This window comes from Saccopteryx bilineata, chromosome 4, assembly GCF_036850765.1.
Source record: "Saccopteryx bilineata isolate mSacBil1 chromosome 4, mSacBil1_pri_phased_curated, whole genome shotgun sequence".
NCBI lineage: Eukaryota > Metazoa > Chordata > Mammalia > Chiroptera > Emballonuridae > Saccopteryx > Saccopteryx bilineata.
Window position 1 is genome coordinate 146,087,468 of NC_089493.1, and position 144,179 is coordinate 146,231,646.

General features: G+C 38.9%; 1 protein-coding gene across 4 annotated transcripts; it reads right to left on the bottom strand.

Annotated features, from left to right (window-relative positions):
• Positions 1 to 8,658: 8,658 nt before the first annotated feature.
• Positions 8,659 to 73,430, bottom strand: STARD3NL (STARD3 N-terminal like). Of its 4 annotated transcripts, none has more exons than XM_066272151.1 (9): positions 73,292 to 73,430; positions 51,949 to 52,215; positions 37,366 to 37,443; positions 33,929 to 34,006; positions 32,094 to 32,147; positions 31,879 to 31,996; positions 29,800 to 29,895; positions 9,903 to 9,973; positions 8,659 to 9,124 (listed from the first exon to the last, which is right to left on the bottom strand). In XM_066272151.1, exons 2-9 carry the CDS (start codon positions 52,171 to 52,173, stop codon positions 9,110 to 9,112), a joined length of 735 nt encoding a protein of 244 aa, XP_066128248.1. In that variant the 5' UTR covers positions 52,174 to 52,215; positions 73,292 to 73,430; the 3' UTR covers positions 8,659 to 9,109. The 4 variants fall into 4 exon arrangements, with proteins under 4 accessions (XP_066128248.1, XP_066128249.1, XP_066128250.1 ...); XM_066272152.1 differs by lacking the exon at positions 73,292 to 73,430 and adding an exon at positions 73,125 to 73,255; XM_066272153.1 differs by lacking the exon at positions 73,292 to 73,430 and adding an exon at positions 67,016 to 67,118.
• Positions 73,431 to 144,179: the final 70,749 nt, after the last annotated feature.

The following is a 144,179-nucleotide window of genomic DNA, read 5'->3' on the forward strand; positions in this document are numbered from 1 at the left end:
AAGGAAAAATTAATATAACAAAGAGCTGGTTCTTGAAAAGATCAATAAAATAGACAAACCACTGGCTAGAATCAAAAGGAAAAAAGAAGAAGGACTTATATAAATAAAAATCTGAAATGAAAAATGAGAAATTACCACAAACATCACAGATATACAAAAAAGCATAGAAGAATATTATGAAATATTATATGCCACCAAATTCAACAACCTAGAGGAGATGGATAAATTCCTAAAACTATACAGTCTTTTGAAACTGATTCATGAAGAAGTGAAAAATCTAAATAGACCTATAAGCAAGGAGAAAATAGAAACAACTAGCAAAAACCTCGCTCAAAACAAAATCCAGGACCAGATGCCTACATTAGTGAATTCTACCAAACATACAAAGAAAATTTAGTACCTATCCTTCTCAAAGTCTTCCAAAAAAATCAAAGAAGAAGCAATACTCCCCAACACATTTTATGAGGCCAAGATGACCCTCATATCAAAACCTAGCAAGGATAACACAAAAAAAGAAAACTATGGACCAATCTCCATAATGAACATAAATGCAAAAATTCTAAACAAAATACCAGTAAATTGAATACCACAACACATTAAAAATATAGTACAACACAATCAAGTGGGATTCATTCCAGGAGCACAAGGGTGGTTCAACATATGGAAATCAATCAACATAATACACTATATTAATAAAATGAAGAATGAAAGTCATATTATCCTATCAATAGGTTCAGAAAAAACATTAGATGATACAACATCCCTTTATGTTAAAACACTCAATAAAATCAAAATAGAAGGAAAGTACCTCAACATAATAAAGGTCATATAGGACAAACCATCAGCTAATATTTATATAATAAATGGTGAAAAAATGAAACCCTTTTCTCTAAAATCAGGAACAAAATAAGGCTGCCCAGTCTATCCACACTTATTCATCATAGTTTTGAAAATTTTAGCCAGAGTGATCTGGCAAGAGAAAGAAATAAAAGGCATTCATATCAGGGAAGAAGTAAAGGTATCACTTTTTTGCAAATGACATGATCCTGTATGTAGAAAACTCCAAAGACTCCAACAAAAAGCTATTTGAAACAATAAAGTCTCAGGATACAAAGTAAATATACAAAAGTCTATTGCTCTTCTATATGCTAACAATTAAACTTCAGTAAATGAATTTAAAAAAAAACAATTCCTTTTACAATTGCAAAAAATTAAAATACCTAGGAATAAACTGAACAAAGGATGTACAAGACCCATATACTTAAAACTACAAAACATTATTGTAAGAAACTGAAAAAGAAATAATGAAATGGAAAAAGATTCCATATTTGTGGATTGGAAAAATCAACATAGTTAAAACCATCATATTACTCAAAACAATATACAAATTTAATGCCATCTTCATCAAAATTCCAATGTCATTTTTTAAAGAAATAGAACAAAAAATTACCAGGTTTGTATGGAACCATAAAAAAAAACCCCGAATAACCAAAGTTATCCTGAAAAAAAGAAAGAATTAAGTAGGAGGTATCTCACTACCCGGCCTCAAATTATACAAAGAACCACAATAATCAAAACATCATGGTATTGAGAAAAAAACAACAGACATACAGACCAATGAAATAGAATTGAGAGGCCAGAAATAAAATCGCATATATATGGACAAGTCATCTTTGACAAAGGAGCCAAAAACACACAATGAAGACAAGAAAGCTTCTTCAATAAATGGTGCTGGGGAAATTGGAAAACCACATGCAAAAGAATGAAACTTGACTACAGTTTGTCCCCCCACACAAAAATTAATTCAAAATGGATCAAAGACCCAAACATAAGACCTGAAACTGTAAATTACATGGAAGAAAACATAGGTACTAACCTCATGGCACTTGGCCATGGTGAACTGTTTATGAATTTGACTCCAAAGGCAAGGGTAGTAAAGGCAAAATAAATGAATAAAACTATATTAAACTAAAATATAGTTTTCTTCTGCAAAGCAAAAGAAACTGACAACAGGATTCCAAGATGGCGACACAGTAGGCAGATGTTTCAACTGTCACCTCTCAGGACCAAATTAAATTATAACTTAATTTAAGAACAATCATCTTCATGAACCAACTTTGGACTAAACGAAGAGGAGTCCATAACCAAGGATCACAGAAGAAGCCACACTGAGACTGGTAGAAAGGGCAGAGATGAAGAAGAGCCACCTTGCTCCCAGGAGCGAGTGGTGGTGGAAAGCCTGGTGGGATTCTTACTGTGGAGAGGGTCACTGTGAGAAGTGTGGGCCCTTAGCACCAGGCCTGGAGCCCCAGCCTAGAGTCCCAGAACCTAGAAGAGGTGCTCACACAGCATTTAGAGGTAAAAAGAACTCGGTTTCTGTCTGCGAGAAAGAGGAGGAGCTCTCAGAGACACAGGCTCTGTCTTAAAGGGCCCTCACAGACAGTCTTGTTTACAGCCACTTATCTGGGGTTCCAGTGGAAGGAGAACTGAGAGGACTAGAGTTGCATGAGGAGAGTGTAAAGTTGGAGGCCGAGGGAGAGACACTGTGGGAGAAGGCCACCGGAACCCCTGTGCTGAGTCACTCTACAATACTGCAGTTGCCATCTTTTTTATGTGGAGCAGTCCACTCTGAGTGGCATCAGCCTGAGGAAAAGCAACTGCTCCAACCTTGGGAGTCTTTCCTACTCAGTCATGGCAACTGGATTGTTCTGAGAAGCGAGGAATCAGGGGTTGAGTCAGTGACTCAGTTTTCTGATGTTGAGGCCAAACCTTTCCTCCACATGCTCCTGAGTCTAAGAGTGATAATTCTACCTCACAAGTGACTCACTAGATACTGACTAAAGTGCAGGCAGACCATGCCTCAGGGTCTCAAAGGCCACACTCACCAGACTCCTGGGGCTACATCCTACTGAGGTCTGTGAAAAAAGTCTGGACAGACTGAAACCTGGTGCCTAGGGGTGGAGGTACACTCAACACCCAGTTTGGGTAAAAGCCAGGTTAGGTGTGCAGCTTGGTATGCCCATGTGCACTTAGGCTCAACAGAGGCAGCCACAAATTCTGGATTGCTTATAGCTCCAAAAAGGTTGTTGAGGCCCAGTCATGGGCAGTGTCTCTCATTTGTCTGTACCAGGTTCCTACCAGGGAGACCCAGGACTGGAACATTCAGTGGCCAGCTGTGGAGAGCAAAGGTTCAAGACCTAACAACCCTTGCTCGAGTAGTATCATAAGAAAAGGCTCCTCATACCGGGCCGAGCTGAAGTGAGTTCTACTCTGTGATCAGCACTGGCACAGCCGCTCACATGCATTGGATAAAGTGGAGCTTCACAGTTATCTGGACTGGTGCTGGATATCCTGCCCTGTTGGGCTAGATTCCACAGGGGGAAGGAGAGAGTCTTGGAGCATGGACATTTAAAGTATGGGTCCCTGTGAGCCTATTGTTGGATCTGGTCATCTGGTCGAGGGGATTAGCCACTTTCTTGGGGGAGGAGGACATGGCCAGCCACAAGAAAACTCTATCCCAGTCTTCTTCCCTGAGATCAGGTTCTTACCAGCTGAAAGAACTTCTGCAAAGGGAACTGTTGACCCCACTTGATCTGAATCTGCTGCTCATCTTGTTGGGGAGAAAGAAAATTTGAATACCCAGTTATGGCTAAGGAATTAGGCTCTAGAATAGGGGCCACATTCCCTGTACTGAGCTACTGACTAAGAGACCCTTGAAGTAGGGGGTCCCACTAACATTGTATTCCCAACCTCAGCTGGCCTAACCCAACAAGTTTGCAATCTGTAGAGGGCTTGGTTGGGTGAGACCAGTCTGTGTCCACACTATAATCTTTCTACAGAAGATTCTGTGGGAAGACCAGGCAGCAGCAAGAAGAGGTGGAATGGCTGAAAAGTGAAAACAAATCTTACAGAATTTGGCGATTTTACCAAACTGCAATCATCCCTAAGCAGGAGGAAGCTGATCCTTACACAAGGTTGGCCCCTCCCACACTACCCAGGCACAGAAAATGCAGACACACACAGCAAAAAGAGCAGTAACTGCAGACAGGTAGACCGCAGCAGGTTACAAACAACAGCTCACACCAACCCAAGAAGATCTAGAACCAACACAGCTGGTAGTGAGTGGCAGATAATACCAACTCTAGACTCAGCTAGCTACAAAAGCAGCATGCCCAATGGAGGAGTCTAGCAGGCACCAAACAGTGTGGAGAATAAATATACCCAACAGAGCAGACTTTGCACAGTATGTAATACACATAATCAAGGTTGACCCTTAGAGTCATCAAGCCTGAAGGAATAACCATACCTGTGAAATGACCAACTGCATTCAATACTCACATACAACAAGAAGAAAAATAGTATCTTCAAGAAGCATTCCTTGCCTGACCTGTGGTGGCGCAGTGGATAAATCGTCGACCTGGAATGCTGAGGTCGCCGGTTCAAAACCCTGGGCTTGCCCAGTCAAGGCACATATGGAAGTTGATGCTTCCTGCTTCTCCCCACTTTCTCTCTCTCTCACTCTCTCTCCTCTCTAAAATGAATAAATAAATTAAAAAAAAATTAAAGAAGCATTCCTAGATCAAGAAAAACAAGTGGCGAAGGTCCGTACCACTAATCCCATCTTCCTCAGAAAGATTCACAAAACTTTCAAAGTCAGACAGCACTACTTAATACACAGACAAAATGGGAAGACAAAGAAATGTGACCCAAATAAATCAATAAGAGAAATCCCCAGAGAAAGAACCAAATGAAATGGAAATAACCAAAGTACAAGATGCAGAGTTTAAAATAATGATTTTTAGGATTTCAAAGATCTTAGAGCAACAATAGATGGACATAATAATAGGCAAAGCAGAACCCTGCTACAATTGTTTATAATACCCTCCTGTGATTCAAAATCAAAATACTAAAAATGCATTAAGAAAGTTTGCTTTAACCATTACCTCTACTTTTGTTTCTACTTGTTATTCTGCATATATGAATGCACATGTATAAAAACATGTGCACATATATCTTTGTTCTATGTCCTCCCATAGTGCACAAAAGTTGTGTACAATACAAATTCTTCTGCACACCTCTTCTTATGTCAGTATATGGAGACACTTAGCTGCCCATTTCACTGCTAAATGGACGATACTTTATAAATTCCATTCTGTGATAGACTATTGGCTTGTTTAAAATTCTGTGGTATTATAAAATCCTGTGCTGAAATAAATAATAGTGTTTTATGTCATTTTGTTCATGTGCATCGGTCATTTCTTAGTCAATGTAGGAGAATACCAAGAATGTGCTGCCCAATGTCAGGACTTGAGTGAAAAGGAGTTGCAGTGTAGCTTTAATTTGCTTGCTGCTTGGGAGATAAGCTTCTTTCATATAGTTAAAGTCTATGGCCCAGGCCTGTTGCCTCAGAGATAGAGCGTAGGACCAGCATATGGACATCCCAGGTTCGATTCCCAGCCAGGACACACAACAGAAACAACCATCTGCTTCTCTTTCTCTTCCTCTACCCCTTCGCTCCCTCTTTCCCTCCCATAGCCAGTGGCTCGATTGTTGGGTCCCATGCTGGAGTCAGTCTCAATTTCTTCCCTCCTCTCACTTAAAAAAAAATCTATGTATATCTCTTCTTCTGTGAAATATTTGTTCGTATCTTTGACCACTTTTACTCTTAATAATATTAACAAGTATGACACTCATTTGTATGTGTGTCCATGTATGTCCACAGGCATAGGCATAAAAAATGTTCGATGTGCAGTAGGTAGGCAAAAACAAATAAGTGATTGTATATCTTTCTATTTTCTCTAATGAATCTTTTAAAAGTAAAAACTTTCATATATCAGATTAAAGCAATATCTCATTTAAAATTTAGAAAAATGCCTGACCAGTGAGGGCACAATGGATAGAGCATCGACCTGGGAGGCTGAGCTCCCCAGTGTGAGTACATGCTCACTGGCTTGAGCCAGGGGTCACTGAATAAGCTGGAGCCCCCAGTCAAGGCACATATGAGAAGCATTCAATAAACAACTAAGGCACCACAACTACAAGTTGATGCTTCTCATCTCGTTTCCTTCCGCTCTCTCTCAAAATAAATAGTTAAATAAATAAATAAAATAACTAAGATTTTCTTTATTTACAATCAGCCTCAGGCTCTGGTAAACAGCTTCTTTTGGAAACCAAGTAGAGGTTCCCACTGGAAAACAAAATAAGACCACGGAGATACAAGAAAAGTTGAATTTAATTAGATTCTACTACATAATTCTCATTAATTTGGTCAAATTCCTTTAGGCCAATTAGTTGGCCCTCTACATAGAGCAGCAATTTTCAACTGGTGTGTCACAAGATTTGTTAAACATGCAATATCTGACAATTTAGTCAGGTGCACTGACCTCTTTTCCATTAGGTTGTAAAAAAAAATTGTTAACAGCCAACACAAGATTATCCATTTGGTATTGAATGCCCTGTCTTGAACCATAAATATATAGGTCATATAATCGAGTTCCATTTATTGGTCATGTAGCATAAGGTTGTGTCTGATTGATTAATTCTTGATACCAAAAACCATTATATACAAGTATAGGCACATCGTTTTTTAAAAAGTCACATTGAGCAAAAAGATAGGAAATTACTATTACTTCTTTGGTAAATCAATCAAAATTATACCTTTTTATTTTTTATTGAACTGGTAAAAATATGTCACAGAATTGTAGTAATTAGTTCATGTGTGCCATGTGATAAAAAGGGTGGCAGATCCCTGGCTTAGTTGTAACTCTGTCTGCTTTGGGAAGGTGGAAGCCAGGTGGAACCTGAACTTCACTGAACGCTTTGTGGCCATTTTCACAGCTGGGAACTACTAGGAGGCATCTCCTGTGACTTCTAATCTCTTTGTTAACTCCTTCCCCAGCTCAGCCTGGGCTGCCCTGAAGTGGGCAGCGTAGAGAGGGAGAGCAGAGGTGGTGGTGGAGGGCACAGCGGGGGTGGCAGGGTGCTGGTGTGGCTGATGGTGGTTTACTTTCTCAGGCTCTCTTGTTGACGTGTTCTGGCAAGTGTGGTTGATTTGTGGAAAACGCTGAAAACCAAAGCAGCCCTACTGGCTGGGTCTGTGCATGCAGGAGCTAGGGTGTTATTAAGACAAAATAAGAACTGTTAAGCCACAACCAGCTTTGCTCACTTTCAAAAGATGTAAAGAAAATATCCACCTAAACACACAAGCCTGAGGTTCTTATCAGACATACTCTTAGGCTCAGGCAGCAGGTTCCCCACTTTTTATACACAAAGTTTACTCCAATCAGTGGCTATGTGGTTGGAGATCTCATGCTCCAGGCTATTCAGAGGCTGCGCCTTCAGTCCATCATGACACTGTTCTGAAGGAAACAGCAGGCAGCACGAAGATAACCCCTAACATTACACCACATACCTGTACGTTTCCATGGTGTTTGATTTACTGAGGCTTGTTTCTTTGGTTTCCTTTTCCTGTGTAGACAGGGTGACACAGACCCGTGACTGTGAACCTTGTAGCATGGAGAGACCACAGATGTGGGCAATGGTGATGAGCTTTTTCCTTCACAAGAACATAGAGATAGTAAGACCCTAAGTTCAACTTTGTCACTGCATGTCATATATTGAATCTTATGTCTCTCTAAAGGGACATAAAGACTTCAGTCAATCTGAGCAAACTTAATTAATAGGACAAGATGATCAGATAAAGTATGATTTGGGTCAAGTAGAAGAAGGCTGATCTGCAATGTGAACAGAGAGTAAATGTTCCCACCACCCATCCACCCGTGGGCTCAATCTGTGCAGTCCTGGGGGACACAGAGCTCTATGGATGGATCAAGGCTTTAAGTTTTCATAGTCTGATTTCACGGCACAGTCGAATCAGATACCTCATTCTTCTTGGTCTGTTCTCTGAAAGGCAACTTCTGGGAGCCTTGGCTTCCTAAGATTGGCTGTATCCCACTGGTTCAGCACAGTGAAAGCTCTTTCCCTGGTTAAATTAATGCAATGGTATTCAGCTTAGGCATCATCTGAGGGCCTGGGGTATATGTGACTCCACTCCTGACACAGGGCATCCTCATGTGATGATACCATTGAGGTCTTAAGGTTTTATTCTCCAGGCCAGAGCCTGGAGCTTTCCCCTCCCCTTTCTCCACTGCAAGAAGCTCTTCCTGGTTAGGCTCCAGCCTTCCAGCGAGCTGCCAGTGGCATTTCCGACTTTGGCCCATTCTTAGAACAAGCACAGATGGAGTGGATTTGATCTGCACAAAGGTCCATTTCCTCCTAAATCAGCACCATTATCATTGTGCACAACTGAACTCTTCTTAACGAAACATGAAGGAAAACTTCCTGTGAAGCATTAAGGGATTATTCACATTTTAAAAAAAACCTCATAATATAATGTAATTAAATTCAAATTAGCTAAACAAAAGGGGATATAATGCAAAGATTTCATAGTGTGGGTTCAAATAAGAGTATTCAGACTACTTTAGAACTGTACTGCTAGAGAAAGATACTATTTCATGATAAAGATAATACCTAATGTCTGGTAAACTTTTATATGTACTTATAATCCCCCTGGTTTGCCTGTTGTAATTCTAACACTTTTGGTCAAATATATAATGCAAAACAAAACAAAACAAAAACTAATAATTTTGATATGATGAATTTTATTACTTTTTAAAATTGTACAAAGAGCGCATGTGCATGAGTTAAAAAACACAAGGAAAATGTAAGATGTCAAAAAATACAAAAAAAAGTGAAATGTGAAACAAAATATTTCATTCTGTGAATCCAAATAAAAAGACATTATGCTCACTAAAAGCGCTATTCTAATATATTAAGAAGTCTTTTGATTAGGAATACAGCCTAAGACCGTTTTGCAACTCCTCATGAACAGAGGAGACTCGCTCTCCCTGAACAACAGACAGGTCATTGCATCTTCTATCCAGCCACAGGTAGGTCACTAAATGTACGTGATCATGGTACAGTGTCCGTGAGGTATTACAACACATAGATTCCTTATTAGCCAATCAACCAGCCAGCAGTGGGTGTCAGCATGCCCGCTTTCCATGGGGAGACCCAGCTCCAGTCCTCTTGGCTCTTCAGGGATTTTCAATCAGGGATTTTCACACTTAGAAAAGAGAGAACGCAAAAATATTAATGTTGTGTTAAAAGGAAAAATGCTACACTTTGCCTTATGTTTTTATAGTAAAATCTCTGTACCGAGATGGACTATGTCACAGACACTTAACAGACAAAGGGTGTGGTCACACAAGAATGTATTTTAAAGTGTTTTAGTAAAGGATCAGGTCCTCCCATGCCCACACTTTCCTTGTCTCAGGCTGGGCTGTGGGAAGAAGGGACCAGAGCGTGAAGGCTGTGGGTGCAGGTGCAGCACCCCCAGTCCGGGAGTGGGCTCCTGTGAGGTCCGCCTCTGTGTGCATTTCCCAAGGAGGCCAGTCTGTCCACCACTTTCCCTTCTTTTAATTTTATCATTCTTCTATTGAAATATTATTGACATATAACATTAGTTTCAGGTCTACAGCCTGCCCTAGTTCTCTCCTGACCCACACGGGAGGGAGACAGTTCAGTAGAACGTCTCAGGACTGCTGCTGCCCCACAGCATAAGGAAGTGGGTTGTAATCAAACATATCTGCCATGCAGACATTCTGCTTAAGCAGATACACATTAATTCACCCTATACAGAAATATGGGATTCTGAGGTAGTTTTCATATTTCAAAAATGTACACCTGTTCAGAAATGTTCAGTTTTATAAAAATTAAAATGTGACTGATAAAGTCACAGAAATAGGATAAATCTGGCTACATATTCACACTCATAATCTTTGACTTTTCCTTTCAATCCACTTGAAGAAATGCTCTGCCCTTTCAGTACATCTCAGACTTACTTTAGCAGCAGCAGCTTCACAGCTCCGGAGTGGCTTTCCGCTGTCCTGCCTCTCTTCAGTGTCTTCAGACCCTACGTGGGCAGGAAGGGAACAAGACAAAGTACTGCTCTCCATCAAAGTGACAAATATTATTTTTAGGTTATAATATATATATATACACATCACATTTTAAATGAGATATCTCTTTAGTCCTCAAGAAATTTAGGTTAATAAAACTCTACATGTAAAGTTTTAATTTATTTCTTGTAGGAGGAAAACCTTTAAAAATAGGCTCTCTCACTTGCACTAACCTGTCAAAACAGATTTCACTTATGTACTAATAAAAATATTCATACAGACCAAGAATCATTATCAAGGTTCTTCCTCCTCTACCTCCTTGCTGACAAGCTTAATATTTTTTTCAAATGCAAATGATTTTCAGCTTTGGTACTAATAATTTAATCCTCATATTTAAAAAAGAAATCACTGCTGTAGGCAGAGGGCAGGGAGGGCTTCCTAATGCCCAGGGTGATGCCCGGTGGTTACTGTTGTGTGCTGTTGCCAGTGACTACTGATACACCATTCTGGGTCAATGGCTAGTGAGCTCATATTAGATGTGCATTTGACCTAATCATTCCACTCGAATTAATTCCTCAGGTTATATCTCTGAGGATATAGTATTTGTCTTCCCTTATGTAAATTTCCCCCTTTTAGTCTGAAAAGCAAGTTAAAAATTATTACATTTCCATGAAATATCTTCCATCGATTTAAAATTAAGTTTATATAGTTTATAACAACATGGAAAATGCATATGCTATAATATAAAAACAAATATATAATGAAAAAACTATATATTATGGTAAGATCATATTAGATAATAAAAAACTAAATATTTGTGTGCAAAGCAGAAAGACCAGGAAAAAACAAATGACTAACATCCATTTTGGATTTCTGAAATTTCTATAATATACCTATGGTGACATTATGGTTTTTGAAACAGGATATAAATAATATAGGCAATATGGCCACAATCACATCAATTACAAACACAAAATGAGAAGGAAACAAACTGTCAACACAGATGTTGCTGATCAGTTTGAAGAACAGATAATCATCTATTTTTGTTCTTTCCACATTTTTATGAAAAACATGCATCACTCTCATAATCAGGCACAAGGAAAAGGGAGTGGTGAGGGACAAAGTGGTAGTTAGGGACGTGACGCACACACAGAAGCAGCCTGGGTGCCCCTGTGCTGGACCCTCGGCAGATAGTGTGCTTTTTGTATGAGAATGTCTGCCTAAATTAGAGCGAAAGGTGATGTCAGAGAAATGGTGCCATGAGGGATACTCCCGATATCTCCCCTTGAAATTTCAACAAATTCAACAACTAGAGACAGAGAAAAAATCTCAGGAGCACCTGAAATATACACACACCAGATAAAAGTATGACTGGGTGAAAAAGTGGCTGAATACATAATCCACTCTGAAGGAAATAAGACGAAGAATGGGGTATTCCGCTTTCCTCACTGATCTGAGGAAGGAACACTTTCATTTGGAACCGAGCAAAGTGGAGGGTCTGAGGCAGAGAGAAGGAGCGGGGCCAGGGTGGGTGATCAAGCAGAAGAAAGAAAATGCTAGTTTGGCCTGAGATCGCAGACACTAGGCGAGCATGTGCAACAGGCTCCGACAAAGGTTACTGGTGCAGGATGTCCGTAGGAGCTGAAGCCGGCACTGGCGCCAGCAGCTTTGTGCACTCCAGGCTCCGCATCATGGGCAGTGTAAGAGTGGCTCCACCAGGCACTACTGGCGTGGGCGTGCACACATGTGGGCTGGAGGGCTTAGCCCGAGATCATCAGCAACAACATCTGCTAGGCTGTAATCAGTGTCTGTGCATTCCCAGCTCCAGGATCATCAACAATGGTCGTGAGCAAAAGCTGGGATCCCTGGGCCTAGGACTGTCTGGGCAGGGCCCTCCGTGGGCCTGCATTCCTGGCTCTGACTGAGATCACAGGCTCCACGCACCTAAGTGGGTGGATACGGGCCTGTGTGCACTGCTGAATGTGGAAGCTGGGCGTGCACGTGGCTTGCTGTGGTCTATCAAACAGTGCACAAGGGAGAAACCTGTGGAGATTAGACCTGTGGAGCACTGAGGCATACTAGACATGCCTGGGGGTCCTTAAAAACTTGATCTGCAATCAACTCCCAGCCCGTGGCATGCTAAGACGTGCTATACCTGTCCTGTCCGCGGACCCTTAGGAAGGCACTAGATCTGCAATCAGCTCACAGCCCTGCCTGCTCTTGCTGGTGACTCTGGTTGGCACAGCCTTACCCAGAACTGTGCTTTGAGCAGTTCTGGAGGAAGGACCTGGCTGTGCTTAGATCCTCTTGCTCAGCAAGCAGTGGCTAGGGCGAACCTCAAGCTAAGTCCCCAGGCTGCTAACTCAGGTGGGAGAGACGTGGGAGAGGCACCTGGAAAACTGAGACTCACACTGTCAGAGCCTCTAAGCCCTAAGAAAGCCCGCCTACCAACGAGACTGAGGCCCATCCTACATCATTGCCATAGTGACACAACAGAAAACCTCTGCCTAAGAGCCTCACAGGGGCAAAACCTGTAGTACAGCACCACCTGCCAACAAAAAGAAAGAAGCTATCTCTCAAAACCAGGAAAAAAATCACATTTTTATAACTTTTTTTCCCATTTTGATCCTTTTATCTTCTTTCCTTTTCCTTTTGAACTTCATTATCTATAGTTGTTACATTTTTTATTCTTGTTTTTTTAAAATTATTTTTATTTATTTATTCATTTTAGATAAGAGAGACAGAGAGAGATATACAGAGAGAGACAGAGAGAGAGAGAGAGATAGAAGAGGGGGAGGAGCAGGAAGCATCCACTCTCACATGTGCCCTGACTGGCCAAGCCCAGAGCTTTGAACAGACGACCTAGCATTCCAGGTTGACGCTTGATCCACTGCACCATCACAGGTCAGGCTCATTCTTGTTTTTTATGAGGATTTAATTTAAAAAACCTTTGCCTTTTTTCTTTTTCTCTCATTCAATCATCATTTATCAACAAATTATTATATTCTGGATTCATATTTTCCTTGTGTAATTTTAAGAGATTTTACTTCATTTTTTATCTCTTTTGTCATTTTTCCTCAGTTCCTGCTCCCTGTTCTATGTAGTTTTTGTTCCACTTATCATTATAGAATTTTAATTTTTTCACTGTACTTTTTCAATTTTATTTTATTTCTTTAATTATCTCTTATTAGTGTTATTAACAATACCACTCAAAAATGCCATTAAGGAGAAAGAAATCAAATATCATGGATACAAAGGACAGAGATATAGTTCAGATAGATAATAAAAAAATCTCTAGAAAAAAAATTCAATTGTTTGTAAACCTTGCAGTTAAATGACAAAGAATTAAAAACTGATGTCCTAAAAATACTCAGTGAAATACAAGAAAGCACAGAAAGGCAATTTAGAGAGCTCAAAAAACAATTTAATAAACAAAAAGAATACTTCACCAAGAAAACTGAAACTATAAAAAAAAACCAAACAGAGATGAAGAACTCAACACATGAACTGAAAAACGAGGTAACAAGCTTAGCTAATAGAACAGGCCAGATAGAGGAGAGAATTAGTAACATAGAAGACAGGCAACTAGAGATACTACAGAGAGAAGAGGAAAGAGACTCACAATTTAAAAAAATGAGAAAGCCTTACAGAAATTTTCTGACTCTATCAGAAAAAGCAACATAAGAAAAATGGGTATGTCAGAAGGAGAAAAGAAAGAAAATGGAATGGAGAACATATTCAAACAAACAATCGATGAGAACTTCCCAAACCTCTGGAAAGAACTGAAGCCTTGAATCCAAGAGGCAAACAGAACACCAAGTTACCTTAACTCAAACAGACCTACTCCAAGGCACATAGTAATGAAATTATCACAAACCAGTGACAAAGAAAAAATCCTCAAGGCAGCCAGGGAAAAGAAGAATACAACATATAAAGGAAGGCCCATTAGGCTATCATCAGATTTCTCAGCAGAAACTCTACAAGTCAGAAGAGAGTCACAGGTATAGAGAAGATGAGAAAATTTATCACCAAAAAACCCTCACTTCAGGAAATACTAAAGGGGATTATCTGACCAGATACAAAGAACAAAAACAAACAAAATTACAAGGAAAAGCTTCAACAAGATCACAATAAAAAGATTAATCTCTGACAACCAAAACAAAAAAGGGGAGAAGACAAAGATTAATAGTAACAAGGGAGGATGGTGTGCAGAGCACTCATGAAATAATGGACTACAATCAATATGATATATATCCTTTTTATTACCTAATGGTAACCACCCCTGAAAAAACCACTACAGAAACACATGGCTTAAAAAAAGAAGAAACACAGAAAGAAGTAGGAATACAACTAAACAAAAACAAATGTCAGAAAAACAAAAGAGAAGATCCAAATAAGATACAGAGCTTTTACAGTTGCAACAGCAACAAAAAATACCTAGGAATAAATATAACAAAGAATGTAAAGGACCTATATAATGAAAACTAGAAAGCATTGTTAAGGGAAATTGAAAAAGATCCAATGAAATGGAAAAATATTCCTTGTTCTTGGATAGGAAGAATAAATATAGTTAAAATGACCATATTACCCAAAGCAATATAGAAATTTAATGCAATTCCCATCAAAATTCCAATGTCAATTTTAAAGAAATAGAACAAAAAATCATCAGGTTTATATGGAACTATAAAAAACCCCAAATAGCCTAAGGAAAAAGAACAAAGCTGGGGGCATTATAATACCTGACTTCAAATTACATTATAGAGCCATGACAATCAAAACAGCATGGTATTGGCAGAAAAACAGACACACTGACCAATGGAACAGAATAGAGAGCCCAGAAATAAAACCACATATATATGGTCAAATCATCCTTGATAAAGGGGCCAAAAACACAAAATGGAGAAAAGAAAGCATCTTTAATAAATGGTGCTGGGAAAACTGGAAAACCACATGCAAAAGAATGAAACTCGACTACAGTTTGTCCTCTTGTACTAAAATTAATTCAAAATAGATCAAAGACATAAATATAAAATCTGAAACAATAAATTACATAGAAGAAAACATAGGTACTAAACTCATGCACCTTGGCTACAAAGAATATTTTATGAATTTGACCCCAAAGGCAAGGGAAGTGAAGGCAAAGGTAAATAAATGGGACCACATCAGACTAAGAAGCTTCTGCACAGTAAAAGAAACTGACAACAAAACAGACAGCCAACTAAATGGGAGATGATATTTTCAAACAACATCTCAGATAAAGGCCTAATATCCAAAATATATAAAGAACTCACAAAACTCAACAACAAACAAGCAAACAATCCAATAAAAAATGGGAAGAGGACATGAACAGACACTTCTCCCAGGAAGAAATACAAATGGCCAATAGATATATGAAAAGATGCTCATCTTCCTAGCTATTAGAGAAATGCAAATCAAAACTACAATGAGATACCACCTCACACCTGTTAGACTAGCTATTATCACCAAGACAGGTAATAACAAGTGTTGGAGGGGCTGTGGAGAAAAAGGAACCCTCATTCACTGTTGGTGGGAATGTAAAGTAGTACAACTATTCTGGAAGAAAGTACAGTGGTTCCTCAAGAAATTAAAAATAGAATAACCATATGACCCAGCAATCCCTCTACCCCCAAACACAAAAACACTGGTACGTAAAGACACATGCAGTCCCATGTTCATTGCAGCATTGTTCACAGTGGCCAAGACATGTAAACAACCAAAAAGCCCTTCAATAGAAGATTGGATAAAGAAGGTGTGGGACATACATATATACTATGGAATACTACTCAGCCATAAGAAATGATGACAAGGGATCTTTTATGACAACATGGGTGGACTTTGATAACATTATACTGAGTGAAATAAGTAAATCAGAAAAAACTAAGAACTCTATGATTCCATACAAAGGTGGGGCAGAAAATTCAGACTCGTTGATACAGATAAGAATGCAGTGGTTACCAGGGGAGGGGAAGGAGAAGAGGGAGGGGATGGCGGGAGGGGAGAGGTATAAAGAAAACCAAATAAAAGGTGACGAAGGACAATTTGACTTTGGGTGATGGCTAGATAACATAATCAAATATCAAAATGATATGGAGATGTTTTATCTGAATCTATGTACTCTAATTGATCAATGTCACTCCATTAAAATTAATTGTCTAAATAAAAAGAAAAAGGAAAAAATCATTAGAGCCCAAAATAAATCTGCCCCAGGAGAATGAGAGGTCAAGGATCTGGAATCCCATGTATTAACTTCATATGTCAAACAGTTGAGGTTAATTCTGTGATAAAATAATCAGATAAAGGCCTCCCTTTCCAGCCTATTTTACTGCTGTAATGCATATAGACCCTGGGGTGGCTGAACTGCCTTCTTCCGCTCTGAGCGGAGGTTGAGGAAGGTGGCCACACTGACTTCCTGTTCCTGGGCTCACTTTCCACCTGTCAGGCTCATGGCACTGGAGCCATGAGCTAACATCTTGGAATTATTTGGGAATCTTATAAACTTTTAATTAAAATGGTAACATATATACTTTTCATAATTTAAATGAATGCTAGAAAGGTCTTCGAATTATAGTCAAGTGAAGCAGTCAATAAATCTTGAAAATCACTATAAAAGTGGCCTAGAAGAATAAGACTATTTCAGCACTCAGAAAATGATCAAAGGCAGACAAGAATCAGAGAAATGCTGATGCTTGAAAAACTGCAGAATTCTGGAAACAACAGTAGTATTCTGCCTGGATCTGCTCTAGTTCCTCTACCTCCTGACATCTAGCTTGTAAGCATGCAGGGTTTTCCAGGGGAAGGCAGACCTGAGGACTGGCAGCTGAAGGGAGTTCACTCACTGTGGGGAGGGGGAGTGATGCAGCAGTGACCTGACAAAACCAGTGGGGTGCAAGCAGGAAGGGCCAGGGCTCCGCTGGGGTGAGGCTGTGGTCACAGCTGCAGTAAGCACATGCTTGGCTGAAGTGGTGTGCATGCTTAGTGAAGACCCGAAAGAGCCCAAGCTAGCCACACACTACAGGTCGACCCTGAGCCAGATCATATGCAGAAGAGACAGGAAAACACTCACAAGAAAGTAAAAGCTGGGGAAGACTTGAACTAGCCTGATGTTTGAATGTGCTACCCAGTGCATACACATGTCCATTTGACAGAAGATGGGAAGCCTATGGTGGTTGTGTGCAACCTATCACTAAGCTATGTAGACAGAGGGCTGAAACCAGGAAACTACACTGAAAAACGATAGCGTTACAGCATTAAAAAGAAAGTAAGAACCTAAGAAGACAAACACCACAGGGAACATAATTTCACAGACAAATTCCTAAGCGCAGACATTAATAACAGTAAACTTAGAGGAAAAATCAGATCTAGAGTTGACACAATATATATCTTTTTAATCTTTTACTTTTAACTGATTTTAGAGAGAAGGAAGGAGGGTAGAAAGAGAAAGAAAGAGAGAAAGAGGAACATCAATCTGCTCCTGTATGTGCCTTGACAGGGGATTGAACTGGCAACCTCTATACTTCCGAATGATGCTCTAACCATCCAAGCTATCAGGCCAGGGCAACACAATATATTTTCATTATATTGTAAAATATATTATTTTTCAATAAAAAAAAATACAAAACAGTGCCTTGGCCAGTTTTCTCAGTGGATAGAGCATTGGCCTGGCACATGGATGTCCTGGGTTTGATTCCCATTCTGGGCATGCAGGAGAAGTGATCATCTGTTTCTCTCCCCTTTCCTGTCTCCTTTCTCTTTCTCTTTCTCCTCCAGAGGCCAGTGGCTTGTTTGGTTTGAGCAATGGCCCAAGGCATTGGTCCAAGCATCAGCCTCAGGTGTTAAAAATAGCTCAGTTGATTCAAACATTGGTCCCAGATAGAGTTGCTGGATGGATCTAGTTGGGGTGCATGTGGGAGTCTGTCTATCTCTTCTCCTCTCACTTTATAAAAAAAATACAAAACAGGCAAATAATTATAAAAGTGTGACTATTATCAGGAAAACACAACAAAAAAAACCCCATAACTCAATACAAACTGTTTCTAAGTGTGTCCAGATATTTTATATAGCAGACCATGATTTCATAGAAGCTATTGTAAATGTAACATTTATATTTAAAAATGTGAATTTATAGATATACATATTCAAAGAACTAGAGAACACCATGCTTAACAATTAAAGGAACATACAAATAAACACAAGTATAAATCAACAGAGAGTATTAAGGAAACAAATTACAAAATGATCATATTTAAAAAAATTAAATCTTGAGTAGAAAAGTATAACTTAAGTGAAATATCCACAGGAAGGGACTGAAAGAAATTAGAGTTGGCAAAAAGCAGAATCTGTAAATTTGATGATAGAGCAATAGAAGTTATCCAATCTAAATAACAAAGGGAAAAAAGTGAAGAAAAATTAAACAGAGCACAGAGACCTATGAGATAACATCAAGTGTTCCAACCTACACACAACAGGACTCCCTGATGGAGAGGAGAAAAAGAATCAGGAAAAACGTTAGAAGAAATTATGCCCCAAACTCCTCAAATTTGTTGAGAAATGTCTATCTACACATTTAATAAGCTAAACAAAAACTCTTGGGAAGATATACACAGAGTTCCACATATAGTTACTACGATATAATTCATAGGCAGCCAATTTTTGGAAACCATGGAAGGCATAAAACACATGTCACAATTCTGAAGATGTTGTTAAAGCAATACCTTGGGGAAAATTTTGGCTTTAAATACCTATATGATGAAAGAAGAAATTTAAAATCAATCATGAAAAAGAAAAGCAAGCTAAACTCAACCCAAACAGAACAAGTGAAATAATAAAAATTGGAATGAAAATAATTAAAATAAAATAAAATAAGAAACAAGAGAAAGATCCAGGAAAACAAGTCAGTTCTTTGAAAATATCAACAAATTTGAGAAAACTCAAACTTGAATTACTAAGAAATGAGAGAAAACACAAACTACTTAAATAAAAAAAAATTACTACTAATCCTATAGAACTTAAAACTTTTAAGGGGAATGTTATAAATAATTTATATCAACTAGATTATACAGATGAAATGGATGAATTCTTAGAAAGATAAAAATTACCAGAATAGACTCAAGAATAAATAATCTGAATAGACCTATATGTAGCAAGAAATTTAATTACTAATTAAAAATCACTCCACAAAAAAAATTCCTGACCTAGATGGTGTCCTTGGAGAACCTATCAAACATTTAAGGGAGTAATACTGATTCTTCCCAAGAAGGATTCATTCAGAAAACAGAAGGATTCATTCATTCATTGTTAAGAACACATCCCAATGTGTTCTATGAAGCCAGCTTTACTCTGCTATCAAAGCTAAAGATATAATAAGAAAACTACAGACCAGTAGGAACAAAAGTGATGAGTACAGGGACAAAAGTATTGGCAAATCAAATCCACAAACATACATAATGAATTTTACATGACCAAGTGGGATTTATCCTAGATATAAACAGTGAATTTAACATGCAAATGTCAATCAATATAATAAACCATATTAATTGAATACAGAACAGAAACCACATGATCATCTCAACAGATGCATAAAAAGCATTTGAAAAACCCAATGTTCATTCTTTATAAAATTTTCAACACACTAGGGATAAAATGGAACTTCCTCATCCTAATAAAGGGCATCTGTGAAAACCCACAGCTATCATGTACTTAATGTTAAAAGGCTGAATGCTTTCCCCCAATGATCAAGAACAAGACAAGGATGTCTGCTCTTGCCACTTCTGTTCAACATTGTACGGGAGGTTCTAGACAGTGCAACAAGACAACAAAAATGAAAAGATATCCAGCATACTGAAAAAAAAAAAAAAAGATAAAGCAGTCTTTATCCATGGAAGACATGATCTTGTATTTTGAAAATTCCATGGGATCCATATACACACAAAACCGGAACGAGAACTAATCAATGGGTTTTAGGAAGGGCACAAGACACAAGTTCAATATACACAACACCAATTGTCCAATTGTATTTTTATATGCTTGCACGGAACAATTTGAAAATGAAAGTAAGAAAATATTTACATTCAAAATAAGACCAAAAAGAAAAAGATACTTAGGAATTAATTTAAGAAAAAAATAAAACTTGTATACGATAAACTACAAAACAATGCAAAACAAATGAAGACTATCTAAATGTGGGAGTCCATGTTCATGGATTAGAAGATTCAGTATTTTTTACTGGCAAACCGAATACAACAACATATTAAAAAAATAATACATCATGATCAAGTGGGATTCATCCCAGAATCTCAAGGATGGTTCAACATACGCAAAACGGTTAACGTAATACACCATATCAACAAAACAAAGAACAAAAACCACATGATCTTATCAATAGATGCAGAAAAGGCTTTTGATAAAATACAACACAATTTTATGTTTAAGACTCTCAACAAAATGGGTATAGAAGGAAAATATCTCAACATGATAAAGGCCATATATGATAAACCATCAGCCAACATCATATTAAACGGCATAAAACTGAGGACTTTTTACCTTAAATCAGGAACAAAACAGGGTTGTCCACTCTCTCCACTCTTATTTAACGTGGTGCTAGAAGTTCTGGCCAGAGCAATCAGACAAGACAAAGAAATAAAAGGCATTCATATTGGAAAAGAAGAAGTAAAGGTATCACTTTTTGCTGATGATATGATCCTATACATCGAAAACCCGAAGGACTCCACAAAAAGATTATTAGAAACAATAAACCAATACAGTAAGGTCGCAGGATACAAAATTAACATACAAAAGTCCATAGCCTTTCTATATGCCAACAATGAAATATTAGAAAACGAACTCAAAAAAATAATCCCCTTCACGATTGCAACAAAAAAAATAAAATACCTAGGAATAAACATAACAAAGAATGTAAAGGACCTTTATAATGAAAATTACAAAGCATTGTTAAGGGAAATTGAAAAAGATACAATGAGATGGAAAAATATTCCTTGTTCTTGGATAGGAAGAATAAATATAATTAAAATGGCCATATTACCCAAAGCAATATACAAATTTAATGCAATTCCCATCAAAATCTCTATGAGATTTTTTAAAGAAATGGAACAAAAAATCATCAGATTTATATGGAACTATAAAAAACCCCGAATAGCCAAAACAATCCTAAGGAAAAAGAATGAAGCTGGGGGCATTACAATACCTGACTTTAAACTATATTATAGGGCCACGATAATCAAAACAGCATGGTATTGGCAGAAAAATAGACACTCAGACCAATGGAACAGAATAGAAAGCCCAGAAATAAAACCACATATATATGGTCAAATAATCTTTGATAAAGGGGCCAACAACACACAATGGAGAAAAGAAAGCCTCTTCAACAAATGGTGTTGGGAAAACTGGAAAGCCACATGCAAAAGAATGAAACTTGACTACAGCCTGTCCCCGTGTACTAAAATTAATTCAAAATGGATCAAAGACATAAATATAAGACCTGAAACAATAAAGTACATAGAAGAAGACATAGGTACTAAAATCATGGACCTGGGTTTTAAAGAACATTTTATGAACTTGACTCCAATGGCAAGAGAAGTGAAGGCAAAGATAAATGAATGGGACTACATCAGAATAAAAAGTTTTTGCTCAGCAAGAGAAACTGATATCAAAATAAACAGACAGCCAACTAAATGGGAAATGATATTTTCAAACAACAGCTCAGATAAAGGCCTAATATCCAAAATTTACAAAGAACTCATAAAACTCAACAACAAACAAACAATCCAATAAAAAAATGGGAAGAGGACATGAACAGACACTTCTCCCAGGAAGAGATACAAATGGCCAACAGATATATGAAAAGATGCTCAGCTTCATTAGTTATTAGAGAAATGCAAATCAAAACTACAATGAGATACCACCTCACCCCTGTTAGATCAACAAGACGGGTAATAGCAAATGTTGGAGAGGCTGTGGAGAAAAAGGAACCCTCATTCACTGTTGGTGGGACTGTAAAGTAGTACAACCATTATGGAGGAAAGTATGGTGGTTCCTCAAAAAACTGCAAACAGAACTACCTTATGACCCAGCAATCCCTCTACTGGGTATATACCCCAAAAACTCAGAAACATTGATACGTAAAGACACATGTAGCCCCATGTTCATTGCAGCACTGTTCACAGTGGCCAAGACATGGAAACAACCAAAAAACCCTTCAATAGAAGACTGGATAAAGAAGATGTGGCACATATACACTATGGAATACTACTCAGCCATAAGAAATGATGACATCAGATCATTTACAGCAAAATGGTGGGATCTTGATAACATTATAAGGAGTGAAATAAGTAAATCAGAAAAAAACAAGAACTACATGATTCCATACATTGGTGGAACATAAAAACGAGACTAAGAGACATGGACAAGAGTGTGGTGGTTACCAGGGGTGGGGGGAGGGAGGACATGGGAGGGAGGGAGGGAGAGAATTAGGGGGAGGGGGAGGGGCACAGAGAACTAGATAGAGGGTGGCGGAGGACAATCTGACTTTGGGCGAGGGGTATGCAACATAATTTAATGACAAAATAATCTAGATATGTTTTCTTTGAATATATGTACCCTGATTTATTAATGTCATCCCATTACCATTAATAAAAATTTATTAAAAAAAAAAGAAAGTAAAAAATTAAAAAAAAAAAAAAAAAAAAAAGAAGATTCAGTATTTTTATAATGGCAATTCTTCCCAAATTGACCTATAGATTCAATACATCAGGATTCTGGGGCAAAAATTAACAAACACCCTAACATTTACATGAAAATACAAAAGAACTGGAATAGCTTAAGTAATTTTGAAAACGAATAAATTTGGAGGATTGTCAGTGGTCACTCTATATAAGCAGTATGTGTGTGGGAGTCACCCAAAATTTGACTTGGATGTTCAAGCTGATGATGCCACATGCACAAAAGAATTTATTACAAAATTGAAGTTTCTGGGGACAGTAAGGCCTTATAGTATCTGATTTCAAAGTTTACATAAAAATGAATTACTGCAATGAAGCCATTGTGGTACTAGTGCAGTGGTCGGCAAACTCATCAGTCAACAGAGCCAAATATCAACAGTACAATGATTAAAATTTCTTTTGAGAGCCAAATTTTTTCATCTTAAACTATATAGGTAGGTACATTCCTTATCGAGGTAGAGCCCGCACGTGGTATTTTGTGGAAGATCCACACTCAAGGGGCCAAAGAGCTGCATGTGGCTCGCTAGTGCGGTTTGCCTACCACTGTAGTAGTGCAAAGAGAACATACATGTCAGTGGAAGAAAACTGAAACCAGAAATAAACCCTTACATTAGTGGTCAACAGGTTTTTCACAAACATGATGAGTCAGTTCAATAGGGGAAAAGGTAGGTAGTCTTTTCAACAACTGGATAGCCAAAGGGCAAGAAAATGAGCCTGACCTGTGGTGGTGCAGTGGGATAAAGTGTCGACCTGGAACACTGAGGTTGCCGGTTCGAAACCTTGGGCTTGCCTGGTAAAGGCACATATGGGAGTTGATGCTTCCTCCCCTTTCTCTCTCTCTCTCTCTCTCTCTCTCTCTCTCTCTCTGTCTCTCTCTCTCCCCCTTCTCTAAAAATCAATAAATAAAAATAAGTAAATAAAAAATAGAAAAATACCCCCCCCCAAAAAAAAGAAAATGAAATCTGTTCCTTACCTCCACACACAAAAATTAGTTTAAAAGGGCCCATAGGCCCTGACCAGTTTTGGCTCAGTGGTAGAACACTGGCCTGGTGTGTGGAAGTCCCGGGTTCAGTTCCCGGCCAGGGCACACAGGAGAAGCGCCCATCTGCTTCTCCATCCTTACCCCTTTCTTTCCTCTCTATATCTCTCTTCCCCTCCTGCAGCCAATTGGAGCAGAGTTGGCCCAGGCATTGAGGATGGCTCCATGGCCTCCACCTCAAGCACTAGAATGGCTCCAGTTGCAAAGGAGCAACGCCCCAGATGGCCAGAGCATCATCCCTTAGTGGGCATGCCTGGTGGATCCTGGTCGGGCACGTGTAGAAGTCTGTCTGTCTGCTGCCCCCCACTTCTCACTTTGGAAAAATACAAAAATAAAGAAATAAATAAATGGCCCATAAACTTACACTGAATATAAAATATCCCATAAGAAAACATCAAAAAAAAAATTTCATGATGTAGAGGTAAGGCTACATTCTTAGATATGACCAGAAACACAATATCCATAAAAGAATAAATTTTTAATAAACTGACCATTATCAAAATTAAAAAGTTTTCTTCAAAAGACTCCATGAAGAAAATCAAGACTATAGACAGAAGAAAATATTTGCAAGTCATGTATCTGATTAAGGATCTTTACCTAGAATGTACAAAGACTCTTTCAACCCAGTAAGAAGACAACCAACATAACTAAAGAATAAAAATGGTAAAAGGTTTAAATTGACATTTCTCCCAAAAAGATAAGTGAGTAACCAATAAGCACACAAAAGCTCCTCAACATCATTAGTCATTATGAGCATATAGAATAAAACCACAAGGAGATTCCACCTGACCCCCGCTGGAAAGGCTCTAATCAAAGACAGCCAATACAAGTGTAGGTGAGTATATAGAAAACAGTTTTACACACTCCTCAGGGAATGTAAATAGTACTGCAATTTTGGAGAACAGTTTGCAACTACTATGTAAAAAGTTAAACAGAAACTTGCCACATAACTCAGCACATCCTTTCCTAGGAATCTAAGGAAAAAAAACATATGTCCTCACAAAGAACGTACATGAGTGTTCACAGCAGGATTACTCATAAAAGACAAAACTTGGAAACAATCCAAATGTCCATCAACTTACAAAAACAAAATGCTGTATATCCACATGATGGACTAGCATTCAGCCATATAAGAACAATCATATAAGTCAATGTGCTACAGCATGATGACTCTCAACAACATTATCCTGAGCGAAACAAGCCAAGTGCAGAACATTACATGTTGTATGATGGCATTGAGATAAGTTATTTAAAAAGGGTCAATTTTCAAGGTGACTAGTGGTTTACCAATGACTGGATGTGAGTGAGGATTAACTACACTCAAAGAAACTTTTTTGGATAAAAAAGTTGCTCTAAAATCAAATTGTAATGATGGTTGAAAAAATACAATTTGCTAAAAATCATGCAACTGCATATTTACAATAGATGAATTCTATATTATGTAAATTATACCTCATTTAAGGTGGTTTTTTAAAAATTAATATTACCTAGCATCTTCAATTATAATTTTCCAATGCTTTTCAAAATACTAATGAAAAAGTGAAAAACTGTTCTGAATTTATCAATATACATAGGATGACTATATAACTGATCATCTAAACATGAACAGTCTAAGTCTAAGACATGAAAGCAGTTCTAATGACTACATGGGGCCACAGGAGTAAGTCAAGACTGTTGCTGGCAAACCAAAACATTTGGACACTTTTAGTAGGTTTCAAATTCAAATTTTAATGCCTTCATCTAGATTTGTTCAGCACAGAATAAAATTATGCAATTGACCTAGTCTTCATTATAAGCCAGTCTTGCAATGATTCAGAGGTGATGAAGCACGGTTTCTCCAGCATCACAACTGCTTCATTTAAGCTGTGTGTGTGACCACATAGAACACCAGCCCCATCACTGAGAGGACTGTGCTTCCTCATTCTTTCCATTTAATACACAGGTAAGCAGGAAATGGCTAGACCAAACAGACCACTTTTATATTCTTAAATTATGCTAATTTATCCAAATCTCTACAATATTAAAATTCAAGTCTTACCTTTACAAGTAAAAATGCTAACATTTCAGTTTCTGGCACCTCTAATTTCTTTCTCACTTATTTTCATTTGTTCCTTGGACAGTTATGAGGTTACTATGTGCCAGGCACTGTACTAGGTGCAGAAGAAGAAAGACATGAGAAGGTGAGACAGGCCCTGATGCCCTCCTTCTTCTCCAGGGGCCGATGAGAGCTGTGTTAGGACCAGAGAGGCTTACAACCTGTGCCTCTGTAACCTGTTTAATATTTATCACTGGCCTAATGAGAAAACATAAGAGTAGAGTCTTCTTTTCAAGGCATATAATTCAAATAAGAGTTTTAATAATTTTAATGAAAGTTTTCATTCTTTCTTAAACTGAACATTCAATGAAAATAATATGATATAATATACAATATAATACAATAAAGTCAGCCATTCTGAGCATTCCTTCTCCAGCCACTACTAATCTGCATTTTGCCTTAGAGCAGCTCCTCAGCTGAACACGTGAAGTATTTGTTGTGGAAGTATTTGCTCCTTTAGCATCAAAAGTCAAAGAAATGGTAATATTTCCTACTACCACTAGGTGGTAGTAGAAGTCACAGGCAGGAAGCCCATGGACTGACTGTTGAAGAAGGCCTGAGAAGTATTCCTCACGTGATTATCCCACTGCTCTGAAAAATTTCTTAAGTCTTTTATTTATTCATTTTTAGAACGAGAGGTAGGAGAGAGAGAAGGTTGAGGAGCAGGAAGCATCAACTCCCATATGTGCCTTGACCAGGCAAGCTCATGGTTTCAAATGGGCGACTTCAGCATTCCAGGTCGACGCTTTATCCACTGCGTCACCACATGCCAGGCCAGTTTCTAACCAAGAAAACACATTAGTGCTGAGAAATTTTATTATCTTAGAAAAATAAAATTTATAAAAAGCTTTAACTACAGTGCAAAATTCCTGTTTTTTAAAGGAACGAGTCCTACGACATACAAAAATCTCAATAAAATAGTCCTTATAATGAGGTAATAGTTTCTACAGGCTGAGAAATAGCTTTCCTGATAATTCATATATTTATGTTATCTGACTATATATTTCATTCTGCTTTTAGATCCAACACCAACAGTCCAGAATACCAAGTTCCTCCTAGTTCCCCTAATACCTTACATCTCATTGCTATTCCTTTGGTCTTTGGCAGGCCCTTTCTGCCTGCAGCCTGTTTGCTAGAGAGAGAGAGAGAGAGAGAGAGTGTGTGTGTGTGTGTGTGTGTGTGTATGCGCACACGCACATGTGTGTGTATAAAATATTTACTAATCATCATGCCAGGAATAAAATAATGCAGTCTCTAACTCTACTTTACATCGCAGTGATAGAAACAGGCCCAGTCACTGCTGCTGACAGTGCAGGCGATGCCAGTGATAGAGTTGTGGGACAGATCCCACACACAGGCACAAGACAAGGATATGCTGCCCACGACTGCCAGGAGCCAGGGGTGGCTGAGAGTGGGTAGAAGCCTTCTGAGCGTGTGAGTGGAGACTAGGAAGGCAGAGATGCAGTGTTAAGGAGAGAGAAAAGCAAGAAGCCAGTGGCTTGAGAGGGCTTGCACTCAGCATTTCCAAGAAAGCAGAGAACCGAATACATATAAAGTACCAAGTGGAGGGGCGGGGCAATGCATAAGGGTGATCACAGAGTGCGTTCTGCCAGTGTAGATTCAGGACTTTCTTTTTTTTTTTTAATAATTTTATTTTTTTAAAGGGGTGGCATCAATAAATCAGGATACATATATTCAAAGATAACATGTCCAGGTTATCTTGTCGTTCAATTATGTTGCATACCCATCACCCAAAGTCAGATTGTCCTCTGTCACCTTCTATCTAGTTTTCTTTGTGCCCCTCCCCCTCCCCCTTTCCCTCTCCCTGTTCCCCCTCCCCCCGTAACCACCACACTCTTATCAATGTCTCTTAGTCTCACTTTTATGTCCCACCTACGTATGGAATAATGCAGTTCCTGGTTTTTTTCTGATTTACTTATTTCACTTCGTATCATGTTATCAAGATCCCACCATTTTGCTGTAAAGGACTTTCTTAATTCTTGTTGCCACTGAAGGCTTTTGGGCAGGGCAATAATGTGGTCAATTTTTAATTTTTTTTTTTTATAAATAAATTTTTATTTTAATGGGGTGACATCAATAAATCAGGGTACATACATTCAAAGAAAACATTTCCAGGTTATCTTGTCATTTAGTTCTGTTGCATACCCATCACCCGAAGAGAGATCGTCCTCCGCCACCCTCCATCCAGTTCTCTCTGTACCCCTCCCCCTCTCCCTCTCCCTCCTCCCCTCCCCCCCACCCCCCATAGCCACCACACTCCTGTTCATGCCTCTTAGTCTCGCTTTTATGTCCCACCAATGTATGGAATCCTGCAGTTCCTGTTTTTTTCTGATTCGCTTATTTCACCCCGCACAATGCTACCAAGACTCCACCATTCCGCTATAAGTGATCCGATGTCACCCTTTCTCCTAGCTGAATAATATACCATGGTGTATATGTGCCCCATCTTCTTCATCCAGTCCTCTATTTTTTTTTACAGTGATTAACAGCCTTTAAGCAAACTCTTGGCCAATACAGCAAGAATCCATGAATGAGTAGTGTCCTTAACATGTTCCCCAAGTCCAAGTTGGCCCCATCACCATGCCAAATCCCTGAAAAATGCGACCCAACCACAGTTCAGTCTGTTAGGAGCTGTCACAGGGAGCAGGAGTCCAGGAAAGTTCCCCACAGGAAAAGTCCGCATGGCACTGGAATTGTTGTCACCATTCTATACTTTGCAGCTCATGTCCAAGTCCCAATGACCGCTGCTTCTAGCTGGTAATGATTAATACTAAAAGGCTGTGCATTTATTAGCTATGAGCATGGACTCCAGCACTAGAGCCAGGGTTCAAATTCTAGCTCCCCCTCTTACTCTTTTCATGATGTGGGACAAATCACTTTACCACATGGTGCCTCCCTTCCTCATCTCTAAAATAGGAATAATGAATGAGACATTTACATCAGAGTGGGTGTGAGATTGTTATATTTGACACTGCTCTCTGGTGGCAGATTGTGAGAAGGCAACTACGGGGGGGAGACAGGCTATTGCAGAAACAGAAGAAATGCTGAATTCAAGTTCAAGATCAAATTAAGTGGTACTTATAATTTCACTTGCATGTGGAATCTGATGAATAAAGTGAACTGTAATGAGAAAAACAGCAAGACTCATAGAGAGCAGGATGAAACCTGTATGGGGGTGCTGGGGGCTGGAGTAAGAAAAGGGGAACAAAGAGAATCACTCATGGACGCGGACAACAGTGTGGTGGTGATTGCCAGGTGGGGACGAAGGGCAGAGTGGGAGGAAGTGGAGGAGGATATGGGGGTTAAATGGTGATGGAAGGAAGCTTGACCTGTGTTGGTGAAAACAAAATACTGTGTACAGATGATGTGTTGAGGGTTGTACACCTGACACCTGAATAATTTTGTCAACCAGTGCCACCTCAATAGATTCAATGAAAGTAAAAACAGAAATTAAGTGTAGAATGTGAAGGTTATAAAGGAAGCAGAAAAAGGAGGATCAAACGGCTCAGTTAATGATTGTATGTGAGCCAAGAAAGGGGTGGATCCCAGTAAGGCTCTGGTTTCTGACTTGGGAAATTGGGTAGACAGTGCTTCCATTCTTAGACATAGGAGATCTGGGGAGCATCAGTTTAGGGGTGACAGGTCATAAAGAGAGCACCGAGACCCCTGTGCTTCCCGGCCTGACTTCTAAGATGCAGGTCACAAGCCGCAGTGTCTCTGGCCCTGTTGCATTTATTGTTCTATCTCTGAGTCTCACCACTGCTCACATATCAAGACCACAACTTAGCTATTTTCATATCCGAAATGCCAGATATGTTAAATGTTTGCTAAGTGTTTTGAGAAGTAGAGGGATGGAAGGAGGAGAAAGACAGGGAAAATCAAGCTTTTGAATAATAGACAAAAATACAAATGATAGTGAACTTATTTTACCTGCTTCAGATTCAGGAGGAGAATAAAACTGACCATCAGAAAGACCCCCAGGTATCAGTGCTGCCCTCTCCGAAGCATCCTGAACTATCCGGAGTCCTGGAAGAGAAAAAATTCAGGTGCTGGAAATAATGTCTCTGCTCTGGTAGCTTCTTGGCAACATTAACCACAATAAAATGATTTTAATGTTACATTTTTAGAAAAAATCTTAGCAAGAAGAGATACTTTGAAAATATTTAAACTAAAAAAATCATATTAATAAACTATGAACCTGTATTTAAGAAGAGATTCCAATTAGTTTAAAAAGCTACCTCCTGTCACTCACATAATTCTCTGACTCAGTATTGACAGCATCTTCCCTTGAGAGTAACTTCCTCCCTATGAAAACCAACATCAAAACCAAAAGAGAAGACAAAACAAAAACCTGGTCGGTTCATACAAATGGTTGTGGTCTGCAGTCTGTATTTGGTTGGAGAAATGCCAATGTAAAGCATAATAAATGGTTAGGCTTTGAAAAATATATAAAGAATAATTAGATGGTGAGGAAGTCTTTATCCAGTAAAAAGAATCTCTGAAATGAAGGGTATTAAAAACACAGACACGAGATGAAAAGGAAGCATGATGTAGACACCTGAGGAGAGAGGTCACCAGAAATGAGTGTTCTCCTGAGTAAACCTGAGCTAATGAGAAAAGGTCGAGCCACAACCGGCCAAACAGCAGGTACCAGGTATGTGTATGAAACAAGCTGCAGACAGTGAAAAGAAATGCCGCTGTCAAATTTCCCATTCACTGTGTGTTCTGCTTTATTAATTACTTTGAATTTGGTTTAATCACATTAATAGTTCTTTCAATAAAATTCCATTTGATCTTTATATTTTAAAAAACGACTTCCATGAACCTTCTTTGTCCCTTCTCCACAATATGTTTTCATTTAGGGAAAAGGAGGCACAGGATAGGTACAGTTTGGTCTGATTAATGTGTTTTAAAATCTACTCTTGAATAATTCTTTCCTTATAGATTTCTTCCCTGTAAATGAGACTTTCCAAAAGAAAACCATTTGCACAGTTATTTTCTTCTGCTGTTCCCTGAGGTTATAATCATGTTTAGCATTGCATAAGACATGAGACTGTTTTTCCTCTTAGGCAGGGCAAACAGTTAGATGACTGACAGAACATAAACACAGCATGTCTGAAATCTGTCTCAGTCTCTGAGTTGAGCTTTGAAAAGATCACCTCCGAGAGGGAGAGTGGAGTGTGTGCACTTCGTCTAAAGCCATCATTTAGAAAAGAATTCCAACCCAGTAATTAATCATAGTCCTCAATGAATCTCTTGGCCTTCCTAGTCAACATCCAATGATGCTCAAAGCCACACAGGGAGATAACAACAGCTCTGGTAGAACTCATGATTTCACAATGCCAGCTATCACTCAGCTACTCAGAGGAGACTGGGGCAGCCTGATGGCTGAGCATTTCCCTGGCTTGCCGTCTTCCTCCTCCGGAACTCCATCTTCATCACTGACCTACCAGCAGTTACACTCTGGGCGCTGCTCTAATTATGGCCCATTCAAAGCCACTAGCTCTATCAGGAGCCATGTGAAACTGTGAAGAAGCACTGAATTTTAGAGTTGCTCACTCAGTTAACCTAAAATTGTTCTATGTTTCTCTGTCCCGAAACAACAGTTCTGTTTAGATGCACAAATGTCTAGTGTCCTAAGAGCCTTACTGATAGGAAGGAAAGGTTAACCTGTCTGGGGAGAAAGAGGCATTGGCTATTTTTGTTGTTGGATGTCTTTTTCACCAGTGTTCACACAGCTGGAGGAGCCACATCTGTCACTATGCTTTCATCCATTCCTCTTGCATTTTTCAAAAACTGAACTTTATTGGGTTGATAGCAGTTAATAAAATTTTATCACCCAACCCTGCTTGTGATTTCTGCTATACCCACTAAAGAAAGGCAACACCATGACCTGCCTGATTCCACTTCACCCCTCAGCTCCACTCAAACGTTTCAGAGCTCCACAGCTCCACACCAAGCCCCACTCCACACCAAGCCAGCCCAGGAGGCCAGCTGAGAGAAACGTACTGTTTTCTTCTTCTGCCTCTTGAGGTAACACTTTGAAATCCAAGAACCATGTCTCGATCCAGGCGAGGATAAATGAAATGATGGGCAGCACATATCCGAAAGCCCCTTGAGAGAAAAGCTGTAAGAACAGATGCTATCAGCTGAGGGAATCTCTCAATGGAGAACGAGGCTCTGTCATTAGAGATGGCATTATTAGAAAAAGTGGTAGGCAGTACCTTTGAGAGGATCACTTTTGCTAGTAAAAAGGCACTGGTCACTGCTGTCGTCAACTGAAAGACAAATAATTTGGTGCCATTCAAATTAGACATTGTACACTGTAGAGGCACTTCCTCATACCAGAGGCCCACATGAGCCAGAAGCACACAATGCCTGAAAACGCTGTGCTCGGCTGGCCTGGCTCCTTCCTACATCATTCTATCTCTACCCTACTTCCACACTGGGGCAGTGGGCATCTATGTGGCACCCAAGCCCTGACTGCCTCATGTGGCATTTTTTCTCCCACATTTTTGCAGGCTGGTGTGTGGGGGAAACTAAGTTTTATCCAAAGACACTATCACCACAGAAGAAGAGACCGTGAAATACAGAGGCAGGGCTCCCCCTTAGGGGTTGGGATTACCCCCAAGGACTGGCCCTCATCACTCCATCCTCCAACTAAGATTTGTAGCGATATGAAACCACAGAATGGAGGTGGGACATCAGGTGTCATGTTCAGTAAGTATTAACAAAGTAGCAGAGTCAGTATTTGTTAGGAGACAGACACACACCTACCCAGAATAAACCACTGGCAGAGGAAGCAGTATGCACTCTGACACTCATTAACTTTATAGGCTGAAATAAATGCTCTTTAGGTGCCAGCTGGCTTCTCCCAGCTGCCTTGACCCTCTCTGCAAATGTTTTTAAAAATAAAAATCAGAAACAATAAAATGAATGTGCTAAATCTGACCTGCCCTTTTGATAATTTACAATCAGATATTGAAGATACTTTCTTAAAACTCCCATTGAATGTCAACCACTTTTCTGAAAGAAACATTGAGACAGATGGATTGACAAAATTGATGCATATTATACAGACTCAAATTAGGGACTATTGTAGAAAATTTGGGACAATCATGACAGCTCTGTGATACTGGCAAAAGCAGATTCAAGGCCAGAAATCAAGTCTGGCTAAAACTGTTAGCCCATATCCATGAAACGTAGGCTTGTGGCTCAACTGATGGGCTGTTGATTCTGTGGATGCTCAGAGGAGATGCCTAGGCAGAGATGGCCCCTGGGAGGCTCTATCCTCCGTCTACTGCTGGATAAGCCCTTGCCAACCACACACAGACCAAGCTCTCACACTCAGAGGTAGGACCATGGGTTATTCCTAAGCAGTATTCCCCTCATGCACCTGCCAGAGTGGAACTCTCAAAAAGGTGCATGTTCAGAAGTCTCTGGAAATGGCAAAAACAATTCAGGGAGAAGTGCTTATAATTCTTCTCCCAATCAATAATTTTTTAGTGAGGGTGAATAGCATGTGCCAAATGTCTATGCCAGATGCAAGGGAACTGAAATGAGTGAAAAGGCCACTGTCTTTAAGAAGCCTAAAGGCAAATATAAAATGGGACAGAAGAGTTTTTTCCTTTAAGATTGGAGGAAGGGGAATAAAACAGGGAGGAAGACAATAATCAAAATAAGCAGGGAACAAGTCATGAAAAGTCACCAAGCAGTTTCGACCAACAGGAAATTGTCTAGCTCTCTTTGTGACAGAGGTACTGATCTTCTCTGACTGTAAAAGAAGGTGAGGGTGGGCTGATGCTTGGCCAATAATACTGCTGGGCCTCTAGACTTCTCACTTGGCTCAATATCCAGACAGGAAAAGCGAGTTAGTCACAACCACCGAAAAGCAACCCTGTAGTGTTAAACCTGTTGAAGTGTGGAAGAAAGGGGATTCAGAACAGCTAGCAGGATTCCAGCCAGATGAGCAGCACCTCTTCTCCCAGCGCAGGCCCACAGTGCACAGCCCACAGCTGCCGGCACTGGAGGAGACAACCCCTCCGCCAGGTGTACTCACCGCGATTGCCCACCAATGGCGCAGTCTGCAGACGGCATAGGCGAGTATTAACACTTTGAATCGGAAAACTGCCAAAAGCTGTATTAAAATAAACAAGTTTTTAAAATATATATACAAAAAGAAGTAGTACAGTTTTATGAAGAGTTCATTCACCAAAGTGCCTTCATTACTCAGCTTTAGCTAAAGACAGGCACAAACCGGTATGGGTCTATAGACCAGCATTTGAGATTTCTGCTGTAAAATTTACGTAATATCACCCAAATTAGGATTCAAATCAACTTCTCATCCTCACCAAAAGAACATACAATTAAATATTTGTTTTCCCTTTCTATTTGAGTCCACATATACGTCTGATAAACTTTTAAGATTGGAAAAAGTTTTATGAAAACTTCAGGCACAAATGCTCACTTTTGGAAGATACTAAGCAGGTTTTCAGTAAAGTCCACTATGAAGCTCTGGGTTACTGGCAGAGTCTGGCCTAACTCAGTAAATACTATCTGATTATTCTGGGTGGTCTGGGACTTTGTGAAACCCTTCAAGTGTATTGTTATCTCATGTAATCCCCACCAGAACAACCACATGAGTCACTACTATCATTAATCCTATTCAGATAAAATGGATAGAAAAATTGTCCAAAACCACACAACTCCTTAGTGCGGAGCTAGGTTTGAATCCAGGCAGCCTGACTGCAGAGACCAGGTACTTAACCACTACACTACAGCTGTCTTAGTAACTCTCATCTACTAAGAAATAAACATAAAATAAAATTTTACCAATTCTGTTTGGAAAGTATGCCTATTCTGAGTTGGGAGAAGTCAGGCTGACTCTTAAACTCAGGGTGTAGTCTGCCAGAAATTCCTCACTAATCAGAATTGTGCTAAAGGCATAACTTTTTTGCTGCCACTGGCCAGACAACCTCACTTAAGATCATCCTTTTACACAAATGAAGTTCACAGGTAATATTTGTTTTTAATTTGCTGCTTTCATTGAAAATGTGTTTTCCAACAATCTTCTGAACATTTATTTGCTCAATTCATTCCAACCTCTATCTCTGCATTCTGGACTTGGCAAAAGTGCCAGGCTTTACCCTTCTGTCTTTTTTTTTTTTTTTTTTTTCATTTTTCTGAAGCTGGAAACAGGGAGAGACTGTCAGACAGACTCCCGCATGCGCCCGACCGGGATCCACCCAGCACGCCCACCAGGGGCGACACTCTGCCCACCAGGGGGCGATGCTCTGCCCCTCCACGGGGTCGCTCTGCCGCGACCAGAGCCACTCTAGCACCTGGGGCAGAGGCCACAGAGCCATCCCCAGCGCCCGGGCCATCTTTGCTCCAATGGCACCTTGGCTGCGGGAGGGGAAGAGAGAGACAGAGAGGGAAAGCGCGGCGGAGGGGTGGAGAAGCAAATGGGCGCTTCTCCTGTGTGCCCTGGCCGGGAATCGAACCCGGGTCCTCCGCACACTAGGCCAACGCTCTACCGCTGAGCCAACCGGCCAGGGCTACCCTTCTGTCTTGAAGCTTTCCTGACACCAAGATTTCCTGGAGGCTGTGCCCATTTCCTAGCTCATGCATGACAGTCTCTCCAATCTGCAAATGGGCCCTCCCTGTTAGTCCAGCAACTTCCTAAGCATGGAGTACAGACAATCAAAGGAGATCTCACCAGTGGACTAATCTGGCTTCCTGACAATTTCTTATTCAGGCAATTTAAGGATAAATGCAGTAAAGAAAATAAGAGAGAAAAAGAAGAGAAAAAAATCAATTTTGTTGCTTCTATGCCAATGTTTCAAAAGTATCAAGAAATTTGAGATAAAATATGTTCTGCCACCAACTTCAATGATGTAGGGTAGGTCACGGCATGGAACCATGACATTCAATTTCTTCATTTGGAAAAATAAGGGGAATAAACTACATTAGTGGTTTTCCAAATATTTTCAACATACTATACAGAACCCTAACACACTACGTAGGTAAGAATGAACCCTAACATACCATACAGAAAAAAATAAACCCTAATCTGTACAGATAACAGGGGAATTAATCAGGCTGTAAGGAGGTGATGACTTCTGATGTCTACCTACGGGGCAATCCGCTTCCTTCCACATATACACTTCTAAAGGCCCTTCAAAGTCAAGACTTTTTAGAGTAGTTTGAAACCCATTAAAAAATCATTAAAATTCTCAACCCAAAATAGTGATGATGACAGTGATTTCAGGTGGTTCTTGAAGCTTCTAAGGTGTACCCATCACTGGGCCAAGAGTTCCATGTTTTATTTCATCACTTTTCAGAATGATGATCTCATTTTAAATACTGAGGAAGCTGAAACTTAGATTTAATCTCTTCGAAGATATACAACTAGTAATAGTGTTGTAAATCAAACCCAGATTTTCTGAGGTCAACTTGTCCTACTTGTAACTATTGTATATACCAGGGGTCAGGAACCTATGGCTCACGAGCCAGATGTGGCTCTTTTGATGGCTACATCTGGCTCACAGACAAATCTTTAATAAAAAAAAAATGTTAAAAATATAAAACATTCTCATGTATTACAATCCATTCATTTCCTACCGCTCATGTTCATGGTTGCGGTGGCTGGAGCCAATCACAGCTGTCCTCCGGGACAACACCAAATTTTTATTGGATAATACGTAACATACACGGGTCGTTGTATGGCTCTCACAGAATTACATTTTAAAATATGTGGCGTTCATGGCTCTCTCAGCCAAAAAGTTTCCCGACCCCTGGTGTATACAGTTTAAAAGACAGTGAATAAAGGAGTAAAAATGGATTTTGGGGAATGTTTTGTGAACTTTAATTGCCTATGCTGTGTCTAATACAATGTTAATATCTGATTTACTTATACTATAGAGATACCATGGAGATGTGTATGAACCCTAATCAAAGTCACAGAGTGTCAAGCATTGATGTAAATAAAATGGATGCCTCATTTATAGATAATTCCATCTATGTAATTCTACAACTGACTTGATGTTGCCCTAGATTACCAATATATAACTAACCTCAAATTCTATTAGAGTAAAATAAAACACACTTATTAAAAATACAAAGAAATCTATGTCAAGGCAGAAAAACTACATTTTCACGTGTTGTTATACAAACAGGTAAACTTTTCTTTCAGTGATTAGTGTCAACATTTCTATATCAGCCATTTGAAAAAATAAAGGTTTTTCTCCAAGAAAATCAGAATGGCTTCTTTGGCTGCCTTCCTTATCTCTCGTTAATCTTTTATTTCTTTGAGATGACCAGACAGTGCCCTGGAAAGGGGAACGAGAACACAGAGCCGGCAGTGACTAAGGGGAAGGAAAAGACACTATTCAAGTGAGGAAAACACTGCACAGAACATAAAGTCTACTGAGAGGAAATCTGACTGTGGTCAGTTATGTCATATCTGAAATACATTGTATAATAGAAAATACTTACAAATATGTCAAAATAAGAAGAGTAGAAGTCATACCACACCACCTCCTTCTCTAATGTGTTCTTAATGCCTCCATTCACCTAGGTAGGAGAGAGAGAAGTGAAAATGAAGAGAGATTTACATGTGAAAGGAATACAAAAGAGCATACAAGTAAGGTTACAATACATTTTTCTGCCTGTCTTCTCAGAATCCAGAAATGCTAAAATATAGAAGGACCCTCATACTTCTAATAGAAAAATGCTAAATAACATTTAGCACTTAATTTTGAATTCACTCAAAAAATATAAATGTATAATAAAAAACAATGACATTTTTGCAGTTCATAGTTTGGCAAACTAAAATTTTAAATGAATAAAAAGTCTTCAAACTTTATGTGAAAAGAGAAAACAAATCTTTAGCCCAAACTTAAAAGCTTATGAACAGAGAGAGACAAGATGGCGCTGGAGTAGGCGGACATACCAACATCTACGTCCCAGAACCAAAGTGGATTACAAACTAATTTTAAGAACTATCATCTGGAAAAACCAACATTGGACTAAACTAAGAGAACTCTTCAACCAAGGAACACCGAAGAAGCCACACCGAGACTGGTAGGAAAAATGGAAACGTGGAGAGGGCTGCCCAGCTCCCCGAAGCGAACGGCAGCAGGGAGAGACTCGCGTGGCAGGAAGTGAGTTTTGCAGAGAGGGGAAAGGGTCCTGAGCCCCAGGAACAAAGCCCCAGCCTGCAGCCCCAGAGCCCAGAAGAGGTGTAAGGACAGTATTTAGCTGGAAACAAGTCAGGATACTGTTTATGAGAAAGAGTCTGATTTCTCAGACCCAGGATCCTTCTTAAAGAAACCGTGCAGAACATCTCTCTCACAACCACTCACCTGGGGCTCCTGGGGACGGGGGGAGAGAGGAGAGGACCAGAGTAACAGGAAGAGAGTGTAATCTAGGAGGCACAGGGAGAAATATTTTGGGAGATAGCCACCCTAACCCCTGGGACAAGTCAGTCACTCCCCAAAGCTGAAGTGAATATTTCCCCCGGAAACAGCAATACCAGCAAAGGGAAGCAGGAGAGCAGCCAAACAAGCTCCCCCGCGGCACTCAGAGCAGAGTCGCATAGAAGGAGGGAGCTTTTGGCTCTACAGTAGTAAGTCTTAGGGTCCGAGCTGCAACGCCCCCACCCCGCGGCTGAGGGCGCGCCGGAGGGCAGGCGGCAGCAGGAGACAAAAGCACGGTTCTGCTGGCAGGGGTGGAAGCCAGCTGGCCACCACTGGGCTCAGGTGTGAGCTCAATCTTGGCCGGCTGGGGAGAAGGGGGCATGCAAAAGTGGTCAAGCTCAGTTGCTGGCAGCCTGTAATCCAGCCTGTGGGAGAAGGGCGGGAACCCCAAAAAGGGTGGAGACCAGCCCCTGAGCAAGGGCACAGGAGCACAGCCTTACCCCGCCCATGCAACCCAGGCTTGGTCTGACTTGGTAGCTGGCTCCTCCCGTAGGGGTGGAGCCAAAAGCCCAGAAGAGGCGGAGTTCCGCTACTGAGCTGAGCTTGGGCACGCAGTCCTGCCCCGCGGTAGAGCCAAGGCTAGCAGCCGTTCCTCGAGTGGGCTCCTCCTACAAGGGCAGGGTGAAAGCCCGGAAACAGGCAGAGACCCGCAGCTGAGCAAAGGTGCTCACCAGTGCCCTCAGGACTGAGCATAACGTCACACACAAGGGCAAGGCAAAGGCCAAGGCCACCAATGCTTGTGCACCCGAGTGCGTGATCACATCCACTCCCGTGAAGAGAAAATGTGGAGACAGAGAAATACAACACAAATAAACCAAGAGAAATCCCCAGAAAAGGACCTAAGTGAATCAGATATAACCAAATTACCAGATGCAGAGTTTAAAATGACGATTGTTAGGATGCTCAAGATATTAGAACAACCATAGATGGCCATTATGAAAACCTAAATAAAGAGATAAATATAAAAAAGGACATTGAAATAATAAAAAAGAATCAGTCAGAAATGACAAATATAATATCTGAAATAAAGAATACAATGGAAGGAATTAAAAGCAGGATGGATGAAGAAGAGAATCGAATCAGCGAGTTAGAGGACACAATAAAGGCAAGGAAGCAGAGCAGAATAAAGAAAAGAGACTCAAAAAGTCTGAGAAAACTCTAAGAGAGCTCTGTGACAACATGAAGAGAAATAACATCCGCATCATAGGGGTTCCTGAAGAAGAAGAGAAAGAACAAGGGATAGAGACTTTGTTCAAACATATCATAGCGGAAAACTTCCCCCAATTAAGGCAGGAAAATATTTCACATGTTCAGGAAGCACAGAGAACTCCATTAAGGAGAAACCCAAAGAAACCAACACCAAGACACATCATAATTAAAATACCAAAGCCAAATGATAAAGAGAAAATATTAAAAGCTGCTAGAGAAAAAAAGACTACCACCTACAAAGGAGCCCCCATAAGGATGATTTCTGACTTCTCAACAGAAACACTTGAGGCCAGAAGGGAATGGCAAGAAATATTCAAAGTAATGCAGAACAAGAACCTACAAACAAGACTACTTTATCCAGCAAGACTATCATTTAAAATTGAAGGAGAAATAAAAAGCTTTACAGACAAAAAAAAACTCAAGGAATTCACTGCAACCAAACCAAGGCTGCAAGAAATGCTAAGGGACCTGTTGTAAACAGATCAAAGGAAAAAAAGAATATAGCAAAAGAGGAATACAGTTTTAAAGAAAAAAAAATGGCAATAAACAATTACATATCAGTAATAACCTTAAATGTTAATGGATTAAATGATCCAATCAAGAGACATAGGGTAGCTGCGTGGATAAGAAAACAGGACCCATACATATGCTGTCTACAAGAGACACACCTTAAATCAAAAGATGCACACAGACTGAAGATAAAAGGATGGAAAAAAATATTTCACGCAAATGGAAATGAAAAAAAAGCTGGGGTAGCAATACTTATATCAGACAAAATGGACTTTAAAACAAAGACCATAGTTAGAGATAAAGAAGGTCACTACATAATGATAAAGGGAGAAATCCAAAAGGAAGATATATGCAGCCCCATGTTTATTGCAGCATTGTTCACAGTGGCCAGGACATGGAAACAACCAAAAAGCCCATCAATAGATGACTGGATAAAGAAGATGTGGCACATATACACTATGGAATACTACTCAGCCATAAGAAATGATGACATCGGAACATTTACAGCAAAATGGTGGGATCTTGATAACATGATACGAAGCGAAATAAGTAAATCAGAAAAAAACAGGAACTGTATTATTCCATACGTAGGTGGGACATAATACTGAAACTAAGAGACATTGACAAGAGTGTGGTGGTTACGGGGGGGGAGGGGGAATGGGAGAGGGATAGGGGGTGGGGAGGGGCACAAAGAAAACAAGATAGAAGGTGACAGAGGACAATCTGACTTTGGGTGGTGGGTATGCAACATAATTGAACGACAAGATAACCTAGACTTGTTATCTTTGAATATATGTATCCTGATTTATTGATGTCACCCCATTAAAAAAATAAAATTATAAAAAAAAAAAAAAAAAAAAAAAAAGAAATATCTACGCACCTAATATAGGAGCACCTAAATATATAAAGCAGACTTTGATGGACTTAAAGGGCGAGATCAACAGCAATACTATAATAGTGGGGGATTTCAATACCCCATTAACATCATTAGATAGATCCTCAAGAAAGAAAATTAACAAAGAAACAGCAGACTTAAAGGACATATTAGATCAACTCGATTTAATAGATATCTTCAGAACCTTTCACCCTAAAACAGCAGAATATACATTCTTTTCAAGCGCCCATGGTACATTCTCTAGAATAGACCACATGTTAGGGCACAAAAGCGGACTCAACAAATATAAGAAGATTGAAATCATATCGAGCACTTTCTCTGATCACAATGGCATTAAACTAGAAATCAACCACAATAGAAAAATTGAAAAACATTCAAACACTTGGAAACTAAATAGCATGTTATTAAATAATGAGTGGGTTAACATTGAGATCCAAGAAGAAATTAAAAAATTCCTAGAAACAAACGATAATGAGCATACATCAACTCAAAATTTATGGGACACAGCAAAAACAGTCCTGAGAGGGAAGTTTATAGCATTACAGGCATATCTCAAGAAGCTAAAAAAAGCTCAAATAAACAATTTAACTCTGCATCTAAAAGAACTAGAAAAAGAACAGCAAGTAAAGCCCAGAGCTAGTAGAAGGAAGGAAATAATAAAGATCAGAGCAGAAATAAATGACATAGAGGCTAAAGAAACAATACAGAGGATCAATGAAACCAGGAGCTGGTTCTTTGAAAAGGTAAACAAGATCGATGAACCTTTAACGAGACTCACCAAGAAAAAAAGAGAGAGGGCTCAAATAAATAAAATTAGAAACGAGAGTGGAGAAATAACAACTAACACAACAGAAATACAAAATATTGTAAGAAAATACTATGAAGAACTGTACGCCAAAAAACTAGACAACCTAGATGAAATGGACAAATTCCTTGAATCATATAATCTTCCAAAAATCCATCTGGAAGAATCAGAAAACCTAAACAGACCAATTACAACAAATGAGATTGAAACAGCTATCAAAAAACTCCCAAAAAAGAAAAGTCCTGGGCCTGATGGCTTCACAAGTGAATTCTACCAAATATTCAAAGAAGAACTAACTCCTATCCTTCTCAAGCTATTTCAAAAAATTCAAGAGGAAGGAAGACTTCCAAACTCCTTTTATGAGGCGAGCATAATTCTGATTCCAAAACCAGGCAAAGACAACACAAAAAAAGAAAATTATACACCAATATCCCTGATGAACTTAGATGCAAAAATCCTCAACAAAATACTAGCAAAAAGATGCAGCAATATATGAAAAAAATCATACACCATGATCATGTGGGATTTATTCTTGGTAGGCAAGGCTGGTACAATATTCGCAAATCAATCAATGTGATTCATCACATAAACAAATGGAAGGAGAAAAACCACATGATAATTTCAATAGATGCAGAAAAAGCATTTGATAAAATCCAGCACCCATTCATGATCAAAACTCTCAGCAAAGTGGGAATATAGGGAACATACCTCAACATGATAAAGGCCATCTATGACAAACCTACAGCCAACATCATACTGAATGGGCAAAAATTAAAAACAATCCCCTTAAGATCAGGAACCAGGCAGGGGTACCCCCTTTCACCACTCTTATTCAACATAGTTCTGGAAGTCCTAGCCACAGCAATCAGACAAGAAAAAGAAATAAAAGGCATCCAAATTGGAAAAGAAGAAGTAAAAGTATCATTATTTGCAGATGATATGATATTGTATATAGAAAACCCTAAAGTCTCAGTAAAAAAACTACTAGACCTGATAAATGAATTCGGCAAGGTGGCAGGATATAAAATCAATACTCAGAAATCAGACGCATTTTTATACACTAATAATGAACTGTCAGAAAAAGGAATCAATCCCCTTTGCCATTGCAACCAAAAAACTAAAGTACCTAGGAATAAATCTAACCAAGGAGATTAAAGACTTGTACTCGGAAAATTATAAAACATTGATAAAAGAAATCAGGGAAGATATGAATAAGTGGAGGCATATACCGTGCTCATGATTAGGAAGAATAAACATCATTAAAATGTCTATATTACCCAAAGCAATTTATAAATTCAATGCAATACCAATTAAAATACCGATGACTTACTTCAAAGATATAGAACACATGTTCCAAAAATTTATATGGAACCAAAAGAGAATACAAATAGCCTCAGCAATCTTGAAAAGGAAGAATAAAGCGGGAGGTATCACACTTCCGGAAATCAAGTTATATTATAAGGCCATTGTACTCAAAACAGCATGGTACTGGCATAAGAACAGGCACATAGATCAATGGAACAGAACAGAGAACCCAGAAATAAACCCACAGCTCTATGGACAACTGATATTTGACAAGGGAGGTAAGGGAATACAATGGAGCAAAGACAGCCTCTTCAACAAATGGTGTTGGGAAAATTGGACAACTACCTGCAAAAAAATGAAACTAGACCACCAACTTACACCACTCACAAAAATAAACTCAAAATGGATAAAAGACTTAAATGTAAGCCATGAAACCATAAGCATCTTAGAAGAAAACATAGGCAGTAAGCTCTCTGACATCTCTCACAGCAATATATTTGCTGATTTGTCTCCGCAGGCAAGTGAAGTAAAAGACAGGATAAACAAATGGGACTTTATCAAACTAAAAACCTTCTGCACAGCTAAAGACAATAAGAAAAGAATAAAAAGACAAACTACACAATGGGAGAATATATTTGACATAGCGTCTGATAAGGGGTTAATAACCAAAATTTATAAAGAATTTGTAAAACTTAATACCAGGAAGACAATCCAATACAAAAATGGGAAAAAGAAATGAATAGACACTTCTCCAAAGAGGATACACAGATGGCCAATAGGCATAGGAAAAAATGTTCAACATCACTAATGATTAGAGAAATGCAAATTAAAACCACAATGAGATATCACCTCACACCAGTCAGAATGGCACTCATCAATAAAACAACACAGAATAAGTGCTAGCGAGGATGTGAAGAAAAGGGAACCCTCCTGCACTACTGGTGGGAATGCAGACTTGTGCAGTCACTGTGGAAAACAGTATGGAGATTCCTCAAGAAATTAAAAATCGAACTGCCTTTTGACCCAGCTATACCACTGATAGGAATATTCCCCAAGAACACCATAGCACTGTTTGAAAAGAAGAAATGCACCCCCATGATTATGGCAGCATTGTTCACAATAGCAAAGATCTGGAAACAGCCCAAGTGTCCATCAGAGGACGAGTGGATTAAAAAGCTTTGGTATATATACTATGGAATACTACTCAGCCATAAGAAATGATGACATAGGATCTTTTACAACAACATGGATGGGCCTTGATAACATTATACTGAGCGAAAGAAGTAAATCAGAAAAAACTAAGAACTATATGATTCCATACATAGGTGGGACATAAAGATGAAACTCAGAGACATGGACAACAGTGTTGGGGTTACAGGGTGGGGGAGGAGAGGGAGGGTGTTGAGGGAGGGGAGGGGCACAAAGATCATGGCTTTTCAGCATTTGCCATATTCCCCCTTTAATCTATAGACAGACAGCAAATATTTACTTATGCTGTTTCCACTATAAAGACTGCTGTCTTAGGGACAAATGCTGATGAACTATTTCAGCAGTTCCTCCTTCTTCAAAGACTTATATGTCAACATAGAGCTCCATGTTTCATAGGACATACTCAAGCTCACTCCATGCTCCCTGGAGCTTTAGCACAAGGGAATGCCCTTTTTCTTTCTCTCTCTCTTTTTGTTGTTGTTGTATTTTTTCTTTTATTTATTTATTTATTTTTTGTATTTTTCTGAAGATGGAAATGGGGAGGCAATCAGACAGAATCCCACATGCGCCTGACCGGGATGCGCCTGGCATGTCTACGGGGGGGGGTGGGGGGTGGGGGGGGATGCTCTGCCCATCTAGGGTGTTGCTCTGTTGCAACCAGAGTCATTCTAGCGCCTGAGGCAGAGGCCATGAGGCCATCCTTAGTGCCCGGGGTGACTTTGCTCTGGTGGAGCCTTGGCTGCGGGAGGGGAAGAGAGAGACAGAGAGGAAGGAGGGGTGGGGGTGGGGGTGGAGAAGTAGATGGGCGCTTCTTCTGTGTGCTCGGACTGGGAATCGAACCCGGGAATCCTGCACACCAGGCCAATGCTCTACCACTGAGCCAACTGGCCATGGCCTAGGAATGCCCTTGTTGATCAAGCTACCCAAAAGAAAATTATATGGAGCAACCATGACAGACCGAGCAAGTCAGTCTCATACTATTCATCACCAGAACGCTGCAGCCCTGTGTAAACAGTTTCAACTTTCCCAGGAAGCAGCACGGCAGATTCAGAAATCCTGTCCAAGGGGTCCTATACTGCCCCTTCATTTGGAGTTAACCCTCAAGGACCCTTACCAGGGCAACTTTGGCAGATGAATGTTACTCATATACCTTCATTTGGCAAACAGTCGTATGTCCACATTACAGTAGATACATATTCTGGATCTATAGTAACCTCTGTCAGAACAGGAGAGGCTGCTAAGCATGTTATAGCTCATGGTCTGTATGCATTGTTCTATTATTGGATTTCCTAAACCGGCTAAACTGAAAATGCTCCTGCATATGGAGCAAAAGCATTTACTGTATTTTGCCATGCTTACAATCTTTAAAGTTAAGGTATTATTAAAGTATACTCAGCAAACATTGTAAGGTCAATTTAAAAAAAAATTTTAAAGGGGGTAGTCATATCCTGGAACTCCTATAGGTCTACCATATCATGCTTTTTACTTAAAAAAAAAACACATTACATTTCTTTTGAATGCTGATGAACAGGAGACACCAAATCTTTTTTGCCTGCAAACTACTACCTTCTTTATTAGATCCAGCTAATAACATTGTTTTGTCTTTTTCCAAATAGCTCCAGATATATGGAAAAGATTTATATAGGCAGATGGGGAATCTCAAACCCCTCAGCGAGTTCTTCTGAGCATGGCTTTTAAGATACCTAGAGGCAGAAAAAGCCCAATAGAGATCAGGGGAACTACCAGCTTTTAGGATATACCCTTAAAGGCTCCAACGCCCCAAAGGGGTCTCATAGGATGCCATCTGGGTCCTGCTTCAATAGTGGAAAGGAAGGTCATTGAGCTAAAGCCTGCCAGGCTTACATGCCTCTGCTGTGAGGAAACAGGGACACTGGAAGGTAGGCTTCCCCCTCGCTCCTCTAAGGGAGGGTTCAGTCTCTTCCAGCCCTGCTCCAGCCACCTATGACCTAACCTTGCCCAGAATGCTGGGGTTTGCCACTGAAGGCTGAAGGTGCCCAGGGCCGTCGGCCCCATCTACGACACTGTGGACGAGCCTAGGGTATTTCTTCCAAGAAGCAGGTAAACTGATCTCATTTGCACAAGGGCCACTTAACTATGTTTTGCCTGAATAGTCAGGTTTTTTATTATTCCCTCAAAGATCTCTGTTGTGGGTGTTGATAGTCCTATTTTCTGCTGCTTTGCTTAATATATAGTGTTTCCTGTATCCCTCCTACCTCAGTGCCGCACTCATGTTTCAGGCTGGGACCTACTCCTAATTTAGAGTTCTCTTTCCCCCTTTTGCCAACTTCTATTATGAATCTACCTTTGCCACCCAGCTTAGTATATCCCAAGGTTCTCTTTACCATGCCAGTCGCAGAGCTCCAGGGATGAGCAACCTGGTCTCATTTCTCTAGGCAGAGGAGAACAGAAGCTCCATATCCACGCATGCTGCAAATGGCTTTTCCAGTCTACCTGAATCATTACCAGCTAGAAGCAGCGGTCACTGGGACTTGGACATGAGCTGCAAAGTATAGAATGGTGACAACAATTCCAGTGCCATGCGGACTTTTCCTGGATGTGGACTTTTCTGGACTCCTGCTCCCTGTGACAGCTCCTAACAGACTGAACTGTGGTTGGGTTGCTATTTCAGGGATTTGGCATGGTGATGGGGCGAACTTGGACTTGGTGAACATGTTAAGGACACTACTCTTTTATGGATTCTTGCTGTATTGGCCAAAAGTTTGCCTAAAGGCTTTTAATCACTGTAAAAAAAAAAAATAGAAGACTGGATAAAGAAGACGGGGCACATATACACAATGGTATATTATTCAGCTAGAAGAAATGATGACATCGGATCACTTACAGCAGAATGGTGGAATCTTGATAATAGTATGCGGAGTGAAATAAGTGAATCAGAAAAAAACAAGAACTGCAGGATTCCATGCATTGGTGGGACATAAAAACAAGACTAAGTGACATGGACAGGAGTGGGGTGGTTACGGGAGGTGGGGGGAGGGAAGGAGAGAGAGGGGGAGGGGGAAGGGGAGGGGGACAAAGAAAACTGGATAGAGGGTGATGGAGGACACTCTCTCTTTGGGTGATGGGTATGCAACAGAACTAAATGACAAGATAACCTGGAAATGTTTTCTTTGAATATATGTACCCTGATTTATTGATGTTACCCCATTATAATAAAAATTTATTTATTTAAAAAAAACCCAAAAAACTTATGAACATACTTTTAAAGAAGACAACTGATGTTTACCTAGGACTTCCCTTACTTTCTAATCACTCTCTAGTTTTAGATCTTGGAAGTAGATTTGACAGAACTTACTTCTAGACTGAGTATGGGGTGTAAGAATTACAAAACAAGCAAATCAATCAAGGACGAGCCTACACTTTTGGCCTGAGCATCGGGTACTGTCTACTAATGGAGGAGAAAGGGGAGAGCAGGGGTGTGTGTGTGCTGGGGAGACCATGTTAATTTAGACATCCAACTGGATATGGCAGGTAGGTCATGATATAGTGAGTAACTAACTTCTGGAAGAACTCAAAACCATGTCTTCTTAGTCTGCTCCAGAACCTGTAAGGGCAAACTATTACAGTCAGTCCAACACTTCTACAGAGCTAAGAACTGTAATAGTCTATGCTGTAATAGCAGCTTCCCTGTGCTGCCCAAGCTCCTGTCCCCTCCAAAACAGACAGACACACATAAGCACACAATCCTGCCTCAGTGATTTTGCTCGCCTTGAGCTACAAACCCTCTCCCTGTTGTTCCCACAATCTAATGTCAGTTCATCTCTCTATGCCAAATTCTACCCATCTTCCCATACCCAGGGCACAGTCCGTCTTCTCCACCTACTCCTCAGATTATTCCAACCCAATGACCTCCCCCTAATCTGGATTTCTGTTGCCGTGGGACATCATAGTTTAACTACAGAACCTAATGACAGTGGGTAATAAGATCAGAATCAGAAACAGAGGGGTAATAAATACCCAAAACACAAATATAAAAATAGTGAGAGAATAACAATCAAAACTTTCCCTCTTTCAAGTAAAACTGACTTCTATTAATAAAAAATGGCATAACCTGTCTGTAGCTGTGTTGAGTTTTGTAACTGCAAGGGGCTGCTGTATCTATCTTTCATTTGATCTTCACAGGAATTCACAAGGAAGGCAAGAATTAACTCAGCTAACTGACTGAAGAGCAAGGCCAGAGAGCTTAATGGTTTGCCTTCTAAGGCCACAAAACTGGTCATGATAGTGCTAGGTCAAACTGGAAGCATTCAGACACTTTCTAGCACATTAGTTAGAAAATAATAAAACAGGCAGTAAGCATTAATAAAGGTCTCTTTTTGAACCATACTCTCAATGGAAGCGTCCCAAGCTAAGAAGGAAAACAGCTTCCCTTCCACTGCTTTTTGGATCCCTGTCCATATCAGTCCAAGGAGCCTGGGGGAGTAGAATTTGGAGAGAAAACAAAGTCCTCAGGAGACTCAAGTCACAGTGAATTCCAGGTCCAATTCGGACAGTCAGTTTACTTAGGGGCATACTAGGAGGCCCTAGGCAGAATCAGAACCACCCCTTCAGCTGGCCCCAAGTAGCAGCTGTCCTAACTAAGGTCTCCCGAGGAAAATAAACCATGGCGGTATAAGGCTTCTCCAGGCTCGCCAGCCCCTGCACTCCCAGCTGGGTTGGTGCCAGTCAACTCCCTGGAGCAAGGAGGAGAAGTGGCCAACGTGGTTGGCATATATGAAAGCCAAGTATTTTGTGTTGCTATGATTGCATACAACAGCTGGGTCACCATATGCTTCTGAAAGCCTAAGCACCTTTATGCTCTTTCTTTCCTCTTTCAAAGACCAACACTACTGGCAATGTATGTCTGTCTCCTCAGCTAAACTTTACAACTCGTGTAGTTTCCTGTGGCTCTTGCACCATCTGAATCAGAAGCTGGTACCCTGGTACTCCGTAAATGTATAGACATTAAAAAAACAATGAGTTTGAGTGAGGAGAGATTTACAGAGAGAGACAACTAAAGAAAATGAATGGTTCAGCATGTAGTGGAAAACCCAGGTCAGGACTGACAATTCAAAAAAAATACAACTAGAAACTGAATGCTTAAAAAAAGCTTGCTAAAGGTCATATGCTCTTGTGTGATCTTTTAATTTTATAACTGGGGAACTGGGAATCAGTGGAAAAGTGAACATGAAAACACACTTTTTAATTGCTGGGACTGGTGATTTCTTCCTTTGTTAACACACTGCCTAGATATAAACAAATCGCTTCTGCTGAACAAGAACTGTGGGCAATTTCACTTCAAAGGAATAAAAAAAGCAGAGAAGAGAGAAGTGTAAAGCTGTAAAGCCCACTACAACTCTGTCCGGGGCTTCCCTCACCTAAAAGCACGCAGTGACATTAGCGGTAAGGCAATGAGTTCCTTGACTCTGTGCTCCCTTCAAACTACTGCTGTGCTTTCCTGTTAAAAAATGCATTTCTTTTCCACCTCTCATTACAAAGCTGCTAGTTTTGAAAATATATCACTCCTTAAGGATATTAATTTAAATGTTTTCTTTAATGTATATACATATAGAACACATTTGTAAAAAGAGAATAGTAAAGTACTGTCATATCACAGGCCTGTTTGGTTTTAAGTAAAAATAATTATATCTACAGTGCTAGATTAACAGAAAAAAATGTATAAACAGAAACTAAATAGTAGGTTCATGTTGCATTTTACTATGATTCTGAAACAAATGTTATTTTCTAATATAAGTATATGCTTTCATTAAGAGTTTTCTTCCTCTATTAGGATCAAATAAAAATAAATCCAATGACCCTAATTTCTAAGAGTCTAGAGTCTAAAACTAAAATTGCTGTTATGAATCAGAATATTAAAGTTTAGATTAAGATGTTGATTCTTTCTTATTATAAAAAGGCAAAATCAAAAATCATTTTCAAATAAGGATCTCAGCATCCTTTCAATTTTTTTCTATTTTAATAAATTTCTTATAAAGCATCTAGCATTATGTCTAATAAATAATGACCTCTTAATAATAAACAATAGCTAATAACTATTACTAACCAGGATTTTGCAACTATTCATTGAAAGTAAATGAACTATTGAAAATGAAGAGGCCCTGGCCATGGCCAGTTGACTCAGTGGACAGAGAGCATAGCCCAGCTGGGTTCAGTCCCTAGTCAGGATACACAAGAGAAGTGACCATTTGCTTCTCTTCCTCTCCCTCTCCTCTCTCTCTTCCCCTCTTGTAGGCAGTGGGCTTAACTGGTTCGAGTGTCGGCCCCAGGTGCTGACTATAGCTCAGTTGATTCGAGCATCAGCCCCAGGTAAGGGTTTCTGGGTGGACTCCAGTAGGGCACATGCAGGAGTCAATATCCCCTCTTCTCACTTAAAATAAAAAATGAAGGGAACAGACAAGTTTCGCTGGGAGGAAAGCATTTTTGAAGAGTTTACCTATTACTGTTTGTAAAAAACAATGTAAACAGAACCAAGGCTTTGGGAGAAAACAGATATGTTGGGTTAAATAAAATATATTAAAAATAAATTTCACCTGTTTCCTTTTACTATTATTAAATAAACGTAGCAACTAGAGAACTTAAAAGTATATGAGGTCTGCGTTATAATTCTACTGAACAGACCTAAACGATTATCTGGTAATATAACTGCAGGAGTCCCAGGTTCGATTCCCAGCCAGGGCACACAGAAGAAGCGCCCATCTGCTTCTCCATCCCTCCCCCTCTCCTTCCTCTCTGTCTCTCTCTTCCCCTCCCGCAGCCAAAGCTCCATTAGAGCAAAGTTGGCCCAGGCACTGAGGATGGCTCCATGGCCTCTGCCTCAGGTGCTAGAATGGCTCTGGTCACAACAAAGCGATGCCCCAGATAGGCAGAGCATCGCCCCCTGGTAGGCGTGCCGGGTGGATCCCGGTCAGGCGCATGCGGGAGTCTGACTGACTGCCTCCCCGTTTCCAACTTCAGAAAAATACAAAAATAAATAAATAAATAAATAACTGCATAAACCAGAAAAACACAGACAACCTCCTAATGCTCCTAGAGTATTTTTGATAAAATATGAATTAATCATCTCTTTGTAAAAAGATAAGACTAAATACACAAAAAATCTGAAATATGGGAATTAGAATGGTAGATGCAACATCTAACATATTTCAGAAGCATGCTACATTTTTTTGGAGCAAGGATCAGCATCTTTTTCTGAAAAGGGCAAGGGAATAAACGTTTCTGCCTTTGTGGGCCGGAGTGACTGTCAAAACTACTCAGCTCAGCCACTAAGCATAAACGCTAGCCATAGGCAATATGTAAACAGATGCGCAGGGCTGTGTTCCAACAAAACTTTATTATAAAATCAATCCAGCTGAATTTGACCCCAGGCTGTAGTGTGCCAACTCTTGTTATAGAGCCAAACATCATGAATTCAAATTTCAAAATTCCAGACAAAATGAATTTTAAGTTAACTAGGTGTGGTTTAAAGAGTAACAGTAAAAAAAGGCTAATTCAGCTGGAGAAGATTACTGTTGCCTCACTAGAAAAAGGAAATGAAATTCACCAACTGAGATAGAAATGATGAAAAAAGAAGAAAACTGTTTTGTTTCTGGAAACATTTCTTATACAGTCATGAAAAAAAATCCACTTACATTTAACTCTATTATCCACAGTAATGTTACAAATAAGAGGTCAAAGGTGACAAACAAACAGAAAGTCCTCCTGACATCAGATATGCCTTTCTTTTCCCTTCCTTCATAGGATTCAATCCTGGCCATGAGCTGTGTAGGGTTGATGGAATGGATGTCATGCAAGGAAGCATGGGAGCTCTGGCTCCCTGTGAGCGCATTCTCCATGTCTCCTGGCAGGGAGTTCATCCTGGAGGGGCTTACAGGAGCCTTTTTCCAATGTCAGCATTCCTAGAGAGAAGAGATCTTTAGTGAATAAAAAAGAGACACCATATTAATCTAGAGCTCACCTAACACCACAGCATTATCCCCACCACCATGCAACTATTTCTCTAACTGAACATTAGAATGCCTTAACTAAAGACTTTAATGTCTTGATGAAGACACTAAGAGAAAGTGAGATGAGAAGCAATTCTTAACATTAACAAAACTACAAAATAACTGTATAGAAAAGAATGCAAACTTACCGTGGTAAAGGATAAAGACAGCCTGTTAACCATAACAAACCGATGTGCCTGATGGCCTAGAGAAGGCCTCTGGTGAAGAAGCCATGCCAGCTCTCTTGCGATGCCAACAGAAAACCTCTGCATTCTGTGTCATTACCCGTGAACTAGGAAAACATGAACTGAATAGCTTCTCAGAAAGCACGAAACCAGAATGTGTGAACTAGCTATAAAAACTGGTATCCTAAAGAGGAACTGCTTTCCACCAAAAGTATCTAATACACCAAATTTAGCATTTCCCCATCATCTCTTACTGACTAGGCATGTTTCTGGGTCTCTTCTTAGGAAAGTATGCACACTGCAGAAGGTTAGGCAACATGCAAATGTCCCACTGATAGAGCAGTTACACTCCCGTCTGAAGATGCAGAACCTCCTTGGCCAATGTAATGTGGGCAGAAGCCTGCATGTCACGGAACCAGACCTTAACAAGTGCACTCCATCATGCTCTCCTCCTTTCTGCCACAGTGCTAGCAATGCTCAGGTAAAGAAGAACATTTCCAAGATGGGTAAAATAACATTTGAAAACAGTGCTGGAATTTCTCTCAAGTAATAGGATCCTATTTGGTACTATTCACAGTCCAGAACTCTGTCTCTTTACACTTAACCTTCATTTCTCTCACTTCCCACACTCAGAAACAAAAGGCCTTTCTCATTTTAATACAATGTGGTGATAAAATGACAGGACATTTTAAAAGCAATTTAATTATATGAACTAAGATACTTCAAAAGTCATACTTCTTCATCTAGTAACCCTACTTCTGGAAATCTAAAGGATATTAAATGTAGCCCTCCAAGGCAAAATTTGATCTATGGGTCATTAGAAGTGGGCTTAGTGACCACCTTTGAGAAATAGGGCAGGAAAAGTGACTACAGGCACAAGCTCAGTCAAGTTCTATTTCCTGGCCTGAATAGTAGAGAAGTGGCTCCGCTCGCTTAGTAAAAACCGACTGACACAGTAGTTTTGGCGGTGTGTTCATTTACGGAAAATTCAGATGCTCTGCGCTTTGTACAATACATATACACATACATGAATTGTGTATGGGCCATCTTTCAATAAACTATCAAAAAAGACTATCATACATATCTATAATCAACCCCATTAAAAAACAACTAAACATCTAACAATACGGGAAGAATCAGGTAAGTCATGGTATAGTTACAGTACACTCATTAAAATATATACTTACAAAGCATTTATAATAACTTGGAAAATGCTTGTGTTATAATAATAACTAGATTAAAATCTGGATACTAAAGGGAATACACACATACACATACTATGGTCACAATTCTAAAATATAGAAACCGTATTTTTAAAAGAATGTACTTACTCAATATATTAGATGTCAATACTGATTATCTAACATATTTTCCTCCCTTTACTTTCTCTATATTATTTCTAATTTCTTATTTTGCACATGTTATCTTCACAAGAGGAACTAATGTTCAAATGTAATTTTGTTAGCATCCTAGCCAGATGTCCCAGGACTTTATGAGGCCCTTCCTTCCCTTTTCAACCCATTTGGGCAACAGTAGATACCGCATCTCAGTCATTCAATTTGCCTCCTCAGAGTAGCGAATCAGCAAAGTATTTTGAAAAGCTCAACAGAAGTCCATTTCAGTGCTTTGTAAAAGAAAATATAAAGTTCCAAAAATTGAAATTATTTCTACACAATTTCTGCTCAATGAGATCAACACCATCCCAGTAGAAGGCATATCAATGGTATGTTTATTTCCCAGAACAGCTTCTCTTTTTTTAAATTTTATTTATTTATTTATTCATTTTAGAGAGGAGAGGGAGGGAGAGACAGAGAGAGAGAGAGAAGTGGGGGAGGAGCTGGAAGCATCAACTCCCATATGTGCCTTGACCAGGCAAGCCCAGGGTTTCGAACCGGTAACCTCAGCATTTCCAGGTTGACGCTTTATCCACTGCGCCACCACAGGTCAGGCACAGCTGCTCTTAAAGCTTGCAAGATACTAAGTTTATCTGTTAGACTTTTAAGTTAATTCTGAAACAATAAGTAAAAATAAATGTAAACAATATGTTTTCTGTGATAACATACACATTTCAGAATGGAAAAAGGAGAGATGAGCTATGAGCTAGTCTCTAAACTGAACTTGGATGAACACAGGTGTATTTCTGCAATAACACAGGCTACATTAAGAAACTGCAATACAGACCATTTTTAAGGCAGTCTAATGATCTATTAATAACTGTATTTAAAATCAATTTAGGCCCTGGCCGGTTGGCTCAGTGGTAGAGCATCAGCCTGGCATGTGGAAGTCCCAGGTTTGATTCCCAGCCAGAGCACACAGGAGAGGCGCTCATCTGCTTCTCCACCCCTCCCCCTCTCCTTCCTCTCTGTCTCTCTCTTCCCCTTCCACAGCCAGGGCTCCATTGGAGCAAAGTTGGCCCAGGCACTGAGGAGGGCTCCATGGCCTCCGCCACAGGCGCTAGAATGGCTCTGGATGCAATGGAGCAATGCCCCAGATGGGCAGAGCATTGCCCCCTACTGTGCATGCCGGGTGGATCCTGGTTGGGCGTATGAGGGAGTCTGTCTGACTCCCAGCTTCTCACTTCAGAAAAAAAAAATCTATTTAAATTCTTAAAGTCATTAAATTGTACATAAAATTCAATGAAGTCACAATTTAAGCCCAGGGTTGTTTTAGGAAGAAACAGTAATTAGATCCTAAGGCAATCACACCATTTTCTCAGTCTCACTCATTTCTCCTTCCCTGAGCACAGGTCTCATGAATAAAAAAGAACAAAGTTACTAACCCTAGGAATCTGAGGCCATTTCAAACTAAAAACTGATATCATACAGTGGTATACACCTACCATGGGAAAGAAGAATCCTTACATAATTTTTCACGTTTGCATATAACTGCTAATTAGCTGGAACTTACAGTATTTGTACAACTTCAATAACAAAGTTACCCAAAACACAGACTGCTCGGAGCAGCTTGACTCTAATCAGAGTGAACTCTCTCTGGGACAAAGAGAAATCTTAAAAATGAGAGAAAGTTTCCTTTTAATGTATAAAGAGACAGATACTTCCAAAAGCCCCATTTACTCTACAACTAGAGGACTTAATCCTAATCATGTCCTTCAGATTCAGGTCAAGTGTCAATTCCTTCAGGAAGATTTCCCTGAAATGCTCCCCACAGCCAACCCCGCAGGCAGGCTCACATGTATCTCCTCCAAGCTCCCCTAGGGCTGTGGGAATGCCACTAATAGTACTGTTTTCCACACTGTGCCTTAATTACCCATTTACTCCCCTGTCTCTCCTGCTAAGCTGCTGTGCTCCTTGAAGGCCCTGAAGTTTGAATTACATATCCCTGTGCCCCCAGGAACTTCCAGAGTAAATAGCAGGCACAAAACAAACACTGACTGAATTCTGTCCACCATCTGTAACACAGAGACTGCCACAGAGTCACGATCTCAAAATTTTCTGCTGAACTGACTACAACTGTTTGTTTCTGAGGAAGAGCCTGGATATTTTCCAGATATAATTTTGGAAGTATTAAGTATTCAGTTCTTGGTTCTGAGATCCTCTGTGGGGTTGGCGTAAGAAAAGCTATGCATCTAAGTACTGAACAGCTTAAAATTAGGAACTGTATACAGAACCAACAATGTACAAAATAGAAATTTATGATATAACAGTATTTTTAAAATAACCAATAAATACATTAAAAATTAAGTAACCTGTTGAGAAAACAATGACAGTAAAAATAGTGGAAAGCTGTCAAATTTAAGCTTATTTTCAAATTCACTTCCTTAAAGTGCTTTAATTAGTTACTCTTTGAAATTATATTTTAAATAAAGAATAAAATTAAAGAATAGGGCATTTAAATAATAAAGTTACAAAAACAATAACTATCCCATGGAGGGAAATATTAAAAAGAAAAAATATGATTATACTTAATAAATAAATCTAAGAGGAGAATAATTTTTCCAAGCTGGGGTAAGTAAAATGTGATTCATTATGCAAAACTCTATACTTTTGTAGATGGACGAACATTTCCACAAACAAAAATTTTTTTTTTGTATTTTTCTGAAGTGAGAAGCAGGGAGGCAGAGAGACAGACTCCTGCATGCGACTGACCAGGATTCACCCGGCATGCACACTAGGGGCGATATTCTGCCCGCCTGGGGCATTGCTCCATTGCAACCGGAGCCATTCTATCACCTGAGGCAGAAGCCATGGAGCCATCTTCAGTGCCCGGGCCAACTTTGTGCCAATGGAGCCTTGGCTATGGGAGGGGAAGAGAGAGAGAGAGGAGAGGAGGAAGGGTGGAGAAGAGAAGCAGATAGGCACTTCTCCTATGTGCCCTGGCTGGGAATTGAACCCAGGACTTCCACATGCTGGACTGATGCTCTACCACTGAGCCAACTGACCAGGGACCAAACAATTTAAAATACATAAATAGACCCAAGAATCAGTCCTTTACGCATTTATTTACTTAATTAAATATTTTTGCGTGCATGCGCAAGAGAGAGAGGAAGACAGGGACAGAGATAGACAAGAAGAGAGAAAGATGAGAAACATCAACTTGTAGTTGTGGCACTTAGGTATTTATTGATTACTTCTCATATACGCCTTTACTGGGGGAATCCAGACAAGCAAGTGACCCTTTGTTCAAGCCACCAACCAACCATGGGGTCATGTCTATGTTCACACACTCAAGCCTCAAGCTGACAAGCTCATGCTCAAGCAGGCAACCTCAGGGTTTCAAACCCAGGTACCAGGTAGACAATTCTATCTACTGTGCCACCACCTGGTCAGGCAAGAATCGATCTTTTAAAACAGTAAATAGGCAAATCTAGATTCGGGAGAGAGAGATTAAAAAAGGAATAGAAGTATCATTCAAGGAGAGATTATGTTTCAAAGTGAAAGTGCTACTTTACATTAATTAATTACATTTGAAATCATGAAGTCAATACTTTGGCAGATAGAGATGGCCTAAATAGAATGAACCAAAGAAAAAGGGAAAAACTGACAATGAATTTTATAGCAAAGAAACTGGAGTCAAAGAATTTGAAAGGTATTTCAAAACCTGAAATACTATATAAATAAAATCCTATAAGCTGTTCCAGAACATTAAAAAGAGCTATCTTATCATTAAAGGTAACATAATACTGACATTAACTGACACACTACACAAGAACACAAGTATAAACTAATCTGACCTATTAACATATTACTATGTAATATATAAAACTGTATATCATATATTAACAGAATAAAAAATCAAGTTTCTTTATATGAAGACTCAGGCACAGTGCTGAATACTGAACATACTTTAATTACATATTTAAGCCTCACAACAGCTCCCATGAGTAGGAAGCCTGTACTAGAATGTATTCCAAAGTCAAACTCATAAATAAAAACTAAACCTAATAAAAGGCAGATATTTCTGTTTACCCATTAAAACATTTCATTGCATTTCAAAAGTATGCATGAACACAACTTACAATTTGTTTATGGTAAAAAGCTTTGAAATTATTAGATTTTAACTAATATTTAATTTGGGAGGACTGGCATAATTTCAAACTCTGTGGGACTTCATTTCCACACAGATATCTACAATCTCCCACTTTATAAAAAATGTGTCTTTCTTAAGTTTCTTATTCTCCAGGCTTTGAAAGAGATGTAGGGAAATATGTTAGTGATAAAAGAAAAACAACAGGGTAAGCTGAAGAGAAACGAGCAACTGATAGTCCTTGGGAGACAAGGAACTAGAGAGTCAAACAGGAGAGGATTGTGCCGGTCATACACATCAACCCAGAGACTACATTGTTACTTCTCAGTATAAGTCAGAAACCTGAACTGGAATAAGAAATTTACCAAATATCAAGCATTAATTCAATTTAAAAAAACAAAAGCACTGAAGATCAAGGAAACCTTGTTTCTTATAAATCACCTTCTGGCCTATACTTTCCTAAGCTTTTCTGCAAAGAAAAACTTGTATAAACTAAAAAATATCTACAGATCATAAATACAAATTCAATCGCAAAAGAATATAATTATCAAATAGTCATACTAGAACATGGAGAAAGAAATCGACAAATCAAAATACACTCAAGTTTTTCTTTAAAATTTAATAAAACAACTATTTACATGGGTTATACAGTAGAAGATACTGTAGATAAAAGAACAGATGATTTTAGAAATGAGGGAGTTCTAAGAAAATCTACAGAAGGAAACATCTCATACATAAAAATTAAAAAACTTCTTTATATCAAAAATACTTAAAAGTAAAACTTAGGCCCTGGCCAGTTAGCTCAGTCAGACAATTATCCCCAAAACAATAAGGTTGCAGGTTTGATCCCCGGTCAGGGCACATACTAAGGAAAGCAACAAATGAATGAACAATTAAGTTGAACAACAAATGAATGCTCTCTTTCTCTCTCTAAAAGTAATCAATAAAAATAAGAAAAACAAACATAAAATGATAAAAGACATAATGAAATCCTTAACATTCAGTTAGAAAATTGAGCAAAAACAAACAAACAAATAATAACCATATGGCACACGAGAAAAATAAATGTACTGATAAACTAAACAAAAAAATTTTTTTCACCCAATATCGGAATGTTTTTTAGAGAAGCAAATTACATTTATGAGATCATTTATTAAATAGTTTTCTGAACTCAAACCCCTTGATCTTACCTAATCTAGCACAGGGCCAGCTTCTGTCTAGTTTTCTAGTACACTTCACCATACTAAACATCACAAGCAGTTTCCTAAGGAAAAAAAAATTCACATTCTCTGGAACCTGTTTGTATTTTGCTCTCTCCATGGAGTGCTACTCTCCTTATCTCTATGGCTCTTTCTGTAAGGCTTAATCCAAGGTCACTTTCTTAGCAAAGCTCTTCCTTTCTCCTACTCTCTCTTCCACCACACTGATCAGAGAGCAGTGTACACAGAGCTCTGTAAGGACTTCTATTATACTGCACCAGGATTATTTCTGCTCTATGTTTTTTCTAAAAAAAGCAACAAAGTCACTCAGGATGCTGTAATTCACCTATTACCAGTCCCTTCATTCCGAGCTTCACTCTGGGAGTGGGACGAAGCTACAGACAAAAAAGGGTGTGGCACTTAAATTAGCATTAAAAATAGAACATGCTAAGAAATAAATATAACAAAAATACACAAGGTCCTAACACTGAAAACTACAAAACACTGCTTAGAGAAATTAAAGAATGTGAAAATAAATGGAAATATATATTGTTTCTGAATATGAAGAATTCATATTATTAATATTTAAAGTCTCCCCAAATTGACCTACAGATCCAACTCGGTCCTACTCATAATCACATCAGATCTTTTGTAGAATTGACAAGGCAATTCTGAAACATACAGAAATATGCCCCACCAAGTGGTGGTGTAGTGGATAGAGCGTCATACTAAGACACGGAAGACCCAGGTTTGAAACCCTGAGGACGCCGGCTTGAGCACGGGGTTGCTGACTTGAGTCTGGGATCATAGACATGACATCATGGTCACTGGCTTGAAGCCCAAAGCTGCTACTGGCTTAAGCAAGGGGTCCCTCACTCAGTTGCAGCCACCCCCCCCCCCCCCTTCAAGGCACATATGAGAAAGCAATCAATGAATAACTAAGGAGACTAAGGAGCTGCAACAAAGAATCGATGCTTCTCATCTCTCTCCCTTCCTGTCTGTCCCTCTCTCTGTCACAAAAATAAATAAATAAAATAAAACGTATAGAAATGCAAATAAATGAGAAGACCCAAAGCAATCTTGAAAAACAACACAATGAGAGCTCACAGTCCCTAACTTAAAGACTCTGTAAAGCTTCAGTAAAGAAAAGTGTGACCCTGGCCGGTTGGCTCAGTGGTAGAGCGTCGGCCTGGTGTGCAGGAGTCCTGGGTTTGATTCCTGGCCAGGGCACACAGGAGAAGCGCCCATCTGCTTCTCCACCCCTCCCCCTCTCCTTCCTCTCTCTCTCTTCCCCTCCCGCAGCCAAGGCTCCATTGGAGCAAAGTTGGCCTGGGCACTGAGGATGGCTCCATGGCCTCTGCCTCAGGTGCTAGAATGGCTCTAACTGCAACAGAGCAACGTCCCAGATGGGCAGAGCATCGCTCCCTGGTGGGCATGCCGGGTGGATCTGGGTTGGGTGCATGCAGGAGTCTGTCTGACTGCCTCCCCATTTCCAACTTCAGAAAAATACAAAAAAAAGAAAAAAGAGAAAAGTGTGAAACTAACATAAGAATCAATAATTAGATCAATGGAACATAACAGAGAACCTAGAATTAGACCAGCACTAATGTGATCACTGGATTTTTAACAAAGATGTTGAAGCAATCCAATGATTAAAAAAAGGGTTTGTTTTCAATAAATGATGTTGGGTCAACCAGATATCAAAATTAAAAAAGAAAAGACCTCAGACACTAATTCACACAATGCAAAAAATAAGACTAAAAGACTGTAAGAGGATATTTTTAAAACCTTTTGTAAAGCAAAGATTTCTTAAAGAAGACACAAAGAGCCATAGTCATCTGAAAAAAATTGTATAAGATGTCTTTAGGAGTTCTTGTATGCCAATATGAGACAACTTGAACATGAAAATGAGTAATGGCAGAAATGTTTGGAATTTATGTTTGGAAAAAATTTAAAAGGTCCACAAGTCCACAGTAGTATTATAAAAAAGAGAGATGGAGTAGAAGTTCTCTTTACAGGGGCAAAATAAAAAGTCCAATAAAAAAGGTAGAAGAAATAAAATGAGAAAAATCTACTCTTTGTAACCCTCAGTTGAAGTAACTGATTTAAGCAACAATTTTTAAAAGATGCTAAAAATTATTAAAAGGTTTTTAGGGAATAGAATCTTTATAGTCTCTAAGTATTATCGCTCAGATTACTTACTTTCATTAAGAGATAATATACTTTTACAATGGAGGGATCTGGAGGTCACCACCTATACCTCATAATTAAATATTATCACCAATATTGAAAAACGCTGACATTATGTTCCTTCTGATGTAATGCAGTAAGAAATACATTAATCTGAATTTTGTCATAAATAAACAATCAGACAAATACACACGTGGAACATTCCTCAAGACGGCTATCATGCACGCTTCAGAGAAGTCAACATGGTAAAAAGCAAAACAAAAACAAAGAGAAGAAAAAGTGGTATGGCTGCTTTCAATCTTAGAAAAGCATAAAGAGATGCAGTCATCAACTGCAATTACAAGCCAAAACTGAATCTTGAATTTAAAAAAAAGGAAAAAGCTACATAGGACATTTGGGAAGTGGATTATGGTTTAGAATCCTGGTTAAGTAAAAGAATACCTTTACTTTTAGGAGATGAATGCTAGAGTGCTGAGTGGTGTAAGGTGGGTGGATAATGGGGGATGGTCACGTGGGGAACCCAGAGTCGCAAACTTTGGCTAGGACTGCCCACAACCAAGCACGCCAAAAGAGGCTTCACAGGAACCATTTGGAAAAAAGCAACCGTCTGCCAGCCAGTGAGATTTCACGTCATATTAGCTTGACTTCCCTAGAGGGACCCTTTAAATATCTCCCACGCGGTTTAATCTTTGCGACTTCCCTGGTCTCCATCTCCTCCATCTTTCTTTCTTCGGGGCCAGGGAACCTCGCTGGGTGGGATGAGCGCTCAGTACTCAATAAAGCCTTTTGTTATTCCACACTTCGTGGCTCTGGCCCCTTCCTTCCTTCCTTCTCGGCGGGGAAAAATACCTTACAAGTGGTAAGTGCCATGATGTACAGAACTTAACTTACAAATAGTTATGTTTTCCATAAGGACATAAGGAAGTTTTTGGAATGGACTTGCTTGCTCAGTCCATCCATCCATCCATCCATCCAGTATAGATAAACATACATACAAAATAAATATATTTAAACATAATGTGTGTATAATATTGATAATGAAAATGAATGGAATGAAAATTGCTAAAAGAGTAACTTAAAATAGAACCAGGAGGTTATTAAGGAAGTTGGGCCTCTGCATATCTTGTACCTGAGTTCTCAGAGCTGCTATTAAGTTGCTAAACCAGTAGCTACACTCGGCTCAAGGCTGAGCCATGAACACCCTGGAACAACAACAGCTACATAGACATATATAAAATTCACTTCCTTTCTTGTAGTTTTCACCTTCCTTGTTTGCATATTGGAATTAACCAAACAATCCCTCATTTTCACTGCAAAAAAAAAAATTATTAACTTTGTTATGAGTATGAACTCATAAGAGCACAGAGTAAGGAACCAGAGTTACCCTAGAAAACCTCTTAAATAATTTCACAAAAGAGAATGGACATGGATTTTGTACACATCTTTGTATAATAATTCCTCTGTGCACAGCTGTTTGAGATGCTGTGACAAATTAAAAGGAAAACCTATATAAGATTTCTGGGTATTCACATCATTCTGCCTTTTATAGCACTATTAAACCACCTAAACACAAAGAGAAATTTGAATGTAGAAGTTAGACTTCTATAAGTACTTGTGACTGCAAACAGGAGTCTTTCTATCTGAATCTTGAGCCAATGTCAAGCACCTAAGAAGGTCTTTCTGTGTTGTAAGGCTTAAATGAAACAGTGGAATATACCTTGTACAATGGTCTGGGGTCTAGTTTGCTCACTTCTTCAGGGAACATGTATACAAGTATCACTTTAAGTGTTTAAAAGCGAAATTTGTCCTGCACTTGTTCCATACATAAGTACTCAAACACTTCCCAGACACTTATTAGGGAAACAGATTTCTTCACAGAGCATCGTCCATCAAGGCTCGGGCACACCGTGTGTTGTCTTCAGCAGCTGACTTACTACGCTGGTACCTACATTTCAACAGTATTTCCTTCTGTTCTTTCTCTTACTTTTATTTAGGAATTTGGAAGTTTAATACATAGTAATATCTCTATATATTATTTTGATTTTCCCCAAAATATCCATTTTCTAGATATCATATTTTCTAGCATTGTTTACATTTGTAACAAGTTTTTATTGTATCCTGATAAATGTGCTCACTCTTCACTGCTATACATCCTGCCTGCCCTCTTCCTCCACATTATTAAAGGCTCTCTATTAAAGTTACAAGTCACTAGTCTTGTCTCATCCTCTAATTTCTGTAAATATTGGCAATTCAAGTAATTGCATACCCATATACAGAATTTAACCTTTTGCCAATCTACTTCAACATTTAGATTTCCTAGAAATTATCATCAATGATTTGGAAAAAATTAAAGCAGAAAACAAATATATTATGGTGTTTTTAAGCCACTCCTCTAACAGACACTAATTTATCTTCCAAGCCCAAACCTCTTCCTTTAGCAACTCAATTTCTAAGTGATCTATTTCTATAGCAATATTAAAAATGTTAGTGAACTCTTATTTGACATATAACATAGACATATTAAGATTTAAAGATGGTTAAATAAAGGCACACAAATGTTTTCATAGTTTATGAGGCAAACTAAAACATATATTGAGAAACTGAATCTGGACATGTACTATAAGAGCTAAGAATTGCACACTGATATCTATTTTATTTACTCCACAAATATGTGGAACGGCAGAGAGTTCATGAAAAAATTACTAATCTCTACTATGAATGAGGTTTTTAGCTCCACAGCTTTGTGCATGTGACAGGTAAGGAAATCTCAAACTCTTGATGCCTAAAGCTAACAAACATCAGTACCCTATCTTCTCATAGACTTCCTGGGTGGTCACACAAGAAACCAGGCCCTCAAGAGATCAGCACTGGATGACTTTATCAACCTAGCTCGTGCTTCAGAAAACAGAATCACATAAACAGAAGGCTCAATACAACTACAGACTAATTAATATATCCAGAAAACAAATTATGAATGATAATACATAATAATGCAAAAGTGCTTGGAGCACATGCTACCGAGGCAGAGGATATCACAAAAGTAGTAGAATCTCTTTAAAATCATAAGGTTCTCGCCTGACTAGGCGGTGGAGCAGTGGATAGAGCATCAGACTGGGATGTGGAGGACCCAGGTTCGAGACCCCGAGGTCGCCAACTTGAGCGCGGGCTCATCTGGTTTGAGCAAAAGCTCACCAGCTTGGACCCAAGGTCGCTGGCTCGAGCAACGGGTTACTCGGTCTGCTGAAGGCTCGTGGTCAAACTGAAGGCCCGCGGTCAAGGCACATATGAGAAAGCAATCAATGAACAACTAAGGTGTTGCAATGTGCAATGAAAAACTAATGATTGATGCTTCTCATCTCTCCGTTCCTGTCTGTCTGTCCCTGTCTATCCCTCTCTCTGACTCTCTCTGTCTCTGTTAAAAAAAACAACAAAAATCATAAGGTTCTGAATGAAGGATTAAAACTAGCTCCACTCTCAAAAAATCTGCTCAATTTTTTTAACAAGAGATAAGCAATTACAAAATCAAAAAGGAAATAATAAATAACTCAAAAATACAGTGATTGGTGTACAATATATAACTACCTATAAACACTTTGAAATCTTTAAGGTACGAAAAATTAACCAATGATAATTGTCAAGATCATATTTACAGCTTTTATCATTACGACGTTTGATACTGCTGCTCACTTCATCTTCCAAACATGCAAAATTGGTGACCATGTCATTTACCCTAAAATCTCTCACTGGTCTCTTCCACGGTTGGTTTTCCCAATCATCATTCATTCACATTACTCCAATTATTCAGTCTAATTCTTTTCCAAAACATTCTCCATAGTGGTATTATGCTAGTTTTTCTAAAATGAAAACTTGAAATGAATCGTTTCCTCTCTCTACTCAAAACTCCATTTCCTGCATACCTGGTCCTCTAGCTATTTTTCTAGTTCCCTTGTACAGGTTTCACCATCCATACCTTTACCCTAATACTTTCTCTGCCTCGCTTGGAGTGCCTTTTCCTCCAACCACCAAACAACTATTGGCAATTATAAGCCTGTCCATTCATTGGTCAAGGAAGCTTAAGTATCACTTCTTCAATGAAACTTTTCCTGAACCCACTGGTATAATACAGCAATTTTCAATAGGTGTGTTCCAAGAAATTTTAAAATATGGAATACATGACTATTCAGTCAGAGACACTGACTTATTTCCCTTAGACTGTCAAATAAAAAATTACAACAGCCAACACAACACCTGTCTAGTGTAAACATATCAAAATTATACCTATTTTTTGTCAGATCAGCAAAAAATGAATTTTTTGGTGTGCCACAGAACTTTAGTGATCAGTTTATGTGTGCCATGAAATAAAAGAAGTTGAAAATCACTAGTATAATATATAGTCCATATATTTTTCTTTAACAGCACCTGTAATTCTTTTACATGTATTTCATGTATGTTCACATGTCCTTTTCTCAGTAGTATAATAAATGTTCCCAGAAGATACTTCTGTATTCCTGGCACCTAGGGAAATGCGTGGCCATGTGTGTTAAACATTTATTTTGTTTGTAAAATTCATCAATTACAAATACCACTATATAAACCTACAGTCTGGGTATTTGCTAACTGAAGTTAGGCAAGCTTACACATGTCTGGAGTTTTCTCATATTAAATAAATATTATATAAACCAAGAATATTTAATCTCTGATTACTATAAATGAGAATAGAATAAAAATAGCCCAACGACCTTCCCAAATCAATTAATTTGGTCATCCTTTTTGCAAACATATTGGGAATGCTATTTAGTGAATTCACTCCCCATCACACTATATAAACTGATACAAATATATAGAAAAAGAGAAAGAAACTTTTCTCTAAATGAGTAAGAACCTAGCCAATCGAATGGACTAATAGATAGTATATTAACTATCTATCACAGTAGAACACTATACTAGCAGCTGTAGGAAAAATAGAGAAAAGATTCTGTCCCTATACTCAAGTAGAACCCAGTTTTAAAGGAGGTAAAATGATTATACAAATAATTAGAAATCAAAGCCCAAGATCATTATAATACACAGAAGATGGAACTTGAGGTTCTTGTGACCAGAAAAGGCTAGTCTAAGAGGAAAGCATGACTTTGGAAGACATGAAAGGATGAGGCAGGCCAGAGGAACTGGAGACAGCAGGAGCAGAAGCATGTCCTGGAGCAGTGAGCCACCCAGGATCTGGCAGAGGCTGCCCGGTGGGAGCCTCAGAAGTGCAGCTGGCCACAGTGCGGACAGGTTATAGGGCTGTGGAAAGTCAGCACGTGAGCGTGAGCTTGCTTCCTGCACCAAGAACAGCAGCAGACAGCACACAGGCTCAACCAAAGAAGCCAGGTTCTGAGGAAAGGGAAAACCCTTCAAAGGCCAGCGTGCACCTCTCTGCTACTGAAATACACGCAGAGGCCGGTCAGTCAGAGTTACGCCCAGATTCAGCCGTCTACCGGCTGTCTACAAAGTCAAGTCTGGCTGCAGTTCATTCCTCCAGGACACAGCCATTGAATTCTAGAATTTGTTTTCTCAACGTACTGTAAAATATTTATTTTAGCACCTGGACAAGTAGAGGTCATGAGAGAAAAAAAGAATAAAAAATAAAATAAAAAAATGATGCTGTTAAAGGACCTGAAAGCACAGAACTTCCCAACTGAGTCTGCAAGATGATGGCCGGCAGCAGAGCACCGGGGTCCAAGAAGATGGCCGGCAGCAGAACACCGGGGTCCAAGACGATGGCCGGCAGCAGAGCACCGGGGTCCAAGACGATGGCCGGCAGCAGAACACCAGGGTCCAAGACGATGGCCGGCAGCAGAGCACCGGGGTCCAAGACGATGGCCGGCAGCAGAACACCGGGGTCCAAGATGATGGCCCGCAGCAGAGCACCGGGGTCCAAGACGATGGCCGGCAGCAGAGCACCGGGGTCCAAGACGATGGCCGGCAGCAGAGCACCGGGGTCCAAGACGATGGCCGGCAGCAGAACACCGGGGTCCAAGACGATGGCCGGCAGCAGAGCACCGGGGTCCAAGACGATGGCCGGCAGCAGAACACCGGGGTCCAAGACGATGGCCCGCAGCAGAGCACCGGGGTCCAAGACGATGACCGGCAGCAGAGCACTGGGGTCCAAGACGATGGCCGGCCGGCTTCATTCCACTCTCTTCTGGCTTAAAAGATAGCACTTCTAGTCCTAAAGCCCCATCCCAGCCACCCTCATTTCCGGAGCCTCCAAGAAGGGAAATACTGCCCTACACACAGAATCAAATGACTGTACACGTCTCTCTAGAGGCACATTGCTGCCAAGTCTGCCTAGAAGAAACTGTAAGCTGATGGCCTGGAGTCAAATGTTCTCCACATCTAGGTGAGAGTGTCTGTTCAAACATCATAAATGATGTTTTTTAAACATAAAATTATTTTCCAATATTAAAAGATGAGAGTGTTACACACGAATAAAATCCAGATTTCTAGAAACAGGTTATTCTGGCAATACTCTCCAGTGCACCCATTTGCCCCCAGCCACCTCCCTTACTTACAGTCCCACCTGGGCCCTGTTGGCATCTGTTTTGCTCCGTTCACACATATGGATGTTTAGATCCCTAACAGTTGGTGCCGGTGTGCACTGGTTGCATTTGGGCCAGGGTTCACAAAGAACACCGCCTAGTTTCACATCTAGTACTACCGCTCACTAGTTGTGGAACTTTACACAACTTACTTAATTTCTCTATGCCTCAGCTTCTCATCCTATTAAATGAGGACAATAACAATATAACTTAACTAGGAGGATTGTTGGGAGGAATAAATGTTTATATGAAGCAGGGGTTCTCAAGGTGTTGGGGACCAGGGGGACATTTCTGGTTGTCACAATTGGGGAGGTGCCACTGACATCTAGTGGGTGTATCCCAGGGATGCTGTTAAACATCCTACAATGCACAAAACAGCCCCACAACAAAAAATTGTCCAGCTCAAGATGTCAATCATGCTGAGGATGAGAAATCAGACACAAAAGTATTTAGACAGCACATGGCATGGAGGAAGCCCTGTGTTAGTTATTATCAATAAAAACAAAAGCAAGGGCTGGCTGGTGTTTCCACCTATTAAAAATATCTAATAGCTCAAGACCAAGCACCCTGTGTTACCTCTGATAAATTTTACTACCATACAAATAGGGAACTGTTCTTAAAATTCTCTGGTTCCACATTATTAATTCATTACGCAAGTGATTAAGTCAAGAATAATTATGAGAATATATTTTTCCTGAAACAAAAAGCAAATGACAATACACACAGTATTTGAAAATTATTTTGTTTTGGAAAATATGGGACATGGAAACCTGTGATTACCACAACTTATAAAGCACTAGACCAAATTTTTCCAAACTCCCAAGTTTACTAACTGAGGACACCCACCACACCCAGGATATTTTTTGGAAGACTGTAATGAGAGGAGAAGCAGAAGGGTTTTAAACTAAAGAGCCTATCAAATCTGATACTACCCCAACACCTGCCCAGGAAGGTCCTGAGGCTTAAACAGCTTGGTCAGGGATCCTTGGTTAGAGGTCATGCTTTGGCCTCAAGTTACTACAAGAAGTCTGTTCTGAGATCAGGTGAACTCACAAGAAAAGCAAGCAAAACAGTCTGGAAATGACACTTGTAGAGACTTTCAGGAGATCTGGTATAGGATATCAGAGCCAGCAATGGCCTGCACAAGCTCCCACTGTAAACCTGAGGGCCTGACCAGGCTTCTCAGCCCCACACTGCAGGGGCCCCTGGCAAGTCTCTCTGGGCCTCAGTTTTCTCATCTTTAATATTAAAAAGTGGAACTGCTCTTAAGTTTTTTGTCAACACCATAAACACAGAGCATTGATTTTTATTTGTGACAATCTCCCTTCAACCTTTAGAACCTAAAGATTTGAGTTCCTCTAAAGCAGGGGTCCCCAAACTACGGCCGGTGGGCTGCATGTGGCCCGCTGAGGCCATTTATCTGGCCCCCGCCGCACTTCCGGAAGGGGCACCTCTTTCATTGGTGGTCAGTGAGAGGAGCACAGGATGCATCCGCAAAGCACAGAGGTGGCACTCACGTACAGTACTCTTTCCAGTGAATGGCTCCAGAAGCGCGTCATATCACTTATTACGGCTAGCAGTAACAAATATGGAACTGGACACTGACCATCTCATTGGCCAAAAGCAGGCCCATAGTTCCCATTGAAATACTGGTCAGTTTGTTTATTTAAATTTACTTGTTCTTTATTTTAAATATTGTATTTGTTCCCGTTTTGTTTTTTTTACTTTAAAATAAGATATGTGCAGTGTGCATAGGGATTTGTTCATAGTTTGTTTTTTTTATAGTCCGGCCCTCCAACAGTCTGAGGGACAGTGAACTGGCCCCCTGTGTAAAAAGTTTGGGGACCCCTGCTCTAAAGGGACACCTTGGTAACTGTATAAACCCTAACAAAACAGGAGAGAGTTCTACTGAATCAGAGCCAAAAACACACTAGAGGTTCTCTTAAAGATGAGATAATAAAAGCATGAATAAAACTAAAGGGTTCTACAATCTATAAACACTTTGCATGTATAAAATGGATTCTTTTAAGTTCAAGCTAACAGCTGTTTGAACAACCATGTGTATAGCACATATTGTTAAGTCTCTTTTAAGCTCAAGCCAACATCTACTTGAACACCCACAAATAAAACAGTGCGCTACCAAAGACACCAAGATTGATAACCTGTGCCACGGAGAATGTCTCCCCAAAGTGCTGTGAAAGTGCAGGCTTCCATTAAAGAGGCACAGTCTATATCTCATCGAGAGACCAGCATAGACGGATGCAGCAGGAAAGCTAGGATGCTGGCTGCCTGGATTTGTCTACCTGGAAAGCATTCCAAGCTGCAGGCAGAGTACAAGCAATGGCACTGAAGCTGGAAAGGCCAGCAGTCCAGTTTGGGCACTGGGTTCATGGTGGAAGAAGGGCACTATGATCTGAGGCCAAACCATGACAGTCGGATCTTGAGAATGTGGACTTAGTTGCATGCATGATCTTAAAGGGCAGAGATACTTGGTCAAAACACACAGTAGATGGCTTATGGATCAAAAGCTCTCTTTTGCCTAAATTTAAATCTCCAACATTTAAGAAAAAAGGTGCTAATTCCATTAACATCATTCTAATCTGACTAATGAAAAAGATTCGCACACTTGTAAGCATAAGGTTAAAGCTGGGAAAACAGTAATAGCTTTAAACTCTCTTTCAAAGATTTGTGAAATAAAACTTAAATTTTAAAGTTATTTTGAAATCACTTTTTAACAGAAGCCGAAGATTCATCCAGAAAGTTTATACTTGTTTAATGCTTTAAAGGGGAAAGAAAATAAAACAAATATTTTAGCCCCCAAGCAGCACTATTGAATCTTTTAAAAATTTACTTTATAAGTTTATATAGTTGAATGCTATATTTTATATGTATATAGAAATCCCGTGATGAAACTTTCAAAAATCACTAGCCTGAGAATCAGCAGGGGGAGAATTTGGTGTCAGTTATGTCTTGAAAATCACTAAACATCTTTGGGTCTCCATAGCCCCAGCTGGGAGTACTGAATCACAATCTCTAAATGCCATTTCATAAAATATAATTTGAAATAATAGAGATTTGTATCAGCTGTCACAGCACAGGGAAGCAGCGAGTAGCATGGATTAGGCTCTGGGGGCCGGCTAATCGGAGTGTTCAGACCTAGGCTTCCTCAGTACTATAGTAGTTGGATGGCGTTAAGTGCAGTTTCCTTTCCCATCAAGAGATAATATTTACTATTCAGTAGGTTGGAAGGATTAAAATGTATATCATGTACCGGGCACAATGTAGACACTAAATAAAAGAAATTAAGTCTCTCTCAGTAATAAAAGTTCCAATGGGAAACAGTTGTCCACTTCACAATGTAGTTTCCTACTACTCAATTTTGAGAAGAGCAGGGATTGACTTCCAGTGCTTTCCAAAGGGCAAGCACATAATGATGATACCAGAGAGGACTCATGGTTGGAAGTAGGAAGGATAAACTAAAATGTTGAAGATAAGTGTAAGCTTCAAGTTCCTGCACATCACAACAATCAACAGGGAAGAAACATCATGGGACACATGCTTGAGGGAAGAAGACATTTTTTCATTAAGAAAGACGGCCTCTGGTGAAAAAAAATGTAATGAATTATTCAAAATAAAGCAGAGAGCAGGTTTGAGTCTATGAGTGTCACTAAAGAATACAAAGAGGGCTTTGGCAATGCACAAATCCTATTTCCTTTGCCTGTCTGCAATTCTTATATGGGGTTCAGATGATCCCGCTGCTGCCAACCTCTTGAGTGTCATCTCCTACCACTGCCCCCCCACTTCACTCTCCCTGAGAGTCACTGCACTCCAATCACATAGCTTCTCTTCCACCTCTGGAATCTGCCAAGTACATTTTCCCTTTAGCTCTTCTGCATATCTGCTGGGAAACTCCAGCAGATCTTCCTATGGCTGACACATTCTAACATTCAGGTCTTGCTCAAACTGTCACTTCTTCAAGGAAATCCTCACTGACCACCATACCCAAATTTCCCCCCATGTACCAGTTACACTCTAGTCCCTTACCCTGTAATATTTTTTCTAGCACTTATCATGATCTAAAGTAGTCATTTTTATTTACATGTTTATTGTATGTCTGCCAAAATATAATGAGGCCTTTGAGGACAGAAACCTTATCTAAATTTTTCAACAATCTGTCCCCAACACCTAAAACAAAGTGTGGAATAGATGATGCACTCATCAGATAAACTCGTCCAAAGAATAAATTCAAATGATAATAATTATCGTTCTTCTGTTAACATAAGTTAGAAAAAGTCCCTGGAAGCAACTTTAGTTTCATTTCTTTTATGCAGTTTTAAGCAATAATAGTCTTTAAAAGCTCAATATTTGAGACACCAAGATTTAAAAAAAATCAATCCTTTATGATAATATAAAATATATGTTTATGCATATGCAGTATTATATGATGCACACTTTTACTTTATGAGTAAAAGAACAGTACCATCAGTTTTGTTTGGTGAGATCTTGCTTCTAGAATAAGAGGGTGTATGAGTAGATAGTGTATATATGTGAATTATCTTTCAGAATCCTTCTCAAGATTTCTGAGATAAACTGAACTAATTCTAGCATATTAGAAAGGTTAGACCTGTTACTTTGTTATCTTGCTAAATGTATCCAAATTAATTGAGTGAAGTGATGAATTCAGTGATTCCATCTACCAAATAAAGACAAAATGACATGGTGAACAATTGGTACATTAAGAGAATGGTAAGAAAAGTTCACAATGTTAACTCATATTTAAACTAAAAGAGAAGAATAAATCCCTTTCTTACCCTAAACCAAAGTAAGCATGTTACTGAGATTTCAAAACATGGCCAGGTGCCCATGAGTGGGCAAAGCAGTTACCTAAAACCATGGCCGGTACATTCATGACTTGTGCTTAATTTTTAAGTTGTTTTGTTTTGAACACAGCTTTTATGGATGAATAAGAGGCCGGTGACACTTGTCTGTATAGCCCAAGCATTACTCCAGTCACCGTTCTTTGTCGCTCTGGAAGGCCCAGGGCGCCAGAATGAGGCTGGACCCACCCAGGGCTCCTCAAAATCTGCAGGGTGGAGGAATGGAGACCTCGCTCCCGCAAACATCCCTGAATCCCAGCCCAAGCCCTGGATGCAAATGCACTGTTTTTGATAAACACAGCTTGCCTGTCCCATCCTCCTCTCCGCAGGTCGCCACAGTGCTCAGCAAGCAGAACCGGATTCTTGGGCTCTGGCCTCCGTTGGCGCGTCTCCTGCGAGCGCCGGGAAAGGCATCTGACCCGAGTGACTCAGTTTTCCAATCTGTCAAATAGGGTGACTAGAAACCAGCCTACCTCATCGGGTGGTTCCGGCCCGGCCACCCCGGGCAGGCCCCGGGGCCGCAACCCCGTAGCCGCGCCTGCGGAGACGCTCGCGAGCGGAGAGGCGTGCTCCGCAGGGCGGGGCCCGCGACCAAGGTCAGGCGACTTGCAGCCCACCCCAGGCAGCCAGCCGTCCCTAAGCTCCTCGGATACCCGGCCCGTGACGTCAACACGCTGACGTGAATGCACAGAGTCCGCCTCTCACTCTGGGGACCAAAGACCCAGCTCAGTGACCTAGCGGACTCACTTATTGGTGAGTAAATCTGTCAATCATCCACTGCCCAGTAAGCGAGGCGGAAAAGCGAGAGAGGGCGGGCTGACTTTCCCGGAGAAGAGGTTGGGAATTCGGAACTCCGACTTTGAGAGCGCCAGAGCTGGTTGCGCTTTCTGGACTCTGGTGCCGCTGATTTGGTTAGAGGCTTCCTCCTCGTCGGAAGAAGTTTTTTCAGTCCTTTGGTGGGAATTTAGGCTCCAACTCCTGAAAATAATCATGGGAGAGGGTTTAAGTGCCTTTACCCACCTCGCTCTAAGCTCTCCAAGAATGAAAAAGGAGGACGTTTTATTTCTCTGCTCAAGCTTCACCTCCGCTTTGAATTCTCAAGTCCTCCAGACCTAGTTAGGAGAACCTGGCTCTGAGCTCATGTCATATAGCTGACACCTCGATCTTTATAGTAGTCACAGTTAGTTATATTTGTGCATGTTCTCCTACGACATGGGACATCTTTTAATTATTTGTTTTAATTCAAGTTATATATTATTATTAAACCTTTCCCCTTAACAGATAGTACAGTTATATCCTTCAAATATTTAAAGAAATAGAGCACTGAAGTTTCTCCTGTTTCCAAGTTCCCCAGGCACTCAGTTCACCTGTTTGAGGCACCTAGTATTGCAGACAGCTTGGATATTCTAACAAAGACATTATTAACGTGTTGTCACCTTTAAATTACACATAACCATAAATTTAAATATTACAAATTCGGCTAATATTCTGCGCAAACCCAATCTCTAGGTGATGACTCCTAGTTCCTACGCATTCACATATGTCTTGGTTATTTTTTTCTAATCAATATTATGTATTGCAATAGTTGAGATATTTCCATATTTCTATAAATTTACCTAATTCCTTTAAAATACTGCATGGTAGTCCTCAGAACCTATAGATGTGATTCCTCTACTGTCGGACGACATGTAGTGTGTTTCTTTTCTTTCCTTTTTTCTGCCACTTCCTTCCCTCCCTTCCCCCCCCCCTTCCTCCCTCCCTCATTCCTCTCCTCTCTTCATTTTTTGGAAGCATTGCAACCTTCTGCATAAGTGCATGTGCTTTTCTGTATCTATGTAAGTGTTCTGGAACGAAGGTAGAGATACTGACAAATGAATGTGCTAGATAGAGTATGTCCATTTTAAATCTTAGATTTCTTCCATTTGTTCCACTAAGTAGCTGTTACAATTTACATCCCTATCCTGATATTTGAGAAGCCCTTTCCCAACACCTTCACCAAAATTAATAACATAAAATTTTTTAAATTTTCTGATCGATGGGTGTAAAAAATTTGTAAGGGATAGCACGCACAAAATAACAGTAATGACCATGACCATATGTCTTGGTAACAGAGTGATTGAACTTGTGTAATGTCCTACTAGATCAATATTTTAAATGTTTTCCAACACTAGAGAAACTCTCATGCTCCCTCTTAGTCATACATGCCTATACAAAAACAGCAACTGTTCTGAATTTTACCACCAAATTAGTTTTGCCTGTTTTTGAATGTTTAAAAATGGTCACACATAGAGTATACTCTTGTGTGGCTCTTTCACTCAATAATATATTTGGCAAATGTTGGAGAGGCTGTGGAGAAAAAGGAACCCTCATCCACTGTTGGTGGGAATGTAAAGTAGTACAACCATTATGGAAGAAAGTATGGTGGTTCCTCAAAAAACTGAAAATAGAACTACCTTATGACCCAGCAATCCCTCTACTGGGTATATATCCCCAAAACTCAGAAACATTGATACGTAAAGACACATGCAGCCCCATGTTTATTGCAGCATTGTTCACAGTGGCCAGGACATGGAAACAACCAAAAAGCCCATCAATAGATGACTGGATAAAGAAGATGTGGCACATATACACTATGGAATACTACTCAGCCATAAGAAATGATGACATCAGAACATTTACAGCAAAATGGTGGGATCTTGATAACATGATACGAAGCGAAATAAGTAAATCAGAAAAAAACAGGAACTGTATTATTCCATACGTAGGTGGGACATAATAGTGAAACTAAGAGACATTGATAAGAGTGTGGTGGTTACGGGGGGGAGGGGGGAATGGGAGAGGGATAGGGGGTGGGAGGGGCACAAAGAAAACAAGATAGAAGGTGACAGAGGACAATCTGACTTTGGGTGGTGGGTATGCAACATAATTGAACGACAAGATAACCTGGACTTGTTATCTTTGAATATATGTATCCTGATTTATTGATGTCACCCCATTAAAAAAATAAAATTATAAAATAAAAAATAATAATAATAATAATATATTTGTAAGTTGAGCCATATTAAAGATTGTAATAGTAATTTATTTACTTTCATGTTTTTATGTAATTTCAAAATTGTTTTTATTCTAATATTGCTTATCATTAGGTTGTTTAAAGTTTGGGGTGACTACAAATGATGCTGCTATGAATATTCTTGTACCAGTCTGTTGATGCACATGGTTACACATTTGATTTTGGTGTATACTAGTAATAGTATTACAGTGCCACAAAATTCAGTATTAGTAAACACTGCCAAATTGTTTTTTGGTTTACCAATTTATAACCCATTAGCAATGAATGAACATTCCAGTTGTCTACATCTCTGCCAACAATGATAGTCTCAGTTTTGTTCTGTGTTGTCAAATTTATTGATTAAGCTGAAAATACAAAAAATGCATATATTTAATGTATACATTTTAATGAGCTTGAATATATGCATACACATGTGACACTATAAATACCACAAATAAGATAATGAACATATCCATCACCATAAAAAGATTTCTTGTGTCACCTCACTTTTTTTCCTCTCTCTCTTTATTTATTAATTTATTTATTTTGGGGGGGTGATGGTGAGAATGCATAGCATGAAATCTACCTTAACAAGTTTTTAAATGCATAACACTATTAACTATGAGCTATATGTTGTACAACAGATCTCTAGAATCATGTATATTCATCTTGTATATAGCTGTAATTTTATCATTGAAAGAATCTTCATTTTCCCCTCCCCAATCCTCCAGCAACCACCATTGTATTCTCTGTATCTGAGTTTGACTATTTCAGATATTTGTTCTGTGACTGACTTATTTCCGGGAATAATGTTTTCCATGGCCACATAGCAACTCTGGCTCCCCCTCCTCCAACCCCTTTGGAAGCCTCAAACTAGGGTTGTTTGTGGTGTCTGCCCTTCAGATGGCCCATTCCATAAATGGGCCACAGGTGGGTAAGAGGCACTACTGGGAATGTGGTTGCCCTCTCCCCATCCCATTGTACAGCCTGATCCAGCCTTCACTTGAACTCTAAGCCCAGCACATGAACCTGTTAACTTCTCTCTCTCTCCAGGTTCAGGCTCTGGGCCTCCACTGCTGCCCAGGGAAATGAAAAGAAGTGTTAGCCCTGAATTCTGTATTCCAGAAATCTCTAGGAATTCTTTAGACAAGACAGATACTATAAAGAAAAAGTAATGACTGAACCAAGTGAAACAATATCAGAGTAAGAAAATGTCTCTAGTTGTGCAATTGATCTCACACATGCCTTTTAAGTAATTAAATGTAAATAATAAGTCATTTGTCATCAAATTAATTTTTTTACCCATTTGTCTGTTAATGAAAATTTGGATTGGTTCCAAATCTTGGCTGCTGTGAATCATGCAATGAAGATGGCAGTATAGACATGTCTTTAAGAAACTGATTTTAATTCTTTTGGATATATACTCACAGTGAAATTACAAATAATACATAAGGAAATTGAATTAGTAATGAAAAATCTTCCAACAAAGAAAATCCCAGAGCTCAATGGCTTTACTGGCAAATTCCATCAAACATTTAAAGAAGAATTAATGCCAGTACTTCTCAAAATGCCAAAAATTTTAAGAGAAGGCAACATTTCCAAACTCATTTAAAGGCCTGTATTACCCTGGCCAGTTGGCTCAGTGGTAGAGCACTGGCAACCAAACTATTTCAGCACCTGAGGTGAGGCCACGGTGCCATCCTCAGCACCCAGGGTCAACTTGCTCTAATGAGCCATGGCCGGTGAGGGGTGAGGGGAGAAAGAGAAGCAGGTGGGGGAAGGAATGGAGAAGCAGATGGTCACTTCTCCTGTGTGCCCTGACAAGGAATCAAACCTGGGACTTCCACATGCCAGGCCAATTTAGAACACTTTAACTTTGTTTACTCAACTCCTGATTTTTGTGCAATTGTTGACATGTATTTTGATTCTATTTAATTGTTTTAAAACCATCTGACTAGGAGGTGGTACAGTGGATAGAGTATTAGCCTGGAACACTAAGGACCCAGTTTTGAAACTCCCAAGGACACTGACTTGAGCACATGCTCATTCAGATTGAGCATGGACTCACCAGCTTGAGCACAGGGTCGTTGGCTTGAGTGTGGAATCATAAACATGACCCTATGGTTGCTGATGTGAGCCCAAAAGTTTACTGGCTTGAAGCCCATGGTCGCCAACTTGAGCCCAAGGTCGTTGGCTTAAGAAAGGGGTCACTAACTCAGCTGGAGCCCTCCTCGCCCATCAAGGTACATATGAGAAAGCAATCAGTGAACAACTAATGTGATACAACTACTAGGTGATGCTTCTCATCTCTCTCCCTTCCTGTCTGTCTGTTCTCCCTGTCTGTTCTTCTTTCTATCTATCTATCTCTCTCTCCTTTGCTAAAAAGAAAAAAAAAGTTTTAAAACTAAATAAAATATTTTACTTTAATATAGACAATATTCATTTAGATGTATCCATATACTTAGTTTTACTTTGCTTTTTACTACTTTTTGCATTTCTAGTATTACAAGTGAAATATTTTCATTCTTTATTAAGTTTTAGAGCATATCCAGTGGTGACAAAAATCTTCAAGAGACTATCTGAGATACCTAAATTTCTCCCTGTTTTGGATACTCTCAGATCAACTGTTTCTTTTCAAATTTTATCCAGCATTGTGATTATTGGGAAATTGGTCTGATACCAGATATTGAATTATAACTTAAAATGGGTTGAGCATGTTGACAATTGTTAATAACATTATTTTGTGTCTCTTAGCCTAGAATAGTGCTGTGCACCACAAGAAAAATGTTTGAAATGACATTTTTTTAATGGAGGAATAGGCCTATTCCTCCACAGAAACATTGAAAAATAAAACAGAAACTGTCAAAATCATCTTTGTGAGACTGCTGGCAAACAGACAAAGGCTTACCACAACCAAAAAACTGCTGAATCAATAAAAAAAACTTTATAATGGTAGAAGAGTTTGGGGATATTTCTACGTGCCTTTGGCCAACCCTCTCTTAGGTTCTTTGACAATCTTGAAGATGGCAGCCTGTGTTTCCAGTATGAGACCCTGGTCCCTGAGTTGGGAAGGAGGAGAGAAGAAATAAAAGGTATCCCAATTAAAAATTATATGTATTCATAGATAGTATGACATTATATGTAGAAAAATATCAAGGGTTCTTAAAAAAATCTCTGTGTGGGCTAACAAATACAATTAACACATTTAGGTCAACCCAAAAAATTGCTTTTGTTTCTATACTGAGCAATGAATAATATGAAAATGAAATTAAGCCTGACCAGGTGGTGGTGCGGTGGATAGAGCATTGGACTAGGATGTGGAGGACCCAGGTTTGAAACCCCGAGGTCGACACTTGAGCGCTGGCTCATCCAGCTTGAGCACGGGCTCACCAGCTTGAGTACAGGGTCGCTGGCTTGAGCATGGGATCATAGACATGACCCCATGGTCGATAGCTTGAGTCCAACGGTTGCTGGACTGAGCAAGGGATCACTCACTCTGCTATAGCTCCCTAGTCAAGGCACATATGAGAAAGCAATCAATGAACAACTAAGGAGCCATTATGTAGAATTGATGCTTCTCATCTCTCTCCCTTCCTGTCTGTCCCTATCTGTCCCTCTCTCTGACTCTCTGTCGGTGTCAAGAAAAAAATGGAATTAAGGAAACAATTTCATTTATATTAGCATTAAAAACCACCTAGAAATAAACTTCACCAGTGATATGAAAGACTTGTGTACTGAAAACTATGAGACATTGCTGAAAGAAACTTAAGAAAACCTCAAGAAGTGAAATGACACCCAGCATTCATGAATGAAAATTTTAATGTTGTTAAGATGACAATAGTTCTCAAAATAATCTACATATTCAATGCAATCTCTACTAAAATTTAAATAGCCCGATTTTCAGAAAAGGGAAAACTGGTTCTCAAATTCATATAGAATTGCAATGTGTCCCCAAAAGCCAAAATAATCTTGAAAAAGAACAAGATTGAAGAATTTATACTTCCTGATGTTAAAACTTACAACAAAACTACAAAAATCATGACAGTGTGGTTCTGGAATCAAGAAACATATAGATCAATGAAAAAGAATTGAGAGACCAGAAATAAACTCAAACATCTATGGCAAATAAAATTTTAACAAAGATTCAAAACCATTCAATGAGATAAATAATAGTCTCTTCAACAAATGGTGCCAGGACAACTAGACAAACATATGGAAAAGAATGAATTCAGACCCCATCTAATTCCATTTACAAACATTATCTCAAAAGGGGTCAATAGCCTAAATTTAAAAGCTAAGCCAGAAGACTCTTAAAAGAATATGTAGGCATAAATTCTTATATGCTTGGATTGGTAAATGAATTCTTAGATACGATAATAAAAGCACAAAAAACAACAGATAACTTGGACTTCATCAAAATTTAAAATATTTGTGAATCAAAGAACAGTATCAAAAAAGTGAAAAATAACCTAAAGAAAGAGAACATATTTGCAAATCATATACTATCTGGTAAGTGTCTAGTATGCAAATTATATAAAGAACTCTCACAACTCAGCAACAAGAGACCATAAAATCAAAAAATGCAAAAGCATTTAAACAAATATTTATTCAAAGAAGATACACAAATAGACATTAAGATGTGAAACTATGGTCTGACCAGGTGGTAGCACAGTGGATAAAACATCGGCCTGGAACGCTAAAGTCCCGGGTTCTAAATCCCGGGGTCACTGGCTCAAGTTCAGGCTCATATGATTTGAGTATGGGATCATAGACATGACCCCAAGGTCACTGGCTTGAACCCAAGGTCATTGGCTTGAGTAAGGGGTCACTGGCTCAGCTGGAATCTCCCCATCAAGGCATGTATGAAAAAGCAATCAGGTGACGTCACGGAAATGGCACCGTGAGCAGCGTGTCCGACAGCTCTCCCCTAAATCACAACAAATTTATCAACTAGAAACAGAAAAATTTATCCTCGGAGCATTCCGGAGTTCCACACAAACTGATAGCGAAAGGACTGTTATCACTTGAATCTGAGAGACGAGGGTGTGGAGGAATTTACCACAGGGACGTTCTTTCAAACCGCAAGGAAGTGCGCCTGTGGTGAGTCAGCCCATATACTTGGGAACCGCGAGCCGCCGCGAGCCCCCGCGAGCCGCCACCGCGAGCCGCCGCGAGCGGCCGCCGCGAACCGCCACCGCGCGCGCCCGGTCTGGTTGAGCACCGCTGACGTTCCCAGCGGCCCGCACACTGCGAGTGGGGGTCACCGGCCACCGGTGCCCGGAGCGCCCCATTCGCGCGCGTGCCTTGGGCATTCCACGCGCCCAGGGCGCCCTGCTGGCCCGCACACCCAGGGGGCTCCATTATCCTGCGCCTGGTGCGGTCCAGCTGCCAGCGGGGCGAGCGGGAGAGGCTTGGGAGATTCTCTCCGTGGGCGGGGCACCTCACCCAGCCATTCAAGCTAACAATCAAGCGTTGGGGGAGGGGCACGCGCAGGCAGCCTAAAATACCTTCGAAAGCACAGCTGCGACCCAATCACTGAAATTAGCTTAACCCATAAAATCTGCGCACCCTCGGTTCTAATTGATAAGATCTCTCTCAGTTCAGCATCCAAGGCAAGAGGCGTGATATTTTTTAGTGCCTCTCGCTAAAGGGGCGGGGGCAACTTCTGATTGATAGAGCCTCCATATTCAGAGATAAACGCTAACAAGAAGGACTTGGCAGATAATAAGGTCTATACTACACTAGTCGTAAGCAGAGACTAGTGCCTCTTCTTCCCTGCAAAAACAGGCTACAAAGCGTGGAAAGCCTGGGTTCAGAGGTCCAACTAAATGATAGGCGCTGAACAGTCACCTTGACAATAATTGACTCCCACCGCCGCCTGATTACACTGGAGGCCCTGACTCTCAGAGCCTTTCCCAAAGCCTTGCACTGAGTGGGGATAGAGTGGGGATTTCCCAGCTCTTTGAGCCTCTTACTCCCCAGGCAGAAGCAGTTGCATCCTTATAGCTGGATCACCAGGCTGCTAATTCAGAAAGGGGGGAATAGGAGAGAGATTCCAGGAAAGCAAACTCTCTCATCGTTGGACCCTGCAAACGCCAACAAGCCTTTACTTCCAGCAAGACTAAAGCCAATTATATGACATTGCCATAGAATCCCATCAACTGCAAATCCCTACCTAAGAGTGACACAGGGGCAGAGCCTGGGGTACAGAGTCACCGACCAGGAAGAGGGAGAGAAAAGAAAAAGGAAGAAGTTAACCTCTCAAAATCAAGAAAAACCCACAGACTTTACAACTTGATCCACTAATTTTTTTTTTGTTGTTGTTGTTGTTTGTTTCTTCTATCTTTTTGCTTTTATTTCCTCCACCTCGGTCCTTCTATTCTCTGCCCATCTTATGCTTCCCCTTTCTTGAACTACACTACCCATGAGTGTTGCATTTTATTTTTCTTCTTTATCCTCACCCTCCTTTAAGGTTATACTCCAAAACACTTAACTCTCACTCTCTCCTCTTTTGTTTTTGTTTTTTGTCTTGCTTTATTTTGTTTTTTTCTCTTCCTATTTTATTTCTTCCTTCGTTTTTCTCTTTTTCTTATTTTTTCCTTTATATTCGTTTTTTCTTTTCTCATTTTACTTTCCTCCCATATAATCCTCAATCACGAACAAATTAGTTAATTTGGGACTCAAGGCTTTTTTTTGGCTTTATTTCTCTTTTTTGCTTTTGTTTTTATTTTTTTTCTTGTTTGTTTATTTTTGTGGCATTTTGGGTCCTCCCAACCCAAGGTCTCCATTGTATTTAGTCTTCGCTCCACTTAATACAACAGATTTTTACTTATTATTTTTATTTTTTCTTCTTTATTATTCTTTTTTGGTCCTTTTTTCTGGTTCCCTCTTATCCCTCTCATTATATCACTTAGTCGACCATCACTTACAAGCAAATCATCTTATGCTTGTCTAAGATTTTCTTCCTTTATTTTTTTTTTTGCATTTAGTAGGTCCTTACTCCCTTTCTTGTGCCCCTTGAACTCTTCACCCCAAATCAGGCCCTCCATTATAGGCACGATATTTCCCTGAGGAGGGGAGAGGAGGGAAAGAGAAGAGAGAAAAAAAGGGGGGAAATAATAAATTATTACTGTTTTTTTTTGTGGGGTGTTTTACCTTTTTTTTTTTTTTTTTTTTACTTTTTACTCTTTATTAATTCTAATTAGTGCTATCAATAAGACCACCCTCAGATGCCGATAAGAAAGAGGAAATTGAATATTATGGATACAAAAGAGAGAGAGGTAACACAAATAGATGTGGAAAAATCTATGGAGAAAAGACTTAACATATTGGAAGCCTTGGAGCTAAATGACAGAGAATTTAAAATAGAAATCTTAAAAATACTCAGAGATATACAAGAAAACACAGAAAGGCAATATAGGGAGATCAGAAAAGAACTCAATGAACACAAAGAATATATTACCAAGGAAATTGAAACTATAAAAACAAATCAAACAGAAATGAAAAACTCAATTCACGAGCTGAAAAACGAGGTAACAAGCTTAGCTAACAGAACAGCCCAGATTGAAGATAGGATTAGTGAAATAGAAGACAAACAACTTGAGGCACAACAGAGAGAAGAAGAAAGAGACTCAAAAATAATAAAAAACGAGAAAGCCCTACAGGAATTGTCTGACTCCATCAGAAAGAATAACATAAGAATAATAGGTATATAATAGAGGAAGAGAAAGAAAATGGAATGGAGAATATACTCAAACAAATAATAAACGAGAACTTCCCAAGCCTGTGGAAGGAACTAAAGCCTCAAATTCAAGAAGCAAACAGAACACCAAGTTTTCTTAACCCCAACAAACCCACTCCAAGGCACATCATAATAAAGATGACACAAACCAATGACAAAGAAAAAATACTCAAGGCAGCCAGGGAAAAGAAGAGTACAACATATAAAGGAAGGCCTATTAGATTATCATCAGATTTCTCAGCAGAAACTCTACAAGCTAGAAGAGAGTGGACCCCAATATTTAAAGCCCTAAAAGAGAGGAACTTTCAGCCAAGAATACTATACCCATCAAAGCTATCCTTCAAGTATGAAGGAGATATAAAAACATTCACAAATAGAGAAAAGATGAGAGAATTTATCAACAGAAAGCCCCCACTCCAGGAAATACTAAAGGGGGTTTTCCAACAAGATTCAAAGAACAAAAAAAAACAACACCACAAGTAACAGCTCCACCAAGAACACAATAAAACCAAACTTAAACTGTGACAACAAAGGAAAAAAAAGGGGGGAGAGGATGGAGATTAACAGTAGCAAAGGATGATGAAGTGCAGAAATACTTATAAGATAGGGTACTACAATGAATATGGTAGGTACCCTTTTCATTGCTTAATGGTAACCACCCTTAAAAAAACCACCACAAAAACACTTGACTTAAAAAAGGGAGCAACAGAGGAAAGAAGTATGGAACACAAACAAACAAAAACAAATGATAGAAAAAACAAAAGAGAAGAATCAAACTAGATACAAAACTAACAGAAAGCAATTTATAAAATGGCAGTAGGGAACCCACAAGTGTCAATAATTACACTAAATGTAAATGGATTAAACTTACCAATAAAAAGACACAGAGTAGCAGAATGGATTAAAAAAGAAAATCCAACTATATGCTGCCTACAAGAAACACATCTAAGCAACAAGGATAAAAACAAATTCAAAGTGAAAGGCTGGAAAACAATACTCCAAGCAAACAACACCCAAAAAAAAGCAGGTGTAGCAATACTCATATCTAATAATGCTGACTACAAGACAGAAAAAGTACTCAGAGACAAAAATGGTCATTTCATAATGATTAACGGAAAGTTGAATCAAGAAGACATAACAATCCTTAATATATATGCACCAAACCAAGGAGCACCAAAATATATAAGACAGCTACTTATTGACCTTAAAACAAAAACTAACAAAAATACAATCATACTTGGAGACCTCAATACACCGCTGACGGCTCTAGATCGGTCATCCAAACAGAGAATCAATAAAGATATAGTGGCCTTAAACGAAATACTAGAACACCTGGATATGATAGACATCTACAGGACACTTCATCCCAAAGCGACAGAGTATACATTTTTCTCTAGTGTACATGGAACATTCTCAAGAATTGACCATATGTTGGGCCACAAAGACAATATCAGCAAATTTAGAAAAATTGAAATTGTACCAAGCATATTTTCTGATCATAAAGCCTTGAAACTAGAATTCAACTGCAAAAAAGAGGGGGAAAAACCCACAAAAATGTGGAAACTAAACAACATACTTCTAAAAAATGAATGGGTCAAAGAAGAAATAAGCGCAGAAATCAAAAGATATATACAAGACAAATGAAAATGAAAATACGACATATCAGAATCTCTGGGATGCAGCAAAAGCAGTAATAAGAGGAAAGTTCATATCACTTCAGGCCTATATGAACAAACAAGAGAGAGCCGAAGTAAACCACTTAACTTCACACCTTAAGGAACTAGAAAAAGAAGAACAAAGACAACCCAAAACCAGCCGAAGAAAGGAGATAATAAAAAATCAGAGCAGAAATAAATGAAATAGAGAACAGAAAAACTATAGAAAAAATCAATAAAACAAGGAGCTGGTTCTTTGAAAAGATCAACAAAATTGACAAACCCTTGGCAAGACTCACCAAGGAAAAAAGACACAGGACTCCAATAAATAAAATCCAAAATGAAAGAGGAGAGATCACCACAGACATCATAGATATACAAAGAATTATTGTAGAATACTATGAAAAATTATATGCCACCAAATACAACAATCTAGAAGAAATGGATAAATTCCTAGAACAATACAACCTTCCTAGTCTGAGTCATGAAGAAGCAGAAAGCCTAAACAGACCAATCAGCAGGGAGGAAATAGAAAAAACTATTAAAAATCTTCCCAAAAATAAAAGTCCAGGCCCAGACGGTTATACTAGTGAATTCTATCAAACATTCAAAGAAGACTTGGTTCCTATTCTACTCAAAGTCTTCCAAAAAATTGAAGAAGAAGCAATACTTCCAAACACATTTTATGAGGCCAACATAACCCTCATACCAAAACCTGGCAAGGATGGCACAAAGAAAGAAAACTATAGACCAATATCTCTAATGAATACAGATGCTAAAATACTAAACAAAATAGTGGCAAACCGAATACAACAACATACAAAAAAAATAATAATACATCATGATCAAGTGGGATTCATCCCAGAATCTCAAGGATGTTTCAACATACGCAAAACGGTTAACGTAATACACCATATCAACAAAACAAAGAACAAAAACCACATGATCTTATCAATAGATGCAGAAAAGGCTTTTGATAAAATACAACACAATTTTATGTTTAAGACTCTCAACAAAATGGGTATAGAAGGAAAATATCTCAACCTGATAAAGGCCATATATGATAAACCATCAGCCAACATCCTATTAAACGGCATAAAACTGAGGACTTTCTACCTTAAATCAGGAACAAGACAGGGTTGTCCACTCTCTCCACTCTTATTCAACGTGGTGCTAGAAGTTCTGGCCAGAGCAATCAGACAAGACAAAGAAATAAAAGGCATCCATATCGGAAAAGAAGAAGTAAAGCTATCACTTTTTGCTGATGATATGATCCTATACATCGAAAACCCGAAGGACTCCACAAAAAGATTATTAGAAACAATAAACCAATACAGTAAGGTCGCAGGATACAAAATTAACATACAAAAGTCCATAGCCTTTCTATATGCCAACAATGAAATATTAGAAAACGAACTCAAAAAAATAATCCCCTTCACGATTGCAACAACAAAAAAAAAAATACCTAGGAATAAACATAACAAAGAACGTAAAAGACCTATATAATGAAAATTACAAAGCATTGTTAAGGGAAATCGAAAAAGATACAATGAGATGGAAAAATATTCCTTGTTCTTGGATAGGAAGAATAAATATAATCAAAATGGCCATATTACCCAAAGCAGTATACAAATTTAATGCAATTCCCATCAAAATCCCTATGAGATTTTTTAAAGAAATGGAACAAAAAATCATCAGATTTATATGGAACTATAAAAAACCCCGAATAGCCAAAACAATCCTAAGGAAAAAGAATGAAGCTGGGGGCATTACAATACCTGACTTTAAACTATATTATAGGGCCACGATAATCAAAACAGAATGGTATTGGCAAAAAAAATAGACACTCAGACCAATGGAACAGAATAGAAAGCCCAGAAATAAAACCACATATATATGGTCAAATAATCTTTGATAAAGGGGCCAACAACACACAATGGAGAAAAGAAAGCCTCTTCAACAAATGGTGTTGGGAAAACTGGAAAGCCACATGCAAAAGAATGAAACTCGACTACAGCCTGTCCCCGTGTACTAAAATTAATTCAAAATGGATCAAAGACCTAAATATAAGACCTGAAACAATAAAGTACATAGAAGAAAACATAGGTACTAAAATCATGGACCTGGGTTTTAAAGAACATTTTATGAACTTGACTCCAATGGCAAGAGAAGTGAAGGCAAAGATAAATAAATGGGACTACATCAGAATTAAAAGTTTTTGCTCAGCAAGAGAAACTGATATCAAAATAAACAGACAACCAACTATATGGGAACTGATATTTTCAAACGACAGCTCAGATAAGGGCCTAATATCCAAAATTTACAAAGAACTCCTAAAACTCAACAACAAACAAACAAACAATCCAATAAAAAAAATGGGAAGAGGACATGAACAGACACTTCTCCCAGGAAGAGATACAAATGGCCAACAGATATATGAAAAGATGCTCAGCTTCATTAGTTATTAGAGAAATGCAAATCAAAACTACAATGAGATACCACCTCACTCCTGTTAGATTAGCTATTATCAACAAGACGGGTAATAGCAAATGTTGGAGAGGCTGTGGAGAAAAAGGAACCCTCATCCACTCTTGGGAATGTAAAGTAGTACAACCATTATGGAGGGAAGTATGGTGGTTCCTCAAAAAACTGCAAATAGAACTACCTTATGACCCAGCAATCCCTCTACTGGGTATATACCCCAAAACCTCAGAAACATTGATACATGAAGACACATGTAGCCCCATGTTCATTGCAGCACTGTTCACAGTGGCCAAGACATGGAAACAACCAAAAAGCCCTTCAATAGAAGACTGGATAAAGAAGATGTGGCACATATACACTATGGAATACTACTCAGCCATAAGAAATGATGACATCAGATCATTTACAGCAAAATGGTGGGATCTTGATAACATTATAATGAGTGAAATAAGTAAATCAGAAAAAAACAAGAACTACATGATTCCATACATTGGTGGAACATAAAAATGAGACTAAGAGACATGGACAAGAGTGTGGTGGTTACCAAGGGTGGGGGGGGGAGGGAGGACATGGGAGGGAGAGAGTTAGGGGGAGGGGGAGGGGCACAGAGAACTAGATAGAGGGTGACGGAGGACAATCTGACTTTGGGCGAGGGGTTTGCAACATAATTTGATGACAAAATAACCTAGACATGTTTTCTTTGAATATATGTACCCTGATTTATTAATGTCATCCCATTACCATTAATAAAAATTTATTAAAAAAAAAAAAAGAAAAAGCAATCAATAAACAACTGAAATATTGCCACTACGAATTGATATTTCTCATTCCTCTCCCTTCCTTTCTGTCTGTCTGTCTCTGTTTATCTCTTTTTCAAAAAAGAGACATGCAAATATGCTTAACATCATTCATTATTAAGGAAATAAAAAATTAGAACCACAATGAAATATGGCTTCACACTCACCCCATGGGAAACAAAACAAAACAGAAACACCACCCCCCCCCCCCGCCCGCAAAGGAAAATAGAAAGTGTTAGCAAGGATGCGGAGAAATTGGAGCACCTGTTCATTGTTGGTGAGAATGTAAAATATGTAAAATGGTGCAGTTGCTGTGAAAAAAGTTTGGCAACTCTTCACAGTTATATGTAATATGACAAAGCATTTCCACTGATAGGTGTATACACATAATTAAAAACAGTCAAACAAATATATGTTCATACCAGCTCTATTCACCATAACTAAAATATGTAAAATGTCAAAATGTCCATGGACTAATGGATGAATAAGCAAAATGTGGTATATACATGCAAAGGAATATAATTCTGCCAGAACAAGGAATTAAGCACTGAAACATTATGCTAAGTGAAAGGAGTCAGATAAAAGAGGTCAAATATTATTTGATGCTATTTACATGAAATATTTAAAACAGGTAAATCCATAGAGACAGAATGCATGTTGGTACTTATTAGGGGGAAGAGGAGGAGGAGAGCAGGGGCATAAGGGATAAGAGGTTTTCCACTGGAGCGTTAAAAATGTTTTAGAACATAGTGGTTGCTCAGCATTTGGAATGCACTAATTTATGCCATGAAATTGTTCACTTTAAAATGGTTAAACTTGGAAAGTTCCCTGGATGACGTCAGAGTAATGGCGGGGTAGGAAGCGATACTGATAAATCTCCCCCAAAACTCAACAAGATCTTCAACCAGAAACAGAAAAACCTATCCTTGGAGCCTCCAGATGTTTCACAATACACATGAAGGTATGGTCGAGCGAAAAATTGGCTAAATATATAACCAAACCCTGAAGGAAATATGGAATAAGAAATGCTCCGCCTTCCTCACTAACCTAAACAGGGCGGCTTTCTCTGGGAACTGTGAATATAGAAACTGAGGCAGGCAAAGGGGGTGAATAGATCCAGGCCGTGGCACAAATGGCCGAACCAGGCTGTGGCACGGAGATCCAAGCCGAGGAAAAACTGTTTCTATGGCAACCTGGGCAATATAAACTAACACTTGCACCAAACCCAGACAAAGAAAGACAAGCGGGCCAGCCATTTTACCCTATCTCCTGGTCGGCGCACGCAGATAGTGGGCAAGAGATTTCTTCCAAAGCCCCAGGAGTGGGTGCCCGTGTTACCCCACAGAGAAGCAGAGTCAGAGGCCTTTATGTGGGCTGAAAGCGAAATCTCTGGGCAGCCCCAGCGACCTGGGAAAGCCGCGCACGGGAGGGAGCGAGAACTAATTCCAACAGTGGAACTTTTCCGTGCTGGTGGGGGTTTCACTCAGAGGGAAACATGGCCGGCCAGATACCTTGGTCTGCGCGTGCAGATAGCGAGAGATTCCTCCGAGTGCCTCGGCAGTGCGTGCCCGTGTTATTGCACAGAAGGGCAGAGTCAGGGGCCTTTGTGTGGGCCAAAGCGGAATCTTGGGCCGCCCTAGCGCCTTGCAAAAGCCGTGCATGGGGATGGAGCGAGAGCCAATTCCAATGCTGGAACTTTTCCATGTGGTTGGGGGTTCACTCAGAGCGTGACACTGCCAGCCGGATATCCTGGTCTGCGCGCGCAGATAGTGAGCGAGAGTTTCCTCCAAGCGCCCCGGGAGTGGGCACCTGCCTGAGTTACTGGACAGAGTGGCAGAGCCAGAGGTCTTTGAGTGGGCGGAAACCCTGCCTGATTATACTAGCAGCTCTGACTGACTGAGCCTTACCCAGAGCCCTGTGCTGAGTGGAAATAGAGTGGGGAGTTACCAGCTCTTTGAGCCTCTTACTATCCAGGCAGAGGCAGCAGCAACCCCATAGCTGGATTATCAGGCTACTAATTGAGGAAGGAAAGACTAGGAGAAATGCTCCAGGAACATGGACTCTCTCACTGTCAGAGCCTATAAATGCTAATGAGCCTCGACTGCCAACGAGACTAAAGCACAATACATGACATCGCCATAGAGACTTATCAACTGCAAACCTCTACCTGAGCGTGCCAAAGGGGCAGAACCCGGGGTACAGAGTCACTGACAAGGAAGAGGGAGAGAAAAGAAAAAGCAAGAAGATAACCTCTCAAAATCAAGAATAATCTGCAGACTTTATAACCTATCCCATTTTATTATATTTGTTCGTTTGTTTCTCTTCATTCTTGATATTTTTTTTCCTCCTCCAATTTGGCCGATTAACTCTCTGCCAGTCTTACTCTCTCCTCTCCTTGAACTACACTACCCATAAGTGTTACATCTCCCATTATCTTTTCTTTCCTCTTCCTTTCTCTCTATGAGGGTTGCACTCCAAAACCCTTAACTCTCTCTCTCTCTCCTCTTTTTTCTTTTTTCTTCTTTTAGTGTTTCCCTCTTTTTCTCTCTCTCTCTCTCTTTCTTTTCTCCCTCTATATTAGTTTCTTCCTTTCTCCTTTACATCTCCTCTCATTCAAACCTCAATAACAAACAAATTATCATATCTGGGACTCAAACTTATGCTTCTGGCATTTTGGGGTTTTTTTACTTCACCTTTATAATTCACTAGAAGTGCTCCCATCCCTGGCTCTCCATTTTATCTAGTTCTTGTTCCACTAAATACAATAGTAATTTTTTAATTTGTCCCCCATTTTCCTGTTTCCATCTTATTCCTCTCATCATAACTCTTAGACAACCAACACCTAAAAGCAAATCATTTTATTCTTGACCCAAATTTTTTCCTTATTTGCTTTTTGTAGGTCCATTCCCCCTTCTTTTTTCTTTCTTTCTTTCTTTTTTTCCCCCCCTTTATTACTTTTCCCCAATATAGGCCCTGCATTACAGGCATTATTATAATTCACAGTTCGCCACAAGATTTTCTCAAGAAAGAGGGGAGAGGAGAGGAGAGGAAAAAAAGAGGGGGGGAATAATTTCCTTTTTTTAATTTTAATTTTATTTTATTTTTATTTATTTCATTATTAATTTTTTTAAAAAAACCAAGTCTTTTTGATTTTTTTAGCTTTTTATTCTTTATTAAATCTCATTAATACTATCAACAAAACCACCCTCAGATGCCATTAAGGAAGAGAAAATCGAATCATGGATACAAAAGAAAGAGAGGTAACACAGCTAGATGAGGAAAAATCTATGGAGAAAAATTTAATATATTGGAAACCTTGGAGCTAAATGACAGAGAATTCAAGATAGAAATCCTAAAAATACTCAGAGATATACAAGAAAACACAGAAAGGCAATTTAGGGAGCTCAGAAAACAACTCAATGAACACAAAGAATATATGTCCAAGGAAATTGAAACTATGAAAACAAATCAAACAGAGATGAAAAACTCAATTCATGAGCTGAAAAACGAGGTAAGAGGCTTAGCTAATAGAACAGGCCAGATAGAAGAGAGGATTAGTGAAATAGAAGACAAGCAACTTGAGGCACAACAGAGAGAAGAAGAAAGAGACTCAAAAATTTAAAAAAATGAGATAGCCCTACAAGAATTATCTGATTCCATCAAAAAGAATAACATAAGAATAATAGGTATATCAGAGGGAGAAGAGAGAGAAAATGGAATGGAGAACATACTCAAACAAATAATAGATGAGAACTTCCCAAGCCTGTGGAAAGAACTAAAGCCTCAAGTTCAAGAAGCAAACAGAACTCCGAGTTTTCTTAACCCCAACAAACCTACTCCAAGGCATATAATAATGAAATTGACAAAAAACAACAGCAAAGAAAAAATTCTCAAGGCAGCCAGGGAAAAGAAGAATACAACATATAAAGGAAAGCCCATTAGATTATCATCAGATTTCTTAGCAGAAACTCTATGAGCTAGAAGAGAGTGGACCCCAATATTTAAAGTCCTGAAAGAGAGGAACTTTCAGCCACGAATACTATACCCATCAAAGCTATCCTTCAAATATAAAGGAGAAATAAAAACATTCACAGATACAGAAAAGATGAGGGAATTTATCATCAGAAAACCCCCACTCCAGGAATTATTAAAGGGGGTTCTCCAATCAGATACAAAGAACAAAAAAAAAACAGAGCCACAAGTAAAAGCTCCAAGAAGAACACAATAAAACCAAATTTAAACTGTGACAACAACAAAAAGAAGGGGGGGGAGAAGATGGAGATTAACAGTAGCAAAGGACGATGGAGTGCAAAAGTACTCACAAAATAGTTCGCTACAATGAACAGGGTAGGAACCCTTTTCATTACTTAAAGGTAACGACCATTGAAAAAACCACCACAGAAGCACATGAGATAAAAAAGATAGCAACAGAGGAAAGATGTATGGAATACAACCAAATAAAAACAAAAGATAGAAAAACAAAAGAGAAGGATCAAACCAGACACAAAAATAACAGAAAGCAAGATATAAAATGGCAATAGGGAAATCACAAGTGTCAATAATTACACTAAATGTAAACGGATTAAACTCACCAATAAAAAGGCACAGAGTAGCAGAATGGATTAAAAAAGAAAATTCAACTGTATGCTGCCTACAGGAAACTCATCTAAGTAACAAGGATAAAAACAAATTCAAAGTGAAAGGCTGGAAAACAATACTCCAAGCAAATAACATCCAAAACAAAGCAGGCGTAGCAATACTCATATCTGATAATGCTGACTACAAGAGAGCAAAAGTACTCAGAAACAAAAATGGCCATTTCATAATGGCTAAGGGGACACTGAATCAAGAAGACATAACAATTCTTAATATATATGCACCAAACCAAGGAGCACCAAAATATATAAGACAGCTACTTATTGACCTTAAAAACAAAAACTTACAGAAATACAATCATACTTGGAGACCTCCATACACTGCTGATGGCTCTAGATCGGTAATCCAAACAGAGAATCAAAAAAGACATAGTGGCCTTAAACAAAACACTACAGCACCTGGATATGATAGACATCTACAGGACATTTCATCCCAAAGTGACTGAGTATACATTTTTATCCAGTGTACATGGATCATTCTCAAGAATTGACCATATGTTGGGCCACAAAAACAACATTAGCAAATTCAGAAAAATCGAAGTTGTACCAAGCATATTTTCTGATCATAAAGCCTTGAAACTAGAATTCAACTGCAAAAAAGAGGAAAAAAATCCCACAAAAATGTGGAAACTAAACAACATACTTCTAAAAAATGAATGGGTCAAAGAAGAAATAAGTGCAGAGATCAAAAGATATATACAGACTAATGAAAATGACAATACGACATATCAGAGTCTCTGGGATGCAGCAAAAGCAGTGATAAGAGGGAAGTTCATATCACTTCAGGCATATATGAACAAATAAGAGAGAGCCCAAGTGAACCACTTAACTTCACACCTTAAGGAACTAGAAAAAGAAGAAAAAAGAAAACCCAAAACCAGCCGAAGAAAGGAGATAATAAAAATCAGAGCAGAAATAAATGAAATAGAGAACAGAAAAACTATAGAAAAAATTAATAGAACAAGAAGCTGGTTTTTTTAAAAGATCAACAAAATTGACAAACCCTTGGCCAGACTTACCAAGGAAAAAAGAAAAAGAACTCATATAAACAAAATCCAAAATGAAAGAGGAGAAATCACCACGGACACCGTAGATATACACAGAATTTATTGTAGAATACTATGAAAAACTTTATGCCACTAAATTCAACAACCTAGAAGAAATGGATAAATTCTTAGAACAATACAATCTTCCTAGACTGAGTCAAGAAGAAGCAGAAAGCCTAACCTATTAGTAGAGAAGAAATAGAAAAAATCATTAAAAACCTCCCCAAAAGTAAAAGTCCAGGCCCTGACAGCTATACCAGTGAATTTTATCAAACATTCAAAGAAGACTTGGTTCCTATTTTACTCAAAGTCTTCCAAAAAAATTGAAGAAGAAGCAATACTTCCAAACACATTTTATGAGGCCAACATAACCCTCATACCAAAACCAGGCAAGGATGGCACAAAAAAAGAAAACTACAGACCAATATCTCTAATGAATACAGATGCTAAAATACTAAACAAAATACTAGCAAATCGAATACAACAACATATTAAAAAGATAATACATCATGATCAAGTGGGATTCATCCCAGAATCTCAAGGATGGTTCAACATACGTAAAGCGGTTAACGTAATACACCATATCAACAAAACAAAGAACAAAAACCACATGATCTTATCAATAGATGCAGAAAAGGCTTTCGATAAAATACAACACAATTTTATGTTTAAGACTCTCAACAAAGTGGGTATAGAAGGAAAATATCTCAACCTGATAAAGGCCATATATGATAAACCATCAGCTAACATCATATTAAATGGCACTAAACTGAAGGTTTTCCCCCTTAAATCAGGAACAAGACAGGGTTGTCCACTCTCTCTACTCTTATTTAATGTGATACTAGAGGTTCTAGCTGGAGCAATCAGACAAGACAAAGAAATAAAAGGCATCCATATCAGAAAAGAAGAAGTAAAGATATCACTTTTTGCAGATGATATTATCCTATACATCGAAAACCCCAAAGATGCCACAAAAAGACTACTAGAAACAATAAGCTAATACAGTTAAGTCGCAGGATACAAAATTAACATACAGAAGTCAATAGCCTTTCTATATGCCAACAATGAAACAATTGAGAACGAACTCAAAAGAATAATCCCCTTCACGATTGCAACAAAAAAAATAAAATACTTAGGAATAAACATATCAAAGAATGTAAAGGACTTATATAATGAAAACTATAAACCATTGTTAAGGGAAATCGAAAAAGATATAATGAGATGGAAGAATATACCTTGTTCTTGGTTAGGAAGAATAAATATAATCAAGATGGCTATATTACCCAAAGCAATATACAAATTTAATGCAATTGCCATCAAACTTCCAATGACATTTTAAAAAGAAATAGATAAAAAAATCATCAGATTTATATGGAACTATAAAAATCCCCAAATAGCCAAAGCAATCCTAAAGAAAAAGAATGAAGCTGGGGGCATTACAATACCTGACTTCAAACTATATTATAGCGCCACGACAATCAAAACAGCATGGTATTGGCAGAAAAATAGACACTCGGACCAATGGAACAGAATAGAAAGTCCAGAAATAAAACCACATATATATAGTCAAATAATTTTTGATAAAGGGGCCAACAACACACAATGGAGAAAAGAAAGCCTCTTCAACAAATGGTGTTGGGAAAACTGGAAAGCCACATGCAAAAGAATGAAACTGGACTACAGTTTGTCCCCCTGTACTAAAATTAATTCAAAATGGATCAAAGATCTAAACATAAGACCTGAAACAATTAAGTACATAGAAGAAGACATAGGTACTCAACTCATGGACCTGGGTTTTAAAGAGCATTTTATGAATTTGACTCCAATGGCAAGAGAAGTGAAGGCAAAAATTAATGAATGGGACTACATCAGACTAAGAAGTTTTTGCTCAGCAAGAGAAACTGATAACAAAATAAACAGAAAGCCAACTAAATAGGAAATGATATTTTCAAACAACAGCTCAGATAAGGGCCTAATATCCAAAATATACAAAGAACTCATAAAACTCAACAATAAACAAACAAACAATCCAATAAAAAAATGGGAAGAGGATATGAACAGACACTTTTCCTAGGAAGAAATACAAATGGCCAACAGATATATGAAAAGATGCTCATCTTCTTTAGCTATTAGAGAAATGCAAATCAAAACTGCAGTAAGATACCACCTTACACCTGTTCGATTAGCTATTATTAGCAAGACAGGTAATAGCAAATGTTGGAGATGCTGTGGAGAAAAAGGAACCCTTATCCACGGTTGGTGGGAATGTAAAGTAGTACAACCATTATGGAAGAAAGTATGGTGGTTCCTCAAAAAACTGAAAATAGAACTACCTTATGACCCAGCAATCCCTCTACTGGGTATATACCCCCAAAACTCAGAAACATTGATACGTAAAGACACATGCAGCCCCATGTTCATTGCAGCATTGTTCACAGTGGCCAGGACATGTAAACAACTAAAAAGCCCATCAATAGATGACTGAATAAAGTAGATGTGGCACATATACACTATTGAATACTACTCAGCCATAAGAAATGATGACATCGGATCATTTACAGCAAAATGGTGGGATCTTGATAACATGATACGAAGCGAAATAAGTAAATCAGAAAAAAACAAGAACTGTATTATTCCATACGTAGGTGGGACATAAAAGTGAAACTAAGAGACATTGATAAGAATGTGGTGGTTTCGGGGCGGAAGGGGGAAAGGGAGGGGGAAAAGGGGAGGGGGAGGGGCACAAAGAAAACTAGATAGAAGGTGACAGAGGACAATCTTACTTTGGGTGATGGGTATGCAACATAATTGAACAACAAGATAACCTGGACTTGTTATCTTTGAATATATGTATCCTGATTTATTGATGTCGCCCCATTAAAAAAATAAAATTATTTTTAAAAAATTTGTAAAGTTATGTTATGTGAATCTCACTTTAATTAAAGAAATAACAATTCATTAACTCCCAAAAAATGTTCAAATGAGGTTTCTTCTCTTTCCAAAACTTCCGTGAATTTGAGTGTAGTTAAAGTGACCTCTGGGAAAACATAAAGCATAATAACGTTTGCATATGGGAGCACCAGAAGGAGAAGAGAGAGAGAGCAAGTGATTGATACCCTATTTGAAGAAATAATGACTGATACCTCTCAAAAACTGGTGAAAGAAAAAGATATACAAGTCCAGGAAAAACAGACAATTTCAAATAAAATAAACTCAAATAGACCTACAAAAGACACATCATAAAGAAAATGGCAAAGTTTAAAGACAGAGAATCTTAAAAGGAGAAAGAGAAAGACAGTTAGTTACCTACAAGGGGGCTCCCATAAGATTGTCAGCTGATTTCTCAATAGAAATATTTCAAGGAAAATAGGGATTGGCACAAAATATTCAAAGTGATGAAAAGCAAACATCTACAATCAAGACTACTTTACCCATCAAGGCTATCATTTACATTTGAAGGAGAAATAAAGAGCTTCCCTAATAAGAAAAAGCTAAAGGAGTTTATTGCCACCAAAACAATATTACAAGAAATGATACAGGCACTTATTTCAGAAAAAAAGGCAATAAATATGTGTTTATCAATAATTACTTTAAATTTAAATTGCTTACATGCTCCAATCAAAAGATATAGAGTAACTGAGAGAATAAGAAAACAAGACCCATTTATATGCTGTCTACAAGAGACCCACCTCAGAATGAAAGATACCCACAGACTGAAAATAAAGGAATGGAAAAAGATATTTTTTGTGACTGGAAAAAAAAAAAACCCTAAGGTAGCAATATTTATATCAGACAAAATAGACTTTAAAAAGAAAGCTATAGTAAGAGACAAAGAAGAACATTAAATAATGATAAAAGGATCAATCCAACAAGAGGATATAACCCTTGTCAATGTTTATGCCCCTAACAAAAAAGCAACTAAATATATAAAGCAAATATTGATGGATATAAAGGGAGGAATTAACAGTAATACAGTCATATCAGGGGACTCTAACACCCATTGACATTGATAGATCTTTCAGAAAGAAAATCAACAAGGAAATAGTGGCCTTAAATGACACACTAGGCCAGATTAATTTAATTGTTATTTTCAGAACATTTCACACCAAAGCAGCAGAATATACATTTTTTTTTCAAGTGCACAAGAAACATTTTCCAGGGTAGACCACACATTAGGATACAAAAGAAATCTCAATACATTTAAGAAGAGTAAACTTATATTAAGCATTTGCTCCAAAACACAATGATGTGAAACTAGAAATCAATTAGAAGCAATAACTGGAAAGCATACAAACACATGAAAGCTAAAGAACATGTTACTAAACAATAAATGGGTTAACAATAAAATAAAAAAAGAAATCAGTAGATACTTTGAGATAAATGATAATAAAAACACAACATCCCAAAATTTATAAGACACTGTGAAAGCAGTCCAAAAGGAAAGTTTAAAACAATACAAGCCTACCTCAAAAAACAAGAGGAATCTCAAATAAACAATCTAAACTTACATCTGAAAGAACTAGAAAAGGACAATGAATAAAACCCAAAGTGGGTAGAAGAAAGGAAATATAAAAGATCAGAGAATAAATAAATAAAATAGAGCCTAAAAAATTACAAAAGATCAATGAAACCAAAAGTTGGTTCTTTGAAAAATAAATGAGATTGATAAACTTTTAAGCAGACACATCTCAATGGGACTACATCAAACGGAAAGATTTTACTCAGCAAAGGAATCCATCAACAAAATGAAAGACTACCTACCTAATAGAAAAAGATATTTACCAGAGGGTACATCTAATAAGGAATTAATATCCAAAATGTACAAAGAACTCATACAACTCAACACCAAAAAACAAATAACCCAATTAAAAAATGGGTAGAAGGCCTAAATAGACCCTTTTCCAAAGAGAAATACAGATAAACAATAAACATATGAAAAGATACTCAATGTCACTAATCATCAGAGAAATACAAATTAAAGCCACAAATTAAAACCTCACACCTGTCAGAATGGATATCATGAATAACGCAACAAACAAATGTGAGCAAGAATGTGGAAAAAGGAGCACCCTCCTGCACTGTTGGTGTGATTGCAGATTGGTGCAGCCACAGCCACTATGGAAAACAACATGGAAGTTCCAAAAAAAAAAAAAAGGACTGCCTTATTACCCAGTGATTCCACTTCTAGGTATATGTTCTATAAAACACTAAATTCAAAAAAATATATGCACATTAGGTATATTACAGTTATTTTCAATAGTCAAAATTTGGAAATAACTTGAATGCCCATCAGCAGATGAGTAGATAAAAAGTGATATATAAATTTTTTATCCATATATAAATATGGAATATTATTACCCAGCCATAAAAAGAATGAGATCTCACTATTTGTGACAGTATGAATGAACCTAGAGGGTATTATGCTAAGTGAAATAAGTCAGAGAATGATAAATACCATATTATTTCACTTGTATGTGAAATCTAAAGAACAAAAAGAAACAGACAAATTTGGAACAGATTCATAGATACAGAAAGCAAACTGATGGTTGCCAGAGGGGAAGGATGTTAGGGGGTACTCAGTGAAAAATTTGAAGGGATTAAGATATGCACTTTGATAGTTACAAAATAGTTATTGGGATGTAGTACAGCATAGGGAATATAGTCAATAATATTGTAATAACTATGTATGGTGCCTGGTGGGTAGTGGAAGTATTATGGGGAACACTTGTAAAGTATATAATTATCTAACCACTATGCTATATACCTGAAACTAACTCAAATTCATACTGAATGTAATCGAAAAATAAATTTTAAAAACTATCATATAACAACTAAGACATATTTATGAACACCTGCCAATATCAACAATAAAATACTTTTTTAATTGGAAAAAGTGGAATATTTGTTGAATGGTGATACAGTGTATATAACTTTACCAAGTTCTGTGAATAAAATAATCCCATCTAACTCATCCTCTATACTGCCACTAGTTATGAGATGTGATTAAAGCCTGAAGTCTTGCATTAGATACATTTATAATGGGAATCAATAATATGCGTTAGTGTGGCTTGGAGAGGAAGTGATAAACATCTAAGCCAGTGGTTCCCAAACTTTTTGAAGTTGGGGTGCATTTAAAATCCTATAAATAATTGTAGGTGCACTATATACAATTTTTTGAGAACTATATTATAATAATTAAGTCAAATATTAAAGAAAAAATATATAAAGTCCAAGCGTGCTTTTATGGTAATTAAATAAAATACATTTTTATGTTTGTCGGGAGCCGATCCACTAATGCTGGCTAACTAGGTCACAGCAGGAGAAGATCCACAACTGCTGGTTGACAAAGTCACAGCAAAAGAAGATAGAGTCACCGCAGTGAAGACTAATAGCTGCGGGTTGACAAAGTCACCACAAAGGAAAGGCATAACGATACTTCCCCCTTTAATATTTTGAATTAATCTGGCCTTATATTCCCCCCTTTTTGGGTGTGTGCTATTATTTATGGCACAGAGATAATAGTACCGTGCTTTCCCTGTAGATTCGTAGTAATTTCTTTGGAAATGAGACAGAAGGTGTAAGTTCCACAGAAAAGCCTGTAAGCCCCTTGAACTGGGCTCATAAACATAAGAGGCTGGCCATGATATCCCTCATAAAGGGTTAAGTTTGTAGGAGAATTTCTTCTTATTAATCATGTTAGAAAGAATAAAGTTAGAACTTAACTAGTGTATGAATATAGTAAATGAATCAAGTTTAACTAGACATTAGAATCTTAGGTAAGGTGTAGTGGAGTGGCCTGTTGCGTGGCCTTGGATAGGAGTGCAGCTGGCAAGTAAAGAATGTTTTGTTAAAAGACTTGTTTTGTCACTGAAGGCAATTGCTGGGCTTTTCTCAGTAAAACATTCTCATGAGATTTTTGTATTTTCCAAGAATAAGGAGAGGAATGTGGTGGGATTCATAGCAGCAATAGCAATTAATGCCTTCTGATATTATGTTGCTACTAGCTATCTTGCAGGTGCACTCTATATATCTTTAAGTAAAAGTTACTCCTAATGCTATGTTAGTTTCTTAAATAGCAAGCCTTTTGTAGTCTTGTGAAGAAAGAATTAGGACACTACATGAACTCAAGGCTATTTGCCTGAGCAAGTGGTGGTCCTTTGCTAGTCCTTGATGCTATCTCTTTCTGTGCCCTTGACTCACAACAACAGTAAAATAGAGTTATTAATTAGTACTAATCTTTTAGAAGTTTGTACTGATATTGTTATTACTATTCAAGTTATTGTATAACTGTACTTTGAATAACTTACCACCTGACTTGTAGCTTATAGATATGAATTAACTGTTATCTAAAAATATGTAACCATAGTGAAACTAAAACAATGATGTATTCAAAATACCATGTGATTGTAACTTAGTGTGTGTGCATAAAAAGTAAAGTTAGGCCAGCCATTGGCAGAGATGCCTGGCAGTAAATGCTAACTAGAGAATAAAAAGAAAGAAAAGAATTCGGCTCTCTCACTGGATTTTTGCCGACGCCGTCTCTTCCTGTGGGACCCCTGGATCCCCCCGGGGCTGGACCCCAGCATATGTTAAATTTTTTGAGTTATGCTTTTTAGAATTCGTAAAAAAGGGGTTAAAAAGTTAAAAAAATGACAAAAATGTTATACACACACACACACACACACACACACACACTGTACTTGGCCATGCGTTGCTGTGGCTCAGTCTGGTTAAATGGAAAAGAAAGAAAAGAGAAAGTGCACATTTCTAATATGTTTAACTTCACAATGCTTGTGGGTATACAATATTTTTTGTTGTTCCATTGTCTGTGCAGATACAGAGATTGTCTGGTTTGCTGACTCTAGAACACGCAACATATAATTGTCCATGTGAGAAGCAATTCGTGTCTAGATCTAAACCATACAATTCTAAAATTGGCCCTGAGCTTTGTTGATGGTGGTTGCAAATGCCAATTGAATTGAGAACTTCAATCTTTTAAATTGAAATGGCATATCCGTTGGAATCATAGGAATGCAAGGAATGAGGACATCTTCACCTTTGAAAGGTCCTGTCAAGATTGCTACTTCTACGACATTGCTCATTAAATTTTTACTGCAAGCCGCGTGCTGTTGCAAAGCTTTGGCTGGTTGATATTTTGCAACATGATAATTGGCATGCCGATTTTCAATTTCTGTACGTGCGGTGGTATCCCTAGCAGATTGAGTGAATTCAAAAATTCTGTTGGATAATTAGCCGCTTCATCTGCTTCCACAACAATGTTGACAGACTTGTATGTGACTGCCTCACTTTGAATGTTAGACTGAATAATATTGTTAAGTTTGTAGACGTCTTTGTTCTTGGCCACAAGAATAGCTCATTCACTCAGCCAACCGTGCTTCTTATAATTGGTTTGCATATTGGGAAATACTTTTTCAACCAATTCTTCTTTTGACGTCACTAAGTTGCAGAAGTTATGAGGCAATGAAATTCGTCCTGAGGTCAGATCAGCCGGCACCTTTCCATTCCCAATTTCCAGCAATTGATGTGAGAATATCTCACCTGATTGATCGTTTTGCAGCTGGACACGCATATTTGTAGTTAATTTTAACATCTTTACATTTCACCACGAAGTAGAGTATTTCAGGCAAGCATTTATTTCATCTGCCGGTGTCAATTAAGGAATTACAGGTAATGTTTGCCTGAAATCTCCTGCAAGCAATATTAATGCATTCCCAAATGGACTGATGTTTCCAAGCAAATCTTGCAATGATTGATCAAGAACCTCGAGCGATTTTTTGTGCACCATTGTGCATTCATCCCAAACAATAAGTTTGCATTTCTTCAATACTTTTCCCATGCCGATGCTTTGGAAATTTACATGTGGGAGTTTCAAAGAATTGCATGTTCAATGGCAATTTCAAAGCAGAATGAGCAGTTCTTCCACTCGGTAGCAATGTCGCACCTATACCAAACGATGCAAGAGCTAAGGCTATGTCATTTTGGGATGGGATTGCTACCAGTTCCTCTTGACGCATCTAAAAAGAAGATTTCTCCCACCCCGTTATTGACAGTTTGCATTTTTTTAATCGTAAATGCATTTTTGCTCAAGTGATAGCTTAGGAATATTTGATTGCAATATGACAAAAGATCACCTGTGTTGTAATTTTGTTCAAGACGCAATTCTACATTGAACGAAGCAGCAGCAGATTGATTCAGTGATGGCATTCCCAATTGATTGAGAACTTTGTGATTTCTAAGCACAAATCTTCAATCATTATCAACGCTTCTTTGTAGATTTCTGCTGTGAAATCCATTTTCATATTTGAATTTTCCTTGAGTATTCTACATAAAATATCTTCAGCCATGTGTGATTTATATTTCTCCCATAACATTGAAATGGAATCATAAAATATTTAGTATAGTGTGTGTTGCTATTACATCCAACAGATGGCGCTGTTTTTCAAAAAATGAATATTTTTACCTGTCACAGGTGTAACATCTATATAATAGTAGGTATGTAAAAACATAAAAACATGCACATATTCAAATGCAATGTTGTGTCAAAATTTCAAAGCAATCGCTGAAGAGCTTTCGGAGATTTAAGATTTTGAACAAACAAACATTTACATTTTTATTTATATAGATAAATACATTCTTAGTAAGATTTAGTAAATTCAGCAGGTCCAGGCGCAAATGTATTTTTTCATTCTTGTGTTTATGAGAAACACGAGCCTGATGTGTCCTAGTGATTTCTTCAATGTTTGGGCATATATTTGAAAGGCAAACTCTCATTTTCTCATCAATACATTGAAGAATTCCTCTCTTTTTACACTTAATTGTGTTCAGGGTAGAAAATCCTAGTTCACATAAATAGGATGTTGAAAATTGTAGTAAAATGTTCAAAGCTTTTTTAGATATTGCCACATATTCTTCTTTTATAGAAATCCAAAAGGCTTCAAGAGACAATTCCTTATGTTTAATCATCAATCCAAAACCCCCACCATACATATCAGCTTAACTTTACACCAAACAGAGGATAGAAGAAACTGGCCTCTAGTCTTTCCAGGGAACAAGGTGGGGGGTGGGGTGTAAACAATCCATCACCACAGCTTAACAGCCTTTTGCAACCCAATCCGGCAAGTAAGGTGAGGTGTTGGGCAGACTGTCAGCTTACAGCCAATTCCCCACACCTCTGTCCCCCAAAAATCTAAACTCCAAAAACTCTGTTGGTTTTTTGGTCCCCAATAGGCACATATTTCTCTGGAATACCATAGGGCGCACCTGGAAATCTTCTAGGGCGCACCAGTGCATCCTGGCACACACTTTCAGAACCACTGATCTAAGCTCTTAAGCAGTAGAATTGACAAGATTTGACAATTTACTTAATTTGAGAAAATAAAGGAATAGGAAAAGGTGATTGATTGGAGAATTTTGCCATTAACATAAATCAGGATTTCAGGAAGAAAGCTGGATTGTAAAGGGGCTGCATTATGAAGTCACTTTTGAACATTTTATGTTTGAAATAAGTGTGGTTATTCACACTTATGTGGTTTTGGAAGTGTGTCTATTGGGCATCTAGATTGTAAACCTGGAGAGTTCAGGAGAGACACTTCAGGATAATAAGACTGAAGGAGAGTGAACAGTTTGAGAAGGGTGCACCCAGGGCAGAATACTGGGGAATATCATCAGTTAAGGAATAGATGTGTGCAGGAAATACCAAAAGAAAACTTAGACGCAACTTAGAGATCAGAGAAGAAACACAAGAAGAGTCATAAATTGCTAGAGATGCTAGTGTTTGAAATTGAGAAAGATTTAAGCCAGAGTGAGCAAGAATTAAGAGAACACAGAATACAGTTCTTAACAGAACAAGGCAAATGTAAAAATATTTACTTAGAGATTAATTGTAACTTGCTCTATAAGGATATAAGTAATCTAAAGCAAGATAAAAGCCAGTGGAAATTGGAGAAAGACAGCATAATAAGAAAATAAATGGAGATAGCAATGTATAATTTAGTAGCCTTGAGGGGTACATGAAACTATAGGTCCATGAATTATCTAAATTAACAAGTCATTTTAAATTCTGTGAGAACTAACAGTTGGTCATATGATGAAAGGAAGCATTGATTCAATTTGTTCTAACATTTTTCTTATATTCCCTTTATTATTATTTTGTAACTAAATCATCTTAGAAATTTGCCTAAAAGGGACAAACCTTTAGTAATTTGATAATCAGACAAATCACTAGTACCAATAGTACTCATTATGATTCAGTTCCTATTAAATAATCCTACTGTAAAAAAAAGGTGAAAAACCTGGAATTGGTGGTTTCAATTTTTAAAAAGGAAACCACAGCAATCCTGGAGAAGAATTTAGTAGTGGATAGCAGTTGACAGTATTCATAACATCAAGATAGACCTGGGTTCTAAGGCAAATTGGGACTTTAAGGTCGGATCCAAGGTAGACCTTGAATATAAATTTACTCTTAAACAGAATGTAAATTCCTATAGGATTATTGAAGTGGCAACTTTAGCTGCAGCAATATAACTGTTAGGAGTCAAAAACTAAGTAAAATATGCTTGATATGCCCAGAGCTAATGTTAGAACTTCGTAGAACTTTGCCAGCCCAAAACCATTAGTGAATTTGGTCATTCTCATCCTGTTCTCTGCTAATTTGAGGGATTCGGTTGCATGTTGGTGAAGCTATTTAGCTCACTGAGGTCTCTCACATAACAAAGGACCACAACCGCAATGAGCATCCTTTTCTGCTCCTGAGTGAGTCAAGGCAACCAGGAAGGAGGCTCTCTTCCACCACTGTGACTCATGGCACATGAGACTGAACTGGTGCCCCAGGGTAGGGAGCCACTGCACTTACCCCCTTACATGTGGACCTGATGTTAGCTAAACCCAGTCAAACCACCAAATCCACACAGAAAATTTGGCCTCCCTCTTGCAAAGTTGCTAAGAAGTCATACAGAGGTCATTGGTCTGTTCTCTCCAGCTATGTTTGTCAAGTTTTCACACAATGCTTATGTTGGCAAGAAGCAACTCCTGTAAGATTCTAGTGATAACATGTGAGGATGGGCCAGAATAATGGTCGAATATCCAGGAAAACAGTGTTTACCATTATCATTAGTATTTTCAAAGAAAGTTCTATAATTTGCTTTTGTGACTTATTGGGTATTTTCTTAGTCTTTTTGTAAGCATCTGTAAACTGATGTTTCTATGTTAAAGAAAGAAATTCCAGTAAGAGCACTGTTAGTAATTCTTAATTTTTGGAAGCATCATGTTGATGAAAAATTTCTCCATAAAATTATGATATCCATAAAATTGCATTAAAATGGAAAAATAATGCAAGCAGACAATACTACAATGCTCAGCATTTGTTCTTGGTGAACTCATTTACTTGGTGAACTTATTTAGCAGGAACTAATAGAGTTAGTGATATCTTAATTGGTCTGTTTAAAAATTTATAGAGAAAGGAGACTGGACCTACCTTTCTCCTTCTTCCTTCTTCCTTCCTTTCTTTACCTGCCTCTTTCTCTTCTCTCCCCTCCCATCTTCTTCCCTCTCCTTTTCCTCTATCCATCCTACCCTCCCTTCCTACCTTTTTCCTCTTTGTTACAGAAAACAGAGAAATCTAGAAAACAGTCTTCCAACTTAGGCCCATTATTAATGTTGTGTTTCAACAATTTCAAAAAATTCTGTCTTTCAAAGAGGTTTACTAATAACAAAGTGGACAGTATTTAGGCAGAACCATTATCTATATGAAGTAAACCTGCATATTATGCTAAAAATCTGACATTATTTATATAACTGATATTTGAATGCACACTTCTTGCCAATAATTCAAATAGTAGATATGCATGAAGAGTAAAAATCTCCTTTCAAATGTACCCCCTCTCTCTATTGTATCCCCAAATGTGGTTAACAGTCTAACCATTTACTGTACAACCTTCCCAAATTTTTTTTCTATATTAACATTACATATTTGAGATCAGTATACTGGACAAGTAAAACACATTGATTAGAGATTATTCTTTTAATCTTATTTTTGTTTCTCATTGTCTCTTCAAATAATCTCAACACAAAATTTCTTTCTCTGACAGTGAATTAAAACTAGGTGTATCGTTCACTCTTCTGCTCATTCCTAGTTCCACTGTAAGTTGTAAACTATAGTTCTCTATTAGGAATGAGAATGCTAAGTGCTACATATTGAAGTGCACTTCAAATCTCCTGTCAAAGCAAGCCATGCCCCATTTCCCTGACTGTGCTCACTTGAAATAGACCATCTGGTCCCAGGTAAAAGGGTGTTATTCTTTTCTTCTCTTTGTAATGTCTCTTTTCCCCCACTCTGTAGCAGTAAATTTGACCTTGCCAAAAAGTTGGAGATAATGCACTGGTAAATGGGGAAGAAAGAGAGATAGGTGCTAGTGGGAAGCAGGTAGGAAAGGTGTTAACCTTAATGTAATTTTGTAAGAAGATTCCATGATCCCTGCACCTAGGTGTTTTATATTATATAACTTGTGGTTAAAAATAACACGTGACATGAAATTCATCATTTTGACCTTTTTTTTGTTTTTTTTTTTTTGTATTTTTCTGAAGCTGGAAATGGGGAGAGACAGACTCCTGCATGCGCCCGGCCGGGATGCACCCGACATGCCCACCAGGGGGTGACGCTCTGCCCACCAGGGGGAGATGCTCTGCCCCTCCGGGGCATCGCTCTGCCGCTACCAGAGCCACTCTAGCGCCTGGGGCCGAGGCCAAGGAGCCATCCCCAGCACCTGGGCCATCTTTGCTCCAATGGAGCCTCAATTGCGGGAGGGGAAGAGAGAGACAGAGAATGAGAGGGGGAGGGGTGGAGAAGCAGATGGGCGCTTCTCCTGTGTGCCCTGGCCGGGAATCAAACCTGGGACTTCTGCATGCTAGGCCGATGCTCTACCACTGAGCCAACCAGCCAGGGCCCATCTTGACCATTTTTAAGTGTACCATTTAGTAGTCTTGACTATACTTACATTGTTGTGCAATTGATCTTTAGAACTTTTTTGTTGTGGACCATAAATGGCAAAAAGCCATTATAGATTCGAGGTTTAGCAAAAGGCTAAGTTCTCCCCCCTCTATCTCCATATTTGGCTTTGATGCTGAGTATTTGCACTCACTCCACTTGCTTCCTTGGGTTGCTGGAAGCAAATATACATGCCCTTCCTCTGATTCTTTGTTTCAGATGTTTGTAGATTTCACTAATGTATCCTGTTTTTGCCTTGGGAGAGTTCCTGTCTTAGCCTTTGATGTGCAACTTTGTATCAGGGTCCTTGATTTGCATATGTCTATATAATAAAGCGAACTGGGGCTATGAGGCACTCAGATACTGCCAAGCAGTTTGAAGAGTCCTCCGGGTCCCATCGTTTTTGTTTTGTAAGTGTGTTTCCTTAATTCTGCACCGTTATTAGGAGCCACGCTGGTCCGCGGCAAGTGGCACCTGAACAGAAGACTTGAGTATGAGTACGAGGAAACTAAAACTGAAGGAAGGTGACGGAACTTCCCAAAGTGAAGTGCGCACAGTGAGTAAAGAAAGTTTTTGGGGAATATGTAGTTGGGAGTAAAAGAATATGGGACAGATAGGGTCAAAAGTGAGGGACCTTTATGTAGGAATGTTTCTGTATGAAGACAGATTGTTGTCTGAAGAGTATCAGGGTGAGCTGGAAACAGAGGTATGTGAATATGAGGATAACTTGGAGTCTGAGGATGACAGGGGGGATGAAAAATTCATGGCTCTGGCTGCCTTAGCCGCGGGGCCTCCGCTGCCCTCAGCTCCTTCCTACATTCAACCCTCTGCTCCTCCGTTCCCTTATCAGGCTGATTCCATAGTCTATAGCTCAAAAATCTGGGAAATCCTCTCTCCAACAGTCTATAGACCAGGCTCGAAATGTAGGGGAAACAATAAATGATGGCTTTACCCATTTTCCTATTGTAGAAAGACTGGATGATACAGGGAAACTAGTGCGAGAACATGAACCTGTACCTTTTAGAACTTTGAAAGAGCTTAAACTTGTTTGTGTTCAGTATGGGCCTACTGCCCCTTTTTCACTTGGTTTATTAGATTCTATTAGGGCAAAGGCTCTTCCCCCAAATGCCTGGAAGGCGATTGCTTGTGCTTGTCTCTCCGGGGGTGATTATTTGCTGTGGAAGTTGGGCTTTCATGAAGGGGCTGTTGAGGTAGGGGAGAAATCTCAGCATGGTCAACCTGAGCCGCCGGTTGCAGCAACTATAGAATTTGAGAGTGGAAAGGAGACTCGGGTATTAGGAAAGTTGCAGCTTTTCCTGTCATGGTCTGATTTTCTTTAATGTTTTGGCTACAATCTTCTGAGCTATCATTTCATTTCTTTCTTGTTCTTTGCCTGGAGGTTGAGGCAGGGGACCTGTGTTGGATCTGACTATGGAAAATATCCCAGCAGCTGCCGAGAGCAAATTTTCTTGGGGAGATTTTGTTTGGTCACATCCTTCAGTCCCTGTGTCTGAGGATGCCCTGACTAATATCGGGCAGGCATCTTTCTGGTCTGGGTGTGCTCTGAAATCCCGGGTTTCTCTCTGGTTTGTCTGATTCTTGTTTCTGTTTAGTCTTTGTTTAATGTTGTCAAAATGTGTCTGTTTTTAAGGCCTGAGTAGGGGTTTTTTTGCATGCAAGGATTGGAAATGCTGGCTCTAATATTTAGAAAAAATTGAGTGTTTTTAGAACTTGTAAGGAGCGCTCATTTAAATTTAAATAGAATAGAATGTAGATCCTTAAGACTTACTGATTTGGTTAGTGCACTGTGAGGTGTGTTCAGAGTTAGGGGCCAAATAGCAACTTAAGTATTAGGAAACTACTGCAAATCTTCTTTGTCATGCTCTTTTTACTTTAAGTTTTTTGAATACTGATGTACAGGGTCATTCAGCAGCAGAGAGACTCTGGAACCCTGCAAGGAAAGCCTTCCCTGAAGTGCAATGAAGAGACCCACTCACAGGAATCTGGCAAGGGCCAGACTCTGTTCTCTTATGGGGCCAGGATATGTGTGTGTTTTTCCTAGGTCTGCTGAAGCTCCTCAGTGGATCCCCGAATGACTGGTGAGACACCATGATTCTGGATGAGAGACTTTCTTCACAAGAGCAATTGCATAAGACTTATTTTACTATACTCTCTTCCCTTTCTCAATTATTATTATCTAAATTTTTTTAATGTTTTAGATTATTTTATTTCTTTCCTGCTCCATTGCCTAAAAAGAGGGTGAAAGGAGGGCCTGATTTGGGTGTTGCTGAACAGAAATCTCATACGGCCATCTTGAGATTTTTTGAGAGAGATCTCTGGTTAGTATATATCCTTATTACATTCCTTTTAGGGTAGCCCTACTTAAGATCAAGCAGGCCATAGTTTAATCTCTAAAACCCCGGGTTTCACTCTTGATTTGTATGATTGTATGTGAAGTCTTTGTTTAATGTCTAAGTGTCTTTGTGTATAAGGCCTGAATTAAGTCCTTACATGAAAAGTAATAATAATAATTTTGGAAATGCCGGCTCTAGTATTGAAAACAAAATAAAAATAATTTCATTTCCCTACATAAATATAATTTTGTTTGGAATAAGTAAAGCACGCTCATTTTAGATCCAAAAGACTTGCTGGTTTGGCCAGGCTGCTCCAAGCCACAAGTGGAAGGCTTGGGGCAGCATAGATTTACATAATAAAGGTGTAAAGATTTTTTTTAATATGGGAGAATAATGAAGATCACACTGGGATTTTTCAGTTTTGATATGTACTCTTTAAGGTGCCTGTTAATTAATATTAAGGGGGTGTTTTGATAAGTGTGGGAATGTTGCTTGAAGGTGCATTTACTCTATTTTTGTTAAAAGTTAATAAAGTCAAGAATTTCTTGCAATCTTTGAAGTCAAAATATTGTAAAGTGTGCTTAACATTTGCTTAAAGATTCAATTGTAAATAATATAAAAAGAAAGGGGGGGGGGGAGTCATGTCCTGGAGCTCCTGCGGGTCTACCCTGTCATGCTTTTTACTTCAAACAGTTTCTTTTGAATGCTGATGTACAAGAGATGCCAATTTTTTTTGTCCTGCAAACTACTACCCCTTTTTATTTTTATTTTATTCCAGCTAATAACACTGTTTTGTCCTTTTCCGAATAGCTCCAGATATATAAGCAGATAGGGACTCTCAAGCCCCTCAGTGAGATCTTCTGAGCATGACTTTTAAGGTACCAAGAGGCCGAAAAAGCCCAAAGGAGATCAGATAAAATACTAGCTCTTGGCATACGCCCTCAGAGGCTCCAACGCTCCAACTGGAACTTCATCAGGGCCCTGCTTCAATAGTGGAAAGGATGGTCATTTAAGCCAAAACCTGCCAGGCTTACATGCCTTTGCTGTGAGGAAGAAGGGACACACTGGAAGGAAGGCTTCTCCCTCACTCCTCTAAAAGAGGCTTCAGTTTCTTCCAGCCCTGCTCCAGCCACTTGTGACCTAACCTTGCCCAGAATATTGGAATTTGCCACTGAAGGCTAAAAGGTGGCCAGGGCTGTCGGCCCCATCTATGACACTGTGGACGAGCCTGGGGTATTTCTTCCAAGTAGCCGGTAGACTGGTCTCATTTACACAAGGGCCACTTAACTATGTCTTGCCTGAATAGTGAGGTTTTTTATTCTTCCCTCGAAGATCTCTGTTGTGGGTATTGATATTCTTGTTTTCTGCTGCTTTGTTTAACATATAGTCTTTCCTTTATTCCTCCTGCCTCAATGCCCCACTCATATTTTAGGCTAGGACCTACTCCTAATTCAGAGCTCCTTTTTTCCTTTTTTGCCAACTTACAAATTTACCTCTGCCACCCAGCTTAGTGTATCTCAAGGTTCTCCTCACCACCCCATGGCTGTAAAGCTCCAGTATAGGACCCCTGGGTTCATCTTTACAGTTTAAAGAAAACGGAAGCTCCGTCTTCATGCGTGCTGCAGATGGCTTTTCCAGTCTACCTGAGTCATTGCCAGCTGGGAGCAGCGGTCATTGGGACTTTGACGCTAACTGCAGAGTGTGGAAGAGTGACAGCAATTCCAGTGCCATGTGGACTTTTCCTGAATGTGGACTTTTCCTGGAATCCTGCTCCTGTGACAGTTTTTGATGGACTGAACTGGGGTTGGGATGCATTTGCAGAGATTTGGAATGGTGTTGGTGCCAACTTGGACTTGGTGAACACTTTAAGGACATTACTCTTTTATAGATTCTTGTTGTATTGGCTTAAAGAGTTTGCTTAAAGGCTTTAATCACTGTGATGTATTAGTATACTTGTTTTGGGTATACTAATTTTGTGTTTGTTCTGTATTTTTTCCTTTTGCCTCCAAATTAGAATCTGGGAAACTAGGAAATTAGATAAGTGCAAATTCAGCACACAAATTAAAAATAAAAAAGAAAAGGGGTTTATGTTGTGAACCGTTAATGGCAAAAAGCCATTATAGATTCGAGGCTTAGCAAAAGGCTAAGTTCTCCCCCCTCTATCTCCATATATTTGGCTTTGATGCTGAGTATTTGCACTCACTCCACTTGCTTCCTTGGGTTGCTGGAAGCAATATACATGCCCTTCCTCTGACTCTTTGTTTGTTTCAGATGTTTGTAGATTTCACTAATGTATCCTGTTTTTGCCTTGGGAGAGTTCCTGTCTTAGCCTTTGATGTACAACTTTGTATCAGGGTCCTTGATTTGCATATGTCTATATAATAAAGTGAACTGGGGCTATGAGGCACTCAGAGACTGCCAGGCAGTTTGAAGAGTCCTCCCGGTCCCATCGTTTTTATTTTGTAAGTGTGTTACCTTAATTCCTCACTGTTATTAGGAGCTGTGCTGGTCCTCGGCACTTTTTCATCTTCCAAAATTGAAATTTTGTACCGACTAAACAATAGCTCCCATTTCACCCTCACCCTTAGCCCCTGGCAACCACTATTCTATTTCCTGTTTATATGAGTTTGACTACTTTAAATACCTCAATAAGTGGAATCATATACCATTTGCCTTATTTCACTTAGCGTAGTATCCTAAGGTTCATCCATGTTATAGCATATAATAGGATTACCTTCTTTTAAAAGGCTAAGTAATATTCCATTGTATGTATATATCACATTTTACCCATATATCTTTTGATAAACATTTAGGTTGCTTCCACCTCTTTGGTATTGTGAGCAATGCTTGTGAAAATGTCTTCCATTCTGCATTAAATTCTTTTGCATAAATACCTAGAAGTGTAATTGCTGGATAATATGATAATCCTATTTTTAATTTTTTGAGAAGCCTCCAAACTGTTTCTATAGTATTACAAAATTTTATATTCCCAGTAACAACACACAGTGTTCCAATTTCTTCACATCCTCAATGACTTGTTATTTTCTGTTTTTTTTGTATGTACTATCCCATGGCATTTCCCTAGTGATTAGTAATGGTTAATGTCTATTCATGTGCTTGTTGGCCATTTGTATATCTTCCTTGGAGAAATGCCTATTTAAGTCTTGCATATTTTTATTTTTTAATTAATTTTTTATTCAGAAGATTAAATTTAACAGAGTGACATTGATCAATAAGAGTACTAATGCTTCAGGTAAATATTTATATAGCATTTGAATTGTTGATTATGTTGTATACCCATCACCCAAAGTTAAATCATTTTTCTTCACCATATATTTGTCCTTCTTGACTCCCTTTTCCATATCCTCTTACCCTTGGTAACTACTTCACTTTTATCTATTTCTATGAGTCTCATTTTATATCTCATCTGTGTTTGAAATCATAGTTTTTAGATTTTTCTGATTTAACGATTTCACTAATTTGAATGTTCTCAAAGTCTATTCATGTTGTCATAAATGGCAATAGGTCATCATTTCTTATGGCTGAGCAGTATTCCATTTTACATATGTACCACATCTTCTTTATCCAGTCCTCTATCAAAAGACACTTTGGTTGTTTCTATGTCTTGGTCATTGTGAATAATGCTGTGATGAACATCAAAGCTATCCTTCAAATATGAAGGAGAAATAAAAACTTTGCAGGCATAGAGAAGCTGAGATAATTTATCACCAGAAAACTCCCATTGCAGGAAATACTCAAAGGGATTATTTAACCAGATACAAAGAACAAAACAAATCAAAACTACAAATAAAAGCTCCAAAAAGGTCACAATTTTAAAAAAGGATAATCTGTGACAGCAATACTATAATAGGGGAGAGGATAAAGATAAACAGTAACAAAGAAAGATGACATCCAGAAGCACTCATAAGACAATAGACACCTGTACATATGAACATTTTCTCTTAATAATCTAATGGTAGCCACCTACAAAAATGTCAGTACTGAAACACTTAGCTTTATAAAAAGAGAAAATGGGAAAGAAGAATGGAATACCACCACATAAAAACAACTGACAAAAAAAAACATTAGAGAAGAACCAAATGAGACACAAAGCTACGAGAAAGCAAAACATAAAATAGTGATAGGAAATCCTCAAGTGTCAATAATTTAAAATGTAAATGAACTGAACTCATTAATAAAGAGGCACAGAGTAGTAGATTGAATCAAAAAGCAAAACCCAACTACATGGTTCCTTCAGGAGACACATGTATGCTGGAAGGAAAAAAAGTAGACTCAAAGTGATAGGTTGGAAAATGATTCTTCAAGCAAATAATGTCCTAAGAAAAGTAAGAATAGCCATAATCATATCTGACAATGAAAGAAAATATTTTCAAATCAAATATATGATAAGGGATTATTGTCCAAAATATGCAAAGAACTCCTACAACTTGACAACAAAAAAAAACCATGATTTAAAAATATGCAAGACTTTTGTTCCATTTCTTTAAAAAGTGAAATAAATTTTTTTAATGTTTTGGGATTTTTTTAGAGTTTTGTTTTTAGATTTTTATTTATTCATTTTAGAGAGGGGAAAGGAAGAGAGAGAGAGAAGGGGGAGGAGTGGGAAGCATCAACTTCCATATGTGCCTTGACCAAGCAAGACTTGGGTTTTGAACTGGCGACCTCAGCATTCTAGGTTGATGCTTTATCCACTGCACCATCACAGGTCAGGCGACATTGAAGTTTTGATGGGAGTTCCATTAAATTTGTATGTTGCTTTGGATAATATAGCCATTTTAACTATGTTGATCCTCCCAATCTATGAACATGAAATATTTTTCTATTTTAGTGTGTATTTTTCTATTTTTGTTAATAATGCTTTGTAGTTTTCAGTATATAGATCCTTTGTTAAGTTTATTCCTAAGTATTTTATTTTATTGTTGCAATTATAAAAGGAATAGTTTCTTTGAGTTTATTTTTGAACTTTTGTTGTTGACAAATAGGAAAGCAATAGACTTTTTTTGTGACAGAGAAAGAGACAAAGAGAGGGATGAATAGGGACAAACAGGAAGGGAGAGAGATGAGAAGCATCAATTCTTTGTTGTAGCACCTTAGTTGTTCATTAATTGCCTTCTCATATGTGCCTTGACCAGGGGGCGACCAGCAGACTGAGTGACCCCTTGCTCAAGCCAGTGATCTTGGGCTCAAGCTGGTGACCCTTGCTCAAACCAGATGAGCCTGTGCTTAATCCAGTGACCTCGAGGTTTCAAACCTGGGTCCTCCACATCCCAATCTGATGCTCTGTCCACTGTGCCACCTCCTGGTCAGGCAGCAATATCCTTTTGTATATTAATTTTTTATCTTGAGACTTTACTGTATTGTTTTATTGTTTCTAATCGTTTTTTGGTGGAGTCTTTGGGTTGTCCATATATAGGATCATGTCCTCTGCAAAGAATAATACTTTTATTTCTTCTTTCCCAATATGGCTACCTTTTGTTTGTTTCTCTTGCCTGATTGCTCTGGCTAACACTTCCAGAACTATGTTGAATAAGAGTGGAGAGAGTGGGCAGCCTTGTCTTGTTCCTGATTTTAGGAGAAACCTTCATTTTTTTCACCATTTAGTATGATATTAGCTGATGGTTTGTCATATATGGCCTTTATTATTATGTTGAAGTATTTTCCTTCTATTCCAATTTTATTGAGTGTTTTAAACATAAAGGGATATTGTATCTTATTGAAAGCCTTTTCTGCATCTATTGATAAGATCATATGATTTTTTTTTGTTTTGTTGATGTGGTGTATTACATTGATCAATTTCCATATGTTGAACAATCCTTGTGCTCCTGGAATGAATCCCACTTGATCGTGATGTGTTATTTTTTTAATGTGTTTTTATATTCAATTTGCTAGTATTTTGTTTAAAATTTTTGCATCTGTATTCATTAGAGATAGTGGTTTATAGTTTTCTTCTTTTGTGTTGTCCCTATAAAATGTTATCAAAAGAAATAGAAAAAAACCACAATGAAATGGAAGAATATTCTATGTTCATGGATTGGAAGAATCAACGTAGTTAAAATGGCCATATTGCCCAAAGCAATATAGAAATATAATGCAATCCTTACCAAAATCCAAATGTGATTTCTTAAAAAAAAAAAAGAACAAAAAATCACCTGTATAGAACCACAAAAAGAACCAAATTGCAAAGCAATCCTGAGGAAAAAGAATGAATCCAGAGGTATCACACACCTGACTTCAAAGTATACTATAGAGTCTCAATAGTCAAAACACCATGGTATTGAAGAAAAACAGACATATAGATCAATGGAATAGAATTGAGAGTCCAGAAATAAAACCACATATATATGGACAAATAATCTTCAACAAAGGAGTGAAAAAAACACAACAGAGAAAAGAAAACCTCTTCAATAAATGGTGCTGGAAATATTGAAAAGTCACATTCAAAAGAATGAAATTTGACTAGTTTTCCCTCTATATGATTTCACACATAGGTGGGATGTAAAACTGAGACTCATGGACATAGATAAAAGTGAAGTGGTTACCAAGGGGAGTGGGAGTGAAGACTTGGGTGAGTGAGGTAGGGGAAGGAAGTAAAGTGGGACAATTATGCAGTGACAGAGAGTAATTTGATTTTGGGTGATGGGTTTACAACATAAAAAATATGAAAAGGAAAAAGAAAGACAATGGTCAAGAAGACACAACCTTGGAACTTTATGAGGTTCTCTTTAAAACTGTCATCTTTAATATACTCAGAACAATCAAAGAAGATAATACATCTACAAAACAAGAACACAGTGCTAAGGGAAATAAACAGAGAACAAAAATGGCTCTTAGAAATACAATTTTTGAAAGGTCAATACAAGAATTGAAAGATAAAAATTAAGGAAATATCCCCCAAAGAAGGCCCCAAACCCATAAATCAATAGGAAAATGTGATAGAAAAAAATAATTCAAGAGGTCCAATATCTTATTCACAATAAATTCATAAAAATTGTAGAAAAAATGAAAGGGATGAAATTATAACAGCTGTAACACAGATAAATTTCCCATAGAAATTGCCCAAATCTAAATATACTACAAACTAGTTAGAATAACAAGTGGACTATTATTTACATAATATTTTATATTAACTTCATTTAATAACTAAATGTGAATTACTCTTTGTAACATATATGCCTGTGTCTCAGATTTGATGACTATGATATTTCAGCTTTTTAACATCAAAAGAGGCAGAAAATAAATCTTGAATAGAGTAGATTAACTACAATACGCAAGCCATATCCAGCTTTTAGTCTGTTTCCATGTAGCTTGGAGCTAAGAAAGATTTTTACATTTTAAAAAAGTCACAACACACAAAACAAAATAAAGAAGAACATAGGGCCCATAAAGTGTACAATAGTTACCCTCTGGGTTTGCTGACCACTTACACTAAGTTCTACATTCAAAATGCTGTCCCTCTAGTATGCTAACCTTCTTCCAGAATATTGAAGAGGTTTTAAAATACTCCATCATTAAGAAACAGAAATGGAATCTCAGGTTATGGAATATATGAACAGTTTTTCCCAAATGGAACTTTGTACCACAGGGAATGCCAGGCTTGTTATTTACATTAATGTGAGAAACCACTAAGGTTGTAAGATATCCAGGAGCAGTGGAAGAGGCCAATAAGTAACAATAGACAGCATACTTGAACTAAAGACATTCACATCCAATACACGGCAGATGTGCTGTGCTAACCAATCAACACATCCTGTTTGTACATATTTGTGTGACTTGTTCTATAATCATTGCTGAATAGGTAAATGGCATATTCTAAAATTTTTGCTGCTTCTATAACTATATTATCATTTTCATAGACACCTAAGAACTGAAATTTATCTATATTGAGGAAATATTGTTTTTCTTTTCATGTGTGTGAACTACTTGGTGTAATGTACTTCAAGTCAAAGACTTCATGGGATGTGGTAGAAAAACAAAGAAATCTTAAGTGAAGAGAAATGGCATAGTTTTCAGCTGATGCCTACTAAGGGCTTATGTGATAGATCAACTTCCAAGACGACCTAGTGGCTTATTTCTAATAAGTAGACTACTTGTGTTGATTAAGTTATGAAATCGTGACCTCTGTCTTGCTATCAGCCTCTCTTTCTGGTTTTAAAAAACATGTCTGACAGGTCCACGTGATAAGGAACTGGAGGTAACTTTTGGCCAATAGCTAGGGGAAACAAATACCTTCATTATAAAGGCCAATGGAAAACTGAACCTCCCCCAACAGCCACTGAGTAAAACTGAAGTGAGCTGTCCCAGGTGAACCTGGGATGGCTGCAGTCAACAACTTGATTTCAACCTTGTGAAAAATCCTATAACAGAAAACCCAGTTAAGATGGGCCCATATTCCTGGTAAAAAGAGACTGTGAGATAATCAACATGTCCTGTTTTAAGCCAAGTTTTGGTGGTATTTGTTAAACCGAAGTAGATAATTAATATACATTATCAAAGGAAAAAAAATATTTGGCATCTTGTTCTAAGGCCAGTTTATAATTTTGCCAGCATCTGAAGAAGGTAAATATTCTACAGTACTCATTAGTATTTACACCCAGTCCTAGCCCAGTTCACTGCCGTACAGTACTAGTGCACTCTCTTCCTCTTTGACTTCTTTATTTTTGCTTTTACTATAACCTGAATATCTAAGGAGTTTTTAAAAACCTAACAGTTGTTTTTAATTTCTGTGGAGAATCACTAGTATTTTGAGGAATATAAATTAGTAATTTGCCAGATATTCCTTACCACATAACAGATACAGAAATATCAAGATCTATAAATATTTATTTAAAAATATTTGTTACTTTTAAAATAAATAAGTAGAAAATGTAATCAAAGAATTCAAAACTTTTAATTTTATATTGAGTTTCACCATAGAGATAACATTATTATTTTATTATTTTCTTTTGATTTGTTTTAGAAGATTAAAATCCACAATATCAGACTTTGCACATGATTTGCTCTTTAGTTCATATTCAGGTTAGACGCTATCCTATAAAATGGATTTAAATTGTTAATATCTTAACTAATTTAATAAAATCAAAGATGATTAAAAACTTCAAATTAACCTGCAAAATGTTCCAAAATATTGCATGTGGTGGAGAGGAGAAGAATGACTTAGGAAACTGTATACATTGGAAAAGATTGGCCATAAGTTGATAGTTGTTGAAGCTGGTGATGGAATCATGTATTATTCTCTCTACTTTTGTAATATTTTTGTTATTTTCCATCTTCATGATGAATTTATGTATAAATATTTAATCTCCCCAGGATCCTGATGAAATATTATGATTTTTTTCTATGAAGTTATATGCTGCTTACAAGTTTCTTGCTGCACCAAGCAGCTAGATAGACTTGCTTAACATTTCTTATTTTCAACAGTACTCCTTATTTTGAAGGAGACATGCTGTGGAGGCAGCTATAACAACAAGTTTTATTAATGACTAAATTGTATTGGTGCTTTACTAATGGAGTAAACATTACGTTGTGTGCTTTATCTCACTCTAATCCTTACAAAGATAATTTTATCCCTAGGGTAAGGGGTTACTAGAAATTTACCTGTATAATTTACCTGAAAAAAGTTACCAGTATAACTTACAAATGAGAAAATTTTCTGAGAATCTGTTTGTGAGTTGCAATCTCTATAAAAGTTAAGTGTTTGGTCTGAAACACTATATTATTTTCTCCTGCTGTAATGCTTCTCTGGAAAGTTCTTTGATGTTCTACCAAGTTTGATATCATCTTTTTAAATACTTGATTAACTGCAACAAAATACTTAATATTTCATTTTTGAAGGACAAATTATATAAATGAATCAGTAACTATTTTTAGTGAGAAGATCCTGCTTAGAACAGTCTTAGAAAATTATAGAGTAGTTTGATTTAACATTGGTTAGAATTATAGTCAACACAAGAGGCTGTTAAATTTCAAAATAGTATAAAGAAAAGTCTAAAACAATAAGAATATATAGCCTATATGAAGATCTGTGAGTTCAAAGCAGCGAGTTAGCTACTGAGAGAAGCTGAAGAATACTATGGAAGTCCCATTAGTCTATATTCTGACATTTAAAAAGTTGAGAGTCTGTTTTTCCAAGAAATTTTGTTCTGGCTTACTTTCTCATAACAAAAGACCAGGAGACAATAATGTTTACTTTGATTTTGTGGGAAATTGTGTTGATTCATTATTTGTTTGCTACTGTTAAACTTAATCATCACCCTTATAGAACTTAACCCACTGTCTGTGACATCACTGTTGCTGTTAATCAACACGACTACCTGTACTAGCACAGAATAGAATCTCTAGGGTTCAAATAAACATTTTCAAGATTTTGGTTTCCTGCTTAGGCTATGGCAGACTTATTTTTTAAATAAAATATGAATTATCAAACTTTTCATCTTCAATTACTTACTGATTTCAGCTGTCCTATTAAATTACTTGGATTTAGATCCTGGTCCACCATATGCTCTATGACCGTGGTAAAGACTCTTTGCTTTTCCAGGTCTGCTTCCCCATGAGCAAAATAAAAATTTCTGCTCTTTTGTTATTTATATGACAAAGCGACATAAGAGTCATAGTAATGAGAAGGGAGAAACCAGAAGAATGCAGGAGAGGGGGGCCTACAATGTCTGTGATCTTATGCTTAAACCAGTGATCTCAGAGTTTCGACTGAGGGAGGAAGGGCTGACTAAGAAAGTTTGAAAAGTAACAAACCACAGCTGTAGACCTTTTATTAGTTCTTTGAAATAAACTTGAAGCATCAGCAAAAAAAAAATAGAATATGTAAATAGTCATGGATAGACAGTCCAAACCTCTTCTCTCATCTCCTCCCCTCCTAGAGACACAAAAGTCATGCAGGTCTGCAAATAGGTCAAAGAAGTCAGGCACTTGTCACATGAAAAAGAAAGCTGTAAAGTTATATGAGACTCAGAAAAACTAACTTTGGAGAGCTCATGCTTTGGTCCTACTAGTCTCACATGCTCCTCTGGCTACTAATAAATTCTTCCTCTATCAAGTTGTTTAGGCCTCTATTATCCTCCATTTTCAGCTATTTCTTGCTACATATTTTTGGTGCATTGGCTAGGGAGCATGGAGGAAGGATGCCTACATTTGGCAGACTTTGGATATCCTACTGGGGAGTCCCTGAGCTGCCCTGTAGACGTGCCCACTGAGTGCATACCGAGGATTTCACCATGTGGACACCTCACAGAATGAAAGGGGAAACCCCATTGGCCAGTCCCAACAAGGCTCAGACAATGGAGGAATGAGAAAATGGGGATATGTCAGAGCTACAGTAAGGAAAACCAGGCAAAGGTAGCTAGCTGAGGTCCTGCCCTACTGGGCAGAAGAGAGGCCTGATCATCCTCCAGAGCAGGGGTCAGGAACTTTTCAGCTGAGAGAGCCATGAATGCCACATATTTTAAAATGTAATTCCATGAGAGCCATACAACGACCTGTGTACGTTACACATTATCCAATAAAAATTTGGTGTTGTCCCCAAGATCAGCTGTGATTGGCTCCAGCCACCCGCAACCATGAACATGAGCGGTAGGAAATGAATGGATTGTAATACATGAGAATGTTTTATATTTTTAACGTTATTATTATTTTTTTATTAAAGATTTGTCTGTGAGCCAGACGCAGCCATCAAAAGAGCCACATCTGGCTTGTGAGCCATAGGTTTCCTACCCCTGTTCCAGAGAGTGACTGATCGTCCTCCATAGGTTAGGAGTGGTGACTGTGCACTTGTGGTCCCCACAGGAGTGGTGACTCATCACCTTCCACAGGTGTGAAGAGTGGTCCCCATAGAAGTGGTGACTCATCACCCTGCACAGGTGTGTGGGAGGTTCTATGAAAGAGAGTGAGTGTGGAGTGAACAATATGGACACTTGGAAGGAGTTCTGACTCCTTGCCACAGGGCCAAAGCAAGTGTTGTGTCCTGAACCATGGTTCCATAGGGCACCACATATGGCTAAGAGGCAGAATTGCATGCTGACAGTTTATATCAGCCTGCCATAAGCCAAGAGAGGAGAGCAGCCAGTGATGGACTAAAGCAAGTGGCATCCCTTTCAAGTTTCCTTTACCTTCCCTTAATTCCTTCTTGTGGTGTGACTGGTATTTGTCATGGGAAGCATGGAAGGTTCACAGGGAAAACCTACTCTCCTAGCCATGATGATCAAAAACTTTAAGAAAGGATTCCCAGGGGATTACAGAGTTACTATGTCCCCAGGGAAATTGAGGACCTTGTATGAACTAGAATGGCTTGCTTTTGAGGTGGAGTGGACAGCAGAAGGAAGCTTGGACAGGTCCATTGTGTGGAAGGTGTGGTAGGTAGTCACTAGAGATCCAGGCCACCCCAACCAGTTGCCCTCCATAGACACCTGACTTATGCTGGCATTACACTCACCCCCTTGGCTTAAAGGTCAGGCTTCCACTGTGGAGTAGCAAAGGCAAGGAAGCATTCACCAACCCTGGAGAGCTGCTGCCGCCTCCAGTGCCAGAAATTTTAACCCCTAGTGAAGCCAGAAGAAGCAGAAACTTTGGTTTCCAAACTGCGCATACCAACAAGGCTTTACCATTCCACAACTGGCTCCCAGTCCACCCCAGAGACTGCTAATGACTCAGGCCTGTCATCTCCAGTTTTATCAAGCCCCAGCATAAACTCACCTGAGTGGGAGGCACTTCTCACTGCCCTGCAGGGACCAGGTCCAGACTCTCCTCCCCTAGCTGAGAGGTTGTGCTCAAAGACAGTGCCCTGAGTGCATATGCCTTTGAGAGAAGTGAGGAACACAGTGATGAATGAAGAGGGGTGCACAGTAGAATGGCAGGTGCTGATATACCAACCTTTCACCAGCACCGACCTCCTCAATTGGAAGTACCACACTCCCTCTTATACAGGAAAGCCTCAGGTCTTAATAGATTTCATGAAACCCATATTCCAGACCCAAAATACCATGTGGGTAGATTGCCATCAATTGCTCCTCTGTTCAGCATGGAGGAAAGACACTGAATAATACAGGTGGTGACTAAATGGCTAGAGGAGAATACCCCTGAGGAATACCAGAACCCTTAGGAATATGTGAGGGTCCAGATGCCAGGAGAGGATCCTAAGTGGGACCTGAATGTAGAGGAAGGCCTGAGATGGCTCAGGAGTTATATAGAGGCTCTCCTCCAAGGCCTTCAGAAGGGAAGCCAAAAGGCCACTAATATCAACAAAGTAGCAGAGGTGTTGAAAAGGAAGGACAAAAGTCCAGGTGACTTTTATGAGAGATTATGTGAGACCTATAGGATCTATACTCCTTTTGATTCAGAAAACCAGAGAATGTTAATATTATGGCCTTTGTTAGCCAGAGTGCAGGAGATATAAAAAGAAAGTTCCAGAAATTAGAAGGCTTCACAGGGATGAACATTCCCCAACTCCTGGAAGTAGCCAACTGGGTCTATGTCAACAGAGAGGTTGCAAGCAGGCAGGAGGATGAGCACTGAATAAAGAAGAATGCTGAGCTACAGCTGCTGCCCTTCAGCACAAAGGTAAAAGAAAGCCTCCTGCTGCAACTTGTGCGATGAGTCTATTCCAGGGTCTTGAGTGGGAAATAGTACAAAATTGAATAAAAAATAGGTGCAGAAAAACCCCCACCATCTTAACTTTAAACAAAGAAGTAACTCGCTACCAGTCTCTTCCGGGGGAACACGGGCGGGCAGGATGAGTACTGAAGCACAGACCTTTGTTAATTTAATTAGGCGGGTGAGATGGGGGGTTGGGCCCAACACCTCTGTCCCCAAAATCTAGACTGCAAAATACTCTGTTTATTTTTCAGTTCCCAACAGCCTCCCTATTTGAAAATGGGAAGAAGACAGGCAAGGGAAAATAAAGATAGTCGGACAGGGCCCCTTGAAGCATGATCAGTGTGCTATCTGCCAGGGAACTGGTCATCGGAAAAATAACTGTCCCAGGTGGGACAAGGGGGACGTGTGCCTGCCAGCCGCCTCCAAAGGGGAAGACACACTGTTAAATGTAGTTGGGGAGTCCCTCTTGGATTGAGGGCGACTGGACTCAGGGGCCCCTGATGAGTCTATGGTCCATTTGATGGTAGGGGGCCAACAGATGGACTTCCTGATTGATACAGGGACTGAACACTTGGTGATGACTCAGCCAATAATGCCACTCTCCACCTCCAGGGTGGACATAATAGGAGCCACAGGAAAACAGGCAGAACAGGTGTTCTGTCTGCCCCATAAATGTACTATGGGAGGTCATGAGGTTATGCATCAGTTTTTGTACATGCCTGACTGTTTAGTGCCCTTGTTAGGGCATGATCTGCTAAGCAAACTAAGAGCTACTATCTTTTTTGCTGACAATGGCTGGCCAGACTTGCAGGTGCCTAGGTTTGTTCTAACTAACCATCCGCAGAGAGGAGGAATGGAGAATTTTTGCCACTGAGACTGGGAAGCCATCCAGTCAGAGGCTAACCCAGAAATGGCCTGGGGTGTGGGTGAAAGATAATCCTCCCAGGCTGGCAATAAATCAGGTGCCAGTATGAATAGAGTTAAAGCCTGCGACACTGCCTCTTAGCCAAAGGCAATATCCAATTCCTAGAGAAGCCTTGGAAGGAATCCAGGTATATTTACAGAGGCTCTAGGAGCATGGCATTATTATCCCGTGCCAGTCATCCTGGAGTACTCCTTTGTTCCCCATCAGAAAACCAGAAACCAATGATCATTAGCCAGCACAGGACTTGAGAGTAACAAATGACTCTGTACCCAACAATACCAAACCCCTACGCTCTCCTAAGCCTTCTGGTTTACCTGCTTGGACTTGAAAGATGCCTTCTTTAGTATAAGACTGGCTCTTGAAAGCCAGGAGCTGTTTGCCTCCTAATGGGAGGACCTGGCTACAGGGCAAAGGTGACCTTCAGTGGTTTCTTGCACGGGACATTGGATGTGTCCTCCTCCAGTATGTGGATTACCTGTTGCTGGGTCACAAGACTCTCCAAGGATGTGCTTGGGGAACGAATGATGTTCTAGGCCATCTAGAGAAGAATGGATACAAGGTCTCAAGAAGGCACAGATCTGCCAAAGGCAAGTAAAATACTCATTCTCCAGCAAGGGGAGAGGAGGCTGGGAGTAGAATGGAAACAGGTTATTCAGAACATTTTAGCCCCCACCATGAGTAGAAAAGTTAGAGAGTTCCTGGGTGCAGTAGGTTTCTGTCACTTTATGGATCTCAACTTTGTAGTGCTGACCAAACCTCTTTACAAAGTCACAAAGAGGGGAGAAAAAGAGCTCATGGACTGGGGGCCAGAACAGGACTGTGTTTTTCAGACTCTTAAAAAGGATTACAAGTTGCCCCAGTGCTAGGTCTTCCTAACTTGGCAAAATCTTTTGTGCTGTATGTCTTGGAGAGAAACAAGACAGCAGTGGTTGTACTAACCCAGGACTTGGTACCTTACCTCTCCAAACAATTGGATGGAATCACTAAGAGCTGGCCACCATGCCTGAGAGCCTTAGCAGCCACAGCAATGTTGGTACAAGAGGCAGACAAACTGACTTTGGGACAAAACTTGAAGGTACGAGTACCTCATGCAGTAGTAACTCTGATGAATGCAAAAGGACATCATTGGCTCACAAATGCCCATCTCACCAAATACTAGAGTTTACTCTGTGAAAACTCAAGGCTGGCAATAGAGGTGTGTACCACTTTAAACCCAGTGATGCTGATCCCAATGAAGGAGGAACAGCAGCAGCACAACTGCTTAGAAGTACTTGACTCTGTGTACTCCAGCTGGCCGGTCCTATTAGACCAACCCACAAGAGACCCAGATTGGGAGCTGTATGTAGATGAAATCAGGTCTACCAACTCAGGAGGGGAAAGGCAAGCAGGGTATGCAGTAGTGACTCTGACGGAGTCTGTGGAGGCACAGCCTCTGCCCCAAGGGACTTCTGCTCGAGGGGCAGAACTGATTGCCCTGAATCAGGCCTAGAGCTCAGTAAAGAAAAAAGAACAAAGCTTTTTACTGATTCGGTTTTGTCTTTCTTACTGTGCAAGTCCATGGGGCCATATATAAGGAAAGAGGGCTCCTGACAGCTGGGGGCAAGGACCTCAAATATCCAGGAGAAATTCTTTAGCTGCTGGACGTAGTCTGGAAGCCAAAACAAATAGCAGTAATCTACTGCCAAGGACACCAGAGAAACAGCAGAAGCCCAGGGGAATGCTAGAGCAGACACAGAGTCAGAGAGGGCTTCTACCCTGCCTTACCACAAGACTGCTATAACCCCTTTCAACTTGTGGGCCCCACATCTTGTGCCCAAATATTCTGAGGGAAAAAAAAGTGGGATAGAAAAAGAAGGGGCAAAAAGGATTAAAGGACGGCTGGATGTAACTGCCAGATGGTAGAGTTGTCATCCCCTACCTGATGGGACTGGCAGGAGTCTGGGCTTTACACACTGCTACTCATATGGGACAAAAAACAAAAAACAAACAGAAAACTTTCTATGAAGATATTTTTACATTCTTCTCCTAGCAAATTTAGCTAAAAGAGTCAGCTTCCTCTGCCCAACTTGCCACCTGAACAATGCCAAACAAGCCCCCTTGATGTCCATTCTTACAGGGCAGCCCCCTTTGAGGATATACAAGTATACTTCACCAAAATGCCCTGAAGCCAAGGCTGCCGGTATGGTTAGTACTTATGTACACCTAGAAGCCTATCCTACCCAGACTGAGAAGGCCGGAAAAATAACAAAAAACACTGCTCAGAGAAGTCATTCCAAAGTTTGGACTGCCACTTCGGATAGGCTCTGACAACGGCTCTGATTTTGAGGGTAAGGTGGTACAAAAAACAGCACAAGCAAGTCTTAGGCATCACCTGAAAGCTTCATGCTGCATACAGACCATAAAGTTCGGGGAAGGTGAAACACATGAATAGAACTCTAAAGTTAGGGCTTTGCCAGTTATATCAGGAGACCAATCTTAAATGGGTGCAAGCTTTACCTTTAATTCTGTTTAAAAGTAGATACATTTCAGCCAAGGACCCTGGGTACTCACCTTACAAGATATACAGTAAGCCTCCTCCAATATTATAGTTTTCCAGGGACCCCCAAGAACTAGGAGAAACAGAACTACATAGACAATTAGAGACTTTAGGCAAGGTAGCCTGTACCATATCCAAGTGGGTGTTAGATAGGGCTCCGATCAGTCTGTTTGCTTCTGTTCATTCTTTTTCCCAAGTAACCAGGTATGGGTCAAGGATTGAAATCCAGCACCCCTTCCATCCCAAGTGGAGAGGACCCTACACCATGATCCTCATCACTTCAACAGCTGCAGAAGTAGAGAGAACACCTTCCTGAGTTCACCACAGTTGACTGAAGCTGGTGGCTCCTGCAAAGACCCCCTCATGGACGGTGCAGACAGACTCACCAATCCCTGTAAGTTGAAGCAGAAAAAGAAAACATGCCCTGCTCCAACCACAAACCAGAAGCTGGCTAGTCTATGCACAGCTGAAGCCTAAAACACCTCACCATGGGGCTCCTTATAATTGAACTCTGGGAGGGAGGACAACTCAGGCAGAGGACTGTTAACTATGTATCCATATCACCAAAGAGGTCAAAAGGTCACCACTTTGCTTTTCTATAACTTGTATGAATGCCAAGGAACCCAGAAAGGGACTTGTACCTATAATCAGACTCAATACTCAGTATGTGACCCAGGAAATGACCAACCTTATATCTGTTATAGCCCCACAGACTCTTCCACTGAAATAGTGTTTGAGATAAAAATAGCAAAGGGAGGAGAAGTTTGGGGATGGAAGGATGAGCCAACCATGGCACAAACTAGGGTCAAAGGAAAGCCAGAACAAGTCATCTTAAGGTTTGATCCATGTGCTGCAGAAAGGAGGTGGGGTGTAGGTCTCTTGGCTGAGAGAGAAACTACAGAATAAGTGAAAAGTGTATGGTATATGCTCATAGCTATCCCTGTGGAATAACATGTGAATATTGGTAATGTATCTGATGGGCTACTTGGAAAAAGAACACCTCTAAAAAGAAAGAAGTATATTTCAAGAGAGGGGTAGTGCTGTCAAACTGCACTACCCTTTAGAACTAATCATAACCAATCCACTAAACCCCTGTTGGAAGGCTGGAGAAGTACTAACACTTGGCATTGACGGGAAGAGGTTATATCCCATTGTTCCAATCCTTATCAGAGGTCGGGTACTAGATCACCCTGCTCAAGCCTTCCAAGTATGTAAGTCCTTTTATGAGGAAGCAACTGAATCCCTACCCCCACCACCACAATCAACAAAAAACCTATTCCTCAGGATGGCTAAAGGAATAAATACCTCATTCTCTGAATGTAACCTCCTGCTATGTATGTGGGGAAACTCTAATAGGGGACAGATGGCCATGGGAAGCCAAAGAATTGTTTCCCACCAGGGCTATGCCAAATAAAATAGCTCCCCACACCTCTGATGACAGCCAATGGATTTTTTTCTTTTTTGTTTTTTTTTAATTTTTATTAATTTTAATGAATTATATTAACATGGACTCAAATATCCCACTCAATATAACACCCTAACCACCCACCCTGGTGTCCCCCATTACACCCCCTTTGCTCCCCTCCCCCTAACTCCCTCTACCCTTCTCTCTGGGATTTGCTGTCCTGTTATCTGTATCTATGTGTTATATATATATATAATTTCACTAATCCCTTCACCATCTGTGATCCCATTCCCTCATCCCTTCCCTCTGACAGCTGTTCCTCTGGTCCCTGTGACTCCACCTCTACCTCTATTCTGTTCCTCAGTTTACTTTGTTCATTAGATTTCACATATAAATGAGATTATATAATATTTGTCTTTCTCTGCCTGGTTTATTTCACTTAGCATAATAATCTCCAGGTCCATCCATGTCATCGCAAAAGATAAGATTTCCTTCTTTTTCACAGCCACACAGTATTCCATTGTGTATATGTACCAAAGCTTTCCAGATCTTGGCTATTATAAACAACACTGCAAAAACATGAAAATGCATATCTTTCTTTGAAACAGTGATTTGGTTGGTATTCTTAGTATATATTCCTAAAAGTGGTATGGCTGGGTCAAAAGGCAGTTTCATTTTTAATTTTTTGAGTAAACTTCATACAGTTCTCCACAGTGGCTGCACAAGTCTGCATTCCCACCAGCGGTACAGGAGGGTTCCCTTTTCTCCACACCCTCAACAGCACTTACTGTGTGTTGATTTGTTAATGAGCACCATTCTGACAGATGCGAAGTGGTATCTCCTTGTTTTAATTTGCAATTCTCTGATGATTAGTGATGTTGAACATTTTTTCATATGCCTATTGGCTTTCTGTATGTCCACTCTGGAGAAGTGTCTATTCAGTTCTTTTGCCCATTTTTTAATTCGATTGTTTACCTTCCTGGTGTTGCATTTTAGAAGCTTTTTATTCATTTTGGTTATTAACCCCTCATCGGACTAATTGAGGAATATGTTCTCCCATTGTGTGGGTTGTCTTTTTATTATTTTTTTATTATTATTATTATTTTTTGCATTTTCTTTTGCATTTTTCTGAAGCTGGAAACAGGGAGAGACAGTCAGACAGACTCCCGCATGCGCCCGACCGGGCTCCACCCGGCACGCCCACCATGGGGCGACGCTTTGCCCACCAGGGGGCGATGCTCTGCCCATCCTGGGCTTCGCCATGTTGCGACCAGAGCCACTCTAACACCTGAGGCAGAGGCCACAGAGCCATCCCCAGCGCCCGGGCCATTTTTGCTTCAATGGAGCCTTGGCTGCAGGAGGGGAAGAGAGAGACAGAGAGGAAGGTGCGGCGGAGGGGTGGAGAAGCAAGTGGGCACTTCTCCTGTGTGCCCTGGCCAGGAATCAAACCCGGGTTCTCCGCACGCTAGGCCGACGCTCTACCGCTGAGCCAACCGGCCAGGGCCTGTCTTTTTATTTTGTTAATGGTGTCTTTTGATGTGCAAAAACTTTTTAGTTGGATATAATCCCATTTGTTTATTTTGTCCTTTATTTCATTTGTCCATAGAGATAAATCAGCAAAAATATTGCTACAAGACATAGTGGAGAGTTTACTGCCTATGTTTTCTTCCAATATGTTTATGGTTCGCGACTTACATTTATGTCTTTTATCCACTTAAAGTTTATTTTTTGTGAATGGTGTAAGTTGGTGGTCTAGTTTTATATTTTTTTGCATGTACCTGTCCAATTTTTCCAACTACATTTATTAAAGAGACTATCTTTACTCCATTATATGCTCTTACCATATTTGTCAAATATCAATTGACCATAAAGGCATGGGATTATTTCCAGATTCTCTGTTTTGTTCTATTGATCTGCATGCCTGTTCTTATGCCAGTACCAAACTATTTTGATTACAAAGGACTTGTAGAATAACTGAATATCAGGAAGTGTAATACCTTCCACTTTATTCTTTATTTTCAAGATTGCTGAGGTTATTTGTGTGTTTATTTTGGTTCCATATAAATTTTTGGAATATATGTTCTATATTTTTGAAGTATGCCATTGGCATTTTAATAGAAATTGCACTGAATTTATAGAATTTATAGATTGCTTTGGGTGATATAGACATTTTAATGATGTTTATTCTTTCTATCCATGAACACAGTATATGCTTCCACTTGTTTGTATCTTCCTTGATTTCCTTTTTCAGTATCTTATAATATTCCAAGTACAAGTTTTTTACCTTCTTGGTTAAATTTACTCCTAGGTACTTTATTTTTTTGTTGTTGTTGCAATAGTTAAGGGAATTGTTTCCTTAATTTCTTTTTCAGACAGTTTATTGTTGGTGTATAAAAATGCCACTGATTTCTGAATATTAACTTTATATCCTGCCACCTAGCTGAATTCATTTATTAGGTCTAGTAGTTTTATGACTGAGATTTTAGAGTTTTCCATGTAGAGTATCATGTCATCTGCAAATAATGAAAGTTTTACTTCTTCTTTTCCAATTTGTATGCCTTTCATTTCTTCTTGTCTGATGTGGTGGCTAGGCCTTCTAGAACTATGTTGAATAAAAGTGGTGAAAGGGGGCACCTCTGCTTGTTCCTGATCTTAAGGTGAATGTTTTAAAATTTGCCCTTTGAGTATGATGTTGGCTGTGGGTTTGTCATAGATGGCCTTTATTATGTTGAGGTATGTTCTCTGTATTCCCACTTTGTTGAGAGTTTTGATCATAAATGGGTGCTGAATTTTGTCAAGTGCTTTTTCTGCATCTATTGATATAATCATGTGATTTTAATCCTTCCTTTTGTTTATGAAATGAATTACATTTCTTGATTTGCTAATATTGTACTAGCCTTGCCTCCCCAGAATAAATCCCACTTGATCATGAAGTATGACTTTTTAAATGTATTGTTGAATCTGGTTTGCTAATATTTTGTTGAGAATTTTAGCATCTATATTCATCAGGGATATTTGCCTATAATTTTCTTTTTTTTGTAGTGCCTTTGCCTGGTTTTGAAATGAGGATAATGCTTGCCTCATAAAAGGAACTTGGGAGTCTTTCCTTCTCTTGAATTATTAGAAATAGCTTGAGAAGGATAGGTGTTAGTTCTCCTTTTAATCTTTGATAAAATTCACCTGTGAAGCCATCTGGTCCAGGACTTTTGTTTGCTAAGAGTTTTTTGATAACTGTTTCAATTTTATCTGTTGTAATCAGTCTGTTTAGGTTTTCTGATTCTTCCAGATTGAATTTTGGAAGATTGTATGTTTCTAGGAATTTATCCATTTCAGCTAAGTTGTCCAATTTTTTGGCATATAGACCTTCATAGTATTATCTTACAATCCTTTGTATTTCTGCAGTGTCTGTTGTTTCTCTTCTCCTTTAATTCTCATTTTATTTATTTGACTCTTCTCACATTTTTTCTTCTTGAATCTGGTTAAAGGTTAATCAATCTTGTTTACCTTTTCAAAAAACCAGCTCTTGGTTTCACTGGTTTTTTTGTTTGTTTTTTAGAATCTATATCATTTATTTCTTCTCTGATCTTTATTATTTTTTTCCTTCTACTTTCTCTAGGCTTTATTTGGTGTTCTTTTTCTAGCATTTTTTAGCTGCAAGGTTAACTTGTTTATTTGAGCTTTTCTTATTTTTTTTACTTATTTAGACAATTACATTTAATAGGGTGACATTGATCAACCAGAGTACATAAATTTAGAGAAAATATAATCCACATCATAGAAACAACTGAAATGCCCCTTCATAGAGGATTGATAAAGAAGATGTGGTACATATATACAGTGGAGTATTGCTTAATCATAAGAAATGATGACAGTGTTATTTAAAACAACATGGATGAAACTTGATAACATAATACTGAGTGAAATAAGTAAATCAGAAAAAGCTATGAACTGTATAATTCCATACATAGGTGGGACACAAAATTAAGACTTGTGGACAAGGGTAAACGTACTGTGGTCACCAAGAGAGGGAAAAAGAGGAGAGGGAAAGGCCGTGGGGAGGGGGAGGGGCATAAAATAAAACAATTACAGAGTGATGAAGGATGATTTGACTTGGATGATGAATACACAGCATATTTGAGCTTTTTCTCTTTTTTTTGTTCTTAAGGTATGCCTTTAATGCTATAAAGTTCCCTCTCAGGACTGCTTTTACTATGTCCTATAAATTTTGAGTTATTGTATGTTCATTTTCATTTGTTTTAAAGAAATTTTTTATTTCTTCCTTGATCTTGTTGTTAACTCATTTGTTATTTAATAATATGATATTTAGCCTCCAAATGTTTGAAAGTTTTTCAGTTTTTTTTTACTGTAGTTGATTTCTAGTTTTATGTTATTGTGATCAGAGAAGATGCCTGATATGATTTTAATCTTCTTAAATTTTTTGAGACTTGTTTTGTGTCCTAACATGTGGTCTGTCCTAAAGAATGCACCATGAGCACTTGAAAAGAATATATATTCTGCTGCTTTAGGGAGAAAGATTCTGAATATCTCAATTAAATCCAGGATCTAGTGTGTCATTTCAGGCCACCATTTCTTTGTTAATTTTCTTTCTGGAGAATCTATCTATTGATGTTAGTGGGGTATTAAAATCTACTATTGCTGTTGATCTTGCACTTTATGTCTATCAAAATCTGTTATAATACGTAGGTGCTCTTATATTAGGTGTTTAAATATTTAAATGGTTATATCCTCCTGTTGGATTGCTTCCTTTATCATTATGTAGTGACTTTCTTTATCCCTTACTGTAGTCTTTGTTTTAAAGTGTATTTTGTAAGATATAAGTATTGCTACCCCAGCTTTTTTTTTTAATTTCCATTTTCATGAAATACTTTTTTCCATCCCTTTACTTTCAGTCTATGTGTATCTTTTGTTCTGAAGTGGGTCTCTGGTAGACAACATATGTATGGATCCTGTTTTTTTATCCATGCAGCTACCCTATGTCTTTTGATTGGAGCATTTAATTCATTTACATTTAATATTAATATTGATAAGTACTTATTTATTGCCATTACATTCTTTAAATCTACAATCCTCTTTTTTAATTATTTATTTTTTTCCTTTGCTAATTTTACAGCAGGCCCCTTCACATTTCTTGCAGTACTAGTTTGGTTGTAATGAATTCTTTGAGGTTTTAGTTTTAGTTTTTGTTGTTGTTTTTTGTCTGAGAAATGTTTTATTTCTCCTTAAATTTTAAGTAATAACATTGGTTGATAAAGTAGTCTTGGTTGTAGGTTCTTGTTTTGCATCACTTTGAATATTTCTTGCCAATCCTTTCTGGCCTCAATTGTTTCGGTTGAGAAGTCAGATGTTGTCCTTTTGGAGGATCCTCTGTGGTAATTAACAGCTTCTCTCTTGCAGCTTTAGTATTCTTTCTCTGTCTCTTAACTTTGGCATTTTAATTACAATGTGTCTTGGGATAGGCCTCCTTGGTTTCCTCTTTAAAGGAACTCTGTGCTTCTTGAACTTGTGTGACTTTTTCCTTCATCAATTTAGAGAAATTTTCAGTTAGGAAAATTTTCAGCTATGATTTCTACAAACAGGTTCTCTATCCCTTGTTTGTTCTCTTCTTCAGGAACCCCTATGATGCAGATATTATTTCTCTTCATGTTGTCACAGAGGTCTCTAAATTTTCCTCAGTCTTTTTGAACCTCTTTTTGTTTTGCTGTTCTACTGCTGTGCTTATGTTTATCTTGTCTTCTAAATCACTGATTTGATCCTCTGCTTCATCCAGCCTGCTGTTGATTCATTCTAGTGCAGTCTTCATTTATAATATTGTATTTGTCATTTATGACTGACTCTTTTTTATGATTTCAATGTCCTTTTTGATGCTTGCTATCTATTTAGGTACTCATTATGCCCATCCATTGTTGCTCTAAGATCCTTGAGCATCTTAAAAATTATTATTTTAAACTCTGCATCTGGTAGTTTGGTTAGTTCCATTTCATTTTGTTCTTTTTCTGGGGATTTATCTTGTTGATTCATTTGAGTTGCATTTCTTTGTCTTGCCATTTTGTCTGTATATTAGGTAGCACTGTTTGACTTTGAAATTTTTGTGGTGTATTTATGAGGAAGATAGGCTCAGTGGTACTGACTTCCAGGCCATTAGTTTTCCTTGTTCTAAGAATGTTTCTTGAGGGTACTATTTTCCCTTCTATTGTATGCTATTATTGAATACAGTTGTTTTTTTCATGGGTATGGTTATCCCTTCAGGCTGGCTGGATCTAAGGGTCAACAATGATCATGTGTATTATACACTGTACAATGTCTGTCCTGTTGGGTGTATTTATTCTCCACAGCTATTGGTGCCTGCTAGACTCCTCTTTTGGGTGTGCTGCTTGTCTAGCTAGCTGAGTCTAGAGTTGGTGCTGTCTGCCAACCACTACCAGTTGTGCTGGTTTTATATCTTTTTGGGTTGGTGTTAGCCATTGTTTGTAACCTGCTATAGGCTACCTATCTGCAGATAGTGCTCTTTTTTCGGTTTGTGTCTGTGTTTTTCATGCCTGGGTAGTCTGGGAGGACCTCCCTATGTATAAGAATCAGCTTCCTTTTGATTAGAGATGACAGCAGCTCCATAAAAGCCCCAAGTTCCATAAGATTTATCTCCACTTTTCAGCTGCTCCACCTTTTCTTGCATTTTTTCCCAAAGTCTTCTGTAGAAAGACTATAGTGTGGGCTCAGATTGACTTCACCCAACCAACCTCTCTATAGGCTACAAACTTATTGGTTTAGGGCAGCTGAGGTTGTGAATACAATGTTAGTGGGTACCCCTACTTCAGGGGTCTCTTGGTCAGGAGCTCAGTACAGGGAATGTGGCCCCTACTCCAGAGTATAATTTCTCAGCCACTGCTGTATATTCAAATTTTATTTTTCCCCAACAAGGTGAGCATCAGGTTTGGATAGAGTAAGGCTAAAAGTCACCTCTGCTGAATTTCTTATAGCTGGTGAGATCCTGGTATCAGGGAGAAAGACAGAGAGAATCCTCTCCTGGGGCTGACTATGTCTCCCCCCAGAAGGTGGCTAAGTCCCTTGACCAGATTCAACAATAGGTTCACAGGGACCCACATGTTAAATGTCTATGCTCCAAACCTTCCCCCTTTGAAATCTAACCCAGCAGGGTGGGATATCCAGTACTCAGGCTGACTGACTGTGAAACTGCACCCTATCCAATGCACATGAGCTCCTGCACTAGTGCTGATCACAGAGAGGGGAACTTGCCTCAGACGAGCCAGGTGTGAGGGGCCCTTCTTTAGGATACCACTCTAGCAAGGGTTGTTACATCCTGAACTGATGCTGTCCACAACTGGCCACTTAATGTGCCTGCCCTGGGCCTCCCTGACATAAACCTGGTGCAAACTAGTGCAAGACAATGCCCGCCACTGGCCCTCAGCAACTTTCTTGGAGCTACAAACAATCCAGGGCTTGTGGTTGCCTCTGTTGGGCACAGGTGAACATGGAAATACCAAGCTGCACAACCAGGTTGCTGTTACTCAAAGTGGGCCTGTGGGAATGTCTGCTTAAAAGCCAAGGTTTACTGAGTCCCACCTCCTGTAGCCTCTTTCTGCTGGCTGCTTATTGGGTTTGGCCACTGAAAAAACCTTTGGTAGAGTCTAGAATTGCCTGCAGCAATTCAGGGATTAGGAAGAGTGGTGGGTGTTTCTCCACCCCTCTGCCCAAGGTGTAAGTTTGTCCAGACTTTTTTCACAGACCTCAGTAGAGTGTGGCCCCAGGAGTCTGGTGATGTGGCCTCTTAGACCCACATGTGTGGTCTGACCACATACTGGACAGTTTCTACTGAGTCTTCCATGGGGCAGAAGCACTAGTCTTAGACTCAGGAGCATGTGAGGGAAAGCTCAGGGCTCAATACCAGAAATCAGTAACTGATGCGCCCCTGTTTCCTGGCTGACTTTTCAGAATGGCCACGTCTCCGTGGGGTGGGTAGGAGAGACTCCCAAGGGTGGAGCAGCTGCTATTCCCCAGGCTGATGCCGCTCAGAAGGGACTGCTCCACCCAAGAAGGATGGTGACTACAGTATTGGAGAATGACTCAGCACAGGGGTTCCAGTGGCCATCTCCCACTGTGTCTCTCCCTGGCCTCCAAATTTACACTTTCCTCATGCAACTGTAGTCCTCTCAGTTCTCCCTTCACCAGAGCCCCGGGTAAGTGGCTATAAAGAAGACTGTCTGTGTGGGCCAATTAGGATGGAGCCTGTGTCTACGAGAGCTCTGTCTCTTTCTCACAGAAACTTGCCTTTTTTCAACCTCTAAATGATGTTTAGGCACATCTCTAGACTCTGGGGCTTTTGGCTGAAGCTCCAGGCTTGGGACTGAGCACTGACATCTCTCAGGTGACCCTCCCTACAGTGTGTGTCCCTCTGGAGCCTCCACCACTGCCCACTCCTGGACGTGGGGCAACCCTTTCCACATCTCCACCCTTCCTACCAATTTTGGTGTGGTTTCTTCTGTGATCCTTTGTTATAGACTCCTCTTTATTTAGTCCAAATTTGGTTTTTCAGAATGATTGTTCTTAAATTAATTTGTAATCCAATTTGGTCCTGGGAGGTGGCAGTTGGAATATCTGCCTACTCTGTTGCCATCCTCGATATAGATCCAGCCAATGGATTTTAAAACATACTGTTATAGGACAATACCGCTTGGCCAGAAATGGAGGAAATATCATTGAATTAGGGGGGATTTAACTTGCCTTGGCCAATGGTATTATTATGCCACCTTCAAACAAAGCATGTAGTGGAGAAATCAGACAGAAAAATATATTTTGGCCAGGTTCCCAGAATTAGCTGGAGCCTGGCAGGATCCTGGCAAAGCCTGTGTGCAATTTGCTGGATCCACAGTAACAGGGCCTATATTGGCCTTCCCAGGAATTGAGAAGGGAGCTGTTTAATGGATATGATAAATCCATATTTCTTCCTCTTGCCTCTAAAAACAAGGGGATTTCTTCACTTCCCTGCCCCACAGCTCTTACAACAGGTGAAAAGAGAACTCCAGATAGGAGACTGGAAAGATGATAAGTGGTCCCCCAAAAGGATTATCCAATACTATGGACACCTGGGCAGTGGGTGTCTCTTGAGGATACCATATTCCCATTTACATATTAAACTGGATTATTTGACTGCAAGCAGTTTTAGAAATCATTACCAATGAGACTTGGAGAACCCTAACCCTTCTTGCACATCAACCAACTCAGATAAGAAATACCATCTACCACAACAAGTTGTCTCTAGACACTCTATTAGCAGCAGAAGGAGGAGTAAGTGGGAAATTCAATCTCACCAACTGTTGTCTGCCGATAGATGATCAGGGCCAGGCAGTTGAGGACCTTGTCAAAAAGATGACAAGACTGGCACATGTGCTCACGCAAGTTTGGCATGGATGGGACCCTGGTAGCCTTTTAGGGGGATGGTTCTCAGCCTATGCTGGGTTTAAAACTTTAATAAGCATAGTTTTACTACTCCTAGGAGTCTGCCTGTTAGGACTTTTTTTGCTGCCTCTGGTAATAAATAACGTAAAAACCATAATAGAAGCCACTGTACAGCAGCAAACTATGACCCAGGTATACTTTGCCCACCACTATCAGTAAAATTCCCCAAGAGTTAGACAAAAAATGTGAGACTCCAGCATAGAAAAAGAAAATTCTAGAGTCTCAAAGAGGGGAATGGGAGAGGAGAGATTGGAAAAATGCAAGAGAGGGGAGCCTGCAATGTCTGTGATCTTACACTCAAGCCAGTGACCTCAGGGTTTTATACCTGAGGGAGGAAGGGATGACTGAGAAAGTTTGAAAAGTAATAAACTGCAGCTATAGCCTCTTTTATTAGTTCCCTGAAATAAACTTGCAACACCAGCAAGAAAAATGGGATTTGTGAATAGTCAAGGACCAACAGTTCAAACCTCCTCTCTTACCCCTTCTCCTCCTAGAGACACAAAAGTCATTCAGGTCTGCAGACAATGAAGTCAAAGATATCAGGCACATGTCACAAGAAAACTAAAACTGTAAAAGTATATTAGGCTCAGAAAAACTAACTTTGGAGAGCTCATGCTTTGGGGCTACTAACTTCACATGCTCTGCTAGCTACTAATGAATCCTTCTTCGTTATCAAGTTGTCTGGGTGTCTATTATCCTCTGTTTGCAGTCATCTCCTGCTACAGTAAGTCCTCCAAAAAAGACAATAGCCTTCTTCATATAAAAGGCAAGTTATTTTTTCTTTTATTTCTGTAGAAAACTTCCTTTCTTTTCCTTCTATTATGTGGGAAATTTTCTCACATGTTTCATAAAATTTCATTTTCATTAAAATTTCATAGTGAGACTCTGAAAAGCAGATTGGGAGCTGTTTGGTTGAGCTTGAGGACTGTTCATTCATTGGCTGTTTTTCTTATTTCAGTAAAATTCCTTTGGTGGAGGTATATTCCTAAGACCACCAAATTCTTCAGAGAAGAAACCACCAGTCTCTCACCTGGGGTGGGAGATGGGAGGACTTTAACTACCAGCTTTGTACACATAGGGTGGGGAAGGAAGATGGAGGAGCTAATTGTATACAACTTCTGTACTGTCTAAAAATGCAGGTTTGCTCTGTGCCTCTTCATCACTGTCCTCTGTATCTTGCATCTTCTAGTCCTGAGCCACTCCTAGCACTGGCAAATAAAACTGTCACTCTTCATGCACTGTGTGGTTTTGTGATCATGACTTCTTCAGCCTTGATAAATCCATATAGATTCTGTTTTTTAGAAATTGGCTGAATTCCTTCTTCATGCTGTCTTCCTTCCCATGTTATCTTTATAGTTATCATTTTAGATTTCTTTTCTCAATAATGGTATTTGTAGGGAATTTTTATTTATTTTTATTTTTTTGTATTTTTCTGAAGCTGGAAACGGGGAGAGACAGGCAGACAGACTCCCGCATGCGCCCGACTGGGATCCACCCAGCACACCCACCAGGGGGTGACACTCTGCCCACCAGGGGGCGATGCTCTGCCCCTCCGGGGTGTTGCTCTGTTGCGACCAGAGCCACTCTAGCGCCTGGGGCAGAAGCCAAGGAGCCATCCCCAGTGCCCAGGCCATCTTTGTTCCAATGGAGCCTCGCTGCGGAAGGGGAAGAGAGAGACAGAGAGGAAGGAGAGGGGGAGGGGTGGAGAAGCAGATGGGCACTTCTCCTGTGTGCCCTGGCTGGGAATCAAACCCGGGACTTCTGCACGCCAGGCCAATGCTCTACCACTGAGCAAACCGGCCAGGGCCTGTAGGGAATTTTTAGGAGAGAGATTAGATTAATTGTTGTTTGACTCCATATATTTAATGTTTAATTGTGTTTCATTTTGTATTGAATTTTATTGGAATATATTCTTTAGTAATTCTATTAAATGCAGTTTGAAGTTAGTGCATTTCATAATTTTTAATTACTTAATTTACCTCTATTCTTGAGTAATAGTTTAACTGGGAGAGTTAAAAGATATTGTTCTCAAAATTTAGAAGATACCATTCTGTTATCTTCTTATATCTAGTTACTAGTAAGATGACTAATTTTAATCTGACACCTCTAGTTTATAGATAATTTTTAGTTGTTAGTTGCCAGTCAACAAGATCCTGAGATAGTTTCCCCAACTCTATACTAAAGAAGTGTTTGAACAAATAGGAAATTGAAATAATGGGAATACCCATGTGCCTGCCATCTAGATAAGCATTTAGTCATATTTGCTTGACCCCCCTCCATAGACATGTGCATTATGTGGCTTAACCATTTCAAAAGAAGTTGCAGCCACCATGGGATTTCACCTTAATATCTCAGCATACTTCTTTAAAGAATAAAAACAATATTCTATTAGCCATAATCTTCTTACCACATCTAGAAAAAAGTAATATTTATTATTTTATAAGTAATATATTATGTTTTCTTTTCTATTTTAGAATTTTTTCTTGATGCACTGATATTTTACTTTTATGTGCACTAAAGTTGGAGTTTTGTATATGACTTCTTTGAAGTTAGTTTGCAGTACTTAAGCAAGCTTTTCCAATCTTATACCAAGGCTCTTTCAGTTCTAGGATATTTTCTTCTTTTTTAAATTTTATGTGCCATTGTCATCTGTGCCACCTTCTTCTGGAGCCACTTGTCGAACTTCTAAATGCTATACCTCTTATTCTTTCTTTCATGTTTTCTGTCACTTGGTTACTTTGGAATTCATTTAGGAAGAATTTCTCAGCTTCATCTTTCATTGTTATAATTTGTTTCTCCTGTTCACTTTACTGTTTATCCAACCTCTAAATTAGTTTTAAATTAATGATCAATTTAAACCTTTGTAGATCTCTATTTGAGTTTTTTATGGATACAAAATCTTCCTGAACCTCTTCTCTGTGGAGAAGCTATCTCTATTTATCTATTTTCTAAAGTTTCATTTAGTTTTCTCTCTTATCCTTATCACTTTATCGTTTTTATCCCTCAAATTTATTGTGAATTTTTTTATGGTCATGTTTCCCTGTCAGCCTTCTGTATAGACATTTTCACTCTTATCTTCTGTTTTCTAGAAATTGACTGAATTTCTTCTTTATGTTGTCTTTCTTCCCATGCTATCTTTGTAGTTATCAGTTTAGATTTTTTTTCTCATTAATGGCATTTGTAGGGGAGTTTTAGGAAAGAGATTAGATGAATAGTTGTTTGACTCCATATATGATTGTGAAAAGGGATAGAATGTGCCACCAGATGAGGTGCCTAGTAACTAGTTTACTTTATGTGGAGTTTCCTCATTATTCTTGTGTTTTGCCAAAAAAGCACCAACTTATCTTAGTAGAAGTCCCTACCACTCTGTGTCACTGGGCACAGAGACTACTGCTGCTTGCTCACATGGATAAATAATCTCCACGAGGCTGGATCCCTGAAGAGTGTGTACCACCTACTGAGGAACAAGAGAGGAAAAAGATTATCCATCAATTCTTCACTCCCATTGGTTGAGAGTGTGTTGCTAAAGCTCCTCTGTGTGTTACTAAAGCTCCTGAGCTTCTAGTCTCCAAATGCATGCATGCATGCAGAGTGGTCTTCTGTGTTCCTATGCAGCAGCCGTGAGAAGCCCTGGGCAGAAAGAATGGGCTCCTGACATGCTAGTTACGGTAGTATGGTATGAGACAACGTCTTCCTGAAGCTTTGACACAGCTGGACTGAACTCAGGGATGAGACTGAAAATTTTTAAGGCAGGCACTAGGAAATTTCAGGCAAAATTGATAGAGAGGTTCCTTTCAGAGTCATGCTTTCTATGAGATGCAAGAGAAGCTTAATAAAAGTGAACACAAGTTATGCTTGAAGTTATCTGTTACCTTGCTTTATAAGGACAATGACGTATCCAAATAAGGCTCAAGTGACATCAGCTCCTCACAACACTTCAAACATGATTCAAAGGAGTACATTCTTGACCAAGACAAATACCACCCAAAACCCTCTTCTCATTACTATTTTTGGCATTGCTTCCTAATTTCAGAATCCACTCAAGATTGTAATAATTCACAATGTGACAATGAGAAAGTAAGCCATTGTTAAGAGATATGGAGCTAACTAGTGGCACATGCTGTCCTCACCCATACTGGGGACATTAGTCCTTGGAAGTCTCCCATATTTTTTTTTAGTCTTTGTCTCTTTAAGATCTTTAGTATCTTCCCAAAAGTACTGAAGGATTTGGATTTTATCAAACATCTCATAATAAAATTATAACTTCCAATTGGATTATTAGATCCAATGTATACCCAAGTTATGTGTATTATATTTATCCACTAGGAGAATTATTCTCTGGAATAAATGATGGACAAACTTTCTAACAGAGGCTGTATGTAATTGAGTTCTGGAAGACAAAAGTGGGAATAGTTTGTGGAGAATGAATGTGAAGGGGCAACGCAGCAACAGAGGGGATATTTAGGCATCTTTTGCATCTCTAAGAATTACAGTGCAACCTGTTGCCTAAGAGTTATAGAGCAGATGGAGAAGAGGGTTCTAGGTATCAGAAAATTTGAGATATATCAATGAATAAGTTAAGGGTGTGATAGAAACAGGGAGGGAGTAGGAAACTAAAAGGGATGGCAGATATCAAGCTTGAGTCAGTGGCTGTTTGTATACTTAGTAGATACTGGATATAAAGAAATGATCATGGAAGGGATGTAAGGTGGTTGAAATAAATTAGTTTCAGAAATGTTGGATTTAGAGTCCTCTCAAAAATTAATAATCAAGTCCAGATAGCTGGTGAAAATATTTGTTCAAGTCTCTAGAAGGGGAGGGAATTGAATTTAAAGTATAAATTTAGAAGTCAAAAGCATACTAATGGTAGTTAAAATGACATGTTAATTTTACAGAATTTTTGTCTGTGATTAAGGCAGATAATCAATAATTAAATAATATGTGAGAGAAGGATTCTACTTAGAAAGAAACAGAAGTAAGAAAATAATGTGTCTTGTAAAACAAAGGCATAACACATTTGAATAAATATGGGATGAAGAATGTCATATAAAGTAGAGAGATCCAGTAAGATCAAAACAGAAAATGATCATTAAATTTGATGCAAATATTATTATGAACCCTACAAGAGTAACTTCAGTGGTGTGCTGAGAGTGGCAGCCAGAATTTAACAGATCACAACAGCAAATACATGGCATACCTCACTTTCCAACAAGTGTTTACAGATCACTATTAGTTAATCATGGCACTTTGTGGGGTGGGGCTATAAAGGAACAGGTAGGAAGGGGCACAGGGTCAAGGGCTGAGTGCTCGGCATCACTTGAGCAAGGAGAATTTGGACCAAAGGAAAGAAGGTAAAAGTGGAGTGGTGGTAAACAAATTTGTAGATAGGGTGGAAAGTGCAGAATGAAAATAAATGATTGAAAGTTATAAATATAATTGAAATAAAAAGTAACATTGACAAGATGCATGAGAACTAGAGGTAGGAAACTGGAGGCTGAATTGTGAATTTAATGAAAGAGAAGTGGTGGTTTATAGTATATAGAAGAGACATTGCTGGGAATGGAAAGGAAGATTTAACATTAGCGAATATAAACACA

What these genes read in the sequence shown, in the direction of transcription:
- STARD3NL (XM_066272151.1), bottom strand. Translation starts at nt 52,173, where the DNA reads ATGAACTCCCTGCCAGGAGACATGGAGAATGCGCTCACAGGGAGCCAG. An exon ending in CTTCTTATTTTGACATATTT is followed by an intron (nt 34,007 to 37,365) that starts GTAAGTATTTTC and finishes ATTTTAATACAG; the next exon opens with CTTTTGGCAGTTTTCCGATT. An exon ending in GCCATTGGTGGGCAATCGCG is followed by an intron (nt 32,148 to 33,928) that starts GTGAGTACACCT and finishes TTTGTCTTTCAG; the next exon opens with TTGACGACAGCAGTGACCAG.